The 144,179-nt window shown below is 42.3% G+C and overlaps 2 protein-coding genes across 2 annotated transcripts; one reads left to right on the top strand and one right to left on the bottom strand.

Moving 5' to 3' along the window:
- Nucleotides 1-45,686: 45,686 nt before the first annotated feature.
- On the top strand, nucleotides 45,687-88,514 carry LOC129856141 (fibronectin-like). Its single transcript, XM_055924245.1, has 9 exons — nucleotides 45,687-45,962; nucleotides 70,863-70,905; nucleotides 71,095-71,361; nucleotides 71,465-71,731; nucleotides 78,375-78,644; nucleotides 83,803-84,054; nucleotides 84,171-84,313; nucleotides 85,226-85,320; nucleotides 86,160-88,514. Exons 1-9 carry the CDS (start codon nucleotides 45,687-45,689, stop codon nucleotides 86,308-86,310), a joined length of 1,764 nt encoding a protein of 587 aa, XP_055780220.1. The 3' UTR covers nucleotides 86,311-88,514.
- Nucleotides 88,515-96,875: 8,361 nt separating this feature from the next.
- On the bottom strand, nucleotides 96,876-121,714 carry LOC129855911 (ecto-ADP-ribosyltransferase 4-like). The gene is made up of 3 exons (XM_055924022.1): nucleotides 121,589-121,714; nucleotides 107,344-107,403; nucleotides 96,876-98,200 (listed from the first exon to the last, which is right to left on the bottom strand). The coding sequence occupies exons 2-3, from the start codon at nucleotides 107,401-107,403 to the stop codon at nucleotides 97,454-97,456; spliced, it is 807 nt and encodes a 268-aa protein (XP_055779997.1). The 5' UTR covers nucleotides 121,589-121,714; the 3' UTR covers nucleotides 96,876-97,453.
- Nucleotides 121,715-144,179: the final 22,465 nt, after the last annotated feature.

Genomic DNA, 144,179 nt, shown 5'->3' with positions numbered 1-144,179 from the left:
TGTTCTGACATCTACACTACTATAACAGGTCAGTTATCTGGTGATAGTATAGTGTTCTGACATCTACACTACTATAACAGTATAGTTATCTGGTAATAGTACATAGTACAGTGTTCTGACATCTACACTACTATAACAGGTCAGTTATTTGGTGATAGTATAGTGTTCTGACATCTACACTACTATAACAGGTCAGTTATCTGGTGATAGTATAGTGTTCTGACATCTACACTACTATAACAGGTCAGTTATCTGGTGATAGTATAGTGTTCTGACATCTACACTACTATAAAAGGTCAGTTATCTGGTGATAGTATAGTGTCCTGACATCTACACTACTATAACAGGTCAGTTATCTGGTGATAGTGTCCAGACATCTACACTACTATAAAAGGTCAGTTATCTGGTGATAGTATAGTGTCCTGACATCTACACTACTATAACAGGTCAGTTATCTGGTGATAGTATAGTGTTCTGTTATCTACACTACTATAACAGGTCAGTTATCTGGTGATAGTGTCCAGACATCTACACTACTATAACAGGTCAGTTATCTGGTGATAGTATAGTGTTCAGACATCTACACTACTATAACAGGTCAGTTATCTGGTGATAGTATAGTGTTCTGTTATCTACACTACTATAACAGGTCAGTTATCTGGTGATAGTGTTCAGACATCTACACTACTATAACAGGTCAGTTATCTGGTGATAGTATAGTGTTCAGACATCTACACTACTATAACAGGTCAGTTATCTGGTGATAGTATAGTGTTCTGATATCTACACAACTATAACAGGTCAGTTATCTGGTGATAGTATAGTTCTGACATCTACACTACTATAACAGGTCAGTTATCTGGTGATAGTATAGTGTTCTGACATCTCCACTACTATAACAGGTAGGTTATCTGGTGATAGTGTTCTGACATCTACACTAGTATAACAGGTCAGTTATCTGGTGATAGTATAGTGTTCTGACATCTACACTACTGTAACAGTATAGTTATCTGGTAATAGTACATAGTACAGTGTTCTGACATCTACACTACTATAACAGGTCAGTTATCTGGTGATAGTATAGTGTTCTGACATCTACACTACTATAACAGGTCAGTTATCTGGTGATATTATAGTGTTCTGACATCTACACTACTATAACAGGTCAGTTATCTGGTGATAGTGTAGTGTTCTGACATCTACACTACTATAACAGGTCAGTTATCTGTTGGTAGTGTTCTGACATCTACACTACTATAACAGGTCAGTTATCTGGTGATAGTATAGTATTATGGCATCTACACTACTATAACAAGTCAGTTATCTGGTGATAGTATAGTTCTGACATCTACACTACTATAACAGGTCAGTTATCTGGTGATAGTATAGTGTTCTGACATCTACACTACTATAACAGGTCAGTTATCTGGTGATAGTATAGTGTTCTGACATCTACACTACTATAACAGGTCAGTTATCTGGTGATAGTATAGTGTTCTGACATCTACACTACTATAACAGGTCAGTTTTCTGGTGATAGTATAGTTCTGACATCTACACTAGTATAACAGGTCAGTTATCTGGTGATAGTATAGTGTTCTGACATCTACACTACTATAACAGTATAGTTATCTGGTAATAGTACATAGTACAGTGTTCTGACATCTACACTACTATAACAGGTCAGTTATCTGGTGATAGTATAGTGTTCTGACATCTACACTACTATAACAGGTCAGTTATCTGGTGATAGTATAGTGTTCTGGCATCTACACTACTATAACAGGTCAGTTATCTGGTGATAGTGTTCAGACATCGACACTTATTTTAACAGGTCAGTTATCTGGTGATAGTATAGTGTTCTGGCATCTACACTACTTTAACAGGTCAGTTATCTGGTGATAGTATAGTGTTCTGTTATCTACACTACTATAACAGGTCAGTTATCTGGTGATAGTATAGTGTTCTGACATCTACACTACTATAACAGGGCAGTTATCTAGTGACAGTATAGTGTTCTGTTATCTACACTACTATAACAGGTCAGTTATCTGGTGATAGTGTTCAGACATCTACACTACTGTAACAGGGCAGTTATCTGGTGATAGTATAGTGTTCTGACATCTACACTACTATAACAGGTCAGTTATCTGGTGATAGTATAGTGTTCAGACATCTACACTACTATAACAGGTCAGTTATCTGGTGATAGTATAGTGTTCTGACATCTACACTACTATAACAGGTCAGTTATCTGGTGATAGTATAGTTCTGACATCTACACTACTATAACAGGTAGGTTATCTGGTGATAGTATAGTGTTGTGATATCTACACTGCTATAACAGGTCAGTTATCTGGTGATAGTATAGTGTTCTGACATCTACACTACTATAACAGGTCAGTTATCTGGTGATAGTATAGTTCTGACATCTACACTACAATAACAGGTCAGTTATCTGGTGATAGTATAGTGTTCTGACATCTACACTACTATAACAGGTAGGTTATCTGGTGATAGTATAGTTCTGACATCTACACTACTATAACAGGTCAGTTATCTGGTGATAGTATAGTTCTGACATCTACACTACTATAACAGGTCAGTTATCTGGTGATAGTATAGTGTTCTGACATCTACACTACTATAACAGGTAGGTTATCTGGTGATAGTGTTCTGACATCTACACTACTATAACAGGTCAGTTATCTGGTAATAGTACATAGTACAGTGTTCTGACATCTACACTACTATAACAGGTCAGTTATCTGGTGATAGTATAGTGTTCTTACATCTACACTACTATAACAGGTCAGTTATCTGTTGATATTATAGTGTTCTGACATCTACACTACTATAACAAGTCAGTTATCTGGTGATAGTATAGTTCTGACATCTACACTACTATAACAGGTCAGTTATCTGGTGATAGTGTTCAGACATCTACACTACTATAACAGGTCAGTTATCTGGTGATAGTATAGTGTTCTGACATCTACACTACTATAACAGGTCAGTTATCTGGTGATAGTATAGTGTTCTGACATCTACACTACTATAACAGGTCAGTTATCTGGTGATAGTATAGTGTTCTGACATCTACACTACTATAACAGGTCAGTTATCTGGTGATAGTATAGTGTTCTGACATCTACACTACTATAACAGGTCAGTTTTCTGGTGATAGTGTAGTGTTCTGACATCTACACTACTATAACAGGTCAGTTATCTGGTGATAGTATAGTGTTCTGACATCTACACTACTATAACAGGTCAGTTATCTGGTGATAGTATAGTGTTCTGACATCTACACTACTATAACAGGTCAGTTATCTGGTGATAGTATAGTGTTCTGACATCTACACTACTATAACAGGTCAGTTATCTGGTGATAGTATCATATTCTGACATCTACACTACTATAACAGGTCAGTTATCTGGTGATAGTATAGTGTCCTGATGTCTACACTACTATAACAGGTCAGTTATCTGGTGAAAGTTTAGTTCTGACATCTACACTACTATAACAGGTAAGTTATCTGGTGATAGTATAGTGTTCTGACATCTACACTACCATAACAGGTCAGTTATCTGGTGATAGTATAGTGTTCTGACATCTACACTACTATAACAGGTCAGTTATCTGGTGATAGTATAGTGTTCTGACATCTACACTACTATAACAGTATAGTTATCTGGTAATAGTACATAGTACAGTGTTCTGACATCTACACTACTATAACAGGTCAGTTATCTGGTGATAGTATAGTGTTCTGACATCTACACTACTATAACAGGTCAGTTATCTGGTGATAGTATAGTGTTCTGACATCTACACTACTTTAACAGGGCAGTTATCTGGTGACAGTATAGTGTTCTGTTATCTACACTACTATAACAGGTCAGTTATCTGGTGATAGTATAGTGTTATGACATCTACACTACTATAACAGGTCAGTTATCTGGTGATAGTATAGTGTTCTGACATCTACACTACTTTAACAGGGCAGTTATCTGGTGACAGTATAGTGTTCTGTTATCTACACTACTATAACAGGTCAGTTATCTGGTGATAGTATAGTGTTCTGACATCTACACTACTATAACAGGTAGGTTATCTGGTGATAGTATAGTGTTCTGTTATCTACACTACTATAACAGGTCAGTTATCTGGTGATAGTGTTCAGACATCTACACTACTATAACAGGGCAGTTATCTGGTGATAGTATAGTGTTCAGACATCTACACTACTATAACAGGTCAGTTATCTGGTGATAGTATAGTGTTCTGATATCTACACAACTATAACAGGTCAGTTATCTGGTGATAGTATAGTTCTGACATCTACACTACTATAACAGGTCAGTTATCTGGTGATAGTATAGTGTTCTGTTATCTACACTACTATAACAGGTCAGTTATCTGGTGATAGTATAGTGTTCTGACATCTACACTACTATAACAGGTAGGTTATCTGGTGATAGTATAGTGTTCTGTTATCTACACTACTATAACAGGTCAGTTATCTGGTGATAGTGTTCAGACATCTACACTACTATAACAGGGCAGTTATCTGGTGATAGTATAGTGTTCAGACATCTACACTACTATAACAGGTCAGTTATCTGGTGATAGTATAGTGTTCTGATATCTACACAACTATAACAGGTCAGTTATCTGGTGATAGTATAGTTCTGACATCTACACTACTATAACAGGTCAGTTATCTGGTGATAGTATAGTGTTCTGACATCTCCACTACTATAACAGGTAGGTTATCTGGTGATAGTGTTCTGACATCTACACTACTATAACAGGTCAGTTATCTGGTGATAGTATAGTGTTCTGACATCTACACTACTGTAACAGTATAGTTATCTGGTAATAGTACATAGTACAGTGTTCTGACATCTACACTACTATAACAGGTCAGTTATCTGGTGATAGTGTAGTGTTCTGACATCTACACTACTATAACAGGTCAGTTATCTGTTGGTAGTGTTCTGACATCTACACTACTATAACAGGTCAGTTATCTGGTGATAGTATAGTATTATGGCATCTACACTACTATAACAAGTCAGTTATCTGGTGATAGTATAGTTCTGACATCTACACTACTATAACAGGTCAGTTATCTGGTGATAGTATAGTGTTCTGACATCTACACTACTATAACAGGTCAGTTATCTGGTGATAGTGTAGTGTTCTGACATCTACACTACTATAACAGGGCAGTTATCTGGTGATAGTATAGTGTTCTGACATCTACACTACTATAACAGGTCAGTTATCTGGTGATAGTATAGTGTTCTGACATCTACACTACTATAACAGGTCAGTTATCTGGTGATAGTATAGTGTTCTGACATCTACACTACTATAACAGGACAGTTATCTGGTGATAGTATAGTTCTGACATCTACACTAGTATAACAGGTCAGTTATCTGGTGATAGTATAGTGTTCTGACATCTACACTACTATAACAGTATAGTTATCTGGTAATAGTACATAGTACAGTGTTCTGACATCTACACTACTATAACAGGTCAGTTATCTGGTGATAGTATAGTGTTCTGACATCTACACTACTATAACAGGTCAGTTATCTGGTGATAGTATAGTGTTCTGGCATCTACACTACTATAACAGGTCAGTTATCTGGTGATAGTGTTCAGACATCGACACTTATTTTAACAGGTCAGTTATCTGGTGATAGTATAGTGTTCTGGCATCTACACTACTATAACAGGTCAGTAATCTGGTGATAGTATAGTGTTCTGGCATCTACACTACTATAACAGGTCAGTTATCTGGTGATAGTATAGTGTTCTGATATCTACACAACTATAACAGGTCAGTTATCTGGTGATAGTATAGTTCTGACATCTACACTACTATAACAGGTCAGTTATCTGGTGATAGTATAGTGTTCTGACATCTCCACTACTATAACAGGTAGGTTATCTGGTGATAGTGTTCTGACATCTACACTAGTATAACAGGTCAGTTATCTGGTGATAGTATAGTGTTCTGACATCTACACTACTATAACAGGTCAGTTATCTGGTGATAGTACATAGTACAATGTTCTGACATCTACACTACTATAACAGGTCAGTTATCTGGTGATAGTATAGTGTTCTGACATCTACACTACTATAACAGGTCAGTTATCTGGTGATATTATAGTGTTCTGACATCTACACTACTATAACAGGTCAGTTATCTGGTGATAGTGTAGTGTTCTGACATCTACACTACTATAACAGGTCAGTTATCTGTTGGTAGTGTTCTGACATCTACACTACTATAACAGGTCAGTTATCTGGTGATAGTATAGTATTATGGCATCTACACTACTATAACAAGTCAGTTATCTGGTGATAGTATAGTTCTGACATCTACACTACTATAACAGGTCAGTTATCTGGTGATAGTATAGTGTTCTGACATCTACACTACTATAACAGGTCAGTTATCTGGTGATAGTATAGTGTTCTGACATCTACACTACTATAACAGGTCAGTTATCTGGTGATAGTATAGTGTTCTGACATCTACACTACTATAACAGGTCAGTTATCTGGTGATAGTATAGTTCTGACATCTACACTACTATAACAGGTCAGTTATCTGGTGATAGTATAGTGTTCTGACATCTACACTACTATAACAGGTAGGTTATCTGGTGATAGTGTTCTGACATCTACACTACTATAACAGTATAGTTATCTGGTAATAGTACATAGTACAGTGTTCTGACATCTACACTACTATAACAGGTCAGTTATCTGGTGATAGTATAGTGTTCTGACATCTACACTACTATAACAGGTCAGTTATCTGTTGATAGTGTTCAGACATCTACACTACTATAACAGGGCAGTTATTTGGTGATAGTATAGTGTTCTGACCTCTACACTACTATAACAGGTCAGTTATCTGGTGATAGTATAGTGTTCTGGCATCTACACTACTATAACAGGTCAGTTATCTGGTGATAGTATAGTGTTCTGACATCTACACTACTATAACAGTATAGTTATCTGGTAATAGTACATAGTACAGTGTTCTGACATCTACACTACTATAACAGTATAGTTATCTGGTAATAGTACATAGTACAGTGTTCTGACATCTACACTACTATAACAGTATAGTTATCTGGTAATAGTACATAGTACAGTGTTCTGACAGCTACACTACTATAACAGGTCAGTTATCTGGTGATAGTATAGTGTTTTGACATCTACACTACTATAACAGGTCAGTAATCTGGTGATAGTATAGTGTTCTGATATCTACACAACTATAACAGGTCAGTTATCTGGTGATAGTATAGTGTTCTGACATCTACACTACTATAACAGGTCAGTTATCTGGTGATAGTATAGTGTTCTGACATCTACACTACTATAACAGGTCAGTTATCTGGTGATAGTATAGTATTCTGACATCTACACTACTATAACAGGTCAGTTATCTGGTGATAGTATAGTGTTCTGGCATCTACACTACTATAACAGGTCAGTTATCTGGTGATAGTGTTCTGACATCTACACTACTATAACAGGTCAGTTATCTGGTGATAGTAAAGTGTTCTGGCATCTACACTACTATAACAGGTCAGTTATCTGGTGATAGTGTTCTGACATCTACACTACTATAACAGGTCAGTTATCTGTTGATAGTGTTCAGACATCTACACTACTATAACAGGGCAGTTATTTGGTGATAGTATAGTGTTCTGACATCTACACTACTATAACAGGTCAGTTATCTGGTGATAGTATAGTGTTCTGGCATCTACACTACTATAACAGGTCAGTTATCTGGTGATAGTATAGTGTTCTGACATCTACACTACTATAACAGGTAAGTTATCTGGTGATAGTATAGTGTTCTGACATCTACACTACTTTAACAGGGCAGTTATCTGGTGACAGTATAGTGTTCTGTTATCTACACTACTATAACAGGTCAGTTATCTGGTGATAGTATAGTGTTCTGACATCTACACTACTATAACAGGTCAGTTATCTGGTGATAGTATAGTGTTCTGACATCTACACTACTTTAACAGGGCAGTTATCTGGTGACAGTATAGTGTTCTGTTATCTACACTACTATAACAGGTCAGTTATCTGGTGATAGTATAGTGTTCTGACATCTACACTACTATAACAGGTCAGTTATCTGGTGATAGTATAGTGTTCTGACATCTACACTACTATAACAGGTCAAGTTATCTGGTGATGGTATAGTGTTCTGACATCTACACTACTATAACAGGTCAGTTATCTGGTGATAGTATAGTGTTCTGACATCTACACTACTATAACAGGTCAGTTTACTGGTGATAGTGTTCAGACATCGACACTTATTTTAACAGGTCAGTTATCTGGTGATAGTATAGTGTTCTGGCATCTACACTACTATAACAGGTCAGTAATCTGGTGATAGTATAGTGTTCTGACATCTACACTACTATAACAGGTCAGTTATCTGGTGATAGTGTTCAGACATCTACACTACTATAACAGGGCAGTTATCTGGTGATAGTATAGTTCTGACATCTACACTACTATAACAGGTCAGTTATCTGGTGATAGTGTTCAGACATCTACACTACTATAACAGGGCAGTTATCTGGTGATAGTGTTCTGGCATCTACATTACTATAACAGGTCAGTTATCTGGTGATAGTGTTCTGGCATCTACACTACTATAACAGGTCAGTTATCTGGTGATAGTATAGTGTTCTGTCATCTACACTACTATAACAGGTCAGTTATCTGGTGATAGTATAGTGTTCTGACATCTACACTACTATAACAGGTCAGTTATCTGGTGATAGTATAGTGTTCTGACATCTACACTACTATAACAGGTCAGTTATCTGGTGATAGTATAGTGTTCTGACATCTACACTACTATAACAGGTCAGTTATCTGGTGATAGTGTTCAGACATCGACACTTATTTTAACAGGTCAGTTATCTGGTGATAGTATAGTGATCTGGCATCTACACTACTATAACAGGTCAGTAATCTGGTGATAGTATAGTGTTCTGACATCTACACTACTATAACAGGTCAGTTATCTGGTGATGGTAGAGTGTTCAGACATCGACACTTATTTTAACAGGTCAGTTATCTGGTGACAATATAGATTTCTGACATCTACACTACTATAACAGGTCAGATTTCTGGTGATAGTGTTCTGACATCTACACAACTATAACAGGTCAGTTATCTGGTGATAGTATAGTGTTCCTGCATCTACACTACTATAACAGGTCAGTTATCTGGTGATAGTGTTCAGACATCTACACTACTATAACAGGGCAGTTATTTGGTGATAGTATAGTGTTCTGGCATCTACACTACTATAACAGGTCAGTTATCTGGTGATAGTATAGTGTTCTGACATCTACACTACTATAACAGGTCAGTTATCTGGTGATAGTATAGTGTTCTGACATCTACACTACTATAACAGGTCAGTTATCTGGTGATAGTATAGTGTTCTGACATCTACACTACTTTAACAGGGCAGTTATCTGGTGACAGTATAGTGTTCTGTTATCTACACTACTATAACAGGTCAGTTATCTGGTGATAGTATAGTGTTCTGACATCTACACTACTATACCAGGTCAGTTATCTGGTGATAGTATAGTGTTCTGACATCTACACTACTATAACAGGTCAGTTATCTGGTGATAGTGTTCAGACATCTACACTACTATAACAGGTCAGTTATCTGGTGATAGTATAGTGTTCTGACATCTACACTACTATAACAGGTCAAGTTATCTGGTGATAGTATAGTGTTCTGACATCTACACTACTATAACAGGTCAGTTATCTGGTGATAGTGTTCAGACATCTACACTACTATAACAGGTCAGTTATCTGGTGATAGTATAGTGTTCTGACATCTACACTACTATAACAGGTCAGTTATCTGGTGATAGTATAGTGTTCTGACATCTACACTACTATACCAGGTCAGTTATCTGGTGATAGTATAGTGTTCTGACATCTACACTACTATAACAGGTCAGTTATCTGGTGATAGTATAGTTCTGACATCTACACTACTATAACAGGTCAGTTATCTGGTGATAGTGTTCAGACATCTACACTACTATAACAGGTCAGTTATCTGGTGATAGTATAGTGTTCTGACATCTACACTACTATAACAGGTCAGTTATCTGGTGATAGTATAGTGTTCTGACATCTACACTACTATAACAGGTCAGTTATCTGGTGATAGTATAGTGTTCTGACATCTACACTACTATAACAGGTCAGTTATCTGGTGATAGTGTTCAGACATCGACACTTATTTTAACAGGTCAGTTATCTGGTGATAGTATAGTGTTCTGGCATCTACACTACTATAACAGGTCAGTAATCTGGTGATAGTATAGTGTTCTGACATCTACACTACTATAACAGGTCAGTTATCTGGTGATAGTTTTCAGACATCTACACTACTATAACAGGGCAGTTATCTGGTGATAGTATAGTGTTCTGATATCTACACAACTATAACAGGTCAGTTATCTGGTGATAGTGTTCAGACATCTACACTACTATAACAGGGCAGTTATTTGGTGATAGTATAGTGTTCTGGCATCTACACTACTATCACAGGTCAGTTATCTGGTGATAGTATAGTGTTCTGACATCTACACTACTTTAACAGGGCAGTTATCTGGTGACAGTATATTGTTCTGTTATCTACACTACTATAACAGGTCAGTAATCTGGTGATAGTATAGTGTTCTGACATCTACACTACTATAACAGGTCAGTTATCTGGTGATAGTGTTCAGACATCTACACTACTATAACAGGTCAGTTATCTGGTGATAGTATAGTGTTCTGATATCTACACTGCTATAACAGGTCAGTTATCTGGTGATAGTATAGTTCTGACATCTACACTACTATAACAGGTCAGTTATCTGGTGATAGTATAGTTCTGACATCTACACTACTATAACAGGTCAGTTATCTGGTGATAGTGTTCAGACATCTACACTACTATAACAGGGCAGTTATCTGGTGATAGTATAGTGTTCTGACATCTACACTACTATAACAGGTCAGTTATCTGGTGATAGTATAGTTCTGACATCTACACTACTATAACAGGTCAGTTATCTGGTGATAGTGTTCAGACATCTACACTACTATAACAGGGCAGTTATCTGGTGATAGTGTTCTGGCATCTACATTACTATAACAGGTCAGTTATCTGGTGATAGTTATCTGGTGATAGTGTTCTGGCGTCTACACTACTATAACAGGTCAGTTATCTGGTGATAGTATAGTGTTCTGTCATCTACACTACTATAACAGGTCAGTTATCTGGTGATAGTATAGTGTTCTGACATCTACACTACTATAACAGGTCAGTTATCTGGTGATAGTATAGTGTTCTGACATCTACACTACTATAACAGGTCAGTTATCTGGTGATAGTGTTCAGACATCGACACTTATTTTAACAGGTCAGTTATCTGGTGATAGTATAGTGTTCTGGCATCTACACTACTATAACAGGTCAGTAATCTGGTGATAGTATAGTGTTCTGACATCTACACTACTATAACAGGTCAGTTATCTGGTGATAGTGTTCAGACATCTACACTACTATAACAGGTCAGTTATTTGGTGATAGTATAGTGTTCTGGCATCTACACTACTATAACAGGTCAGTAATCTGGTGATAGTATAGTGTTCTGACATCTACACTACTATAACAGGTCAGTTATCTGGTGATAGTGTTCAGACATCTACACTACTATAACAGGGCAGTTATCTGGTGATAGTATAGTGTTCTGATATCTACACAACTATAACAGGTCAGTTATCTGGTGATAGTGTTCAGACATCTACACTACTATAACAGGGCAGTTATTTGGTGATAGTATAGTGTTCTGGCATCTACACTACTATCACAGGTCAGTTATCTGGTGATAGTATAGTGTTCTGACATCTACACTACTTTAACAGGGCAGTTATCTGGTGACAGTATATTGTTCTGTTATCTACACTACTATAACAGGTCAGTAATCTGGTGATAGTATAGTGTTCTGACATCTACACTACTATAACAGGTCAGTTATCTGGTGATAGTGTTCAGACATCTACACTACTATAACAGGTCAGTTATCTGGTGATAGTATAGTGTTCTGATATCTACACTGCTATAACAGGTCAGTTATCTGGTGATAGTATAGTTCTGACATCTACACTACTATAACAGGTCAGTTATCTGGTGATAGTATAGTTCTGACATCTACACTACTATAACAGGTCAGTTATCTGGTGATAGTGTTCAGACATCTACACTACTATAACAGGGCAGTTATCTGGTGATAGTATAGTGTTCTGACATCTACACTACTATAACAGGTCAGTTATCTGGTGATAGTACAGTTCTGACATCTACACTACTATAACAGGTCAGTTATCTGGTGATAGTGTTCAGACATCTACACTACTATAACAGGGCAGTTATCTGGTGATAGTGTTCTGGCATCTACATTACTATAACAGGTCAGTTATCTGGTGATAGTGTTCTGGCGTCTACACTACTATAACAGGTCAGTTATCTGGTGATAGTATAGTGTTCTGTCATCTACACTACTATAACAGGTCAGTTATCTGGTGATAGTATAGTGTTCTGACATCTACACTACTATAACAGGTCAGTTATCTGGTGATAGTATAGTGTTCTGACATCTACACTACTATAACAGGTCAGTTATCTGGTGATAGTGTTCAGACATCGACACTTATTTTAACAGGTCAGTTATCTGGTGATAGTATAGTGTTCTGGCATCTACACTACTATAACAGGTCAGTAATCTGGTGATAGTATAGTGTTCTGACATCTACACTACTATAACAGGTCAGTTATCTGGTGATAGTGTTCAGACATCTACACTACTATAACAGGGCAGTTATCTGGTGATAGTATAGTGTTCTGATATCTACACAACTATAACAGGTCAGTTATCTGGTGATAGTGTTCAGACATCTACACTACTATAACAGGGCAGTTATTTGGTGATAGTATAGTGTTCTGACATCTACACTACTATAACAGGTCAGTTATCTGGTGATAGTATAGTGTTCTGACATCTACACTACTTTAACAGGGCAGTTATCTGGTGACAGTATAGTGTTCTGTTATCTACACTACTATAACAGGTCAGTTATCTGGTGATAGTGTTCAGACATCTACACTACTATAACAGGGCAGTTATCTGGTGATAGTGTTCTGGCATCTACATTACTATAACAGGTCAGTTATCTGGTGATAGTGTTCTGGCATCTACACTACTATAACAGGTCAGTTATCTGGTGATAGTATAGTTCTGTCATCTACACTACTATAACAGGTCAGTTATCTGGTGATAGTATAGTGTTCTGACATCTACACTACTATAACAGGTCAGTTATCTGGTGATAGTATAGTGTTCTGACATCTACACTACTATAACAGGTCAGTTATCTGGTGATAGTATAGTGTTCTGACATCTACACTACTATAACAGGTCAGTTATCTGGTGATAGTATAGTGTTCTGACATCTACACTACTATAACAGGTCAGTTTACTGGTGATAGTGTTCAGACATCGACACTTATTTTAACAGGTCAGTTATCTGGTGATAGTATAGTGTTCTGGCATCTACACTACTATAACAGGTCAGTAATCTGGTGATAGTATAGTGTTCTGACATCTACACTACTATAACAGGTCAGTTATCTGGTGATAGTGTTCAGACATCTACACTACTATAACAGGGCAGTTATCTGGTGATAGTATAGTTCTGACATCTACACTACTATAACAGGTCAGTTATCTGGTGATAGTGTTCAGACATCTACACTACTATAACAGGGCAGTTATCTGGTGATAGTGTTCTGGCATCTACATTACTATAACAGGTCAGTTATCTGGTGATAGTGTTCTGGCATCTACACTACTATAACAGGTCAGTTATCTGGTTATAGTATAGTGTTCTGTCATCTACACTACTATAACAGGTCGGTTATCTGGTGATAGTATAGTGTTCTGACATCTACACTACTATAACAGGTCAGTTATCTGGTGATAGTATAGTGTTCTGACATCTACACTACTATAACAGGTCAGTTATCTGGTGATAGTATAGTGTTCTGACATCTACACTACTATAACAGGTCAGTTATCTGGTGATAGTGTTCAGACATCGACACTTATTTTAACAGGTCAGTTATCTGGTGATAGTATAGTGTTCTGGCATCTACACTACTATAACAGGTCAGTAATCTGGTGATAGTATAGTGTTCTGACATCTACACTACTATAACAGGTCAGTTATCTGGTGATGGTAGAGTGTTCAGACATCGACACTTATTTTAACAGGTCAGTTATCTGGTGACAATATAGATTTCTGACATCTACACTACTATAACAGGTCAGATTTCTGGTGATAGTGTTCTGACATCTACACAACTATAACAGGTCAGTTATCTGGTGATAGTATAGTGTTCCTGCATCTACACTACTATAACAGGTCAGTTATCTGGTGATAGTGTTCAGACATCTACACTACTATAACAGGGCAGTTATTTGGTGATAGTATAGTGTTCTGGCATCTACACTACTATAACAGGTCAGTTATCTGGTGATAGTATAGTGTTCTGTCATCTACACTACTATAACAGGTCAGTTATCTGGTGATAGTATAGTGTTCTGACATCTACACTACTATAACAGGTCAGTTATCTGGTGATAGTATAGTGTTCTGACATCTACACTACTATAACAGGTCAGTTATCTGGTGATAGTATAGTGTTCTGACATCTACACTACTATAACAGGTCAGTTATCTGGTGATAGTATAGTGTTCTGACATCTACACTACTATAACAGGTCAGTTTACTGGTGATAGTGTTCAGACATCGACACTTATTTTAACAGGTCAGTTATCTGGTGATAGTATAGTGTTCTGGCATCTACACTACTATAACAGGTCAGTAATCTGGTGATAGTATAGTGTTCTGACATCTACACTACTATAACAGGTCAGTTATCTGGTGATAGTGTTCAGACATCTACACTACTATAACAGGGCAGTTATCTGGTGATAGTATAGTTCTGACATCTACACTACTATAACAGGTCAGTTATCTGGTGATAGTGTTCAGACATCTACACTACTATAACAGGGCAGTTATCTGGTGATAGTGTTCTGGCATCTACATTACTATAACAGGTCAGTTATCTGGTGATAGTGTTCTGGCATCTACACTACTATAACAGGTCAGTTATCTGGTGATAGTATAGTGTTCTGTCATCTACACTACTATAACAGGTCAGTTATCTGGTGATAGTATAGTGTTCTGACATCTACACTACTATAACAGGTCAGTTATCTGGTGATAGTATAGTGTTCTGACATCTACACTACTATAACAGGTCAGTTATCTGGTGATAGTATAGTGTTCTGACATCTACACTACTATAACAGGTCAGTTATCTGGTGATAGTGTTCAGACATCGACACTTATTTTAACAGGTCAGTTATCTGGTGATAGTATAGTGTTCTGGCATCTACACTACTATAACAGGTCAGTAATCTGGTGATAGTATAGTGTTCTGACATCTACACTACTATAACAGGTCAGTTATCTGGTGATAGTGTTCAGACATCTACACTACTATAACAGGGCAGTTATCTGGTGATAGTATAGTGTTCTGATATCTACACAACTATAACAGGTCAGTTATCTGGTGATAGTGTTCAGACATCTACACTACTATAACAGGGCAGTTATTTGGTGATAGTATAGTGTTCTGGCATCTACACTACTATCACAGGTCAGTTATCTGGTGATAGTATAGTGTTCTGACATCGACACTTATTTTAACAGGTCAGTTATCTGGTGATAGTATATTGTTCTGTTATCTACACTACTATAACAGGTCAGTTATCTGGTGATAGTGTTCAGACATCGACACTTATTTTAACAGGTCAGTTATCTGGTGATAGTATAGTGTTCTGGCATCTACACTACTATAACAGGTCAGTTATCTGGTGATAGTGTTCAGACATCGACACTTATTTTAACAGGTCAGTTATCTGGTGATAGTATAGTGTTCTGGCATCTACACTACTATAACAGGTCAGTAATCTGGTGATAGTATAGTGTTCTGACATCTACACTACTATAACAGGTCAGTTATCTGGTGATAGTGTTCAGACATCTACACTACTATAACAGGTCAGTTATCTGGTGATAGTATAGTGTTCTGATATCTACACTGCTATAACAGGTCAGTTATCTGGTGATAGTATAGTTCTGACATCTACACTACTATAACAGGTCAGTTATCTGGTGATAGTATAGTTCTGACATCTACACTACTATAACAGGTCAGTTATCTGGTGATAGTGTTCAGACATCTACACTACTATAACAGGGCAGTTATCTGGTGATAGTATAGTGTTCTGACATCTACACTACTATAACAGGTCAGTTATCTGGTGATAGTATAGTTCTGACATCTACACTACTATAACAGGTCAGTTATCTGGTGATAGTGTTCAGACATCTACACTACTATAACAGGGCAGTTATCTGGTGATAGTGTTCTGGCATCTACATTACTATAACAGGTCAGTTATCTGGTGATAGTGTTCTGGCGTCTACACTACTATAACAGGTCAGTTATCTGGTGATAGTATAGTGTTCTGTCATCTACACTACTATAACAGGTCAGTTATCTGGTGATAGTATAGTGTTCTGACATCTACACTACTATAACAGGTCAGTTATCTGGTGATAGTATAGTGTTCTGACATCTACACTACTATAACAGGTCAGTTATCTGGTGATAGTGTTCAGACATCGACACTTATTTTAACAGGTCAGTTATCTGGTGATAGTATAGTGTTCTGGCATCTACACTACTATAACAGGTCAGTAATCTGGTGATAGTATAGTGTTCTGACATCTACACTACTATAACAGGTCAGTTATCTGGTGATAGTGTTCAGACATCTACACTACTATAACAGGTCAGTTATCTGGTGATAGTGTTCAGACATCTACACTACTATAACAGGGCAGTTATTTGGTGATAGTATAGTGTTCTGACATCTACACTACTATAACAGGTCAGTTATCTGGTGATAGTATAGTGTTCTGACATCTACACTACTTTAACAGGGCAGTTATCTGGTGACAGTATAGTGTTCTGTTATCTACACTACTATAACAGGTCAGTTATCTGGTGATAGTGTTCAGACATCTACACTACTATAACAGGGCAGTTATCTGGTGATAGTGTTCTGGCATCTACATTACTATAACAGGTCAGTTATCTGGTGATAGTGTTCTGGCATCTACACTACTATAACAGGTCAGTTATCTGGTGATAGTATAGTGTTCTGGCATCTACACTACTATAACAGGTCAGTTATCTGGTGATAGTATAGTGTTCTGACATCTACACTACTATAACAGGTCAGTTATCTGGTGATAGTATAGTGTTCTGACATCTACACTACTATAACAGGTCAGTTATCTGGTGATAGTATAGTGTTCTGACATCTACACTACTATAACAGGTCAGTTATCTGGTGATAGTGTTCAGACATCGACACTTATTTTAACAGGTCAGTTATCTGGTGATAGTATAGTGTTCTGACATCTACACTACTATAACAGGTCAGTTATCTGGTGATAGTGTTCTGGCATCTACACTACTATAACAGGTCAGTTATCTGGTGATAGTATAGTGTTCTGTCATCTACACTACTATAACAGGTCAGTTATCTGGTGATAGTATAGTGTTCTGACATCTACACTACTATAACAGGTCAGTTATCTGGTGATAGTATAGTGTTCTGACATCTACACTACTATAACAGGTCAGTTATCTGGTGATAGTATAGTGTTCTGACATCTACACTACTATAACAGGTCAGTTATCTGGTGATAGTATAGTTCTGACATCTACACTACTATAACAGGTCAGTTATCTGGTGATAGTGTTCAGACATCTACACTACTATAACAGGGCAGTTATCTGGTGATAGTGTTCTGGCATCTACACTACTATAACAGGTCAGTTATCTGGTGATAGTGTTCTGGCATCTACACTACTATAACAGGTCAGTTATCTGGTGATAGTATAGTGTTCTGTCATCTACACTACTATAACAGGTCAGTTATCTGGTGATAGTATAGTGTTCTGACATCTACACTACTATAACAGGTCAGTTATCTGGTGATAGTATAGTGTTCTGACATCTACACTACTATAACAGGTCAGTTATCTGGTGATAGTATAGTGTTCTGACATCTACACTACTATGACAGGTCAGTTTTCTGGTGATAGTGTTCAGACATCGACACTTATTTTAACAGGTCAGTTATCTGGTGATAGTATAGTGTTCTGGCATCTACACTACTATAACAGGTCAGTAATCTGATGATAGTATAGTGTTCTGACATCTACACTACTATAACAGGTCAGTAATCTGGTGATATAGTAGTGTAGATGTCAGAACACTATACTATCACCAGATAACTGACCTGTTATAGTAGTGTAGATGTCAGAACACTATACTAACAGGTCAGTTATCTGGTGATAGTATAGTGTTCTGGCATCTACACTACTATAACAGGTCAGTAATCTGGTGATAGTATAGTGTTCTGACATCTACACTACTATAACAGGTCAGTTATCTGGTGATAGTATAGTTCTGACATCTACACTACTATAACAGGTCAGTTATCTGGTGATAGTATAGTGTTCTGACATCTACACTACTACAACAGGTCAGTTATCTGGTGATAGTATAGTGTTCTGACATCTACACTACTATAACAGGTCAGTTATCTGGTGATAGTGTTCTGACATCTACACTACTATAACAGGTCAGTTATCTGGTGATAGTATAGTGTTCTGGCATCTACACTACTATAACAGGTCAGTTATCTGTTGATAGTGTTCAGACATCTACACTACTATAACAGGGCAGTTATTTGGTGATAGTATAGTGTTCTGACATCTACACTACTATAACAGGTCAGTTATCTGGTGATAGTATAGTGTTCTGACATCTACACTACTATAACAGGTCAGTTATCTGGTGATAGTGTTCAGACATCTACACTACTATAACAGGGCAGTTATCTGGTGATAGTATAGTGTTCTGGCATCTACACTACTATAACAGGTCAGATTTCTGGTGATAGTGTTCTGACATCTACACTACTATAACAGGTCAGTTATCTGGTGATAGTATAGTGTTCTGGCATCTACACTACTATAACAGGTCAGTTATCTGGTGATAGTGTTCAGACATCTACACTACTATAACAGGGCAGTTATTTGGTGATAGTATAGTGTTCTGGCATCTACACTACTATAACAGGTCAGTTATCTGGTGATAGTATAGTGTTCTGTCATCTACACTACTATAACAGGTCAGTTATCTGGTGATAGTATAGTGTTCTGACATCTACACTACTATAACAGGTCAGTTATCTGGTGATAGTATAGTGTTCTGACATCTACACTACTATAACAGGTCAGTTATCTGGTGATAGTATAGTGTTCTGACATCTACACTACTATAACAGGTCAGTTATCTGGTGATAGTGTTCAGACATCGACACTTATTTTAACAGGTCAGTTATCTGGTGATAGTATAGTGTTCTGGCATCTACACTACTATAACAGGTCAGTAATCTGGTGATAGTATAGTGTTCTGACATCTACACTACTATAACAGGTCAGTTATCTGGTGATAGTGTTCTGACATCTACACTACTATAACAGGTCAGTTATCTGGTGATAGTGTTCAGACATCTACACTACTATAACAGGTCAGTTATCTGGTGATAGTATAGTGTTCAGACATCTACACTACTATAACAGGTCAGTTATCTGGTGATAGTATAGTGTTCTGACATCTACACTACTATAACAGGTCAGTTATCTGGTGATAGTATAGTGTTCTGACATCTACACTACTATAACAGGTCAGTTATCTGGTGATAGTATAGTGTTCTGACATCTACACTACTATAACAGGTCAGTTATCTGGTGATAGTATAGTGTTCTGGCATCTACACTACTATAACAGGTCAGTTATCTGGTGATAGTATAGTTCTGACATCTACACTACTATAACAGGTCAGTTATCTGGTGATAGTATAGTTCTGACATCTACACTACTATAACAGGTCAGTTATCTGGTGATAGTATAGTATTCTGACATCTACACTACTATAACAGGTCAGTTATCTGGTGATAGTATAGTATTCTGACATCTACACTACTATAACAGGTCAGTTATCTGGTGATAGTATAGTGTTCTGACATCTACACTACTATAACAGGTCAGTTATCTGGTGATAGTATAGTTCTGACATCTACACTACTATAACAGGTCAGTTATCTGGTGATAGTATAGTGTCCTGATATCTACACTACTATAACAGGTCAGTTATCTGGTGATAGTATAGTGTTCTGACATCTACACTACTATAACAGGTCAGTTATCTGGTGATAGTATAGTGTTCTGACATCTACACTACTATAACAGGTCAGTTATCTGGTGATAGTATAGTGTTCTGACATCTACACTACTATAACAGGTAGGTTATCTGGTGATAGTGTTCTGACATCTACACTAGTATAACAGGTCAGTTATCTGGTGATAGTATAGTGTTCTGACATCTACACTACTATAACAGTATAGTTATCTGGTAATAGTACATAGTACAGTGTTCTGACATCTACAGTACTATAACAGGTCAGATTTCTGGTGATAGTATAGTATTCAGACATCAACACTTATTTTAACAGGTCAGTTATCTGGTGATGGTATAGTGTTCTGACATCTACACTACTATAACAGGTCAGTTATCTGGTGATAGTATAGTGTTCTGACATCTACACTACTATAACAGGTCAGTTATCTGGTGATAGTATAGTGTTCTGACATCTACACTACTATAACAGGTCAGTTATCTGGTGATAGTATAGTGTTCTGACATCTACACTACTATAACAGGTCAGTTTCTGGTGATAGTATGGTGTTCTGACATCTACACTACTATAACAGGGCAGTTATCTGGTGATAGTATAGTGTTCTGACATCTACACTACTATAACAGGTCAGTTATCTGGTGATAGTATAGTGTTCTGACATCTACACTACTATAACAGGTCAGTTATCTGGTGATAGTATAGTGTTTTGACATCTACACTACTATAACAGGTCAGTTATCTGGTGATAGTGTCCTGACATCTACACTACTATAACAGGTCAGTTATCTGGTGATAGTATGGTGTTCTGACATCTACACTACTATAACAGTATAGTTATCTGGTAATAGTACATAGTACAGTGTTCTGACATCTAAACTACTATAACAGGTCAGTTATCTGGTGATAGTATAGTTCTGACATCTACACTACTATAACAGGTCAGTTATCTGGTGATAGTATAGTGTTTTGACATCTACACTACTATAACAGGTCAGTTATCTGGTGATAGTATAGTGTTCTGATATCTACACAACTATAACAGGTCAGTTATCTGGTGATAGTATAGTGTCCTGACATCTACACTACTATAACAGGTCAGTTATCTGGTGATAGTATAGTGTTCTGGCATCTACACTACTATAACAGGTCAGTTATCTGGTGATAGTATAGTGTTCTGGCATCTACACTACTATAACAGGTCAGTTATCTGGTGATAGTGTTCTGACATCTACACTACTATAACAGGTCAGTTATCTGGTGATAGTATAGTGTTCTGGCATCTACACTACTATAACAGGTCAGTTATCTGGTGATAGTGTTCTGACATCTACACTACTATAACAGGTCAGTTATCTGGTGATAGTATAGAGTTCTGGCATCTACACTACTATAACAGGTCAGTTATCTGTTGATAGTGTTCAGACATCTACACTACTATAACAGGGCAGTTATTTGGTGATAGTATAGTGTTCTGACATCTACACTACTATAACAGGTCAGTTATCTGGTGATAGTATAGTGTTCTGGCATCTACACTACTATAACAGGTCAGTTATCTGGTGATAGTATAGTGTTCTGACATCTACACTACTATAACAGGTCAGTTATCTGGTGATAGTGTTCTGACATCTACACTACTATAACAGGTCAGTTATCTGGTGATAGTATAGTGTTCTGGCATCTACACTACTATAACAGGTCAGTTATCTGGTGATAGTATAGTGTTCTGTCATCTACACTACTATAACAGGTCAGTTATCTGGTGATAGTGTTCAGACATCGACACTTATTTTAACAGGTCAGTTATCTGGTGATAGTATAGTGTTCTGGCATCTACACTACTATAACAGGTCAGTTATCTGGTGATAGTGTTCAGACATCTACACTACTATAACAGGTCAGTTATCTGGTGATAGTATAGTGTTCTGATATCTACACAACTATAACAGGTCAGTTATCTGGTGATAGTATAGTGTTCTGACATCTACACTACTATAACAGGTCAGTTATCTGGTGATAGTATAGTGTTCTGACATCTACACTACTATACCAGGTCAGTTATCTGGTGATAGTATAGTGTTCTGACATCTACACAACTATAACAGGTCAGTTATCTGGTGATAGTATAGTGTCCTGACATCTACACTACTATAACAGGTCAGTTATATGGTGATAGTATAGTGTCCTGACATCTACACTACTATAACAGGTCAGTTATCTGGTGATAGTATAGTGTCCTGACATCTACACTACTATAACAGGTCAGTTATCTGGTGAGAGTATAGTGTTCTGACATCTACACTACTATAACAGGTCAGTTATCTGGTGATAGTATAGTGTTCTGACATCTACACTACTGTAACAGGTCAGTTATCTAGTGATAGTATAGCTCTGACATCTACACTACTATAACAGGTCAGTTATCTGGTGATAGTGTTCTGACATCTACACTAGTATAACAGGTCAGTTATCTGGTGATAGTATAGTGTTCTGACATCTACACTACTATAACAGGTCAGTTATCTGGTGATAGTATAGTATTCAGACATCAACACTTATTTTAACAGGTCAGTTATCTGGTGATGGTATAGTGTTCTGACATCTACACTACTATAACAGGTCAGTTATCTGGTGATAGTGTCCTGACATCTACACTACTATAACAGGTCAGTTATCTGGTGATAGTATAGTTCTGACATCTACACTACTATAACAGGTCAGTTATCTGGTGATAGTATAGTGTTCTGACATCTACACTACTATAACAGGTCAGTTATCTGGTGATAGTGTTCTGACATCTACACTACTATAACAGGTCAGTTATCTGGTGATAGTATAGTGTTCTGACATCTACACTACTATAACAGGTCAGTTATCTGGTGATAGTATAGTGTTCTGACATCTACACTACTGTAACAGGTCAGTTATCTAGTGATAGTATAGCTCTGACATCTACACTACTATAACAGGTCAGTTATCTGGTGATAGTGTTCAGACATCTACACTACTATAACAGGGCAGTTATCTGGTGATAGTATAGTGTTCTGATATCTACACTACTATAACAGGTCAGTTATCTGGTAATAGTATAGTGTTCTGGCATCTACACTACTATGACAGGTCAGTTATCTGGTGATAGTGTTCAGACATCTACACTACTATAACAGGTCAGTTATCTGGTGATAGTATAGTGTTCTGACATCTACACTACTATAACAGGTCAGTTATCTGGTGATAGTATAGTGTTCTGACATCTACACTACTATAACAGGTCAGTTATCTGGTGATAGTGTTCAGACATCTACAGTACAATAACAGGTCAAATATCGGTTGATTGTATAGTGTTCTGACATCTACACTACTATAACAGGGCAGTTCTCAGGTGATAGTATAGTGTTGATATCTACACTACTATAACAAGTCAGTTATCTGGTGATAGTATAGTTCTGACATCTACACTACTATAACAGGTCAGTTATCTGGTGATAGTATAGTGTTCTGACATCTACACTACTATAACAGGTCAGTTATCTGGTGATAGTATAGTGTTCTGACATCTACACTACTATAACAGGTCAGTTATCTGGTGATAGTATAGTGTTCTGACATCTACACTACTATAACAGGTCAGTTATCTGGTGATAGTATAGTGTTCTGACATCTACACTACTATAACAGGTCAGTTATCTGGTGATAGTATAGTGTTCTGACATCTACACTAATATAACAGGTCAGTTATCTGGTGATAGTATAGTGTTCTGACATCTACACTACTATAACAGGTCAGTTATCTGGTGATAGTATAGTGTTCTGTCATCTACACTACTATAACAGGTCAGTTATCTGGTGATAGTATAGTGTTCTGACATCTACACTACTATAACAGGTCAGTTATCTGGTGATAGTATAGTGTTCTAGACATCTACACTACTATAACAGGTCAGTTATCTTGTGATAGTTTAGTGTCCTGATGTCTAAACTACTATAACAGGTCAGTTTATCTGGTGATAGTATAATCAACTGCCCTACAGTTGGAATAGGATGTTTGTCACTAATACTGGAACTGGAGGAAGCTATAAGATGTGCAGGCATTTGTTTCAGCCCAACCCTAACACACCTGATTCTACTAATCAACCAATCACAATCTAAATCAGTTAACTGAATGCAAGTCACTGTTTTCTACCAGAAGTGTTGTATTACCAGTGTTCTATTACCAGTATTGTACTGCCAGTGTTGTATTACCAGTGTTGTATTACTAGTGTTCTACTATCAGTGTTGTATTACCAGTGTTGTATTACCAGTGTTGTATTACCAGTGTTCTGCTACTAGTGTTGTATTACCAGTGTTGTATTACTAGTGTTGTATTACCAGTGTTGTATTACTAGTGTTGTATTACCAGTGTTGTATTACTGGTGTTGTATTACCAGTGTCCTACTATCAGTGTTCTACTACCAGTGTTGTATTACCAGTGTTGTATTAATCGTGTTGTATTACCAGTGTTGTATTACTAGTGTTGCATTACCAGTGTTGTATTACTAGTGTTGTATTACCAGTGTTGTATTACTAGTGTTGTATTACCAGTGTTCTACTATCAGTGTTCTACTACCAGTGTTGTATTACCAGTGTTGTATTACTAGTGTTGTATTACCAGTGTTGTATTACTAGTGTTATATTACCAGTGCTCTACTACCAGTGCTCTACTACCAGTGTTGTATTCCTAGTTTTCTACTACCAGTGTTGTATTACTAGTTTTCTATGACCAGTGTTGTGTTACCAGTGTTTTATTACCAGTATTGTATTACCAGTGTTGTTTAACCAGTGTTGTATTACTAGTTTTCTATGACAGTGTTGTATTACCAGTGCTCTACTACCAGTGTTGTATTACCAGTGCTCTACTACCAGTGTTGTATTACCAGTGCTCTACTACCAGTGCTCTACTACCAGTGTTGTATTCCTAGTTTTCTACTACCGGTGTTGTATTACTAGTTTTCTATGACCAGTGTTGTATTACCAGTGTTGTTTAACCAGTGTTGTATTACTAGTGTTCTACTATCAGTGTTGTATTACCAGTGTTGTATTACCAGTGTTGTATTACCAGTGTTGTATTACCAGTGTTGTATTACCAGTGTTGTATTACTAGTGTTCTACTATCAGTGTTGTATTACTAGTGTTGTATTACCAGTGTTGTATTACTAGTGTTGTATTACTAGTGTTGTATTACCAGTGTTGTATTACTGGTGTTGTATTACCAGTGTTGTATTACTAGTGTTGTATTACCAGTGTTGTATTACTGGTGTTGTATTACCAGTGTCCTACTATCAGTGTTCTACTACCAGTGTTGTATTACCAGTGTTGTATTAATCGTGTTGTATTACCAGTGTTGTATTACTAGTGTTGCATTACCAGTGTTGTATTACTAGTGTTGTATTACTAGTGTTGTATTACTAGTGTTGTATTACCAGTGTTGTATTACCAGTGTTCTACTACCAGTGTTGTATTACCAGTGTTGTATTACTAGTGTTGTATTACCAGTGTTGTATTACTAGTGTTATATTACCAGTGTTGTATTACTAGTGTTATATTACCAATGCTCTCTACTACCAGTGCTCTACTACCAGTGCTCTACTACCAGTGTTGTATTCCTAGTTTTCTACTACCAGTGTTGTATTACTAGTTTTCTATGACCAGTGTTGTGTTACCAGTGTTGTATTACCAGTGTTGTATTACCAGTGTTGTTTAACCAGTGTTGTATTACTAGTTTTCTATGACAGTGTTGTATTACCAGTGCTCTACTACCAGTGTTGTATTACCAGTGCTCTACTACCAGTGTTGTATTACCAGTGCTCTACTACCAGTGCTCTACTACCAGTGTTGTATTCCTAGTTTTCTACTACCGGTGTTGTATTACTAGTTTTCTATGACCAGTGTTGTATTACCAGTGTTGTTTAACCAGTGTTGTATTACTAGTTTTCTATGACAGTGTTGTATTACCAGTGTTGTATTACCAGTGTTGTATTACTAGTTTTCTATTACCAGTGTTGTATTATTAAAGTTCTAGTACAAGTGTTCTAGATGGAATGTGTGGATTGATGTTCAGGATACTATAGAAACCCATCCAGTTAAGATTGCTTCTGAAGGTAGTTTTATTGAGTCATGTGAATCCATGAAAACAGTTGTCAAACACTGTGTAAGCATGATGAATATGACGGTGGTGGTGATGACGACGAGGATGATGGTGATGACAGTAGTGATGATGCTGGCGGGGAGAATGAAATGTTTGTGTTGATCGTTCAGGGCAAGCTGAGATGCACTGAACACATCACCAGTGGTTTCAACAACATGCCTGCTGCCTTCATGGGCATGCTACAGGGAGACAACAACGGCAAGGCTGTGGTCAAGGTGTGATGACGTCACAATCAACATTACAATCCTCCAGAACATCTGACTAAAGCATTCCAGAACACTCAACTTCATACACTCCAGGTTCTAGAACCAGAATCTGTTTCTACTTAACATTCCAGAACACTCAACTTCATACACTCCAGGTTCTAGAACCAGAATCTGTTTGTACTTAACATTCCAGAACACTCAACTTCATACACTCCAGGTTCTAGAACCAGAATCTGTTTCTACTTAACATTCCAGAACACTCAACTTCATACACTCCAGTTTCTAGAACCAGAATCTGTTTGTACTTAACATTCCAGAACACTCAACTTCATACACTCCAGGTTCTAGAACCAGAATCTGTTTCTACTTAACATTCCAGAACACTCAACTTCATACACTCCAGGTTCTAGAAGCAGAATCTGTTTGTACTCAACATTCCAGAACACTCAACTTCATACACTCCAGGTTCTAGAACCAGAATCTATTTCTACTCAACATTCCAGAACACTCAACTTCATACACTCCAGGTTCTAGAACCAGAATCTGTTTCTACTCTTTTATTTATTTATTTATTTCACCTTTATTTAACCAGGTAGGCAAGTTGAGAACACAGAGTTACACATGGAGTAAAACAAACATACAGTCAATAATACAGTAGAAAAATAAGTCTATATACAATGTGAGCAAATGAGGTGAGATAAGGGCGGTAAAGGCAATAAATAGGCCATGGTGGCGAAGTAAATAGAATATAGCAATTAAAACACTGGAATGGTAGATTTGACAGTAGATGAGTGTGCAAAGTAGAAATACTGGGGTGCAAAGGAGAAAAATAAATAAATAAATACAGGAGGAGAAGAGGTAGTTGTTTGGGCTATTTATAGATGGGCTATGTACAGGTGCAGTGATCTGTGAGCTGCTCTGACAGCTGGTGCTTAAAGCTAGTGAGGGAGATAAGTGTTTCCAGTTTCAGAGATTTTTGTAGTTCGTTCCAGTCATTGGCAGCTGAGAACTGGAAGGAGAGGCGGCCAAAGGAGGAATTGGCTTTGGGGGTGACAAGTGAGATATACCTGCTTGAACGCGTGCTATGGGTGTGTGCAGCTATGGTGACCAGCGAGCAGAGATAAGGAGGGGGTTTCCATAGTAAAGACATATAGATGACCTTGTCACGCCCTGATCTGTTTCACCTGTTCCGGTGATTGTCTCCACCCCCTCTAGGTGTCGCTTATTTTTCCCAGTGTATTTATCCCTGTGTTTCCTGTCTCTCTGTGCCAGTTCGTCTTGTATGTTTAGTCAAGTTAACCAGCGTGTTTTTCCCATACTCCTTTTCTATTCTTTTTTTACAGTCCTCCCAGTTCTGACCCCTGCCTGACTCTGGACTACTTTCCTGCCTGTCCGGTTCCTCCTGCCTGCCCTGACCTTGATTCTGCCTGCTCTTCGGTACCTGTTGGACTCTGATCAGGTTTTGATGTTTTTGCCTGTCCACGACCACTCTCTTGCCTACCCATTTGGATTAATAAACATTGTAAGACTCCAACCATCTACCTCGTGTTTCTGCATCTGGGTTTCGCCTTGTGCCTTGATAGTACGAACTGGCCATGACAGATCCAGCAGACTTGGACCAGCTCCACCACGCTATCTCTCTGCAGGGAGCCACCATTAGGAGACACGAGGAGTTGTTACAGGGCCTTTTGGAAGGGCTCAGGTCCTTGACGGAACGCCACGACCATGGATTAATTCTGTGTGGTTACAGGGTTAATTCTGTGTGGTTACAGGGTTAATTCTGTGTGGTTACAGGGTTAATTCTGTGTGGTTACAGTGTTAATTCTGTGTGGTTACAGGGTTAATTCTGTGTGGTTACAGGGTTAATTATGTGTGGTTACAGGGTTAATTCTGTGTGGTTACTGGGTTAATTCTGTGTGGTTACTGGGTTAATTCTGTGTGGTCACAGGGTTAATTCTGTGTGGTTACTGGGTTAATTCTGTGTGGTTACTGGGTTAATTCTGTGTGATTACAGGGTTAATTCTGTGTGGTTAAAGGGTTAATTCTGTGTGGTTACAGGGTTAATTCTGTGTGGTTACAGGGTTAATTTTGTGTGGTTACAGGGTTAATTCTGTGTGGTTACAGGGTTAATTCTGTGTGGTTACAGGGTTAATTCTGTGTTGTTACTGGGTTAATTCTGTGTGGTTACAGGGTTAATTCTGTGTGGTTACAGGGTTAATTCTGTGTGGTTACAGGGTTAATTCTGTGTGGTTACTGGGTTAATTCTGTGTGGTTACAGGGTTAAAACCGAAACAATTCAAAATGGTTAGTGGTTATGGTTAGTGGTTAAGGTTAGGGGTTATGGTTAGTGTTTAAGGTTTGGGCTACGGGTGGGGGAATGATTAAAATGATTAAACACAACGCTCTGTTTCCATCAAGTACTCTCCCAGCTTGCTAGAGCGTTGTGAACTGCTGTGGTGCAGTCGTCAGAGCAAAGTGCTTGGTCTGTGTGGTCTGAGCACGCTTCCCCACCAAGCTTCATTAGTTTGCACCAGCGTTCGTTTTGTATTTTTTAGGGTGAGCGTTGAGGACGGAATATATGGAAGTACTCTGGAACTTTTCAAACATCCTAAATCACCTTGTATTTCTATTGACCAGGCTGAGTACGTTATACAGTCGTGGCCAAACGTTTTGAGAATGACACAAATATTAATTTTCACAGTCTGCTGTCTCAGTGTCTTTAGATATTTTTGTCAGATGTTACTATGGAATGCTGAAGTATAATTACAAGCATTTCATAGGTGTCAAATGCTTTTATTGACAATTACATGAAGTTGATGCAAAGAGTCAATATCTGCAGTGTTGACCCTTCTTTTTCAAGACGTCTGCAATCCGCCCTGGCGTTCTGACAATTAACTTCTGGGCCACATCCTGACTGATGGCAGCCCATTCTTGCATAATCAATGCTTGGAGTTTGTCAGAATTTGTGGGTTTTGTTTGTCCACCCGCCTCTTGAGGATTGACCACAAGTTCTCAATGGGATTAAGGTCTGGGGAGTTTCCTGACCATGGACCCAAAATATCGATGTTTTGTTCCCCGAGCCACTTAGTTATCACTTTTGCCTTATGGCAAGGTGCTCCGTCATGCTGGAAAGGCATTGTTCATCACCAAACTGTTCCTAGATGGTTGGGAGAAGTTGCTCTCGGAGGATGTGTTGGTACCATTCTTTATTCATGGCTGTGTTCTTTGGTAAAATTGTGAGTGAGCACACTCCCTTGGCTGAGAAGCAACCCCACACATGAATGGTCTCAGGATGCTTTACTGTTGGCATGACACAGGACTGATGGTAGCGCTCACCTTGTCTTCTCCGGACAAGCTTTTTTCCGGATGCCCCAAACAATCGGAAAGGGGATTCATCAGAGAAAATGACTTAACCCAGTCCTCAGCAGTCCAATCCCTGTACCTTTTGCAGAACATCAGTCTGTCCCTGATGTTTTTCCTGGAGAGAAGTGGCTTCTTTGCTGCCCTTCTTGACACCAGGCCATCCTCCAAAAGTCTCACTGTGTGTGCAGATGCACTCACACCTGCCTGCTGCCATTCCCGAGCAAGCTCTGTACTGGTGGTGCCCCGATCCCGCAGCTGAATCAACTTTAGGAGACAGTCCTGGCGCTTGCTGGACTTTCTTGGGCGCCCTGAAGCCTTCTTCACAACAATTGAACCGCTCTCCTTGAAGTTCTTGATGATCCGATAAATGGTTGATTTAGGTGCAATCTTACTGGCAGCAATATCCATGCCTGTGAAGCCCTTTTCGTGCAAAGCAATGATGACTGTACGTGTTTCCTTGCAGGTAACCATATTTGACAGAGGAAGAACAATTATTCCAAGCACCACCCTCCTTTTGAAGCTTCCAGTCTGTTATTTGAACTCAATCAGCATGACAGAGTGATCTCCAGCCTTGTCCTCATCAACACTCACACCTGTGTTAACGAGAGAATCACTGACATGATGTCAGCTGGTCCTTTTGTGGCAGGACTGAAATGCAGTAGAAATGTTTTTGGGGGATTCAGTTCATTACCATGGTAAATAGGGACTTTGCAATTAATTGCAATTCATCTGATCACTCTTCATAACATTCTGGAGTATATGCAAATTGCCATCACACAAACTGAGTCAGCAGACTTTGTGATAATTAATATTTGTGTCATTCTCAAAACATTTGGCCACACCTGTACTCCTACTACTACTACTACAACTACTACAATTAGACTGCTACTACTATTATTTATAATGTGTAAAATGATTTCTCTGCTGTTGGGATTAAATAATTGTAACGCTCGTCGTAATCCTCCTCGTCTGAAGAAGAGCAAGGATCGGACCAATAATAGGTATGTATCCATATATATTTGAATACTTCTTTTAAACATGAACCAAAAACAATAAACAAAACGAAACCAACGACGCTACAGTCCAGAACTTGAGAACATATAAAACATGAACGCACGAACAGGTACACTGACAAAATGCAAAACAATAAACGACGTGCACAAACGAACGAAAACAGTACCGTGTGGCGAACAAACACAGACACGGCAACAATCACCCACCAAGAAACAGTGAACACAGGCAACATTAATATGGTTCCCAATCAGAGACAATGACAAACACCTGCCTCTGATTGAGAACCATATTAGGCCAAACAATCAACACCAACATAGAAACACATAACATAGAATGCCCACCCAGCTCACGTCCTGACCAACTAAACAAAGACTGAACAAAGGAAATAAGGTCAGGAGCGTGACAATAATGGCCATTGCTTTTCATCCACAATTATATTATAGATATTTATCAATGGATTTAAGAAGAATGTCTGGATTGGTGCATATAAAAAAATGCAATGTGAAAGTGGGTTGGCGACACACCGTTTAAACCTACGTGAGTGAACAAGTTCTGGAGGACTTTTACATTATTTTTTCTGTTGTAATAAATTACTTTCTACAGTCCGATAATCTTGTCCTCAACCACCACTCTCTCTCCCTCTCTGTGTTGAATAGTAGCAACTGAGTCTGGGGACCAGGTTAACTGTCTGATTCTCTATGTAGAATGGTAACAACTGAGCCTGGGGACTAGGTTAACTGTCTGATTCTCTATGTAGAATGGTAACAACTGAGCCTGGGGACTAGGTTAACTGTCTGATTCTCTATGTAGAATGGTAACAACTGGGCCTGGGGACTAGGTTAACTATCTGATTCTCTATGTAGAATGGTACCAACTGAGCCTGGGGACTAGGTTAACCGTCTGATTCTCTATGTAGAATGATAACAACTGGGCCTGGGTGTAAAGGCAGTCAATGTTGTTCTCCCCCTTAGACGAGGAGGAGCATGGATAGGACCAAGATGCGGATTGAGGGAAATAAGCCATCTTTTAATGACAACAGCAAACAAGACACTACAAAACTACAAAACAACAAATTTGACTAACCTTCAACCGTCCTGTGAGGACACAGGAACAAACACCCACAAAACCCCAGTGAAACCCTGGCTGCCTTAGTATGACTCTCAATTAGAGACAAACGATACACACCTGTCTCTAATTGAGAATCATACCAGGTCGAACACAAAACCCAACCTAGAAATACAAAACATAGACTGCCCACCCAAAACACACGCCCTGACCATAAACACATACCAAAACAACATAAAACAGGTCAGGACCGTTACACTGGGGACTAGGTTAACTCTCTGATTCTCTATATAGAATGGTAACAACTGAGCCTGGGGACTAGGTTAACTGTCTGATTCTCTATGTAGAATGGTAACAACTGAGTCTGGGGACTAGGTTAACTGTCTGATTCTCTATGTAGAATGGTAACAACTGAGCCTGGGGACTAGGTTAACTGTCTTATTCTCTATGTAGAATGGTAACAACTGAGCCTGGGGACTAGGTTAACTGTCTAATTCTCTATGTAGAATGGTAACAACTGAGCCTGGGAACTAGGTTAACTGTCTGATTCTCTATGTAGAATGGTAACAACTGAGCCTGGGGACTAGGTTAACTGTCTGATTCTCTATGTAGAATGGTAACAACTGAGCCTGGGAACTAAGTTAACTGTCTGATTCTCTATGTAGAATGGTAACAACTGAGCCTGGGGACTAGGTTAACTGTCTGATTCTCTATGTAGAATGGTAACAACTGAGCCTGGGGACTGGGTTAACTGTCTGATTCTCTATGTAGAATGGTAACAACTGAGCCTGGGGACTAGGTTAACTGTCTGATTCTCTATGTAGAATGGTAACAACTGAGCCTGGGGACTAGGTTAACTGTCTGATTCTCTATGTAGAATGGTAACAACTGAGCCTGGGGACTAGGTTAACTGTCTGATTCTCTATGTAGAATGGTAACAACTGAGCCTGGGGACTAGGTTAACTGTCTGATTCTCTATGTTTTTATTTATTTATTTATTTCACCTTTATTTAACCAGGTAGGCAAATTGAGAACACGTTCTCATTTACAATTGCGACCTGGCCAAGATAAAGCAAAGCAGTTCGACACATACAACAACACATAGTTACACATGGAGTAGAACAAACATACAGTCAATAATACAGTGAAAAATCAGTCTATATACAATGTGAGCAAGTGAGGTGAGATAAGGGAGGTGAAGGCAAATAAAATATATTAATAAATAAAAATATAAAAAAGGCCATGGTGGCGAAGTAAATACAATATAGCAAGAAAAAAACACTGGAATGGTTGGTTTGCAGTGGAAGAAGGTGCAAAGTAGAGATAGAAATAATGGGGTGCAAAGGAGCAAAATAAATAAATACAGTAGGTAAAGAGGTAGTTGTTTGGGCTAAATTATAGATGGGCTATGTACAGGTGCAGTAATCTATGAGCTGCTCTGACAGCTGGTGCTTAAAGCTAGTGAGGGAGATAAGTGTTTCCAGTTTCAGAGATTTTTGTAGTTCGTTCCAGTCATTGGCAGCAGAGAACTGGAAGGAGAGGCGGCCAAAGGAAGAATTGGTTTTGGGGGTGACCAGAGAGATATACCTGCTGGAGCGCGTGCTACGGGTGGGTGTTGCTATAGTGACCAGCGAGCTGAGATAAGGGGGGACTTTACCTAGCAGGGTCTTGTAGATGACCTGGAGCCAGTGGGTTTGGCGACGAGTGTGAAGCGAGGGCCAGCCAACGAGAGCGTACAGGTCGCAGTGGTGGGTAGTATATGGGGCTTTGGTGACAAAACGGATGGCACTGTGATAGACTGCATCCAATTTATTGAGTAGGGTTTTGGAGGCTATTTTGTAAATGACATCACCGAAGTCGAGGATTGGTAGGATGGTCAGTTTTACAAGGGTATGTTTGGCAGCATGAGTGAAGGATGCTTTGTTGCGGAATAGGAAGCCGATTCTAGATTTAACTTTGGATTGGAGATGCTTGATGAGAGTCTGGAAGGAGAGTTTACAGTCTAACCAGACACCTAGGTATTTGTAGTTGTCCACATATTCTAAGTCAGAGCCGTCCAGAGTAGTGATGTTGGACAGGCGGGCAGGTGCAGGCAGCGATCGGTTGAAGAGCATGCATTTAGTTTTACTTGTATTTAAGAGCAATTGGAGGCCACGGAAGGAGAGTTGTATGGCATTGAAGCTCGCCTGGAGGGTTGTTAACACAGTGTCAAAAGAAGGGCCAGAAGTATACAGAATAGTGTCGTCTGCGTAGAGGTGGATCAGAGACTCACCAGCAGCAAGAGCGACATCATTGATGTATACAGAGAAGAGAGTCGGTCCAAGAATTGAACCCTGTGGCACCCCCATAGAGACTGCCAGAGGTCCGGACAACAGACCCTCCGATTTGACACACTGAACTCGATCAGAGAAGTAGTTGGTGAACCAGGCGAGGCAATCATTAGAGAAACCAAGGCTGTCGAGTCTGCCGATGAGGATGTGGTGATTGACAGAGTCAAAAGCCTTGGCCAGGTTAATGAATATGGCTGCACAGTACTGTTTCCTATCGATAGCGGTTAAGATATCGTTTATGACCTTGAGCGTGGCTGAGGTGCACCCATGACCAGCTCTGAAAACAGATTGCATAGCGGAGAAGGTATGGTGGGATTCGAGATGGTCGGTAATCTGTTTGTTGACTTGGCTTTCGAAGACCTTAGAAAGGCAGGGTAGGATAGATATAGGTCTGTAGCTGTTTGGGTCAAGAATGTCCCCCCCATTTGAAGAGGAGGATAACCGCAGCTGCTTTCCAATCTTTGGGAATCTCAGACGACACGAAAGAGAGGTTGAAAAGGCTGGTAATAGGGGTGGCAACAATTTCAGCAGATAGTTTTATAAAGAAAGGGTCCAGATTATCTAGCCCGGCTGATTTGTAAGGGTCCAGATTTTGCAGCTCTTTCAGAACATCAGCTGACTGTATTTGGGAGAAAGAGAAATGGGGAATGCGTGGGCGAGTAGCAGAGGGGAGGCCAGTGCTGTTGACCGGGGTAGGGGTAGCCAGGTGGAAAGCATGGCCAGCCGTAGAAAAATGCTTGTTGAAATTCTCAATTATAGTGGATTTGTCGGTGGTGACAGTGTTTCCTATCTTCAGTGCAGTTGGAAGCTGGGTGGAGGTGTTCTTATTCTCCATGGACTTTACAGTGTCCCAGAACTTTTTTGAGTTTGTGTTGCAGGAAGCAAATTTCTGCTTGAAAAAGCTAGCCTTGGCTTTTCTAACTGCCTGTGTATACTGGTTTCTAGCTTCCCTGAAAAGTTGCATATCACGGGGGCTGTTCGATGCTAATGCAGAACGCCATAGGATGTTTTTCTGTTGGTTAAGGGCAGTCAGGTCAGGAGAGAACCAAGGGCTATATCTGTTCCTGGTTCTAAATTTCTTGAATGGGGCATACTTATTCAAGATGGTGAGGAAGGCATTTAAAAAAAATATCCAGGCATCCTCTACTGACGGGATGAGATCAATATCCTTCCAGGATACCTCGGCCAGGTTGATTAGAAAGGCCTGCTCGCTGAAGTGTTTCAGGGAGCGTTTGACAGTGATGAGTGGAGGTCGTTTGATCGCTGACCCATTACGGATACAGGCAATGAGGCAGTGATCGCTGAGATCTTGGTTGAAAACAGCAGAGGTGTATTTGGAGGGCAAGTTGGTTAGGATGATGTCTATGAGGGTACCCGTGTTTACGGAATTGGGGTGATACCTGGTAGGTTAATTGATAATTTGTGTGAGATTGAGGGCATCAAGCTTAGATTGTAGGATGGCTGGGGTGTTAAGCATGTTCCAATTTAGGTCGCCTAGCAGCACAAGCTCTGAAGATAGATGGGGGGGCAATAAGTTCACATATGGTGTCCAGAGCACAGCTGGGGGCAGAGTGTGGTCTATAGCAGGCGGCAACAGTGAGAGACTTGTTTTTAGAGAGGTGGATTTTTAAAAGTAGAAGTTCAAATTGTTTGGGAACAGACCTGGATAGTAAAACAGAACTCTGCAGGCAATCCTTGCAGTAGATTGCAACACCGCCCCCTTTGGCCATTCTATCTTGTCTGAAAATCTTGTAGTTAGGGATGAAAATGTCAGAATTTTTGTTGGGCTTCCTGAGCCAGGATTCAGACACGGCTAAAACATCTGGGTTGGCAGAGTGTGCTAAAGCAGTGAACAAAACAAACTTAGGGAGGAGGCTTCTAATGTTAACATGCATGAAACCAAGGCTATTACGGTTACAGAAGTCATCAAAAGAGAGCACCTGGGGAATAGGAGTGGAGCTAGGTACTGCAGGGCCTGGATTCACCTCTACATCACCAGAGGAACGGAGGAGGAGTAGGATAAGGGTACGGCTAAAAGCTATGAGAATTGGTCGTCTAGAACGTCTAGAACAGAGAGTAAAAGGAAGTTTCTGGGGGCGATAAAATAGCTTCAAGGAATAATGTACAGACAAAGGTATGGTAGGATGTGAATACAGTGGAGGTAAACCTAGGTAATGAGTGATGATGAGAGAGATATTGTCTCTAGAAACATCATTGAAACCAGGTGATGTCATCGCATATGTGGGTGGTGGAACTGAAAGGTTGGATATATAGTGAGCAGGGCTAGAGGCTCTACAGTGAAATAAGCCAATAAACACTAACCAGAACAACAATGGACAAGGCATATTTACATTAAGGAGAGGCATGCTTAGTCGAGTGATCAATAAGGGTCCAGTGAGTAGAGGTTGGTTGGGGTCACGGCGATCCAGACAGCTGGCCGGGTAGCTGGCTATCGGTAGCAAGATAACATAGGATGGAGGTCTGTTTTTTTTTTTTTTTTTTTATGTTTTTTTTTTTTTTTTGTCACCTCGTTCGTTTCCGTCGGTAGATTAGTGGGGTTCCGTGTGGTAGAGGGGATTGATCCAATTGGCAAAATAGATATAGTGACCCAAGAAAAAAAAAGAAAAAAATTGTCCGGTATACTTATTTAGATAGCAGCCGATAAGACAGCTAATAATTAGCAGATGGGTATTCAGAAACGTCGCAATGGAAAAGCCTGTTGAAACCACCTCGGACAATTACGTCGGCAGACCAGTCGTGATGGATCGGCGGGGCTCCGTGTCGGCAATAAAGGGTCCAGTCCAATTGGCAAAAGAGGTATTGTAGCTTCAAGGCTAACTGGTGCTTGTTTCGGGACAGAGGTGTTAGCCAGTAGTAGCCAGTCGGTTGCAGCTAGCTAGCTACGATGATCCGGTGTAATTGTCCAGAGCTTGCGTCAGGAATCCGGTGATGTGGTAGAGAAAAAGCAGTCCTATATGCTCTGGGTTGATATCGCGCCTGCAGACTGGCAGGTATTGGCCCGAGCTGAAGCTGGCTGGTGTCCGAGTTAAGGGTGAAGACCGCAGCAGTGGCTAACTGACTACTAGCTAGTAGCTAGTTATCTGGCTAGCTTCTGATTGGGGTTACGGTTCTAAAGTATAAAAAATAGCAGATCCGTACCACATTGGGTGAGGCGGGTTGCGGGAATGTATATTCAGTTCCTAGATGGAAAGTGAAATTAAAATATATACGAAATGTATACAAAAAATACGAGGACTATTTACGCGGGACAAGACGGGACAAGACAAACACACGTCCGACTGCTACGCCATCTTGGAACCATGTAGAATGGTAACAACTGAGCCTGGGGACTAGGTTAACTGTCTGATTCTCTATGTAGAATGATAACAACTGAGCCTGGGGACTAGGTTAACTGTCTGATTCTCTATGTAGAATGGTAACAACTGACCCTGGGGACTAAGTTAACTCTCTGATTCTCTATATAGAATGGTAACAACTGAGCCTGGGGACTAGGTTAACTGTCTGATTCTCTATGTAGAATGGTAACAACTGAGTCTGGGGACTAGGTTAACTGTCTGATTCTCTATGTAGAATGGTAACAACTGAGCCTGGGGACTAGGTTAACTGTCTTATTCTCTATGTAGAATGGTAACAACTGAGCCTGGGGACTAGGTTAACTGTCTAATTCTCTATGTAGAATGGTAACAACTGAGCCTGGGAACTAGGTTAACTGTCTGATTCTCTATGTAGAATGGTAACAACTGAGCCTGGGGACTAGGTTAACTGTCTGATTCTCTATGTAGAATGGTAACAACTGAGCCTGGGAACTAGGTTAACTGTCTGATTCTCTATGTAGAATGGTAACAACTGAGCCTGGGGACTAGGTTAACTGTCTGATTCTCTATGTAGAATGGTAACAACTGAGCCTGGGGACTGGGTTAACTGTCTGATTCTCTATGTAGAATGGTAACAACTGAGCCTGGGGACTAGGTTAACTGTCTGATTCTCTATGTAGAATGGTAACAACTGAGCCTGGGGACTAGGTTAACTGTCTGATTCTCTATGTAGAATGGTAACAACTGAACCTGGGGACTAGGTTAACTGTCTGATTCTCTATGTAGAATGGTAACAACTGAGCCTGGGGACTAGGTTAACTGTCTGATTCTCTATGTAGAATGGTAACAACTGAGTCTGGGGGCTGGGTTAACTGTCTGATTCTCTATGTAGAATGGTAACAACTGAGCCTGGGGACTAAGTTAACTGACTGATTCTCTATGTAGAATGGTAACAACTGAGCCTGAGGACTAGGTTAACAGTCTGATTATCTATGTAGAATGGTAACAACTGAGCCTGGGGACTAAGTTAACTGTCTGATTCTCTATGTAGAATGGTAACAACTGAGCCTGGGGACTAGGTTAACTGTCTGATTCTCTATGTAGAATGGTAACAACTGAGCCTGGGGACTGGGTTAACTGTCTGATTCTCTATGTAGAATGGTAACAACTGAGCCTGGGGACTAGGTTAACTGTCTGATTCTCTATGTAGAATGGTAACAACTGAGCCTGGGGACTAGGTTAACTGTCTGATTCTCTATGTAGAATGGTAACAACTGAGCCTGGGGACTAGGTTAACTGTCTGATTCTCTATGTAGAATGGTAACAACTGAGCCTGGGGACTAGGTTAACTGTCTGATTCTCTATGTAGAATGGTAACAACTGAGCCTGGGAACTAGGTTAACTGTCTGATTCTCTATGTAGAATGGTAACAACTGAGCCTGGGGACTAGGTTAACTGTCTGATTCTCTATGTAGAATGGTAACAACTGAGCCTGGGGACTGGGTTAACTGTCTGATTCTCTATGTAGAATGGTAACAACTGAGCCTGGGGACTAGGTTAACTGTCTGATTCTCTATGTAGAATGGTAACAACTGAGCCTGGGGACTAGGTTAACTGTCTGATTCTCTATGTAGAATGGTAACAACTGAACCTGGGGACTAGGTTAACTGTCTGATTCTCTATGTAGAATGGTAACAACTGAGCCTGGGGACTAGGTTAACTGTCTGATTCTCTATGTAGAATGGTAACAACTGAGTCTGGGGGCTGGGTTAACTGTCTGATTCTCTATGTAGAATGGTAACAACTGAGCCTGGGGACTAAGTTAACTGACTGATTCTCTATGTAGAATGGTAACAACTGAGCCTGAGGACTAGGTTAACAGTCTGATTATCTATGTAGAATGGTAACAACTGAGCCTGGGGACTAAGTTAACTGTCTGATTCTCTATGTAGAATGGTAACAACTGAGCCTGGGGACTAGGTTAACTGTCTGATTCTCTATGTAGAATGGTAACAACTGAGCCTGGGGACTGGGTTAACTGTCTGATTCTCTATGTAGAATGGTAACAACTGAGCCTGGGGACTAGGTTAACTGTCTGATTCTCTATGTAGAATGGTAACAACTGAGCCTGGGGACTAGGTTAACTGTCTGATTCTCTATGTAGAATGGTAACAACTGAGCCTGGGGACTAGGTTAACTGTCTGATTCTCTATGTAGAATGGTAACAACTGAGCCTGGGGACTAGGTTAACTGTCTGATTCTCTATGTAGAATGGTAACAACTGAGTCTGGGGGCTGGGTTAACTGTCTGATTCTCTATGTAGAATGGTAACAACTGAGCCTGGGGACTAAGTTAACTGTCTGATTCTCTATGTAGAATGGTAACAACTGAGCCTGGGGACTAGGTTAACTGTCTGATTCTCTATGTAGAATGGTAACAACTGAGTCTGGGGGCTGGGTTAACTGTCTGATTCTCTATGTAGAATGGTAACAACTGAGCCTGGGGACTAAGTTAACTGACTGATTCTCTATGTAGAATGGTAACAACTGAGCCTGAGGACTAGGTTAACAGTCTGATTATCTATGTAGAATGGTAACAACTGAGCCTGGGGACTAAGTTAACTGTCTGATTCTCTATGTAGAATGGTAACAACTGAGCCTGGGGACTAGGTTAACTGTCTGATTCTCTATGTAGAATGGTAACAACTGAGCCTGGGGACTGGGTTAACTGTCTGATTCTCTATGTAGAATGGTAACAACTGAGCCTGGGGACTAGGTTAACTGTCTGATTCTCTATGTAGAATGGTAACAACTGAGCCTGGGGACTAGGTTAACTGTCTGATTCTCTATGTAGAATGGTAACAACTGAGCCTGGGGACTAGGTTAACTGTCTGATTCTCTATGTAGAATGGTAACAACTGAGCCTGGGGACTAGGTTAACTGTCTGATTCTCTATGTAGAATGGTAACAACTGAGCCTGGGAACTAGGTTAACTGTCTGATTCTCTATGTAGAATGGTAACAACTGAGCCTGGGGACTAGGTTAACTGTCTGATTCTCTATGTAGAATGGTAACAACTGAGCCTGGGGACTGGGTTAACTGTCTGATTCTCTATGTAGAATGGTAACAACTGAGCCTGGGGACTAGGTTAACTGTCTGATTCTCTATGTAGAATGGTAACAACTGAGCCTGGGGACTAGGTTAACTGTCTGATTCTCTATGTAGAATGGTAACAACTGAACCTGGGGACTAGGTTAACTGTCTGATTCTCTATGTAGAATGGTAACAACTGAGCCTGGGGACTAGGTTAACTGTCTGATTCTCTATGTAGAATGGTAACAACTGAGTCTGGGGGCTGGGTTAACTGTCTGATTCTCTATGTAGAATGGTAACAACTGAGCCTGGGGACTAAGTTAACTGACTGATTCTCTATGTAGAATGGTAACAACTGAGCCTGAGGACTAGGTTAACAGTCTGATTATCTATGTAGAATGGTAACAACTGAGCCTGGGGACTAAGTTAACTGTCTGATTCTCTATGTAGAATGGTAACAACTGAGCCTGGGGACTAGGTTAACTGTCTGATTCTCTATGTAGAATGGTAACAACTGAGCCTGGGGACTGGGTTAACTGTCTGATTCTCTATGTAGAATGGTAACAACTGAGCCTGGGGACTAGGTTAACTGTCTGATTCTCTATGTAGAATGGTAACAACTGAGCCTGGGGACTAGGTTAACTGTCTGATTCTCTATGTAGAATGGTAACAACTGAGCCTGGGGACTAGGTTAACTGTCTGATTCTCTATGTAGAATGGTAACAACTGAGCCTGGGGACTAGGTTAACTGTCTGATTCTCTATGTAGAATGGTAACAACTGAGTCTGGGGGCTGGGTTAACTGTCTGATTCTCTATGTAGAATGGTAACAACTGAGCCTGGGGACTAAGTTAACTGTCTGATTCTCTATGTAGAATGGTAACAACTGAGCCTGGGGACTAAGTTAACTGACTGATTCTCTATGTAGAATGGTAACAACTGAGCCTGAGGACTAGGTTAACTGTCTGATTCTCTATGTAGAATGGTAACAACTGAGCCTGGGGACTAAGTTAACTGTCTGATTCTCTATGTAGAATGGTAACAACTGAGCCTGGGGACCAGGTTAACTGTCTGATTCTCTATGTAGAATGGTAACAACTGAGCCTGGGGACTAAGTTAACTGTCTGATTCTCTATGTAGAATGGTAACAATTGAGCCTGGGGACTAAGTTAACTGACTGATTCTCTATGTAGAATGGGAACAACTGAGCCTGGGGACTGTCTGATTCTCTATGTAGAATGGTAACAACTGAGCCTGGGGACTAAGTTAACTGTCTGATTCTCTATGTAGAATGGTAACAACTGAGCCTGGGGACTAGGTTAACTGTCTGATTCTCTATGTAGAATGGTAACAACTGAGCCTGGGGACTAGGTTAACTGTCTGATTCTCTATGTAGAATGGTAACAACTGAGCCTGGGGACTAGGTTAACTGTCTGATTCTCTATGTAGAATGGTAACAACTGAGCCTGGGGACTAGGTTAACTGTCTGATTCTCTATGTAGAATGGTAACAACTGACCCTGGGGACTAGGTTAACTGTCTGATTCTCTATGTTGTATTGGATGATTTTTAACTCTGATTCTCTGTGTTGTTTATAGCTATTGGATGGAAGGGGAACCTAATAACTTGAATGACAAGATGAATTGTGTTGAGATCTCACAGACGGCATCAGACCCATTGAAGAGTTGGAAGGTTGCACCATGTCCTACTCCAAAACACTGGGTGTGTGAAAAACCGTTCACACCATAGTCTAATTATAGTAGCTAATGTAAGTTCTTTCACTGTGTTAGGCTGAACCTGTTTTTGTTTCTATGTGTTTGAAAGATGTATTTGAAAAATGTATTCATGTCTTTAAAGAGACCAGAGCTATGTGGAGTTTGTTCACTGTTCATCAGGCTCAGGGGAGTGGAACTGTTGTTTAGTAGACTAATTGTGTTTAATTATTTTATTTCTGTACCATATTTACAATGTTTGTGGTGTGCATAATAACAATTTAAAAATATACTGTTTTCAAGTTTTTACAGTTATCAATACATTTAAAATGTAGCAGTGTTCTATGTTTGATTCCATTCTGTTCCATATACTCCTGTTAATAATACTCCTGTTGGATAAAATATTCACATTTAAAAATCTATGCAGTATTCTGGAACATGAACTTTCAGTTGACTGTGAACTTTAGTTCCTCGTACTGCCTGTTTCCAACCACCCACACGTGTTCTGGATAAACCCAAGTTAACCACATGTTACCTTGTATCTGAACCTATTGTCCAGTAGTATATTAGTTATTATTAGTTCATAATTGTTTGTCCAAATAAGGCACCGGCTATCCTGATGTTGACACAGCATGTGGACTCGTTTGGACTTTAAAACACATGAGGACTCCAATCTTACATTTCGTGATCACTCAGTACATTTTGTTACCCTCGTCTTATTTATAAACCAATATATCATATTTGGATTCACCCAATTTCCACTCTCAAAAACTATAGTAAAATGTATTTTCTCAATTTCACCAGATATGATCATTTTATGCATTATCTGAATATTTTGGAATGTGTTTGTGGTTCTGGGGGACTGAGCAGGTGGAACCACAACTGGGTCAAAGTACAGTACATAACTATGTCAAATACTGAATATGCTTCATTGGGTAGACAGAATACATACAGGACAGGACAATGTGTTTTAGAGATAAAAAATGCTTTACTCCAATATTACACCCAGTGTAGGCTACTGGTCCACAAGGACACTTTACTCCAATATTACACCCAGTGTAGGTTACTGACCCACAAGGACACTTTACTCCAATATTACACCCAGTGTAGGTTACTGACCCACAAGGACACTTTACTCCAATATTACACCCAGTGTAGGCTAATGAACCACAAGGACACTTTACTCCAATATTACACCCAGTGTAGGCTACTGAACCACAAGGACACTTTACTCTAATATTACACCCAGTGTAGGTTACTGACCCACAAGGACACTTTACTCTAATATTACACCCAGTGTAGGCTACTGAACCACAAGGACACTTTACTCTAATATTACACCCAGTGTAGGTTACTGACCCACAAGGACACTTTACTCCAATATTACACCCAGTGTAGGTTACTGACCCACAAGGACACTTTACTCCAATATTACACCCAGTGTAGGCTAATGAACCACAAGGACACTTTACTCCAATATTACACCCAGTGTAGGCTACTGAACCACAAGGACACTTTACTCTAATATTACACCCAGTGTAGGTTACTGACCCACAAGGACACTTTACTCTAATATTACACCCAGTGTAGGCTACTGAACCACAAGGACACTTTACTCTAATATTACACCCAGTGTAGGTTACTGACCCACAAGGACACAGTACATATCTATGTCAAATACTGATTATGCTGATTGGGGGGGACAGAATACGTACAGGACAATGGGTTTTAGAGGTATAGAACTAAATGTTTTGAATATATTTGACTCAATAAGAGTACTGTGTTGATAGTCTGCACTTTTGGGACTATCCCATTGGTTTCTTAGTACCGGTTAAGCTAATTATTTACATAAGAAATACATAGTAAGCGACAATCTATGCAAATGCAGGCGGGGAGAAATTGGACAATCCAACAATGCAGACCGGATACTGATGATGACACATACATGTATACCAACAAGCCCAGGAAAAGGGAGGATGGCGTTTGTGTTAAATATTAAAGTATCAATCAATGCACACAGATGGAAACACACGCACGCACGCACGCACGCACGCACGCACGCACGCACGCACGCACGCACGCACGCACGCACACACACACACACACACACACACACACACACACACACACACACACACACACACACACACAGACAGACAGACAGACAGACAGACAGACAGACAGACAGACAGACAGACACACACACTTTAACAGGTGAGAGTACTGCAGTAAATATATGTTTCTTTATGATCAATAGAGCAACTAAACCCTTACAACCAGAGAAAAGACACATATCTGACATTATAATACTCTGTGACTTTCTGTGGTGGAAGATACCCTCTGGAGTTTCTGCACTGGGATCATCGCACGTTTGTTTGCTATAAGTTTGCTGTACATTAATAGTGAGTTGCTGTTTGTTTTGACTGAAACATTTCTCAGATTCAATGGAGTGATAGTGTTGAACTTTTCCCTTTTACAGAATGTTGGGTTAAAAGGTTAGGGCAAGGGTTAGCTAAAAGGGTTAAGGTTAGGGTTAGGGGAATGGTTAGGGTTAGTTAGGTGGTTGGTGGAGCAAACAGGAAGACAGGCAGGCAGGCAGGTAGGCAGGCAGGAGAGAGAAGCTATGAACAGCAGACCAAAACGCGACTGTGGGCTTTGTCCAAAGCAGAACATCGGGCGGATACATCGACATTTCAAAGTCGCCCATAAACCTAAGTCCGGTACTATCGAATGGAAGCATGCTATGCTAGTCAGCCGGCTTTCGACTATAGTAGCCCGAATCAAGGCAGTCATGCGGCGGAACGATGGTGGTGGAACACGGCTGGAGCCCAGGGAGAACCCTGGGACTTTGCTGGATGGCGACAATGAGTGGTCAGAGGCGCAGCAGCTGGGGTACGAGGGTGAGCAGTCGGCAGCAGTGGCACAGCCAACAAGTCAGAGCGGTGGTGGAACACGTCAGAACCGAGGGAGCAAGGCTGCATCGGGGGGACTTCAACGGGCAGCGAGAGTGATGAGGTCGACGGTGTGTCATCCACTATTGAAGCTCGAGGGTCTACCCGGAAGCGAGGTAAAACACTTGACATTTTGACTGAATATGAAGGCTTGACAATACCCGGCCCAGTCTGTCCCGAGTACGGGAATGCTGATGAAGGACTGTGTTCCACAGCTAATTACAGGAGTGTGTCTGAGTGGTATAGTCAATGTGAAGCGCGTGGTTTGGCAACAGCCACATACAAATTGCACTGGGGCCTCCTCCCCTCACGGGGTAGGACCATGCTCCGGCAGTTCTCCACTCAACGCGCCCAGGTACAACCTTTACGTTGCGGGGGTCTACTTGGTTGATCCCGGGGTTCGTTTTTAACCGTCGGCTGGGTAGTGTAGGGGGCTCACGCACCCAGCTTCTCTCTCTGTTGTCACTTGGCTTGGGCTCCAGACTGATCTACTGCCGCCCTATAAAACTAAAATACAGACCTGAAATGCATGGCTTTGGGCCTTAGCTTCGGCTAAAACCAACGTTTTTTGGGGGCTAATACATGGGCTACCAGGTACAACCTATATGGGCAGACGGCGGACTGTGAGAGTGCAAGCAGGCGAGTAAAGGTGGAGACACGGGTTGAAAGTTCCACCAGTACCTGGTAACCCGTGTGGACTATGAGCGGAAAAGCAGGCGGGTCACCTGGTCGGGGAAATGGCTCTAGGTGCCAGCCTTTGCCCAGTAGGCCAAAAAAAGGGGGACAGAGCAGCCAACCTCCACAGAGGCTGCCTGCTCTGCCCCCCTGATGGACAGTGTGACCTCTGGCTCCAGGCCTTGTTACTGCAGTCAGTAACCCGTGCAGTTACGTAGAAACGGGCTGTTTTGAGGGTTCTCCGTCCATCAGAACCATGGTTCTAATGCTCAGAAGGTGACCATCCCTTCGGCGAACGATTGGTGGTTGTTTAGCCCCGAGGAGGGCCTGGTTATGTTCCCATGTCCTGGATAAAAAAAAACTGGCTGGGACTTGGGCTTCTAAGGTTCCCTGGCCTGGATGTCTATAGGTCAAGGGAGGAATCCATTCTCTGAGTCCCAGTCAGAGTGCCTGCAGTCAGGCTTAATGTCAAATACCTATAGGCCTGGATGTTTATAAAAGGCCCAGGGCTGGGCTGGGCTTTTAGTCCCATTTGGGACTTGGGCTTCTAAGGTTACCAGGCGCTGGATAAAAATGACTGGTTCGTCCTTAGTGGGGCTCGAACCTGGGTCAGCAGATGGGGAGGCTTACGTGCTACACGTTGAGCAATCGCCCATTAATGAAAATAGCGGCACCGAGGTGAGGTACGGGTTAAATTTTCCCTCCAGCCCAATTAGTCCCATCTGGACCCACTGCTGGGGCATATCAAGCTCTAGTTAGCTAAAAGAGTTAACGTTAGGGTTAGGGGAAGGGTCAGCTAAAAAGGTTAAGGTCAGGGTAAGGGTTAGCTAAAAGGGTTAAGGTTAGGGTTAGGGTTAGCTAAAAGGGTTAAGGTTAGGGTTAGGGGAAGGGTTAGCTAAAAGGGTTAAGGTTAGGGTTAGGGTAAGGGTCAGCTAAAAAGGTTAAGGTTAGGGTCAGGGTAAGGGTTAGCTTAAAGGGTTAGGGGAAGGGTTAGCTAAAAGGGTTAAGGTTAGGGTTAGGGGAGGGTTAGCTAAAAGGGTTAAGGTTAGGGTCAGGGTAAGGGTTAGCTAAAAGGGTTAGGAGAAGGGTTAGCTAAAAGGGTTAAGGTTAGGGTCAAGGTTAAGGTTAGGGAAAGTGTTAGCTAAAATTTTTAAAGTGAAGGTTAGGTGAAGGGTTAGCTAAAAGGGTTAATGTTAGGGTCAGGGGAAGGGTTAGCTTAGAGGGTTAAGATTATTACACTGGCATTACCTCCAGAGGCAGTTTGGAACTCGATAGTGAGTGTTGCAACCGAGGACAGATAATTTTTTGCGCGCTATGCGCTTCAGCACTCGGTGGTGCCGTTCTGTGAGCTTGTGTGGCCTACCGCTTCGCAGCTGAGCTATTGTTGCTCCTTGGCGTTTCCACAATAACAGCACTTACAGTTGACCAGGGCAGCTGTAATAGTGCAGAAATTTGATGAACTGACTTGTTGGAAAGGTGACATCCTATGACAGTGCCATGTTGAAAGTCAGTGATAACAGCACTCACAATCCTTATTAGCCGTACACTGTTTGATATTTATGACAATATTTTAAATACAGTATATAAGGCCTTTATTTTAGGGCCTAGTTATATCCTGACACAATGGTGTTAGGAATATCCTGGTTTACAGGCCACATCTGTCACGTTCCTGACCTATTTCTGTTAGTTTGTTATGTATGTTAGTTGGTCAGGACGTGAGGTTGGGTGGGCATTCTATGTTTTCTGTTTCTATGTTGGTTTATGGGTTACCTGGTATGGCTCTTAATTAGAGGCAGGTGTTTGGCGTTCCTCTAATTAAGAGTCATATTTAGGTAGGCGTTTTCACAGTGTTCGTTGTGGGTGATTTTCTTCCGTGTCTGTACACCACGCGGGACTGTTTTCGGTTTGTTTGTTCCTCGTTCATTTGTGTAGCCTATGTTTCCTATTCGTGCGTTCTTCTTGTTTTATGTAAGTTCGTCGTCTAGGTCTGTCTACACCGTTTGTTGTTTTTGTTAGTTTAGTCAAGTTCGTGTTTTCTTTAATAAATTATGTGTTCAAACTCCGCTGCGCCTTGGTTCCCTCAATACTCCTCCTTTTCGGTCGAAGAGGAGGAGGACCGCCGTTACAGACACAGACACGGAAGAAAATCACCCACAACGAACACTGTGAAAACGCCTACCTAAATATGACTCTTAATTAGAGGAACGCCAAACACCTGCCTCTAAGAGCCATACCAGGCAACCCATAAACCAACATAGAAACAGAAAACATAGAATGCCCACCCAACCTCACGTCCTGACCAACTAACACACATAACAAACTAACATAAATAGGTCAGGAACGTGACAACATCAGACCTGCAAGTCACATTATGCTGGCTTTTAAAGTGATGTGTAATTCCTATTGGAATCCAACCAGAGTTAGGATATCCATCAAGGGGAGTTGTTATTCACCAGCAGCCTGCATTCAGAATCACTGCCAGGGTAGATTGAATACGAACACTACCTCAATCATCTAAACTGGAGCAACCATCTCAGTAACGAGTGCAATAAATACAATTACTAACAGATTGGATAACCTTAGAAAACTGTGTTATGTGTCTTTGTGTAGCATAAAATGAGTCAACCAATCAATGCAAACACACAGATATTACAGTTAAACAAATCAGAACATGAAATATTATATATTATTCTTTGGAACCCTTCTTGGTTCCAATTAATAGTTATTACCTTCCAAAGAATCATCAAAGAACCCTTTCTTCCAAAAACGGTTCTTAGGATGTTAAGGGCTCGATTTTTGAATGGCATTAAGACGGCGCTAGTGTCAAACCGACGTTAGTTAGCAATCTTCTAATTTAAAAACTGGCTTACTGGCAACCGAAGACCAACCAAAAACCAAACAAAAGCTGGTTTTAGCGGTAATGCAGTTGGTTATGTCATGAATTTTAACAGTAGAAACACAGCCTATCCAGGCGTGACTCAAACTGCCCATATGCACATGGAACAAGAATATCCTAATGTGCTTTTGGCGCCTGTATACTTCATATTTAGAAACATACAAAACTCATGTTTTTTCCCCATTTCATTGTATTTGATTAGAAACCAAGCATAGCCTCCCCTCCTCTCAATGAAAGCTTTATTTTATGTCTGCCTAATGCAACCGTGAAGTAGTCAAAACTGTCGATACAGGGTTTGGCTCCAGAGACTGTGTAGAAATAAATCATAATCACCAAAGCTTTATTAAAATATCAGGTTTGAGAGGTGTAAACAGTGAGCTGACATTCCCCTTTTTATCTATGCATTGTAGGCAGGCCCACATTATTTTAGCCATGCAGGTCCTGTTTTGGATGTGCATCAAACCCTCCAGAGTCTGCATTGTTTTGATATTATATACCCACAGGAGGAATTATGGTGCCTATAAGTGTGACATAGCCTATTTAAAACAAGATGTTTCGTTTTGTTTAGAATTTGATTCAAATTATTCGTTCTCTTATTAGGCCTTATCAACAATGAATTGAATCTTGCTTATTGACAATGTTTGGCATGTTCATGTTTAGCCATAATGCAATTTATAGTAGGCCTAGCCCCTATATCAGTGTGAATACTATTGAAGACATGCAATTACTTAGAACAATGTGGACTGCAAATGGGTCCAAGATAACCTATTTAGCACAGATGGGATAGGTTGTAAAGACCGACGCTGGAGATGAGAAGCAGCACAGACATTAAACAGGACAGGAACAGCGTCAGCACCAGGTAACATAACGACTCACAAACATTAATCCTGAAGCGGAGAACAGACCTTGCGAACAGACAGATATACTGTAGGAGAGGTAATGACACAGGTGATTGAGTCCAGGTGAGTCCAATAATATCTGATGCGTGTGACGAGGGAAGGCAGGTGTGCGTAATGATGGTGGCAGGAGTGCGTAATGCTGGGAAGCCTGGCGTGTCAGATGTGTTGTTACTTCCCCTTACCAACTGGGGGCGGCCCGTCAGGAAGTCCAGGATCCAGTTGCAGAGGGAGGTGTTTAGTCCTTAGCTTAGTGATGAGCTTTGTGGGCACTATGGTGTTGAACACTGAGCTGTAGTCAATGAACAGCATTCTCACATACGTGTTCCTTTTGTCCAGGTATGTCACACCCTGTCCTTAGAGCTTTTTATGTCTCTATTTTGGTTTGGTCAGGGTGTGATTTGGGTGGGCATTCTATGTTCATTTTTCTATGTTTTGGTATTTCTTTGTTTTGGCCGGGTATGGTTCTCAATCAGGGACAGCTGTCTATCGTTGTCTCTGATTGGGAACCATACTTAGGTAGCATTTTCCCACCTGTATTTTGTGGGTAGTTATTTTCTGTTTAGTGTTTTCTGCACCTGACAGGACTGTTTCGGTTTCGTTTTACACGTTGTTCTAGTGTTCAGTTGAAATAAAAGTCATGAACACTTACCACGCTGCGCCCTGGTCCGATTCTTCCTCTTCAGACGACAACACCCGTTACAAGGTGGGAAAGAGCAGTGTGGTGTGCAATTAAGATTGTGTCATCTGTGGATCTGTTGGGACGGTATGCAAATTGGATTGGGTCTGGATTGGGTCTACTACATATTTAAATAATGTAATGTTAGAATTAAACAATCAATACCTTTTGAAAACTTGTTGGACAATACATGTAGAAATTAAATTCCTTTTATGGTTTCTGACTGAGTTTACATAAATCCAGTCAGTTGCATTTTATGAGAAATAAAGAGGTTGATCCTTTATATCATGGGTGTCAAACTCATTTCATGGAGGGCCTAGTGCCTTCAAACTCAACTTTGGACCCCGAAGCCAGTTCTACTGCATTTTTTCATTATTCCGGGTGTGTGCAATTAATTATCAGGTTAAACAGAAAACCAGCTCTGAACCTCTTAGGGTAAGAGTTGAATAGCCCTGGCCTGGTGTCTGCAGGTTTTTGGTTGTTCCTTTCAAATAAGCCCTAAACAACAAGGTGTGTGGAGTTCCTTACTAATTAGTGACCTTAATTCATCAATCAAGTACAAGGGAGGAGCGAAGACCCACAGACACACGGCCCTCCGTGGAATGAGTTGGACACCTGTGCTTTACATGATCTGATCGCTTATACTCTGGTCTCAAAATGTATCTTTAAAATGTTAATACTGAGAAACATATGTGAAAAAAAGTTGTGTCCCGTCATTTCAAGAAACCCTGAGCTACCTATATATGTAGTTGTGAACCATGCCCTCTTCCCAGTAAAAATATCAACATTAACTGTCAAAAGACACAAATACATCAAGTTAAATTGTACATCAATATTTCCAGAGGGATTGTCTGCTGACTCTGGCACTGTCTTCTTTACTGTCCTTTATATCTCCAATCCAAGGTCAATGAAACATTATATATTGTCCACAAAGTAGAAAAGTGTCTGTGACAGAACGGACTGCCTGCAAGGTGTCACAGAACAGACTGCCTGAATAGTGTGACAGAACCCACTGCCTGCATAGTGTGACAGAACCCACTGCCTGCATAGTGTGACAGAACCCACTGCCTGCATAGTGTGACAGAACCCACTGCCTGCATAGTGTGACAGAACCCACTGCCTGCATAGTGTGACAGAACCCACTGCCTGCATAGTGTGACAGAACCCACTGCTTGCAAAGTGTGACAGAACCCACTGCTTGCAAAGTGTGACAGAACCCACTGCCTGCATAGTGTGACAGAACCCACTGCCTGCATAGTGTGACAGAACCCACTGCTTGCAAAGTGTGACAGAACCCACTGCTTGCAAAGTGTGACAGAACCCACTGCTTGCATAGTGTGACAGAACCCACTGCCTGCATAGTGTGACAGAACCCACTGCCTGAATAGTGTGACAGAACCCACTGCTTGCATAGTGTGACAGAACCCACTGCCTGCATAGTGTGACAGAACGGACTGCCTGCATAGTGTGACAGAACCCACTGCCTGAATAGTGTGACAGAACCCACTGCCTGCATAGTGTGACAGAACGGACTGCCTGCATAGTGTGACAGAACCCACTGCCTGCATAGTGTGACAGAACCCACTGCCTGCATAGTGTGACAGAACCCACTGCCTGAATAGTGTGACAGAACCCACTGCCTGCATAGTGTGACAGAACCCACTGCTTGAATAGTGTGACAGAACCCACTGCCTGAATAGTGGGACAGAACCCACTGCCTGAATAGTGTGACAGAACCCACTGCCTGCATAGTGTGACAGAACCCACTGCCTGCATAGTGTGACAGAACCCACTGCCTGCATAGTGTGACAGAACCCACTGCCTGCATAGTGTGACAGAACCCACTGCCTGCATAGTGTGACAGAACCCACTGCCTGCATAGTGTGACAGAACCCACTGCCTGCATAGTGTGACAGAACCCACTGCCTGCATAGTGTGACAGAACCCACTGCCTGCATAGTGTGACAGAACCCACTGCCTGCATAGTGTGACAGAACCCACTGCCTGCATAGTGTGACAGAACCCACTGCCTGCATAGTGTGACAGAACCCACTGCCTGCATAGTGTGACAGAACCCACTGCTTGCATAGTGTGACAGAACCCACTGCCTGCATAGTGTGACAGAACGGACTGCCTGCATAGTGTGACAGAACCCACTGCCTGAATAGTGTGACAGAACCCACTGCCTGCATAGTGTGACAGAACGGACTGCCTGCATAGTGTGACAGAACCCACTGCCTGCATAGTGTGACAGAACCCACTGCCTGCATAGTGTGACAGAACCCACTGCCTGAATAGTGTGACAGAACCCACTGCCTGCATAGTGTGACAGAACCCACTGCTTGAATAGTGTGACAGAACCCACTGCCTGAATAGTGGGACAGAACCCACTGCCTGAATAGTGTGACAGAACCCACTGCCTGCATAGTGTGACAGAACCCACTGCCTGCATAGTGTGACAGAACCCACTGCCTGCATAGTGTGACAGAACCCACTGCTTGCATAGTGTGACAGAACCCACTGCCTGCATAGTGTGACAGAACCCACTGCCTGCATAGTGTGACAGAACCCACTGCTTGCATAGTGTGACAGAACCCACTGCCTGCATAGTGTGACAGAACCCACTGCCTGCATAGAGTGACAGAACCCACTGCCTGCATAGTGTGACAGAACCCACTGCTTGCATAGTGTGACAGAACCCACTGCCTGCATAGTGTGACAGAACGGACTGCCTGCATAGTGTGACAGAACCCACTGCCTGCATAGTGTGACAGAACCCACTGCCTGCATAGTGTGACAGAACCCACTGCCTGCATAGTGTGACAGAACCCACTGCCTGCATAGTGTGACAGAACCCACTGCCTGAATAGTGTGACAGAACCCACTGCCTGAATAGTGTGACAGAACCCACTGCCTGTATAGTGTGACAGAACCCACTGCCTGCATAGTGTGACAGAACCCACTGCTTGCATAGTGTGACAGAACCCACTGCCTGAATAGTGTGACAGAACCCACTGCCTGCATAGTGTGACAGAACCCACTGCCTGCATAGTGTGACAGAACCCACTGCCTGCATAGTGTGACAGAACCCACTGCCTGCATAGTGTGACAGAATCCACTGCCTGAATAGTGTGACAGAACCCACTGCCTGCACAGTGTGACAGAACCCACTGCCTGCATAGTGTGACAGAACCCACTGCCTGCATAGTGTGACAGAACCCACTGCCTGCATAGTGTGACAGAACCCACTGCCTGCATAGTGAACCCACTGCCTGCATAGTGTGACAGAACCCACTGCTTGAATAGTGTGACAGAACCCACTGCCTGAATAGTGGGACAGAACCCACTGCCTGAATAGTGTGACAGAACCCACTGCCTGCATAGTGTGACAGAACCCACTGCCTGCATAGTGTGACAGAACCCACTGCCTGCATAGTGTGACAGAACCCACTGCCTGCATAGTGTGACAGAACCCACTGCCTGCATAGTGTGACAGAACCCACTGCCTGCATAGTGTGACAGAACCCACTGCCTGCATAGTGTGACAGAACCCACTGCCTGCATAGTGTGACAGAACCCACTGCCTGCATAGTGTGACAGAACCCACTGCCTGCATAGTGTGACAGAACCCACTGCCTGCATAGTGTGACAGAACCCACTGCCTGCATAGTGTGACAGAACCCACTGCCTGCATAGTGTGACAGAACCCACTGCTTGCATAGTGTGACAGAACCCACTGCCTGCATAGTGTGACAGAACGGACTGCCTGCATAGTGTGACAGAACCCACTGCCTGAATAGTGTGACAGAACCCACTGCCTGCATAGTGTGACAGAACGGACTGCCTGCATAGTGTGACAGAACCCACTGCCTGCATAGTGTGACAGAACCCACTGCCTGCATAGTGTGACAGAACCCACTGCCTGCATAGTGTGACAGAACCCACTGCCTGCATAGTGTGACAGAACGGACTGCCTGCATAGTGTGACAGAACCCACTGCCTGCATAGTGTGACAGAACCCACTGCCTGCATAGTGTGACAGAACCCACTGCCTGCATAGTGTGACAGAACCCACTGCCTGAATAGTGTGACAGAACCCACTGCCTGCATAGTGTGACAGAACCCACTGCCTGCATAGTGTGACAGAACCCACTGCCTGCATAGTGTGACAGAACCCACTGCCTGAATAGTGTGACAGAACCCACTGCCTGCATAGTGTGACAGAACCCACTGCCTGCATAGTGTGACAGAACCCACTGCCTGCATAGTGTGACAGAACCCACTGCCTGCATAGTGTGACAGAACCCACTGCCTGCATAGTGTGACAGAACCCACTGCCTGCATAGTGTGACAGAACCCACTGCTTGCATAGTGTGACAGAACCCACTGCCTGCATAGTGTGACAGAACCCACTGCCTGCATAGTGTGACAGAACCCACTGCTTGCATAGTGTGACAGAACCCACTGCCTGCATAGTGTGACAGAACCCACTGCCTGCATAGAGTGACAGAACCCACTGCCTGCATAGTGTGACAGAACCCACTGCTTGCATAGTGTGACAGAACCCACTGCCTGCATAGTGTGACAGAACGGACTGCCTGCATAGTGTGACAGAACCCACTGCCTGCATAGTGTGACAGAACCCACTGCCTGCATAGTGTGACAGAACCCACTGCCTGCATAGTGTGACAGAACCCACTGCCTGCATAGTGAACCCACTGCCTGCATAGTGTGACAGAACCCACTGCCTGCATAGTGTGACAGAACCCACTGCCTGAATAGTGTGACAGAACCCACTGCCTGAATAGTGTGACAGAACCCACTGCCTGTATAGTGTGACAGAACCCACTGCCTGCATAGTGTGACAGAACCCACTGCTTGCATAGTGTGACAGAACCCACTGCCTGAATAGTGTGACAGAACCCACTGCCTGCATAGTGTGACAGAACCCACTGCCTGCATAGTGTGACAGAACCCACTGCCTGCATAGTGTGACAGAACCCACTGCCTGCATAGTGTGACAGAATCCACTGCCTGAATAGTGTGACAGAACCCACTGCCTGCATAGTGTGACAGAACCCACTGCCTGCATAGTGTGACAGAACCCACTGCCTGCATAGTGTGACAGAACCCACTGCCTGCATAGTGTGACAGAACCCACTGCCTGCATAGTGTGACAGAACCCACTGCCTGCATAGTGTGACAGAACCCACTGCCTGAATAGTGTGACAGAACCCACTGCCTGCATAGTGTGACAGAACGGACTGCTTGCAAAGTGTGACAGAACCCACTGCTTGCAAAGTGTGACAGAACCCACTGCCTGCATAGTGTGACAGAACGGACTGCCTGCATAGTGTGACAGAACCCACTGCCTGCATAGTGTGACAGAACGGACTGCTTGCAAAGTGTGACAGAACCCACTGCTTGCAAAGTGTGACAGAACCCACTGCCTGCATAGTGTGACAGAACGGACTGCCTGCATAGTGTGACAGAACCCACTGCCTGCATAGTGTGACAGAACGGACTGCCTGCATAGTGTGACAGAACCCACTGCTTGCATAGTGTGACAGAACCCACTGCTTGCATAGTGTGACAGAACCCACTGCTTGAATAGTGTGACAGAACCCACTGCCTGCATAGTGTGACAGAACCCACTGCTTGCATAGTGTGACAGAACCCACTGCCTGCATAGTGTGACAGAACCCACTGCCTGCATAGTGTGACAGAACCCACTGCCTGAATAGTGTGACAGAACCCACTGCCTGCATAGTGTGACAGAACCCACTGCCTGCATAGTGTGACAGAACCCACTGCCTGCATAGTGTGACAGAACCCACTGCCTGCACAGTGTGACAGAACCCACTGCCTGCATAGTGTGACAGAACCCACTGCCTGCATAGTGTGACAGAACCCACTGCCTGCATAGTGTGACAGAACCCACTGCCTGCATAGTGTGACAGAACCCACTGCCTGCATAGTGTGACAGAACCCACTGCCTGCATAGTGTGACAGAACCCACTGCCTGCATAGTGTGACAGAACCCACTGCTTGCATAGTGTGACAGAACCCACTGCCTGCATAGTGTGACAGAACGGACTGCCTGCATAGTGTGACAGAACCCACTGCCTGAATAGTGTGACAGAACCCACTGCCTGCATAGTGTGACAGAACAGACTGCCTGCATAGTGTGACAGAACCCACTGCCTGCATAGTGTGACAGAACCCACTGCCTGCATAGTGTGACAGAACCCACTGCCTGAATAGTGGGACAGAACCCACTGCCTGAATAGTGTGACAGAACCCACTGCCTGCATAGTGTGACAGAACCCACTGCCTGCATAGTGTGACAGAACCCACTGCCTGCATAGTGTGACAGAACCCACTGCCTGCATAGTGTGACAGAACCCACTGCCTGCATAGTGTGACAGAACCCACTGCCTGCATAGTGTGACAGAACCCACTGCCTGCCTAGTGTGACAGAACCCACTGCCTGCATAGTGTGACAGAACCCACTGCCTGCATAGTGTGACAGAACCCACTGCCTGCATAGTGTGACAGAACCCACTGCCTGCATAGTGTGACAGAACAGACTGCCTGCATAGTGTGACAGAACCCACTGCCTGCATAGTGTGACAGAACCCACTGCTTGCATAGTGTGACAGAACGGACTGCCTGCATAGTGTGACAGAACCCACTGCTTGCATAGTGTGACAGAACCCACTGCTTGCATAGTGTGACAGAACCCACTGCCTGCATAGTGTGACAGAACGGACTGCCTGCATAGTGTGACAGAACGGACTGCCTGCATAGTGTGACAGAACCCACTGCCTGAATAGTGTGACAGAACCCACTGCCTGCATAGTGTGACAGAACCGACTGCCTGAATAGTGTGACAGAACCCACTGCCTGCATAGTGTGACAGAACCCACTGCCTGCATAGTGTGACAGAACCCACTGCCTGCATAGTGTGACAGAACCCACTGCCTGAATAGTGTGACAGAACCCACTGCCTGCATAGTGTGACAGAACCCACTGCTTGAATAGTGTGACAGAACCCACTGCCTGAATAGTGGGACAGAACCCACTGCCTGAATAGTGTGACAGAACCCACTGCCTGCATAGTGTGACAGAACCCACTGCCTGCATAGTGTGACAGAACCCACTGCCTGCATAGTGTGACAGAACCCACTGCTTGCATAGTGTGACAGAACCCACTGCCTGCATAGTGTGACAGAACCCACTGCCTGCATAGTGTGACAGAACCCACTGCTTGCATAGTGTGACAGAACCCACTGCCTGCATAGTGTGACAGAACCCACTGCCTGCATAGAGTGACAGAACCCACTGCCTGCATAGTGTGACAGAACCCACTGCTTGCATAGTGTGACAGAACCCACTGCCTGCATAGTGTGACAGAACGGACTGCCTGCATAGTGTGACAGAACCCACTGCCTGCATAGTGTGACAGAACCCACTGCCTGCATAGTGTGACAGAACCCACTGCCTGCATAGTGTGACAGAACCCACTGCCTGCATAGTGAACCCACTGCCTGCATAGTGTGACAGAACCCACTGCCTGCATAGTGTGACAGAACCCACTGCTTGCATAGTGTGACAGAACCCACTGCCTGAATAGTGTGACAGAACCCACTGCCTGCATAGTGTGACAGAACCCACTGCCTGCATAGTGTGACAGAACCCACTGCCTGCATAGTGTGACAGAACCCACTGCCTGCATAGTGTGACAGAATCCACTGCCTGAATAGTGTGACAGAACCCACTGCCTGCATAGTGTGACAGAACCCACTGCCTGCATAGTGTGACAGAACCCACTGCCTGCATAGTGTGACAGAACCCACTGCCTGCATAGTGTGACAGAACCCACTGCCTGCATAGTGTGACAGAACCCACTGCCTGCATAGTGAACCCACTGCCTGAATAGTGTGACAGAACCCACTGCTTGCATAGTGTGACAGAACCCACTGCCTGCATAGTGTGACAGAACCCACTGCCTGAATAGTGTGACAGAACCCACTGCCTGCATAGTGTGACAGAACGGACTGCTTGCAAAGTGTGACAGAACCCACTGCTTGCAAAGTGTGACAGAACCCACTGCCTGCATAGTGTGACAGAACGGACTGCCTGCATAGTGTGACAGAACCCACTGCCTGCATAGTGTGACAGAACGGACTGCTTGCAAAGTGTGACAGAACCCACTGCTTGCAAAGTGTGACAGAACCCACTGCCTGCATAGTGTGACAGAACGGACTGCCTGCATAGTGTGACAGAACCCACTGCCTGCATAGTGTGACAGAACGGACTGCCTGCATAGTGTGACAGAACCCACTGCTTGCATAGTGTGACAGAACCCACTGCTTGCATAGTGTGACAGAACCCACTGCTTGAATAGTGTGACAGAACCCACTGCCTGCATAGTGTGACAGAACCCACTGCTTGCATAGTGTGACAGAACCCACTGCCTGCATAGTGTGACAGAACCCACTGCCTGCATAGTGTGACAGAACCCACTGCCTGAATAGTGTGACAGAACCCACTGCCTGCATAGTGTGACAGAACCCACTGCCTGCATAGTGTGACAGAACCCACTGCCTGCATAGTGTGACAGAACCCACTGCCTGCATAGTGTGACAGAACCCACTGCCTGCATAGTGTGACAGAACCCACTGCCTGCATAGTGTGACAGAACCCACTGCCTGCATAGTGTGACAGAACCCACTGCCTGCATAGTGTGACAGAACCCACTGCCTGCATAGTGTGACAGAACCCACTGCCTGCATAGTGTGACAGAACCCACTGCCTGCATAGTGTGACAGAACCCACTGCTTGCATAGTGTGACAGAACCCACTGCCTGCATAGTGTGACAGAACGGACTGCCTGCATAGTGTGACAGAACCCACTGCCTGAATAGTGTGACAGAACCCACTGCCTGCATAGTGTGACAGAACAGACTGCCTGCATAGTGTGACAGAACCCACTGCCTGCATAGTGTGACAGAACCCACTGCCTGCATAGTGTGACAGAACCCACTGCCTGCATAGTGTGACAGAACCCACTGCCTGCATAGTGTGACAGAACCCACTGCCTGCATAGTGTGACAGAACCCACTGCCTGCATAGTGTGACAGAACCCACTGCCTGCATAGTGTGACAGAACCCACTGCCTGCATAGTGTGACAGAACCCACTGCCTGCATAGTGTGACAGAACCCACTGCCTGCATAGTGTGACAGAACGGACTGCCTGCATAGTGTGACAGAACCCACTGCCTGCATAGTGTGACAGAACCCACTGCCTGCATAGTGTGACAGAACCCACTGCCTGCATAGTGTGACAGAACCCACTGCTTGCATAGTGTGACAGAACCCACTGCCTGCATAGTGTGACAGAACCCACTGCCTGCATAGTGTGACAGAACCCACTGCCTGCATAGTGTGACAGAACCCACTGCTTGCATAGTGTGACAGAACCCACTGCCTGCATAGTGTGACAGAACCCACTGCCTGCATAGTGTGACAGAACCCACTGCCTGCATAGTGTGACAGAACCCACTGCCTGCATAGTGTGACAGAACCCACTGCCTGCATAGTGTGACAGAACCCACTGCCTGCATAGTGTGACAGAACCCACTGCCTGCATAGTGTGACAGAACCCACTGCCTGCATAGTGTGACAGAACCCACTGCCTGCATAGTGTGACAGAACCCACTGCCTGCATAGTGTGACAGAACCCACTGCCTGCATAGTGTGACAGAACCCACTGCCTGCATAGTGTGACAGAACCCACTGCCTGCATAGTGTGACAGAACCCACTGCCTGCATAGTGTGACAGAACCCACTGCCTGCATAGTGAACCCACTGCCTGCATAGTGTGACAGAACCCACTGCCTGCATAGTGTGACAGAACCCACTGCCTGAATAGTGTGACAGAACCCACTGCCTGCATAGTGTGACAGAACCCACTGCCTGCATAGTGTGACAGAACCCACTGCCTGCATAGTGTGACAGAACCCACTGCCTGCATAGTGTGACAGAACCCACTGCCTGCATAGTGTGACAGAACCCACTGCCTGCATAGTGTGACAGAACCCACTGCCTGCATAGTGTGACAGAACCCACTGCCTGCATAGTGTGACAGAACCCACTGCCTGAATAGTGTGACAGAACCCACTGCCTGCATAGTGTGACAGAACCCACTGCCTGCATAGTGTGACAGAACCCACTGCCTGCATAGTGTGACAGAACCCACTGCCTGCATAGTGTGACAGAACCCACTGCCTGAATAGTGTGACAGAACCCACTGCCTGCATAGTGTGACAGAACCCACTGCCTGCATAGTGTGACAGAACCCACTGCCTGCATAGTGTGACAGAACCCACTGCCTGCATAGTGTGACAGAACCCACTGCCTGCATAGTGTGACAGAACCCACTGCCTGCATAGTGTGACAGAACCCACTGCCTGAATAGTGTGACAGAACCCACTGCTTGCATAGTGTGACAGAACCCACTGCCTGCATAGTGTGACAGAACCCACTGCCTGCATAGTGTGACAGAACCCACTGCCTGCATAGTGTGACAGAACCCACTGCCTGCATAGTGTGACAGAACCCACTGCCTGCATAGTGTGACAGAACGGACTGCCTGCATAGTGTGACAGAACCCACTGCCTGCATAGTGTGACAGAACCCACTGCCTGCATAGTGTGACAGAACCCACTGCCTGCATAGTGTGACAGAACCCACTGCCTGCATAGTGTGACAGAACCCACTGCCTGCATAGTGTGACAGAACCCACTGCCTGCATAGTGTGACAGAACCCACTGCCTGCATAGTGTGACAGAACCCACTGCTTGCATAGTGTGACAGAACCCACTGCTTGCATAGTGTGACAGAACCCACTGCTTGCATAGTGTGACAGAACCCACTGCCTGCATAGTGTGACAGAACCCACTGCCTGCATAGTGTGACAGAACCCACTGCCTGCATAGTGTGACAGAACCCACTGCCTGCATAGTGTGACAGAACCCACTGCCTGCATAGTGTGACAGAACCCACTGCCTGCATAGTGTGACAGAACCCACTGCCTGAATAGTGTGACAGAACCCACTGCTTGCATAGTGTGACAGAACCCACTGCCTGCATAGTGTGACAGAACCCACTGCCTGCATAGTGTGACAGAACCCACTGCCTGCATAGTGTGACAGAACCCACTGCCTGCATAGTGTGACAGAACCCACTGCCTGCATAGTGTGACAGAACCCACTGCCTGCATAGTGTGACAGAACCCACTGCCTGAATAGTGTGACAGAACCCACTGCCTGCATAGTGTGACAGAACCCACTGCCTGAATAGTGTGACAGAACCCACTGCCTGCATAGTGTGACAGAACCCACTGCCTGCATGGTGTGACAGAACCCACTGCCTGCATAGTGTGACAGAACCCACTGCCTGAATAGTGTGACAGAACCCACTGCCTGCATAGTGTGACAGAACCCACTGCCTGAATAGTGTGACAGAACCCACTGCCTGCATAGTGTGACAGAACCCACTGCCTGCATAGTGTGACAGAACCCACTGCCTGCATAGTGTGACAGAACCCACTGCCTGCATAGTGCATACCTCTTACTAACAAATAAGCAACGGACACACACAATCTTCAAATACGCTTGCACCCTCCACTGTACATACACATTAATTTGTTCTCACATACAATTAGGTGAGACACACACATTCACATTGAGTGAGGACCTAATGTAACTTAACGGTGGTACAAAGTCTGGAAAACATGTCATACTGTAGACAGTTTTAATAGCTCTCTTTACGGCCTATAAAGTTATACAATAACAATGCATGGAAAGCCCAACTAGTCTTTGAACAGCAAGTGGTTCAGTCAGGCTGAGCACCTGGGCTTCTTCCAGGTATGTATCTGATCAATCATTTGACATTTACATTCATTAATTGTATGTTGTTTTGAGCCATCTGTCTCTTTTCCAGTGTCTAATCTGGTGGAATAAAGCATAGGCTGAAATTAAAAAAGTTAACATTTTTTATTTGATTAATAATGTGTTACTGGATGTGTTTTGTGATTAAGATATGCTCTGTTGTTGATGATCAGTAGTTACTATAACATTGATTGACTGTCATTGAAAGTGACCCTCAGTCTCCCATCAAAATGGTGTTAGAGAGAATGGTAAAGAAATGGAATATATTGATATAGGGAATATTTACTGAAGGTTGAGTTTCACATCTGGTAGTGATTTGGTTGTTGATCATTATTGAGTATTTCCCCCAAAAACGTAGTCAGTCAAAGATATTTAGTGACTTTCTGGCTTTATGTGGTGTAGCATGATTTATCATGTGCTGTGCTTTCTTTAATGTAAGTAATAGGGTTGTTTGTGCCTGAATGTGTACACATGTACCACTAAAACGTTAAAATAGTTTTCATGAAGTTATCTTGTTCATTGTTTCTACTATATGTGTTCTGTAATTAAGAAGTGTTTTACTGTTGTTCATCAAACAGGTACCGTACTAACGTGTCATTGAAAGTGACCCTCAGTCTACTGCCAAACGGTTTTAGAGAAAATGTCAAAGATTGTTAAAAGTTCAAATATACGGTGCATGTAGACAATTCAACTTGAACATACTCAAGGAAGATTAATTTATGTTAATTATTCTTTTGTTGGTCATCATTTAATTTTTACCAAATGTACTTCAGTCCATCAAAACTATGACAACGTATGACTTGAGTCTGTTTGTCACAATCATTTTAAACTGTTGATGACAGAACCTTATTTTTAGAAATAATATAATATTTGTTAATATGTTAAAATACTTTTGACATATCATTATTTTATCTAATAAGAATCATAAAGGACAAGGTATAACCTCCAAACAAGTGCACTTGAGTTTAGATGTCTTTATGATTATATGGTCAGTTTCTGTCAGGTGCTCTCTTCATACTGTCAGTAACAGAAGTGTCTGTTATATATTTACAGACTGATGCTGTGCTGACTCATTCTTAGCCCTTGTGATCTCTAGGGTGATCTAGATGACATGGTATAAACTGTGTAATAACCTACATTTGCTCCAGGCGACTCGAAATGCACCAGGACATTGTCATGGTAATTGTGCACATTCAAGTTCACGAAAAGGGTTATACAATTAACATCAGGCCGTAGATTATATTTGTACTATGCCCATCAGTGATGGTAAAGATAAGGGAGGATGATTTTGTTGTTGTTCATGAGCATGGTCTTATTTTTATTACAGCATATTGGATGACAGTGTAAGTTACAGTCAGTCAGCAGTTACACCTTGTGGGCCCTGGTGGCAATAAATATGTAATACCAAAAGCTTACCTTGACTTGGAAGAGTTTGAGTGTTGTATTGGAAAGTCATAGCAAGCTAGCTAACATAGCATCCCTCGGTTTTAGCAGGGTGTTTCAGTAGGCTAAACTAGCTAGCTGCATTTACTGGCTAAGTAAGTGAAACTGGGAAAAAAATCTAAATCTTGCTCTCTATTTCTCTCTCGCTTCTCCTTAATTTTGGAAGAAATGAATTTGTTAAACTGTTCAACTATTGTCTTTCTCTCTCTCTTTGAGTCAACTACTCACCACATTTTATACACTGTAGTGCTAGCTATATGTAGCTAATGCTTTCAGTACTATATTAATTCTCTGATCCTTTGATTGGGTGGACAACATGTCAGTTCATGCTGCAAGAGCTCTGATAGGCTGGAGGACGTCCTCCGGAAGTTGTCATAATTACTGTGTAAGTCTATGGAAGGGGGTGAGAACCATGAGCCTCCTAGGTTTTGTATTGAGGTCAATGTACCCAGAGGAGGACGGAAGCTAGCTGTCCTCTGGCTACACCATGGTACTACCCTACAGAGTGCTGCTGAGGCTACTGTAGGCCTTATTTGCAAGAGAGTGTGTTTTAATCAATTATTTGGTGACGTGATTATATTTAGTATAGTTTTATCTAAAAAGGATAACTTTTTAAATGTCTTACAATTAACATTTTTTATGAAATTCACTGGGGATGGTCCTCCCCTTCCTCCACGAATGCCCATGTATCAAATGGGAATGTGTGAAACTCACTACTCAGCCTGAATTGTCCCCACTCACACCCCTTAATAGTTACTGTAGCTTTTCCGTGGCAAGACTAGTGAGATGCTGCAGGAGGGCGGTCATGTGTGTGAGTTGGTATGAGTCGAATCAAGAGGACGTGGTACTCGCTAATCAGTTTGACGTTCCTTACACCCACATGAGATAATTGTTCATTTCAACACTCCAGCTAAACGTGGAGTGGATTACGCTAGTTCCTGAAAGAAATGCATTATTGAACATGTGATCTTTCATGTGCCATAATTATAAACTTGTATAGGATCCCTAAAAATGAATACAAATGTTACAATTATGAGCCTAGTTTAGCCAAGGAGAAATCACTGAGCTATAGAGGGAGAAAGAAAGGATTAGTCCTGGCTAGCCATGATTGGCTGAGATAATGGAGGGGTTTTCCATGCGTGTACATGATAATGGAGGGGTTGACCATGCTGACGGCTGGCAATGTGTTTATATGGTAATGGAGGGGTTGGCCATGCTGACGGTTGGCAATGTGTTTATATGGTAATGGAGGGGTTGGCTATGCTGACGGTTGGCAATGTGTTTATATGGTAATGGAGGGGTTGACCATGCTGACGGTTGACAATGTGTTTATATGGTAATGGAGGGGTTGGCCATGCTGAAGGTTGGCAATGTGTTTATATGATAATGGAGGGGTTGACCATGCTGACGGTTGGCAATGTGTTTATATGATAATAGAGGGGTTGACCATGCTGACGGTTGGCAATGTGTTTATATGGTAATGGAGGGGTTGGCCATGCTGACGGTTGGCAATGTGTTTACATGTGAATTGTTAAGGAGATGGGTGGGGGGTCTATAGGTTAAGACGATGTGAATGATGCTGAATAGGCGACAACAAAGAAGAGCTTTCTAATACTCAACCAAATAATTCTAGTCTCCTAAGTAGGATAACAAGTTTATCAACTTTGAAAGCAGCATAACTTTCCCATCACAGTGGATGACATACCGTTTTGCAGTTCTGAATCAGAATTTTTGTCATCTGTAAAAAAAATAAAAAAAACATTTAGGATTTTTCGACATCAGTCCCGGTTGGGACGGGCCTTTACACATGTTTAAATAAGTACTAAGCAGCTGTTATTTTACCCTGTTTGATACCCCAGGACAAGGAAACACCATGTCATCCAGATCGTCTGTTTTGCAGATGACCTGTGAGTCTCAGAAGATAGATATGTCACAGAACCGGGTTTCCTGAAGTGTTAAATACTTCTCCAGGCGTTGTGAGATCTGGGCCTTCATAAAGCATCTAAGAGTCGGAGCACAATCTCGGGTCAGGTCCCACCCTGTCATTTCATAGCTGATCCTAGATCAGCACTCTGAGGCGTTTTATGAATACAGTCCCTGATAACGTTCGTAGAACAACTGCAGAAAAAAACACTCTGGAACGCCATCTTTCTCTCGACCTGGGTCAGGTGTTAATGAATTACTAGTCTAAGTTAATGAATCACAGTTCTCCATCAGATAAATATGGCCTAAAATGGCAGAGTGGTGTATTCTACAGTCTATAAACATGAATGTTTTTTGTAGTTTTGTAAGAGGAGTACACCCTAGTCCACATCTCATACAATTGAGTTGTTTTGTATTGAGGACTACTGTAGTTACATGTATGCATGTTAGAGGATTAACTTCCATTATGTAACAAGGAAATGTATTCTACTGTGTATTTATTTGTCTCAGATATGTCAAATCAGTGGGGTCCGAAATGATTGACACCCTTGAAAAAGATGAGCATTAAAGACTGCATAAAATAAGTAATTCAAATACTGAGCAATATTGTATTCTCCAAAAAGTCATGAATCTATACTAATACAATTGCTCAGAGAAAAATATTTGGTAATATTTTTTTTTTTTTAAAGTAGTGATCAAAATGAATGACACCCTTAAAGACTCTTATAAATAAAATAGTCAGGGTTTAGTATTTGGTCTCATATTCCTGGCACGCAATGACTACATCAAGCTTGTAACTCTACAAACTTAACGGTAAATAACGCATTGTGTTATTTTGGAGTCACTTTTATTGTAAATAAGAATATAATATGTTTCTAAACACGTCTACATTAACGTGAATGTTACCATGGTTACTGATCATCCTGAATGAATCGTGAATAAGGATGATTGAGTAAGTTAGAGAGGGTCAAAGATCACACCCCCAAAACATGCTAACCTCCCCTGTTATTGGTAATGGAGTACTAATGGTGTCTGGTGTAATGTAGCCTACTAGGGTTGTTAGAAAACAAAATGTATTATGACATTTACATGAAAATCAATACTGAATCCTAGTCTCTAATGATGAAGCCAGAATTTTTGGTGGTAACATTAATGCTAGCTAGCTAAGTAGCTAATCCTGCTGCTTCTGAAATAAAGTGGTTTCAACAATAACAGCCAAATACAGCCTTAGCAACTGTCCAAGCAACCATCCAACAACCCTGTAGGCCTATTGGAACTCATTTTGAAAAGGGGCGCAGTGGCTACGAAAGGTGCAACTTAGTCAGTGATGGTGGGAGTGGTTTTGCCTTAATGGAGTCATGGGAGTTGGAGCCTTGAACAACATAAATATATAGGAGTAAGCTGACTATGTGTATCATTCTATAGGTTTGGAGCTTTTATTTCAAATATGAAACTATGTTATTAGATGAAGACAATCAGAGTGACATATAGCAAGGAGTTCCAATATGATCAGTACCGCAGACCGCTTATATAGATAGCTGAAATTGAATGTCCATAACTTATTTTATTAGTCATCTCAGGGATCCTACTTGAAAACGTCACAGACGTATGGTTGGGAATATGGTAGAAAATAGATGTAATTGAATGTATGGTATCTTATTTGATGGAAACATGAATTCATTGATGTATGTTTGCAATTCCCAGCCTTCATTATATTGCATTACTAATTTAAGATGAATGTACTAACTGTAAGTCTCTCTGGATAAGAGTGTCTGCTAAATGACTTGAATGTTAAACAGCCATCACTAACATTGAGTGGCTGCTGCCAACATACTGACCCAACTCTAGCCACTTTAATAATGGAAGAATTGATGTAATAAATGTATCGCTAGCCACTTTAAACAATGCCACTTTATATAATGTTTATAATGTTCATACCCTACATTACTCATCTCATATGTATATACTGTACTCTATACCATCTACTGTATCTTGCCTATGCCGTTCGACCATCACTCATTAATATATTTTTATGTATATATTCTTATTCATTCCTTTACACTTGTGTGTATAAGGTAGTTGTTGTGAAATTGTTAGGTTAGATTACTTGTTAGATATTTCTGCACAGTCGGAACTAGAAGCACAAGCATTTTGCTACACTCGCATTAACATCTGCTAACCATGTATATGTGACAAATTTGATTTGATTTGATGCTCCTTTGAGACTCATCTTTCAGAGTCACTGAGCTCTCTTCTAGCCATGGTGGCCAAAATAATGGGCAACTGGACATTTTTATACATTACCCAAAGCATGATGGGATGTTTTAGTGGCTTAATTAACTCAGGAACCACACTTGTGTGGAAGCACCTGCTTTCAATATACTTTGTATCCCTCATTTACTCCAGTGTTTCCTTTATTTTGGCAGTTACATCAACTGCTTTTGATAAACAGGTCAGTTAAAATATCTGTTCAAATCAAATTTTATTTGTCACATGTGCCAGATACAACTGGTGTAGACCTTAGAGTGAAATGCTTACTTACAAGACCTTAACCAACAATGCAGTTTAAAAAGTATGAATAAGAATAAGAGATTAAAGTAACAAGTAATTAAAGAGCAGCAGTAAAATAACAATAGCGAGGCTATATACATGGGGTACCGGTGCGGGGGCACCGGTTAGTTGAGGTAATTGAGGTACTATGTACATGTAGGTAGAGTTATTCATGTGACTATGCATTAGAGGTCGACCGATACCGATTTATTGGAGGACCAAAAAAAAGCCGATACCGATTAATCGGCCAATTTTTTATATATATTTGTGATAATGACAATTACAACAATATTGAATGAACAATGAACCCTTTTATTTTAACTTAATATAATACATAAATAAAATCTATTTAGTCTCAAAAAAATAATGAAATGTTCAATTTGGTTTAAATAATGCCAAAAACACAGTGTTGGAGAAGAAAGTAAAAGTGCAATATGTGCCATGTCAAAAAAGCTAACGTTTAAGTTCTTTGCCCAGAACATGAGAACATATGAAAGCTGGTGGTTCAATATTCCCAGCTAAGACGTTTTAGGTTATAGTTATTATGGGACTATTTCTCTCTATACCATTTGTATTTCATATACCTTTGACTATTGGATGTTCTTATAGGCACTTTAGTATTGCCAGCATAATCTCGGGAGTTGATAGGCTTGAAGTCATAAACAGCGATGTGCTTCAAGCATTGCTAAGAGCTGCTCGCAAACGCAGTAAAGTGCTGTTTGAATGAATTCTTACGAGCCTGCTGCTGCCTACCACCACTCAGTCAGACTGCTCGATCAAATATCAAATCATAGACTTAATTATAACATAATAACACACAGAAATACGAGCCTTTGGTCATTAATATGGTCAAATCCGGAAACTATCATTTGGAAACTAAACGTTTCTTTAAGTGAAATACGGAATCATTCCGTATTTTGTGAAACGGGTGTCAACCCTAAGTCTAAATATTGCTGTTACATTGCACAACCTCCCCACTGTGGGGGCGACGTCATCGATGCACTTATTGATTAAGTCAATGTGGTGTACTCCTCAATGCCATCGGAAGAATCCTGGAACATATTCCAGTCTGTGCTAGCAAAACAGTCCTGTGGCTTAGCATCTGCATCATCTGACCACTTTTTTTATTGACTGAGTCACTGGTTCTTCCTGCTTTAATTTTTGCTTGTAAGCAGGAATCAAGAGGATAGAATTATGGTCAGATTTGCCAAATGGTGGGCGAGGGAGAACTTTGTACGCATCTCTGTGTGTGGAGTAAAGGTGGTCTATAGTTTTGTCTCTCTCTGGTTGCACATTTAACATGCTGATATAAATTCAGTAAAACAGATTTAAGTTTCCCTGCATTAAAGTCCCCGGCCACTAGGTGCGCTGCCTCTGGATGAGCGTTTTCCTGTTTGCTTGTCGCTTTATACAGCTCATTGAGTGCGGTCTTAGTGCCAGCATCAGTCTGTGGTGGTATGTAGAGAGACTCTACCTCAGGCGAGCAAAACCTTGAGACTTCCTTAGATATCGTGCACCCACTTTTGTTTACAAATATACATAGACCGCCACCCCTTGTCTTACCAACACGCCGCTGTTCTATCCTGCTGATACAGTGTATAACCCACCAGCTGTATGTTAATTATGTCGTCATTCAGCCACGACTCGGTGAAGTATAAGATATTACAGTTTTTAATGTCCCGTTGGTTGTTTAATCTTGCTCGTAAGTCATTGATTTTATTTTCCAATGATTTCACGTTAGCCAATAGAACGGATCGCAGTGGGGGATTATTAGATCGCCTACGAATTCTTAGAAGGCAGCCTGACCTCCACCCCCTTTTTCTCTGTCTTCTCTTCACGCAAATGACAGGGATTTCCCGGGAAAACAGTATGTCCTTCACGTCGGGCTCGTCGGACTCTGTTTAAATGTTTAAATATATGTTTTACATTTTTCAACGTAACAATTTCTATGTTGTTAAAGAAATGACTGATTCTTATTTTGTTCCCACACTTTAAGAGTTGTTACGGCGACCAGCACACAATGCTGTCCTCAGATGATGGTAGGTATGGAACACAGAATAAACTGACACAAACAATAGTATTTCATTTAAATCTACATTTAAGAGGATACATTTGCTAAGATATCAAGTGTTGTCCCTTAACTGCTGGGATGAATGATACACATTTGTTTATGTAATTTTATTTTCAATAAAGTCTGGTTTCACTCTCTCTCATTATTCCTTCACCAGTGCTGCCCCCTCCTGGTGACTTCCAGGTCCTGTTGCTGACATTAGATTCTGTGTCTCTGAGCTGGAGTTCTGCTCAGTGGCTGACAGGACCACAGACATTCAGAGTGACCTGGGGGTGTGACGGTGAAACAAGCTCAACAAAAGTGAAAGGTGGGCATTATCTTGAAATAAGCAGTCTCAAACCTGGTGAAAAGTACCAGTTCAACATGGCTACAGAGGGAGAAGATGGAAGACAAAGCAGATGGGTCTCAGCATCCCTATCCACAGGTACAGTAGGCTAACTTGTGTTTTTATTCAGACTACATATTTAATTGATTCCATGAGACATTTTTGGACTCTCTGTCTAAACAAATCTTGGTTTTTGTTCCAGTGGTCCCACCCAGAGATTTAAAGATAGACCATTTGGAAGAGACATCCTTCACTCTCCACTGGTCCAAGGCTGAAGGGATGGAGAAAGTCCCACAGCGCTTCCTCATATCCTACTGCATCCCAGGAACAGACCCCCGTGCAGCCAATACTGACCACTGCAACAAGACTTTCTCAAACCTGCAACCTGGCACAGAGTACACTGTTAGTGTTACAACTGTGCTGAGCAATGGGGAACAGAGTGAACCTGTCTCTACAACAATCTGCACTAGTAAGAGCTCTACCTCACCTTGTTACAGCTCATCATCTCTTTACCAGTAACTACAGCGATTGTGTTACATACAAAGACAAGTTTTGTCGCTTTTGTTCTGTTTCTATCTTATTTCTTCACACATCAAAAGCCCTATCTTTAATCTACTTTTCCACCCATAAGGCTATAAACATTTGATTAAATGTTTAACTTCTCTGCGCTACGGATCCCTTTTACGGTGATCACTTTCCTAAACAACCGCCAGAATTGCAGGGCGCCAAATGCACAAATATTACAAAAAATATTTATAATCATGCAATCACAAGTGAAATATACCAAAACACAGTTTAGCTTGTTGTTAATCCACCTATCGTGTCAGATTTTGAAAATATATTTTACAGCGAAAGAAATCCAAGCTTTTTCAATGCTACAACAGCTAGCCCCAAATTAGCATGGTCACGAAAGTCAGAAAAGCAATAAATTAATCGCTTACCTTAGATAATCTTCGGGTGTTTGCACTCACGAGACTCCCAGTTACACAATAAATGTTCTTTTTGTTCGATAAATATTACTTTTATAACAAAAAAAACGCCATTTGGGTTGCGCGTTATGTTGAGAAAACTACAGCCTCGTTCTGGTCCTGAAAGGAAGATGAAAATTTCCAAACGTATTAGATTAAAAAATATTACTAAAAATATTTATAATCATGCAATCACAAGTGAAATATACCAAAACACAGCTTAGCTTGTTGTTAATCCACCTATCGTGTCAGATTTTGAAAATATACTTTACAGCGAAAGAAATCCAAGCTTTTGTGAGTGTAGCTTTCAATGCTACAACAGCTAGCCTTATATTAGCCTGGTTAGCTTGGTCACAAGTCAGAAAAGCAATACAATTAATCGCTTACCTGATAATCTTTGGATGTTTCCACTCACAAGACTCCCAGTTACACAACAAATGTTATTTTTGTTCGATAAATATTACTTTTATCACAAAAAAACTCAATTTGGGTTGCGCATTATGTTGAGAAAACCAAAGCCGTGTTCCGTTAGACAAATTCCAAAAAGTATCCGTAATGGTCGTAGAAACATGTCAAATGTTTTTTATAATCAATCCATCAGGTTGTTTTTAACAAACATAATCGATAATTTTTCAACCGGACCATAACCTATTCTTTAAGAGAGAAAAGGAAAATGGGGAGCCCCTCTCTCGCGCGCAGGAAACATTCAGAGGACACCTGACTACTTATGAAACATCTCGCTACTTTTTCAAAATAAAAGACTGAAATTATGTCTAAAGCCTGGTCACAGCCTGAGGAAGCCATTGGAAAAGGAATCTGGTTGATACTTCTTTAAATGGAGGAAAGACGGGCCAGGAAACACAGATAAAAAAAAAAATCACTTCCGGGTTACATTTTCTCAGGTTTTCACCAGCAGAATAAGTATTGTTATACTCACAGACAATATTTTGACAGTTTTGGAAACTTTGGAGTGTTTTCTATCCTAATCTGTAAATTATATGCATATTCTACTATCTAGGCCAGAGAAAATGTCCATTTACGTTGGGCACGTTATTTAAAATTAAAAAAAACCTAGCGTTAAGTTAAGGGAATCCATTTTCTTTAAAAAAAGAAATGGGATCAAATTTAAGGTAGAACTATGGCTATTGATGTGACCGTATTACCGCCACACCGGCTGTCATAGGTCATGACCTCAGTAAAATTCCACATGACTACTGAGTTAAGGTAATCTCCTTTTATTCACTCTGGACATGCTTTGGTAGTACCCAACTTGCAAACTACCATCAGGTCCTAATGGCTTGGTACTCAGGGCTCTATTGTCCCTGTAACCTCTCTGACGTCAATGCAATTGAAAATCACATCAAACACTTAAACAGTATCGTGGTTTTAAAACTCACCTCACTGTGATGATCAATTTGAAGAAAGACGTTCAATAACAGGTTGAAACTGAGTGGAAAACATGGTAGTTGTGGATGTTGTTTCAGAGTCAAACACAACGAAATGGACAGCCCTTTCTTAGGTGGTGATGAATTCAAAACACCCATGAGCATAAGAGCTTATGTATAGGCCTATATGAGCCCAAGCCCCCCCAAAATAAAACTGAATTAAAATAATGATTGTGCCGCCATATAATACATAGCCTGCACGGCAGAAAAACGTTTTTTAAAAAAATGTCAAGATCTAGATGTCTAGATCCCTTTTCACGCTCGACTCTTGGCGGCAGTAAGAAACCATCTCCATCTGCACCCATTCAGCATAGCCTAGATTTACGTTTTTATTACTTCTAAACAAAATCACTTTTTTGGGGTTCTCATACACTCACGATTATGATTACAAAGACTGCGTCGTCATCATCGTCCCCCTCTCCTTCTCAGTGGCCGACGTAAGTAAGACATTTAAACGTGTTAACCCTCGCAAGGCTGCCGGACCAGATGTCATCCCTAGCCGCGTCCTCAGAGCATGCGCAGACCAGCTGGCTGGTGTGTTTACAGACATATTCAATCGCTCCCTATCCCAGTCTGCTGTCCCCACATGCTTCATTGTTCCTGTACCCAAGAAGGCAAAGATAACTGAACTAAATGACTATAGCCCCGTAGCACTCACTTCTGTCATCATGAAGTGATTTGAGAGGCTAGTCAAGAATCATATCACCGCCACCCTGGACCCACTTCAGTTTGCATACCGCCCACAAATGACGCAATCGCCATCACACTGCACACTGCCCTATCCCATCTGGACAAAAAGAATACCTATGTAAGAATGCTGTTCATTGACTATAGCTCAGTCTTCAACACCATAGTGCCCTTCAAACTCATCATTAAGCTTGAGACCCTGGGTCTCAACCCCGCCCTGTGCAACTGGGTCCTGGACTTCCTGATGGGCCGCCCCCAGGTGGTAAAGGTAGGAAACATCTCCACTTCGCTGACCCTCAACACTGGGACCCCACAAGTGTGCGTGCTCAGCCCTCCTGTACTCCCAGTTCACCCACGACTGCGTGGCCATGCACGCCTCCAACTCAATCATCAAGTTTGCTGACGACACATCAGTAGTGTGCTTGATCACCAACAATGACGAGACAGCCTACAGGGAGGAGGCGAGGGCCCTCAGTGTGGTGTCAGGAAAATAACCTCTCACTCAAGGAAAACAGGAAAACAAAGGAGATCATCTTGGACTTCAAGAAACAACAGAGGGAGCACCCCCCTATCTACATCGTAGGGACAGTAGTGGAGAAGGTGGAAAGTTTTAAGTTCCAGGGCGTACACATCATAGACAAACTAAAATGGTCCACCCACACAGACAGTGTGGTGAAGAAGGCGCAACAGCTGAAATTCTTGAAATTCAGGAGGCTGAAGAATTTCATTCAAAACCCTGACAAACTTTTACAGGTGCACAATTGAGAGCATCCTGTCAGGCTGTATCACAGCCTGGTACAGCAACCGCACCGCCCTCAACCGCAGGGCTCTCTAGAGGGTAGCGAGATTTGCACAACGCATCACTGGGGGCAAACTACCTGCCCTCCATGACACCTACAGCACCCGATGTCACAGGAAGGCCAAAAAGATCATCAAGGACAACAACCACCCGAGCCACTGCCTGTTCACCCCGCTATCATCCAGAAGGCGAGGTCAGTACAGGTGTATCAAAGCTGGGACCGAGAGGTTGAGAATCAGCTTCTATCTCAAGGCCATCAGACTGTTAAATAGTCATCACTAACTCAGAGAGGCTGCTGCCTACATTGAGACCCAATCACTGGACACTTTTATAAATGGATCACGAGTCACTTTAAACAATGCCACTTTAATAATGTTTACATATCTTACATTACTCATATCACATGTAAATACTGTATTTTATACCATCTACTGCACCTTGCATATGCCACTCAGCCATCGCACGTTCATATACTTGTATGTAAATATTCTCATTCATCCCTTTAGATTTGTGTATATTAGGTAGTTGTTGGGACCCTCCAGTCATGAGCTGCCACTCAGTCCGGAGCTGCCTGTTTCCACGCTGCTTGGTCCGAGTTTGGTGGGTGATTCTGTCACGGTTTTCTTCCTGGGATGAAGGAGAGGACCAAAATGCAGAATAACAAATGTGAAAACCGAGACAGCCCTATCTGGTGCAGACAAAACACAGAGACAGGAAACAATCACCCACAAAATCCCAACACAAAACAAGCCTATGATTCTCAATCAGGGACAACGATTGACAGCTGCCTCTGATTGAGAACCATATTAGGCTGGACACAGAAACAGACAAACTAGACACACAACATAGAATTCCCACCCAGCTCACGTCCTGACCAACTCTAAACAAGCCAAACACATAAGAACTCTGGTCACGACGTTACAACATTCAGTCCACCATTCAGCAATGCTGCATTCAACCACACAGATCCTTGCAGTGCAAAAAAAATGAAAAACATGTTTTAAGTATACTATATTTACAACATCCTACAGCTACGTTGTTGTTATTTGGAGTTATTAAATACATTTTGATTCGGGTCGCAGCATTATGCACATCTGCAAGCATAGCAGCAAAGGCTGGACAAATATTATTAATCTCTGTGGTAATATGTTAAAATGCTATATACAGCATCCTATGTACAGAAGTGGACAATATAAAGGGACTGGTATTTTGTCCTAATAAAACAATGGACAGTTTGTGTTTGCATAGGCCTATAACTGCTACCCAAACATAATAGGTTATGTCTGGCCAGCAACTTCGTTGTGCAATATGGCCCGTGCGCTGATTGACTTTGACACCCATGACCTATGTCAACGAGCGTTAGCATTCTAACTAACTGCTGCAGCATACAAAATAGTTGTTTTGGTCACAACCAAAGATAATCTTAGCAGCTGATGAATTGTTAGATTACTAATAATCTAGAAGCACAAGCATTTCGCTACACTCGCATTAACATCTGCTAACCATGTGTATCAATAAAATTTTGCTTGAACAGTCGCTAATCACACTGCATGTATTTATTCCTCTGTTCCCCCTCATGTCTTTGTGTGATATTGTTTGTGTTACGTGTCATTTGTGACTCGCCAGACTCATGTTTGTATTATTCCGTGTTGTTTCACGAGGTATGTTTATTTGTTTGAACATACTTATTGTGACTGTTTGCGCGTTTTGCACTTTTGCCAATTGGCTGGAGGTTTTGACACAGTGGCGTCCGTCTGTTGGTTTCTCCTGCCTCAATAAAGTGTGCGCCTGTTCACAACCCTCTGCTCTCCTGCACCTGACTTCGCTACTAGTACGCACACCCTTGACACTAGGACTTTGGCATGCTTCTGTACACTTTCCCTCCGCTGCACGCTGTAAATGGGACACCCGAATGCAGCACAATTGACGTTGAATTCACAGATGGGAGCACATCAGGCTGTAATTTCATGAAGTAGATGACTCAACTGTTGACTTATTTATTCTCGCTTGTGTGACTTATTGACCTTTAGTCATAGTTTATACCCACGTGTAAATCCTTTGTCTTCTGACAACCAAGATGACATTTTCTGTAGGCTACAGCAATGACCCCTTGGAACCAGTAGCGGTGTGTGGGTAAAATCACTGGGGAAGCCAGATTAAAAAAATAAAAAAAAGAAGAAAAAAAGAAGATAAAATGATTGTAATGGCTTTGTGTTGTGATAATTGCGTTGTTTGCTCTATAACCTGTTAGTTCATATGCCTTGACACCGTGATCTAAAGGCCGAGACAATAAGAAGACACAGTGGCAGAATAAATTCAACCACACCTTTGTTTCATCACAAAACCGGAGAGCAACCTATGTCTGGTGAAGTCCACAAAGCACATTGCATGTATCAAACAGTTACATGACCTACAGCATCAAGCCAGTGATGTTTCCAACATTTTTGGACTACTAAACAACTATTGATTTATACCCACGAGTTATCACAAGTCAAAAATAAAATAGGAGTGGCCTCCAATATTCCAGCACCATTTCAACATCATCTAATGACCTCTGTTTAGTCTAATAGTCACAAAAAAAGGTACCAAAAAACAATTTAGTCCAATCAACATAAGCTGAATATGATGTGGCTGTCCATGGTTCTGATTTCTGTGTGTTTGCGTGCGCGTTCGTGCAAGTAGAAAAACATGTTGACTCACCTTACTTGTAGAGAAACACAAAGGCCATCCTCCTCTCTTTCATGTTGACGAAATGGTCACTCTGTCATACAGGAGAGGATTTATAATCACAACATCATTTTCATTTATATTTATCTTTGGTGTGGCGGCAACAATCTGTCAGCAGGACAGCACCCTTACTAAATGAATATAGCAGAAACCCTTCATTTGTGTTACTTTACAAATCCTACTAAATGAATATAGCAGAAACCCTTCATTTGTGTTACTTTACAAATCCTACTAAATGAATATAGCAGAAACCCTTCATTTGTGTTACTTTACAAATCCTACTAAATGAATATAGCAGACACCCTTCATTTGTGTTACTTTACAAATCCAACTGCTGTTGTGTGACGTCTGTTTTTAGCTTATTTCTTCCCAGATCTAAAGGAATTGCAAGCAGCCTTTTCTACTTTGTCTATTATTCTACTTTTCCTCCTGTAGTATATTTCTGGAGTTAAACTGTAGCCCTGATAATAATGTATTTCCCCTTAGTACTTCCTGTTCCAGACCAGCTGACTGTTGACTCAGTGGACACCACATCAGCTGCTGTTAGCTGGAGCCAGCCACCAGGATTGGACCAAACCCAACATCATTACCAGATCTCTTACCACTGTCCAGGGACAGAACCACACATCACTACCACATCTTCACACAGCATCACTCTCTCTGACCTGCAATGTGGTACTCAGTACTCTGTCACTGTCTGCACTGTGCTGGAAAGTGGAATGCAAAGTCAACTGGTGTCAACAACCCTCACCACAAGTAAGGAATTACCCTACTTAAGTATTATGTTTGGTGTTAACTAGTTAACATTTAATAAACTTTATCAAAATGACTGAAGTAATCATAATGGATGTGTCAGTATGGGATGTAAAGGTACATTATCTTTGACTACTATTCTACTTTTCCTCCTGTTAAAGAGGATAGAAATCCTCATTTCATGATTTAATTATTTCTATATAGTCTAAACTTTCTCACTCTGAACTTCTAACGCCAGTGGGATGGGTGTGACTTCTTGACAATGATCACAATGGATCCAAAGTACAGCGCTCCTGGAGGAATTAGGATGAAGTGCCTTGTTCAAGGGTACAACATATTGTTCACCTTGTCCGCTCCGGTATTCAAACCTGCAACCTTTCGGTTTCTGGCCCAACACTGTAACCTCAAGGCTACCTGCCTCTACCTCACCCCTACCTACAGTACCCTCTGTTAATATTGAGACTACCTGCCTCTACCTACAGTGTCCTCTGTTAATATTGAGGCTACCTGCCTCTACCTTACCTCTACCTACAGTACCCTCTGTTAATATTGAGGCTACCTGCCTCTACCTTACCCCTACCTACAGTGTCCTCTGTTAATATTGAGGCTACCTGCCTCTACCTTACCCCTACCTACAGTGTCCTCTGTTAATATTGAGGCTACCTGCCTCTACCTTACCCCTACCTACAGTGTCCTCTGTTAATATTGAGGCTACCTGCCTCTACCTTACCCCTACCTACAGTGTCCTCTGTTAATATTGAGGCTACCTGCCTCTACCTTACCCCTACCTACAGTGTCCTCTGTTAATATTGAGACTACCTGCCTCTACCTTACCCCTACCTACAGTGTCCTCTGTTAATATTGAGTCTACCTGCCTCTACCTTACCCCTACCTACAGTACCCTCTGTTAATATTGAGACTACCTGCCTCTACCGTACCCCTACCTACAGTACCCTCTGTTAATATTGAGGCTACCTGCCTCTACCTTACCCCTACCTACAGTGTCCTCTGCAAATATTGAGGCTACCTGCCTCTACCTTACCCCTACCTACAGTACCCTCTGTTAATATTGAGACTACCTGCCTCTACCTTACCTACAGTGTCTTCTGTTAATATTGAGGCTACCTGCCTCTACCTTACCCCTACCTACAGTACCCTCTGTTAATATTGAGGCTACCTGCTTCTACCTTACCCCTACCTACAGTACCCTCTGTTAATATTGAGGCTACCTGCCTCTACCTTACCCCTACCTACAGTGTCCTCTGTTAATATTGAGGCTACCTGCCGCTACCTTACCCCTACCTACAGTGTCCTCTGTTAATATTGAGGCTACCTGCCTCTACCTTACCCCTACCTACAGTACCCTCTGTTAATATTGAGGCTACCTGCCTCTACCTTACCCCTACCTACAGTACCCTCTGTTAATATTGAGGCTACCTGCTTCTACCTTACCCCTACATACAGTGCACTCTGTTAATATTGAGGCTACCTGCCTCTACCTTACCCCTACCTACAGTGTCCTCTGTTAATATTGAGGCTACCTGCCGCTACCTTACCCCTACCTACAGTGTCCTCTGTTAATATTGAGGCTACCTGCCTCTACCTTACCCCTACCTACAGTACCCTCTGTTAATATTGAGGCTACCTGCCTCTACCTTACCCCTACCTACAGTACCCTCTGTTAATATTGAGGCTACCTGCCTCTACCTTACCCCTACCTACAGTGTCCTCTGTTAATATTGAGGCTACCTGCCTCTACCTTACCCCTACCTACAGTGTTCTCTGTTAATATTGATGCTACCTGCCTCTACCTTACCCCTACCTACAGTGTTCTCTGTTAATATTGACGCTACATGCCTCTACCTTACCCCTACCTACAGTGTTCTCTGTTAATATTGAGGCTACCTGCCTCTACCTTACCCCTACCTACAGTACCTTCTGTTAATATTGAGGCTACCTGCCTCTACCTTACCCCTACCTACACTACCCTCTGTTAATATTGAGGCTACCTGCCTCTACCTTACCCATACTACCCTCTGTTAATATTGAGGCTACCTGCCTCTACCTTACCCCTACCTACAGTACTCTCTGTTAATATTGAGGCTACCTGCCTCTACCTTACCCCTACCTACAGTACTCTCTGTTAATATTGAGGCTACCTGCCTCTACCTTACCCCTACTACCCTCTGTTAATATTGAGGCTACCTGCCTCTACCTTACCCCTACCTACAGTGTCCTCTGTTAATATTGAGGCTACCTGCCTCTACCTTACCCCTACCTACAGTGTCCTCTGTTAATATTGAGGCTACCTGCCTCTATCTTACCCCTACCTACAGTACTCTCTGTTAATATTGAGGCTACCTGCCTCTACCGTACCCCTACCTACAGTACTCTCTGTTAATATTGAGGCTACCTGCCTCTACCTTACCCCTACCTACAGTGTTCTCTGGTAATATTGAGGCTACCTGCCTCTACCTTACCCCTACCTACAGTACTCTCTGTTAATATTGAGGCTACCTGCCTCTACCTTACCCCTACCTACAGTACTCTCTGTTAATATTGAGGCTACCTGCCTCTACCTTACCCCTACCTACAGTGTTCTCTGTTAATATTGAGGCTACCTGCCTCTACCTTACCCCTACCTACAGTGTCCTCTGTTAATATTGAGGCTACCTGCCTCTACCTTACCCCTACCTACAGTACCCTCTGTTAATATTGAGGCTACCTGCCTCTACCTTACCCCTACTTACAGTGTTCTCTGTTAATATTGAGGCTACCTGCCTCTACCTTACCCCTACCTACAGTGTCCTCTGTTAATATTGAGGCTACCTGCCTCTACCTTACCCCTACCTACAGTACCCTCTGTTAATATTGAGGCTACCTGCCTCTACCTTACCCCTACTACCCTCTGTTAATATTGAGGCTACCTGCCTCTACCTTACCCCTACCTACAGTACGCTCTGTTAATATTGAGGCTACCTGCCTCTACCTTACCCCTACCTACAGTACCCTCTGTTAATAGTGATACTACCTGCCTCTACCTTACCCCTACATACAGTACTCTCTGTTAATATTGAGGCTTCCTGCCTCTACCGTACCCCTACCTACAGTGTCCTCTGTTAATATTGAGGCTACCTGCCTCTACCTTACCCCTACCTACAGTACCCTCTGTTAATATTGAGGCTACCTGCCTCTACCTTACCCCTACTACCCTCTGTTAATATTGAGGCTACCTGCCTCTACCTTACCCCTACCTACAGTACGCTCTGTTAATATTGAGGCTACCTGCCTCTACCTTACCCCTACCTACAGTACCCTCTGTTAATAGTGATACTACCTGCCTCTACCTTACCCCTACATACAGTACTCTCTGTTAATATTGAGGCTTCCTGCCTCTACCGTACCCCTACCTACATTGTCCTCTGTTAATATTGAGACTACCTGCCTCTACCTTACCCCTACCTACAGTACCCTCTGTTAATATTGAGGCTACCTGCCTCTACCTTACCCCTACTACCCTCTGTTAATATTGAGGCTACCTGCCTCTACCTTACCCCTACCTACAGTACCCTCTGTTAATATTGAGGTTACCTGCCTCTACCCCTACCTACAGTACCCTCTGTTAATATTGATACTACCTGCCTCTACCTTACCCCTACCTACAGTACGCTCTGTTAATATTGAGGCTACCTGCCTCTACCTTACCCCTACCTACAGTACCCTCTGTTAATAGTGATACTACCTGCCTCTACCTTACCCCTACATACAGTACTCTCTGTTAATATTGAGGCTTCCTGCCTCTACCGTACCCCTACTACCCTCTGTTAATATTGAGGCTACCTGCCTCTACCTTACCCCTACCTACAGTGTCCTCTGTTAATATTGAGACTACCTGCCTCTACCTTACCCCTACCTACAGTGTCCTCTGTTAATATTGAGGCTACCTGCCTCTACCTTACCCCTACCTACAGTACCCTCTGTTAATATTGAGGCTACCTGCCTCTACCTTACCCCTACCTACAGTGTTCTCTGTTAATATTGAGGCTACCTGCCTCTACCTTACCCCTACCTACAGTGTCCTCTGTTAATATTGAGGCTACCTGCCTCTACCTTACCCCTACCTACAGTACCCTCTGTTAATATTGAGGCTACCTGCCTCTACCTTACCCCTACTACCCTCTGTTAATATTGAGGCTACCTGCCTCTACCTTACCCCTACCTACAGTACCCTCTGTTAATAGTGATACTACCTGCCTCTACCTTACCCCTACATACAGTACTCTCTGTTAATATTGAGGCTTCCTGCCTCTACCGTACCCCTACCTACAGTGTCCTCTGTTAATATTGAGACTACCTGCCTCTACCTTACCCCTACTACCCTCTGTTAATATTGAGGCTACCTGCCTCTACCTTACCCCTACCTACAGTACGCTCTGTTAATATTGAGGCTACCTGCCTCTACCTTACCCCTACCTACAGTACCCTCTGTTAATAGTGATACTACCTGCCTCTACCTTACCCCTACATACAGTACTCTCTGTTAATATTGAGGCTTCCTGCCTCTACCGTACCCCTACCTACAGTGTCCTCTGTTAATATTGAGACTACCTGCCTCTACCTTACCCCTACCTACAGTACCCTCTGTTAATATTGAGGCTACCTGCCTCTACCTTACCCCTACCTACAGTGTCCTCTGTTAATATTGAGGCTACCTGCCTCTACCTTACCCCTACCTACAGTACCCTCTGTTAATATTGAAGAAACTCAAATTAACTTTGAGCGCTTTAATTTGAATTTTTACATTGCAAACAGTAACAATTATTTTTCACGCCAAGAAAGGTAGCAGATCCAGACAAATAGGTTCTGAAATCCATCAGTCCAAAACTGAGAGGTGCTGTTCCTGTTCCCGCAGGATCAGGATCAAATTAAACACTGATGATACAGTAAAACACATTACCACACTACCAAAGATCTGACTTTAATAACTTGTGATTCAGTACATTTTCAGTGGTGGGAGAGACCCTCCAGAGTTGCTGCAGTGTTTGTTCTACTGGCTGTCATCATAGGCCTGTTGAATTCCTGTAAGTGAAAAAATAAATTAAAATAATTGTAGTCAATGTTTTGACTGTTACACATTTTGATTGACTTTTCCCTCTTACAGTTGCAGAGAGAGACCAGCTACAGAATAGTCTAAATAACAGGACCACTGAGAGAGACCAGTTGCAGAATATTCTAAATACCAGGACCACTGAGAGAGACCAGCTACAGAATAGTCTAAATAACAGGACCACTGAGAGAGACCAGTTGCAGAATATTCTAAATACCAGGACCACTGAGAGAGACCAGCTACAGAATATTCTAAATACCAGGACCAATGAGAGAGACCAGTTACAGACCAGGCTTAGGTTCTATGGTGAGTGCAGTCTTCAATTTTCTTAATTTAGAAGTATCATGTTATTTCATACTTAGAAGAGATGTGATATATTTGTAGTATTTTAAATGCCTGCTGTTCTGTTGTATTTTTCTCAGAGAAACCCTGTCTGGATGGATGGTGGAAGTTTGGCACCAGCTGTTACTATGTCTCCTCCACGATGGACACAGGCGGGGGCGGTCAGAAGGAGTGCAGAACAATGGGTGGAGATTATGTTATTATAAACAGCAGAGAAGAACAGGTAATAGATAATACATTAGTAATACTATAATACTACTGTTTCATTATTATTATTATCTACTTCTCTGACTAGTATTCAACACGTGTAACCAATTGTATCACCAATGTTCATGTCACTGTCAATTTATAAAATATAAAATATACTTCCTGTCAGAAAAGCAGGTGTGCTTGAGATGATATCTCTAATTATACTACAGTATAGTAGCTGAGGCTGCAACTTATCTAATAGTTTCACTTCGAAATTCAACCTAATCTGGATGAAAGTCTAGTTTTGACGCATTCATTCTGTGTATTTACAAGGTTAATTCTATGTGGCTACAGGGTTAATTCTGTTACTCGAAATGACACAACGACAAGGTTCCAGTTTAACAAAGTTTACTATACCGTATGAACACACTACAAGGTAGCCATTACACTCAAGGCTAGGTTCATCAACCACAAGACTCCCTGCGCAGGCACACTCTTGACTGAGTGATAGCCCCTTAATAACAGAAATATAGGGATACTTAAAAACATGAATTTAACATTCTTAGTGGTTACAGGGTTGAAACAGATACAACTCAAATGGTTATGTTAAGGTTAGGGCTATGGGCTCTCCCTGCTTGCTAGAGCACTGTGAACTGCTGTGGTCTCAGCACGCTTCTCCTCGAGCATCATGAATTTGCACCAGCGCTCGGCAACATTGTTTAAATAAATTGTGACCACCGAGGAAGGAATGTATGGAAGTAGTCAGGACCTTTTTCAAACATTCTAAATCCCCTTGTATTTCTAGTGACCAGGCTGAGTACATTATACTACTACTACTACTATTACAATTAGACTACTACTACTATTATTTATAACATGTACAAGTGTTTCTCTGCTGTGGACATTAAATTATGGCCATTGTTTTTCTTCTAAAATTATATTATAGATATTTATCCATGGATTTAAGAAGAATGTCTGGATTGGTAAATATAAAGAGGATGGAATCTGGGACTGGGTTGGCAAAACACCATTTAAACCTACGTGAGTGAAGTGGTTCTGGAGGACTTTTACACTTTTCTGTTGTAATAAATTACCTTTTACAGTCTGATAATCTCGTCCTCAGCCAGCTCTCTCTCTCCCTCTCTGTAGAATGGTAGCAACTGACCCTGGGGACTAGGTTAACTGTCTGATTCTCTATGTAGAATGGTAACAACTGAGCCTGGGGACTAGGTTAACTGTCTGATTCTCTATGTAGAATGGTAACAACTGAGCCTGGGGACTAGGTTAACTGTCTGATTCTCTATGTAGAATGGTAACAACTGAGCCTGGGGACTAGGTTAACTGTCTGATTCTCTATGTAGAATGGTAACAACTGAGCCTGGGGACTAGGTTAACTGTCTGATTCTCTATGTAGAATGATAACAACTGAGCCTGGGGACTAGGTTAACTGTCTGATTCTCTATGTAGAATGGTAACAACTGACCCTGGGGACTAGGTTAACTGTCTGATTCTCTATGTAGAATGGTAACAACTGACCCTGGGGACTAGGTTAACTGTCTGATTCTCTATGTAGAATGGTAACAACTGAGCCTGGGGACTAGGTTAACTGTCTGATTCTCTATGTAGAATGGTAACAACTGAGCCTGGGGACTAGGTTAACTGTCTGATTCTCTATGTAGAATGGTAACAACTGAGCCTGGGGACTAGGTTAACTGTCTGATTCTCTATGTAGAATGGTAACAACTGAGCCTGGGGACTAGGTTAACTGTCTGATTCTCTATGTAGAATGGTAACAACTGACCCTGGGGACTAGGTTAACTGTCTGATTCTCTATGTTGTATTGGATGATTTTTAACTCTGATTCTCTGTGTTGTTTATAGCTATTGGATGGAAGGGGAACCTAATAACTTGAATGACAAGATGAATTGTGTTGAGATCTCACAGACGGCATCAGACCCATTGAAGAGTTGGAAGGTTGCACCATGTCCTACTCCAAAACACTGGGTGTGTGAAAAACCTTTCACACTGTAGTTTAATTATAATAGCTAATGTAATCCCCTATCTTATGGAGTTGAACTGGTTTTCACTGTGTTAGGTTTAACCTGTTTCTGTTTCTATGTGTAACTACATTGAAGGAGCGCACAACAGAACATGGTTTCTCATGAGTTTCTCATGGTTTTTCAAGGTTTCTCATGTCTTATTCAGTTTCTGGTTTTTCTTTGTTCCTTTTGTAAATGAGCAACGAGGTGTCACCATTAGATTATTTTTCTAGTCATGTTTTTTTAACTCGTTTTTTTTTTTTTATGAAGTATTTTTAATTAAATCGATTTTATTCAAAACTAAAGTTTTTTGTTGCTAAGGATTCCACGACACGGTTAGCCTTTATGGCTGGGACTGCAAGTTTGTGTTCCATTTTTTTGCGTGGATTCCGCGAGTGCTAGCTGGCTGTACTACAGACACCTGTCGTCGTCGTGGGAAAGACTCGTTGTTATCTTTTCGTAAAACAACTGGTTGCAGTATAGCAGTATACTATGCTTTATCTTGGCCAGGTCGCAGTTGCAAATGAGAACTTGTTACCTGCCTACCTGGTTAAATAAAGGTGAAATAAATAGAGCCAATCTGGATACCAAGCAGATCCTGAGGGAAATCTACAAGTACCAACAGCGTTACGCTATGGAGGAACAACATACTCCTTCGTGGAAAGATCCGACCAACTCACAAAATAACTTTAACCCGACAAGAAAAAGAAAAACAGATTCATCTACTGACACGGACGATTTACTTACCATTGAGGTAGAGGCTAGTGCTCTGGCTGGAATCCATGCAACAATGGAAAAGTTGTGTGAGGAGGCAGCAGGGCTGAGGGGGAGTTTGGAGTTCAGCCAGAGTGAAATTCCCAAGCTTCAAATAGAAAACAAGACACTCACAGCCAAGGTAAAAATACATGATTCCAACATGGATTGTCTACTCAGGGAAAACAGGGTGGTGAAGGAGTCGCTACCAAACACAAAGTCATAGTATGTGTGAAAATATTTATTTTTCTGGGATTCCTGAGGACGCATCCAATAATTCAGAGAATTCATGCAATCCGCCTTGAAACTTCCTATAGAGACTGTAAACAAGGTGTCTTTCCACCGAGTACACAGACTTGGAGCTGATCAACACTACCAACAAAAGGAGCTGATCAAAAGCAGAGGAAGGGAGCTTAAAGGGACCAAATTCGGTCTCAATGACCAATTTGCAAAGCAGATAAAGGAACGTAGTAAGAGACTGTATCCGGTACAAAGACAACAAAGGAAGGATGGTAGGCGTGCCTTTGTCAATGTGGACAAACTCTTTATAGATGGACAGCTATTCCGAGACAGCTCCATGGCAGTACTAAATTCTACAGGGACTTCAGGTAACATAAAAGAAGGTATGGGAACTGTTTAAAATATCTTAACATTATGAAGTGGATATGAACACACACGTACTCAACTACATGCTTGCTTACACGTACGGACTTATACACACACACACACACGTGATTTCGCTCTCTTCTCTCACTCTCTCTTTCTTTTCTCCCTTTCTCTCTATTGTCAAACTTTTTTAGAATTGAATGTGTTTATTGTTTGTCTATTTGTCTACAAGTTTATATATGTTTACACCAAGCAAGGGGAAGATATCAGAATAGTGGCATTGGGGAATAATAACATATTGTACGGAATACATTTGTACTGTAGTGAAGCCGTCTCTAGAGTAATGCAAGATCTCTTTCATAATCATGTGAAATGTCAATTGCTTTGGAAATGCTGGGATGTGTTTTTCAATGATATTAAAGGTAATTATGATGCAACTATGATGGTGATACGATATGGATTACAATTATGAATATTAAGGCTATACGCACTATATGTTACACACATAGACACTCAAACATGCAAATTGGCAGAGGTATTATTTATTTGGACATCACACATTATAGTCTTACTCTTATACAGACATCATACACACTCTCATTAAATCACATCCAACATCATAAACATCAACCTACTCAGATTTGTTACACACATTATTTGTCTCAATTTTCTAACATATGTGGCATTGGCTCACAGGAAACAGGCAAGGGAATAAAACAAATATTGCTAGAACCTATTTCTTGAATTCTAAATATCAGACATTTGAAAGCTCTAGTTTTGAACTTCATAATACCTCTGATGGCAGTAACTTTACAAGCACTAATTATGGTAAATTTAGACTGAGAATAGTATCTAGTTAATCGGCCATTCCGATTAGTCGGTCGACCTCTACTCTAAAATGTGCAGTTTTGGCACACAACACAATGCCATAGATGTCTCAAGTTGAGGGAGTGCGCAATTGGCATGCTGACTGGAGGAATGTTCGCCAGAGCTGTTGCCAGAGAATTTAAATGTAATTTCTCTACCATAAGCCGCTTCCAACGTCATTTTAGAGAATTTGGCAGTACGTCAAACTGGCCTCACAACCACAGATCACGTGTAACCATGCCAGCACATGGCACATCAACACTTGAGACATGTGGAAATTCTGCTGTCCCTTTGTTTATTCTAAAAGCCAAAGTCAATAAAAGTTCCATGGTGCCAAATCGAAATATAGTTGCATTACACCTCTAACATGACAAAATACAGTATGCTTAAAAACTCCTACATTTACAATGGTAAACCATGGGTGATAATGAATGGCAGGGGAAAATGTCATGCAGTAGGTATCATGTAAGACACGGAAGGACTAGGGGGCAAGGACAGGGCAGCCACATGAGAACAATAGCTGTGCAAATAATCCTAATACCTTTTCATGGACTACATTCACATTTTAGAAAGAAGTAGAATGTGGTCAATCAACGTGAGTAGTTGGTGTGTAGCCATCATTAGACAGTAAAGGGCACAACGCTCGCTCACTATTAAAAATGTGTGGTTTTATTAGACAAGTTTAATAAAAGATTGACGTTTCGACCTTCAATGGCCTACATTCAAACCTTGTCTTCTTGAACTGGTATGGGCAGATTTAATTAAAGCACAGTTTGAATCTTGTTGACAATCATCCAAGGACTCCTTGACTTACATCACACACCCTCACTGCAGAAAGATTTCTAATGAAATCATGTGACTTACAGTTAGAGAAAAGGATTCCTGTAAACATGTCCTGCTACAAGCAGTAAACAAGTTATGGCCAAACCAGAAATCTGATTTCTGTTTGATAGCAACTCTAGATGATGAATGTGTGAACTATCTTGTCATCTTTTTGGCTAACCACATTGGAACCTTCTAATATTTAAGGACATGAACTGGCAGAACAGGTTTAAGCAAAGTATAGTCCCATTGTTTTCAGGAAGGTGTATCCATGGTGATAGGAGGGACAGGAGGCAGACTAAGGGTAAGGGCATGGCCGCCACCTGAGGACAATAAGGCTTTGGTCAAAAGAAGTGCACTACATAGGTAATATGGTGCCATTTGGGACGCAATCCATGTCTCTTCCACCGCAGAGAGTTCAAGGGTAGGTAGCAAAATTTTAATAAAGCAAGGCAGGCTAGCTAGCTAATGTTAACCTATAAGTCAGATTTGCAAAGTTAGTTCGTAGCTCATACAAGTATTTTCTGTATTGTCAAAACTAAATAATGGATACAGCTATGGTGGTAGCTAACTCATGTTTGAGTTTGACTAACACAGTGAACCATTGAGAATCAAACCGTAATGGTGTCAACGGCCTGGATCTAATCCAATCTGAAGCTACAGTCAGTCTACATCAGTATAAAGCATAGCATTAAGGTTTCCACTAGTTACCACAGCCACAAAGTCAAAATGGGCTACATCGTAAAAAATTACTGGGGGAAAAAATGTGTTATGTGAGAAGTTGTGTTAAAAAAATACCCGGTTTGATAAACTACTAGGTAAATTACCAAGCTAAGCAGATACAAATAGTAGAGCTAATTTTGGTTGTGAAGTGAATCCACGGTTAATTACCCAACCATGCAGACATTGCTCGTCCATATATTTATATATTCTTAATTCCATTTGTTTACTTAGATTTGTGTGTATTTGGTATGTTGTGAAATTGTTAGATATTACTTGTTAGATATTACAGCACTGTCGGAGCTAGAAACACAAGCATTTCGCTACACCAGCAATAACATCTTCTAAACACGTATATATGACCAACAAAATGTGATTTGATTTGACAAGTAGTAGAGTCACTTTGGTTGTGAAGTGAATCCACGCCAGCCTACTTTTCCTTTGTCGTCTACTTCCCACAGCCGACTGGCCTGTACTTTGCAGGTCTCCCTCCCCGAAGGGGTCTCCCCCTTCCCTGGGGAATGGAGTTCGTAGAATGCTCCTGGATGACTTGATCGATGTTACTGTACTCGATCCTACCAAGCAGCCATGGAGATGGCACTCGCCGTGGAAGTCGAAAACAGCTACCTCTGGCAACAGGGGCCTCCTTGGCGAAGGTAAGCTCTGACCGGACACAGACTAGAAACAGCTTTGCCACCTCTGGTCCAGAAATTTCCGGCGCCTTCTTTCCCTGGGATCCTTAATAAATACAAATTGTCAAAAAGCTTTGTCCTTTTTTTATACCAAAATGCAATTGACCACTTGGCTATCTATTGTATCACCCTGTCACAGGCCGTCCCAGTCAACACCACATCATAAGATGAGGAGGTACATTGTTTATGAATATTACCTGCTGCAGTTGTCCGAGAGATGTCCAATTTGCAGCCGAACATGCAACATCGAGAAGACCAGCAAGGGGACACACAGCCATGCCCTCGCTGTGAGCATTCCTATCAATCGAACAGCGAGGACATTTATATCAGGTCAAAGGTCAAAACAAATAACCTTCATATCCTAGCCTAGTGGAACCAACCTGATCGCTGAGTTTACCATTTTATTTCACATAACATTACATTGAAAGGTGAATGTGGCCTTTAGGTTGATTCTGCAATGCTAATCATAACCACCATTGATAATGTAATCTGTGCTCTGTGTGTGTTTTTGTGTGACTGACCAGTGTCTTTGATGAGCCGCCAGGAGCTGATCTACGCTGCCATGCCCATCGATGGGACGCTGGTAAAGAACTCACCTCCAGCCTGCTCACCAACAGTCGTCAATGGGGAGACCAGAATTAGGTAGGCTTAGTCTGACCTGTTCAAACTTCAACATAGCATATGTTTGTGTGTCAGATATCACCTATCCCAACTGCCATTGGTAATAGAACAGTGACTGTGTATGTGTTTTCCCAGATGCATCTATGGACCCAGCACTTGCCAGAGGATGTGATGGAGTCCTGACCGACAGACAGTCTTGATACTGACATCTCTGAATGGAGAGAGACCTGACATTCAACACATCTACAATGTGGGACTGAAGGTTATTACTGATAATACAGTACAGCAGAAATGTCCAGTACACCCTTTTCATTCCATGTGTCACTGATGAACTCTGCCTCAACTCCAGTGGTGTAAAGTACTTAAGTAACAGTACTTTAAAGTACTACTTAAGTAGTTTTTTTGGGGTATCTGTACTTTACTTTACTATTTATATTTTTGATAACTTTTACTTCACTACATTCCTAAAGAAAATAATTTACTTTTTACTCCATACATTTTCGTTACATTTAGAATGCTTAGCGTACAGGAAAATTGTCCAATACGCGCACGTATCAAGAGAACACGTGGTCATCCCTACTGCCTCTGATCTGGCCGACACACTAAACACAAATGCATAATTTGTAAGTGATGTCTGGGTGTTGGAGTGTGCCCCTGGCTATCCGTAAAATTAAAAAACAAGTGTATTTTTATTCATTTTTTTTTATATGTGGCCAGTGAAAATTGTTGCACTGATGTATCAAATAGTTGCACAGGACAGACCAGTGATGAGCACAGTGAAAAAGAAGCTCAAAAATAACAATCCTTAGAAAAATGGAAATCACTTACAAACTACTTGAGCAACGAGGCAGGCCACATGATGTAAAGATGCGCAGGCCAAATGGCGTTTGTTGTTGAATTTCTACATTTAATTTAAATACGAGTTGCTGTATTATATTTTTCATTCGGCTACATGTAGCCTACATTTAAGTATTGTTTACAGTTGTCACTATGACAACGAATATACCCTATAGCACTGAACCGTCTGTCTTACCACTTCGTTAATAGGTCTACAGCGGTGCAATAGGATGCGTTGATCAGTTGATTGACAGGTGTAGGCTACTGTAGAACAATAAACGTTCCTCTAGTGTGGATGCTCGCCAACGTTTTATAGTTATGTAAAATGCATCATTATAGTTGTCGTCCTTGGTGTGGACAGCCCTTAACGTTTAAATTAGTATATGCTCCCCTCTAGTGGTCAAAATGGTTAGGTATGAATACAGCAGTGGTTCTAAACCACGGGTTAATTTGACAAAAATCACGACTTTAACACTGATAGCCAACTAAGAAGAATGGATTTAATATTCCCTGCTATTTTGTTTTAATTATCATTTTGGAGGGGGAGTGTTTTTTTTTTAAACGCTCGGGGAGGGCCAGTTAAAAATATATTTTCCTCCGGGGGAGGGATATCCATTTTCATTTCAGAGGTTCAAATTTATTTTACCTAACTAGGCAAGTCAGTTAAGAACATATTCTTATTTTCAATGACATTCTAGGAACAGTGGGTTAACTGCCTGTTCAGGGGCAGAATGACAGATTTGTACCTTGTCAGCTCTGGGATTTGAACGTCCAAGACTCTAACCACTAGGCTACCCTGCTGCCCCAAATACATCCATGTATCCCTCAATATAAATAATGTTCGCTCCCTTAGAGCATCCTCAACACCACTAAGACCTTTAGCTGCATAAGTGTCATAACAGTGTCAGAAAAGCAACAACTCTGTCATAATAATGTCCACCACCTTCATAACATTGTCATGGTGATGACACGAGATATTATTAAGAGCAAATACGACCATGCACAGGCTCTCCAGGACCACTACCAGAACTGGGTTGAAATAGTATTCGTTTTCATTGATATGTGTGCTTGATTTAGCCCTTCATAATAGAACCAATGGAATAGTCCTAAGAGCACACAAAGGTCACAGTTCTACTGGTAGTTACCTGGAATCATTTCAGACCTCTCTTCTGGTTTGCCTCAAATAAGTTGAGCTGCATTTGAGTTGCACATTGTTGTTTTAGCCCAGGAAACACATCTGATATAAAGATTCACTTCATCTAACCATCAAGCTCTGGAATTTGAATGTAATAGAACATTATAGAGTAGAATTGGACAGAACTGAATAGAATATCTTAATTGTCCTTTTAAAATATTTAATAAAATAATATCCGCATTCAGCTACAGTCATCAGGGTGACTTCTCTCATGACCCTCCGTTCTCTCATGGCCCTCCCTTCAATCGTGACCCTCCCTTCTCTCGTGACCCTCCCTTCTCTCGTGACCCTCCCTTCAATCGTGACCCTCCCTTCTCTCGTGACCCTCCCTTCTCTCGTGACCCTCCCTTCTCTCGTGACCCTCCCTTCTCTCGTGACCCTCCCTTCAATCGTGACCCTCCCTTCTCTCGTGACCCTCCCTTCAATCGTGACCCTCCCTTCTCTCGTGACCCTCCCTTCTCTCGTGACCCTCCCTTCTCTCGTGATCCTCCCTTCTCTCGTGACCCTCCCTTCTCTCATGACCCTCCCTTCTCTCATGGCCCTCCCTTCTCTCGTGATCCTTCCTTCTCTCGTGACCCTCCCTACACTCGTGACCCTCCCTTCTCTCGTGACCCTCCCTTCACTCGTGACCCTCCCTTCTCTCGTGACCCTCCCTTCTCTCGTGACCCTCCCTTCTCTCGTGACCCTCCCTACACTCGTGACCCTCCCTACACTCGTGACCCTCCCTTCTCTCGTGACCCGCCCTACACTCGTGACCCTCCCTTCTCTCGTGACCCTCCCTTCAATCGTGACCCTCCCTTCTCTCGTGATCCTCCCTTCACTCGTGACCCTCTCTACACTCGTGACCCTCCCTTCTCTCGTGACCCTCCCTTCAATCGTGATCCTCCCTTCTCTCGTGATCCTCCCTTCTCTCGTGAACCTCCCTTCTCTCGTGATCCTCCCTTCTCTCGTGATCCTCCCTTCTCTCGTGACCCTCCCTACACTCGTGACCCTCCCTTCTCTCGTGACCCTCCCTTCACTCGTGACCCTCCCTTCTCTCGTGACCCTCCCTTCTCTCGTGACCCTCCCTTCTCTCGTGACCCTCCCTACACTCGTGACCCTCCCTTCTCTCGTGACCCGCCCTACACTCGTGACCCTCCCTTCTCTCGTGACCCTCCCTTCAATCGTGACCCTCCCTTCTCTCGTGATCCTCCCTTCACTCGTGACCCTCTCTACACTCGTGACCCTCCCTTCTCTCGTGACCCTCCCTTCAATCGTGACCCTCCCTTCTCTCGTGATCCTCCCTTCTCTCGTGACCCTCCCTTCACTCGTGACCCTCCCTACACTCGTGATCCAATTACATTGACTTTTGATACTTAAGTATATTTAAAACCAAATGATCAGACCTCAGGAGAAGACCCAGATGCAGACAGTTCGAAGTAACAAAAGTTTATTACAAAAACAGGGGGCAGGCAAACGACAGGTCAGTAATCCAGGGCAGTGTCACAAGGTACAGAGTGTCACAAGGTACAGAGTGTCACAAGGTACAGAGTGTCACAAGGTACAGAGTGTCACAAGGTACAGAGTGTCACAAGGTACAGAGTGTCACAAGGTACAGAGTGTCACAAGGTACAGAGTGTCACAAGGTACAGAGTGTCACAAGGTACAGAGTGTCACAAGGTACAGAATGGCAGGCAGGCAGGCTCAGGGTCAGGGCAGGCAGAATGGTCAAAACCAGGAAAACTAGAAAACAGAGACTAGAGAGAAAGCAGGAGTATGGGAAAACCACTGGTAGGCTTGACGTGACAAGATGAACTGGCAACAGACAAACAGAGAACACAGGTATAAATACACAGGGGATAATGGGGCAGATGGGCAACACCTGGAGGGGTGTGGAGACAAGCACACAAACAGGTGAAACAGATCAGGGTGTGACACAAATACTTTTGGACTTTTACTCAAGTAGTATTTTACTGGGTAACTTTCACTTTTCCTTGAGTCATTTTCTATGAAGGTATCTTTACTTTTACTCAAGTATGACAGTTGGGTACTTTTTCCACCAATGACTATTGCACTCGCCATTATTTGCCTTTTTGTGACCCGCCTTTTAGCTTGAATGATTCTTGCCTTTCGACCTCTCATCAATGAGCTCTTTTTGCCCAAAGTACTGCCGCTGACCGGATGTTTTTTGTTAGTCGCACCATTCTCTGTAAACCCGAGACACTGTCGTGTGTGAAAAGCCCAGGAGGCCGTCCGTTTCTGAGATACTGGAACAGGCCCGCCTGGCACCGGCGATCATACCGCACTCGCTTAGGTCACTCGTTTTGCCCATTCTAACATTCAATCGAACAGTAAATAAATGCCTCTTTGCTTTATATAGCAAGTCACGGCCATGTGACTGTCTGTAGGAGCAAACCATCATCGTGAACAGGGTGGTGTAACTAATAAACTGACCACTGAGTGTATAGCCATGAACTGTTCTTTTAGAAAAGCACATCCACTGGACTTTTTCCATTCACCCTCTACTATCTTTACATTTCAGTCATTTAGCAGACACCTCTTAACCAGAGTGACTTACAGGAACAATCAGTGTTAATAAGAGCCTTGCTCAAGGGCACATGGACAGATTGTTCACCTGGTCAGCTCATGGATTTGAACCAGCAACCATTCGGTTATTAGCCCAACACTCTTAACCACTAGGCTACCTAGCTCTTTCCAATTGTCCTCTGCTATCTATCATATTGTTCATCCACTCACTCATATAGCCTCTGAAATAGTATGCAGATGCAATGCTCATTTCCTGCAATGCTCATTTCCAGTCCTTTATAGTTTGTCTTGGTAACGGCACGTGATGTGAAAAAACACTTTTGAGCAAAAAAAATAACATCAGACTAAGGTCTGACATTGAGGATAGAATTTTCTATTCGTTAAGCCCCCCCCCCCCCCCCCCCCGGTTACAACCTCAGACAACATTTTCCCAGGAAACCTAATAAACCTTTCAACCACTATAGAAAACCCCTCACAATGATCTCGAACTGTGTTTCTAAAACACAATGAAGATAAAGACAGACTACCCCTTGTTAATCAGGAAGCGTTCTGGTATGTTGTGGTGAACTGCCATTACAGTTGCTTCACAGGAACCTTGACATGAAGGTTGTAGTCTGGTAAGACACTAAATGCACTGTCAGCATGCAGTCAACGCTATAACCACTTTGGAGCTAACTAGTGCTCTCAAATTCTATCCTGATGTTGGCAGCTGATGAGTTATATTAATAATATAGATAACTTAGCTACTTTCTCTTTCAGTTTGATTAATCTTCAACTCCATTAAAAGTGTATTTTTAATTTTTATTATCCATAGATCTATAACAGAGTTGGTATAAAAAAAGGACATGAGATGTGATAAGACCAATTGCCTAATATACAATAAACATATTTATCATACAAAAGAGCCCAGACTCAGAGTGACGTTTCAAATGTTTACTCAGTGAAGATGCACATCGGAATACAGTACATTCAATACAGTGCAGTGTCCACTTATACACTTAGACCTCACCCCCTCCCTTCCACAAAGATGTACTTCACTACTTTAACATCAGCCAGGATTTCTCCATGCTCCTCCGTGCACACCACAGGACTTATCAGTCAGGAGAGTTATTGGGAGTACACATTCCTACAGTCCACTGCAGTCCACTAAATCATTATACTCTTCTCATACACAAAGAGCTTAACCTAACACTACTTTCATTTAATTTCCAATCTATCACATATAATCATGTTTTATTTATTGACCAAAGCAAAAGCTGCATGCACATGCTGAACAATGTCAACAATATCATAAAAGAAGAATCCTAATATGTGCAAAACATGCCTTAATTGAGCAAGCAATGCAAATCACGCCATGTTGACAGTAGCATAACAGCTGAGATTTGGGAATGATTGATCATTCTCTATTTATGATGAAAGGAACTTGAGGAAGGGTGTACTGTAACCTGCTGATGATGTTTTACCGACTGTAGGAGAGCAGATGTGCTGGTTTTATTTCACCCTATTTGGAGTGACTTGACCATTTTGCAATTCAGGTCACTCAGTGTTTTGTTACCCTGTAGTTTGTACACAACATCACACCAAAGATCCTTCACTTCTTCTTTCTTGATTACGGCTGTAATGTTGAACACTTCATAGGGTGGAATCAACACCTCCTTTTCATAATCTCCCATCGCTGGGTAGGATTTGAGGGAAGCGCCAAAACATGTATTTATCTCAAAGCAGGACTTCTCTCCAAAATGTGTCAAGTTCTTTAAGAAAGAGCTGGAGGCAAATGAGCCAAAACGGATTTCCTTGTTCACTTCACCTGTAAAGTTCAATTTAGTTCTTCTGTATGTGGTGCAACAGCTCCGTTGGTCTGGATTTTGTTTCAGGAGGAGAATAGCTTCAGTCAGCAGGAAATGCAGGGAGTGGAACTTGAAGGCAGAGGTGTAGATGCTCTTGTTGGTAAAACATGCTTGGTTAAAATCTTTGTATATTGTTGGTTGTCCTGCAGTGTAAGCACAGATAGCCTGGACATGCTTCAGTTTAAGATTGTCTCTAATGGTCTTGTTTCTTGCACACCTTTCTGCCATTGTCCAGGAAGCATTGAAGTTTGTAGTTGTGTTTTTCTCCTCCTCAAGATATTTGTTCTCTACCAGCCCGGACATTTCCTTTCCACAGCCGTTGTACATGTCGTCAACAGAGTCAGGGGCCATGTTCAGGGGAATCGGAGGAGAGACAGAGCGACCACCACCCGTTTTCTGTAGAGAGAGAACATAACTACCTGAATCACACTGACTGTATATAGAGAGAGAACATACCTACCTGAATCACACTGACTGTAGAGAGAACATAACTACCTGAATCACACTGACTGTAGAGAGAGAACATAACTACCTGGATCACACTGACTGTATATAGAGAGAGAACATAACTACCTGAATAACACTGACTGTAGAGAGAACATAACTACCTGAATCACACTGACTGTATATAGAGAGAACATACCTACCTGAATCACACTGACTGTAGAGAGAGAACATAACTACCTGAATCACACTGACTGTAGAGAGAACATAACTACCTGAATCACACTGACTGTATATAGAGAGAACATACCTACCTGAATCACACTGACTGTATAGAGAGAACATAACTACCTGAATCACACTGACTGTATATAGAGAGAACATACCTACCTGAATCACACTGACTGTATAGAGAGAACATAACTACCTGAATCACACTGACTGTATAGAGAGAACATAACTACCTGAATCACACTGACTGTATATAGAGAGAACATACCTACCTGAATCACACTGACTGTAGAGAGAGAACATAACTACCTGAATCACACTGACTGTAGAGAGAACATAACTACCTGAATCACACTGACTGTAGAGAGAGAACATAACTACCTGGATCACACTGACTGTATATAGAGAGAGAACATAACTACCTGAATAACACTGACTGTAGAGAGAACATAACTACCTGAATCACACTGACTGTATATAGAGAGAACATACCTACCTGAATCACACTGACTGTATAGAGAGAACATAACTACCTGAATCACACTGACTGTATAGAGAGAACATAACTACCTGAATCACACTGACTGTATATAGAGAGAACATACCTACCTGAATCACACTGACTGTATAGAGAGAACATAACTACCTGAATCACACTGACTGTATAGAGAGAACATAACTACCTGAATCACACTGACTGTATATAGAAAGAGAACATAACTACCTGAATCACACTGACTGTATATAGAAAGAGAACATAACTACCTGAATCACACTGACTGTATATAGAGAGAGAACATGACTACATGAATCACACTGACTGTATATAGAGAATATAACTACCTGAATCACACTGACTGTAGAGAGAGAACATAACTACCTGAATCACACTGACTGTATAGAGAGAACATAACTACCTGAATCACACTGACTGTATATAGAAAGAGAACATAACTACCTGAATCACACTGACTGTATATAGAGAGAGAACATGACTACATGAATCACACTGACTGTATATAGAGAATATAACTACCTGAATCACACTGACTGTAGAGAGAGAACATAACTACCTGAATCACACTGACTGTATAGAGAACATAACTACCTGAATCACACTGACTGTATATAGAGAGAACATAACTACCTGAATCACACTGACTGTAGAGAGAGAACATAACTACCTGGATCACACTGACTGTATATAGAGAGAGAACATAACTACCTGAATAACACTGACTGTAGAGAGAACATAACTACCTGAATCACACTGACTGTATAGAGAGAACATAACTACCTGAATCACACTGACTGTATATAGAGAGAACATACCTACCTGAATCACACTGACTGTATAGAGAGAACATAACTACCTGAATCACACTGACTGTATAGAGAGAACATAACTACCTGAATCACACTGACTGTATATAGAGAGAACATACCTACCTGAATCACACTGACTGTATAGAGAGAACATAACTACCTGAATCACACTGACTGTATAGAGAGAACATAACTACCTGAATCACACTGACTGTATATAGAAAGAGAACATAACTACCTGAATCACACTGACTGTATATAGAAAGAGAACATAACTACCTGAATCACACTGACTGTATATAGAGAGAGAACATGACTACATGAATCACACTGACTGTATATAGAGAATATAACTACCTGAATCACACTGACTGTAGAGAGAGAACATAACTACCTGAATCACACTGACTGTATAGAGAGAACATAACTACCTGAATCACACTGACTGTATATAGAAAGAGAACATAACTACCTGAATCACACTGACTGTATATAGAGAGAGAACATGACTACATGAATCACACTGACTGTATATAGAGAATATAACTACCTGAATCACACTGACTGTAGAGAGAGAACATAACTACCTGAATCACACTGACTGTATAGAGAACATAACTACCTGAATCACACTGACTGTATATAGAGAGAACATAACTACCTGAATCACACTGACTGTATAGAGAGAACATAACTACCTGAATCTCACTGACTGTATAGAGAACATAACTACCTGATTTCTAAGCAAACAGCGGGAGGCAGGGCTTTCTCCTATAGATCTCCATTTTTATGGAACAGTCTGCCTACCCATGTGAGAGACGCAGACTCGGTCTCAACCTTTAAGTCTTTACTGAAGACTTATCTCTTTAGTAGGTCATATGATTGAGTGTAGTCTGGCCCAGGAGTGTGAAGGTGAACGGAAAGGCTCTGGAGCAACGAACCGCCCTTGCTGTCTCTGCCGGGCCGGTTCCCCTCTCTCCACTGGGATTCTCTGCCTCTAACCCTGTTACTGGGGCTGAGTCACTGGCTTGCTGGTGCTCTTTCATGCCGTCCCTAGGAGGGGTGCGTCACTTGAGTGGGTTGAGTTACTGACGTGAACTTCCTGTCTGGGTTGGCGCCCCCCCTTGGTTGTGCTGTGGTGGAGACCTTTGTGGGCTATACTCGGCCTTGTCTCAGGATTGTAAGTTGGTGGTTGAGGATATCCCTCTAGTGGTGTGGGGGCTCTGCTTTGGCAGAGTGGGTGGGGTTATATCCTTCCTGTTTGGCCCTGTCCGGGGGTTTCTTCGGATGGGGCCACAGTGTCTCCTGACCGCTCCTGTCTCAGCCTCCAGTATTTATGCTGCAGTAGTTTATGTGTCGGGGGGCTAGGGTCAGTTGGTTATACCTGGAGTACTTCTCCTGTCTTATCCAGTGTCCTGTGTGAATTTAAGTATGCTCTCTCTAATTCTCTCGTTCTCTCTTTCTCTCTGAGAACCTGAGCCCTAGGACCATACGTCAGGACTACCGGGCATGCTGACACCTTGCTGTCCCCAGTCCGCCCGGCCTTGCTGCTATTCCAGTTTCAACTGTTCTGCCTGCGGTTACGAAACCCCTACCTGTCCCAGACCTGCTGTTTTCAACTCTTAATGATCGGCTATGAAAAGCCAACTGAGATTTATTCCTGATTATTATTTGACCATGCTTGTCATTTATGAACATTTTGAAAATCTTGGCTCTCTCTAATTTTCTCCTTCTCTCTTTCTTTCTCTCGGAGGACCTGGGCCCTAGGACCATGCGTCGGGACTGCCGCCCGTGGTGACTCCTTGCTGTCCCCAGTCCGCCTGGCCTTGCTGCTATTCCAGTTTCAGCTGTTCTGCCTGCGGTTATGGAACCGCCACCTGTCCCAGACCTGTTGTTTTTCAACTCTTAATGATCAGCTATGAAAAGCCAACTGAAAATTATTCATGATTATTATTTGACCATGCTTGTCACTTATGAACATTTTTGAACATCTTGGCATAGTTCTGTTATAATCTCCACCCGGCACAGCCAGAAGAGGACTGGCCACCCCTCATAGCCTGGTTCCTCTCTAGGTTTCTTCCTAGGTTTTGGCCTTTCTAGGGAGTTTTTCCTAGCCACCGTGCTTCTACACCTGCATTACTAGCTGTTTGGGGTTTTAGGCTGGGTTTCTGTACAGCACTTCGAGATATTAGCTGATGTACGAAGGGCTATATAAAATAAAATTGATTGATTGATTGATTGATTCACACTGACTGTATATAGAGAGAACATAACTACCTGAATCACACTGACTGTATATAGAGAGAACATAACTACCTGAATCACACTGACTGTAGAGAGAACATAACTACCTGATTCACACTGACTGTAGAGAGAGAACATAACTACCTGAATCACACTGACTGTAGAGAGAACATAACTACCTGAATCACACTGACTGTAGAGAGAACATAACTACCTGATTCACACTGACTGTAGAGAGAACATAACTACCTGAGTCACACTGACTGTATAGAGAGAACATAACTACCTGATTCACACTGACTGTAGAGAGAGAACATAACTACCTGAATCACACTGACTGTAGAGAGAACATAACTACCTGAATCACACTGACTGTAGAGAGAACATAACTACCTGAATCACACTGACTGTAGAGAGAACATAACTACCTGAGTCACACTGACTGTATAGAGAGAACATAACTACCTGATTCACACTGACTGTAGAGAGAGAACATAACTACCTGAATCACACTGACTGTATAGAGAACATAACTACCTGATTCACACTGACTGTATAGAGAACATAACTACCTGAATCACACTGACTGTATAGAGAACATAACTACCTGGATCACACAGACTGTATAGAGAACATAACTACCTGAATCACACTGACTGTATAGAGAACATAACTACCTGAATCACACTGACTGTATAGAGAGAGAACATAACTACCTGAATCACACTGACTGTATAGAGAACATAACTACCTGAATCACACTGACTGTAGAGAGAGAACATAACTACCTGAATCACACTGACTGTATAGAGAACATAACTACCTGAATCACACTGACTGTAGAGAGAGAGAACATAACTACCTGAATCACACTGACTGTATAGAGAGAGAACATAACTACCTGAATCACACTGACTGTATAGAGAACATAACTACCTGAATCACACTGACTGTATAGAGAACATAACTACCTGAATCACACTGACTGTAGAGAGAACATAACTACCTGAATCACACTGACTGTAGAGAGAGAACATAACTACCTGAATCACACTGACTGTAGAGAGAGAACATAACTACCTGAATCACACTGACTGTATAGAGAGAATATAACTACCTGAATCACACTGACTGTAGAGAGAGAACATAACTACCTGAATCACACTGACTGTAGAGAGAGAACATAACTACCTGAATCACACTGACTGTAGAGAGAGAACATAACTACCTGGATCACACTGACTGTATATAGAGAGAGAACATAACTACCTGAATAACACTGACTGTAGAGAGAACATAACTACCTGAATCACACTGACTGTATATAGAGAGAACATAACTACCTGAATCACACTGACTGTAGAGAGAGAACATAACTACCTGAATCACACTGACTGCAGAGAGAGAACATAACTACCTGAATCACACTGACTGTATAGAGAACATAACTACCTGAATCACACTGACTGTATAGAGAGAACATAACTACCTCCATCACACTGACTGTATAGAGAGAGAACATAACTACCTGAATCACACTGACTGTAGAGAGAGAACATAACTACCTCCATCACACTGACTGTATAGAGAGAGAACATAACTACCTGAATCACACTGACTGTAGAGAGAGAACATAACTACCTGATTCACACTGACTGTAGAGAGAGAACATAACTACCTGAATCACACTGACTGTATAGAGAACATAACTACCTGAATCACACTGACTGTATAGAGAGAACATAACTACCTGAATCACACTGACTGTAGAGAGAGAACATAACTACCTGAATCACACTGACTGTATAGAGAACATAACTACCTGAATCACACTGACTGTAGAGAGAGAACATAACTCCCTGAATCACACTGACTGTATATAGAACATAACTACCTGATTCACACTGACTGTATAGAGAGAGAACATAACTACCTGAATCACACTGACTGTATAGAGAACATAACTACCTGAATCACACTGACTGTATAGAGAACATAACTACCTCAATCACACTGACTGTAGAGAGAGAACATAACTACCTGAATCACACTGACTGTATAGAGAACATAACTACCTGAATCACACTGACTGTAGAGAGAACATAACTACCTGATTCACACTGACTGTATAGAGAGAGAACATAACTACCTGAATCACACTGACTGTATAGAGAACATAACTACCTGAATCACACTGACTGTATAGAGAACATAACTACCTGAATCACACTGACTGTATAGAGAACATAACTACCTGAATCACACTGACTGTATAGAGAACATAACTACCTGAATCACACTGACTGTATAGAGAACATAACTACCTGAATCACACTGACTGTATAGAGAACATAACTACCTGAATCACACTGACTGTATAGAGAACATAACTACCTGAATCACACTGACTGTATAGAGAGAACATAACTACCTGAATCACACTGACTGTATAGAGAGAACATAACTACCTGAATCACACTGACTGTATAGAGAGAACATAACTACCTGAATCACACTGACTGTAGAGAGAGAACATAACTACCTGAATCACACTGACTGTATAGAGAACATAACTACCTGAATCACACTGACTTCAGAGAGAACATAACTACCTGAATCACACTGACTGTATAGAGAACATAACTACCTGAATCACACTGACTGTATAAGGCCATGGATTAGATATTAATGAAGTAAATCACACACACACACTCAAACAAGGGGTGATAAAGGCCATAAATGAACCAAAGGGGCTGACTGAACGTCTTACCAACCCTTTGTTAATTGTGTGAACACCTAATTAAGATATTTTACTGTTTTTATTTTTCATATTTATTTGAATTTTTTCTTCCTCTTCAACATTTATGTAACCATTATTTAACTAGGCAAGTCAGTTAAGAACAAATTCTTATTTACAATTGTTCAGTTGCAGAATGACAGATTTTTACCTTGTCAGCTCGGGGATTCAATCCAGCAGCCTTTCGGTTACTGGCCCAACACTCTAACCACTAGGCTACCTGCAGCCCCTTTACAGAGACCTTACCGAGTATTTTGTGTAGATCATTGACAAAAAAATGTAAATTAAATACATTTTAATCCCATCTTCTAACAACATGTGAAAAAGTGCAGGGGTTTGACAAACTGACTTGTTAGAAAGGTGGCATCCTATGACAGTGTCACCATGAAAGTTACTGAGCTCTTCAGTAAGGCTATTATTCTGCCAAGGTTTGTCTATGTAGATTGCATGGATGTGTCCTCAACTTTACACAGCTATCAGCAACGGGTGTGGCTGAAATAGCCAAAATCACTCATTTGAAGGGATGTCCACATACTTTTGTATATATAGTGTTCAGTGCATTGGGAAAGTATTCAGACCCCTTGACTTTTTCCACATTTTGTTACGTTACAGCCTTATTTTAAAATGGATTAAATAGTTTTTTTTCTTCATCAATCTGCCCACGATACCACATAACGCCAAGAAAAAAAAGGTTTTTAGAAATGTTTACAAATGTATAAAAAAATACTGAAATACTACATTTACATAAATATTCAGACCCTTTACTCACCATTGGCAGTAATTATAGCTTCGGGTCTTCTTACGTATGGCGCTACAAGCTTGGCACAACTGTATTTGGGGAGTTTCCCCCATTTTTCTGGATGGGGAGTGTCGCTGCACAGCTATTTTGAAGTCTCTCCAGAGATGTTCGATCGGGTTCAAGGCTGGGCTCTGGTGGTTAACTCAAGGACACTCAAAGACTTGTCCCGAAACCACTCCTGCATTGTCTTGGCTGTGTGCTTAGGGTCGTTGTCCTGTTGGAAGGTGCATCTTCGCCCCAGTCTGAGGTCCAGAGCGCTCTGGAGCAGGTTTTCATCAATGATCTCTCTGTACTTACATCTTTGCCTCCAATCTGACTAGTTTTCCAGTCCCTGCCACTGAAAAACAGCCCACAGCATGATGCTGCCACCACCATGCTTCACCGTAGGAATGGTGCCAGGTTTCCTCCAGACGTGATGCTTGGGCATTCAGGCTAAAGAGTTCAATCTTGGTTTCATCAGACTATAGAATCTTGTTTCTCATGGTGTGAGAGTCTTTAGGTGCCTTTTGGCAAACTCCAAGTGGGCTGTCATGTGCCTTTTACTGAGGAGTGGCTTCCGTCTGGCCACTCTACCATAAAGGCCTGATTGGTGGAGTGATGGTGAGATGGTTGTCCTTCAGGAAGGTTCTCCCATCTCCACAGAGGAACTCTAGAGCTCTGTCAGAGTGACTATCGGGTTCTTGGTCACCTCCTGACCAAGGCCCTTCTCCCCTGATTGCTCAGTTTGGCCAGGCGGGCAGCTCTAGGTAGAGTCTTGGTGGTTCCAAACTTCTTCCATTATAGAATGATGGAGGACACTGTTCTTGGGGACCTTCAATGCTGCAGAAAGTTGTTTTGTAACCTTCCCCAGATCTGTGCCTCGACACAATCCGAACAATACGGACAATTCCTTCAACCTCATGGCTTGTTTTTTGCTCTGACATGCACTGTCAATCTCAAAGATGATCAATGGAAACAAGATGCATCTGAGCTCAATTTCGTGTCTCATAGCAAAGAGTCTGAATACCTATGTAAATGAGGTATCTGTTTTTTATTTTTAATATATTTGCAAAAATGTCTAAAAACCTGTTTTCGCTTTGTAATTATGGGGTAGTGTGTATTGAATCCATGTTAGAATAAGGCTGTAACAAAATGTGGAAAAAGTTAGGGGATCTGAATACTTTCCGAAGGCACTGTACCGTATGTGTATGATCTTAATTTGAGATAGTTTGCTACAGCAGGAAAATAATCCCAGAGCAGCAGGAAATGTAGATTATTATGTGGATTATAATGAATGGAAAAAATGTTGTAAGGGTTGATACATTTTTTGTTAGGGCAATTAAGTATGACATTTTAAAGTGAAATTACTATCTTTAGAATCCTTTTTAATTATTGGAATAGACTAGACTACCTCCAATACACTACAAGTTAGGATTTCCTGCCGAACAGGAAAATTCCTACCAACAAAAGAGTGAAGATTCTACATCTATATCAGTAGCTACATTAGGCTCAATTTAGTCCCCTTTTCACCCTCACACACACACACACACACACACACACACACACACACACACACACACACACACACACACACACACACACACACACACACACACACACACACACACACACACACACACACACACACACACACACACACACACACACACACAGGCACACGCATACACAAACCCAAAAGATACATTTAACTCAGCTTACCATCTCTCCGGCCACACCAGAGGTCAACAGAAGAAATGTCCACACTGTAATGATCGCCATCTACATTCAAATCAACCACAGACATAAAGGGGGACAGAGAAAACACAGTAACATTATGGTATTATTGATGACTGTGTTAAACAGGGGTAGCAAATTGTCCTCTTGGAGAGCAACAGTACTGTGGGTGCAGGGTTTTACTGCAGCCCTGCTTCGACACATCCAATTCAATTATTTGGCAGGTAGCTTAGTGGTTAAGAGGGTTGGCCAGTAACTGAAAAGTTGCTGGTTTGAATCCCAGAGCCGACAAGATGAAAAACCTGCCTGTGCCCTTGAGCAAGGCGCCTAACCCGAATGGCTCTGGATAAGAGTTTCAGCTAAATTACTCAAATGTAATCAGGATGCTGTCACTGTATGTTGAATCAGGTGTGTTTGAGCAGGGCTGGAACACAGTAGCTTTCCAAGAGGAGGGTTGTCCTCCTCTGGAGTTAAAGGCTGCAAACAAACGTGTCTGTGGGGAGCAATGGAAACCCTGTGTCAGACACACATGGAATAGAAATGACCTTGTGTTAAGATGAAGCTTCTTTAAGATGCTGTATCTGTATTCATGGCTGTTTTATACTAGTATTGTCATGGTAGTTTCACAGCTCCTCCTCTGTTCGTCTGAGAAATAACACTTACATAGTGTACCCTCAAACTCAGAAGCAGACCACACACACACACAGACAGGAAACACTTATTTCATGCTGATCTAGTGTGAACATGACTAACAACAGCAACACCACTGCTGATACGGAGAAAAGGTTTCCCATAGTAACAGTACATCATAATGATCAACATCTTCCTCTAATCAGGGACTGATTCAGACCTGGATTACTCTTTAGCCAACATACCACCAATCAATCACCCAAAATAAAGGAAAGCAGCACTATGGTGAAGCCTGTGTCCCTCCAGGAACACGGAGTCCACTAGTCTAAGCTTTGTCTGCCAATCATTCATTTAGCTTGTTGAGGTAAATACTGTCCTCTACTGGCTGATGTGCATAGCGCACGTGTCAAGACAAGGCCTCTGGGTACATCAGTGTGTGTTTGCTTTTCAGTGCCACGGGTACGGGATCTTTTATACTGAAAACAATGTAAGAAACCTTATCACATTTGCAAGGTAGATCGATTTACAATTCACATCCCCGGAATTGTTTAACTGATCATTAAATCTATATGATATTATTCATAATCCTAAATTCACAATCAACAAGTAAATAGAATGTACTGTATACATACAGTACATATCTCAACTGAACGTCAAGTTTGATCACACACGTACACACAAACATATTTGTTTTACTATCCTTCTGGGGACCAAACAATTGATTGCAATTTAATTGTCCTAACCCTAAACCTAACCCTAACCTTTAACCTAACCCTAACTTTAACCCTTACCTTAGCCTTAACCCCAAACCACTAACCCTTAATTCTAACCCTAATAGAAAAATAATGTGAAACTAGGAGTCCAACTATGGAAGCCCTGCCCAACCTATGTAAATTAACATTTAGCAAAAAAATCCAGTCTGTTGCCAGACAAAAGCAAACACATTAAATTAGATACAAACTCATAAGCAAAGAGGTTCACATTTCCATCAAAGGGGAATGTGTGCAAACATGGCTGTTGTTGAACCACACCAATGATTAGACTATATCTTCATCATCACATCATGAAAGGTCATGTTGATGTTAATTTCTCTTCTGTCTCTCTTTTCCCCCTTCTCTCTTTCTCCTCTGTGTCTCTCGATGCTCTCTCTTTATCCTCTGTGTCTCTCGATGCTCTCTCTTTATCCTCTGTGTCTGTCGATGCTCTCTCTTTATCCTCTGTGTCTCTCGATGCTCTCTCTTTATCCTCTGTGTCTCTCGATGCTCTCTCTTTATCCTCTGTGTCTGTCGATGCTCTCTCTTTATCCTCTCTGTCTGTCGATGCTCTCTCTTTCTGCTCTCTCTTGCTCTTTCTCTCTCAATTCAGATCAAGTTAAGGGCTTTATTGGCATGGGAAACATATGTTAACATTGCCAAAGCAAGTGAAATAGATAATAAATTAACGTGAAATAAACAAGAAAACATTTACAGTAAACATTACACTCACAAAAGTTCCAAAGGAATAGAGACATTTCAAATGTCATATCATGTCTATATACAGTGTTGTAACGATGTGCAAATAGTTAAAGTACAAAAGGGAAAATAAATAAACATAAATATGGGTTTACAATGGTGTTTGTTCTTCACTGGTTGCCCTTTTCTTGCCTCTCTCTCCTGTATATCTCTCTTTCTCCTCTCTTTCTCTCTCTCTGTCTATTTCTCCTCTTCTTTCTCTCTCCTTTCGGTCTCTCTCATTCTCCTTTTTTTGTGTCTCTCTCTCTTTCTCCTCAGATCTCCAGGCTCAAAGCGTCAGTCCACCAGGTAGGTAGAGTATAAATCTACAGTGATTATAGCAGTTCAATAGTAGTCAGCTTTATTATCCCACATGTGTTTAGTAAGAAAGATAAGTGTCTCTCTTTTCTTTTCTCAGGGCCTGGTGTGAAGCTGGTGGGAGGAGACAGTTGCTGTGCTGGTGGAGGGGATTGATACCACCAGGGAGAATGTCCCCCCTCTGGAGGGCTGAAACTTAATTTTTCTATGACCTTGGAAGAAATCTAGAAGGAATGACTGCAACCACCATTATTACTTTTTGTTTGTTTTGATTCTTGCCACGGGGGAAACATGGAGTTTTGTTTATTTTAAGAGACTAGTTTAATTACGTCTGTTTTGCGTTCTGTACATTTAATTCCAGGATTTGTAGTTTTTTTTTAATTTGTAGATCTTATTTTGTTGATTCTTAAAGAGTCGATGTATGCGTCCCCTGCGGAAATCGAATTAGCATAATACAAAAATCCCATCAAAATCCATCACTTTAAACTAGAGAAATCTGGGGGTTTTGCATTGGATGCATCTCAATCCACCGCATCCGCTGATGTCACTTTCCGCATCTGCAGCAGTTTGGGTTACACATTAATATGACCCTCCCTCCATGAACATGTGACTGTGGGTTGTTCTGCTGTAGGAAGCCCACAAGCCTCACAAAACTCGTATGAGGGTCCCCAGTACCAGTTTCTAAAATAAGGGGTTGAATACAAACGTTCCTGATATTTCTTATATCTCTCTGATATAGGACACTTCACCACAAACTGCCTTTCAATCTGTTGTTTCATGTGTTATTCAATGCGTTTCTATGGGCCAACAGCATTAGAGAGATGCTGGTTGGATAGAGGGTAAATTCATGCTTTAGTCAATATACAAATGAGTTGTTATTTTCTAAGGTTATTATTCTATCAATATACAGTATTATCAGAACACATAAATAGGCATGCAATGCCTTGAGGATGTATTTAAAATGGATTCAATTACGATTTTGTGTCACTGGCCTACACAATACCACATAATGTCACAGTGGAAAAATGTTTTTAGAAATGTTTACAAATTAATAAAAAAATGTAAAGTACTCAACCCCTTTGTTATGGCAAGCCTGAATAAGTTCAAGCGTAAACATTTTCTTAACCAGTCACAGAAGTTACATGGACTGTGCAGTAATAATGTTTCAAATGATTGTTGAATGACTACCTCATCTCTGTTCCCCACACAACAATAATTATCTGTAAAGGCCCTCTGTCGAGCAGTAAATTTCAAATACAGATTCAAATGGAAAGACCATAAGTTGTTCAATGCCTCAGCAGAGAAAGGCACGTATTGGTAGATGTGTAAACATTTTCAAAAGTAGACAATGAATATCCCTTTGAGCATGGTGAAATTATTAATTACACTTTGGATGGTGTATCAATACACCCAGTCACTACAAAGACACAGGCGTACTTCCTAACTCAGTTGCCGGAGTGTAAGGAAACCACTCGGGGATTACACAATGAGGCCAATGGTGACTTAAATGTTCAGTTTAATGGCTGTGATAGGAGACAACGGAGGATGGATAAACAACATTATAGTTACACCACAACACTAACCTAAATGACAGAGTGCCTAGAAGGAAGCCTGTACAGAAGAGGAGGAGGACCGCCGTTACAGAACCACCCACCAATCCAGAATCAAGCAGCGAGGAAATCGGAGGAAGGGACAGCACAATAAGGAGGAATGGACTTGGGACGATGTATTGGACGGTAAAGGTTGCTACACATGGGAGGAGATCCTGGCTGGAAGGGATCGCCTCCCATGGGAACAGCTGGAGGCACTGAGGAGAGCAGAGGCAACCGGAGTTATGAGGGGATGCGTCTAGCACGGAAGCCCGAAAAGCCCGTGAGTACCACCCAAAAGTTTCTTGGGGGGGGCTAAGAGGTAGTGGGCCAAGGGCAGGTAGGAGACCTGCGCCCACTTACCAGGCTAACCGTGGAGAGCGGGAGTACGGGCAGACACCGTGTTACGCTGTAGAGCGCACGGTGTCCCCTGTACGTGTGCATAGCCCAGTGCGGGTTATTCCACCTCCCCGCACTGGTAGGGCTAGATTGGGCATTGAGCCAAATGTCATGAAGCCGGCTCTACATATCTGGCCACCAGTACGTCTCCTTGGGCCGGCTTACATGGCACCAGCCTTACGCATGGTGTCCCCGGTTCACCTACATAGCCCGGTGCGGGTTATTCCACCTCCCCGCACTGGTCGGGCGACGGGGAGCATTCAACCAGGTAAGGTTGGGCAGGCTCGGTGCTCAAGGGAGCCAATACGCCTGCACGGTCCGGTATTACCGGCACTACCTCCCCGCCCCAGCCCAGTACCACCAGTGCCTACACCACGCACCAGGCTTCCAGTGCGTATTCAGAGCCTTGTTTCTCCTCCACGCACTCTCTCTATGGTGCGTGTCTCCAGCCCAGTGCCTCCAGTTCCGGCACCGCGCACTAAGCCACCTGTGCGTCTCCTAAGTCCTGTGCACACTGTTGTTTCTCCCCGCACTCGTCCTGAGGTGCGTGCCCTCAGTCCGGTACCACGCACCAGGCCTATAGTGCGCTTCGAGAGGTCAGTGTGCCCTGTCCCTGCTCCCCGCACTAGGCTTGAAGTGCGTGTCCTCAGTCCGGTGCCTCCAGTTCCGGCACCACGCACCAAGCCTACAGTGCGTCTCAGCCGGCCAGAGTCTGCCGTCTGCCCAACGGCGCATGAACTGCCTGTCTGCCATGAGCCTGCAAAGCTGCCCGTCTGCCATGAGCCTACAGAGCCTTCCGCCAGACAGGAGCAGCCAGAGCCTTCCGCCAGACAGGAGCAGTCTGAGCCATCCGTCTCCCCAGCGCCGTCTGAGCCATCCGTCTCCCCAGCGCCGTCTGAGCCATCCGTCTCCCCAGCGCCGTCTGAGCCATCCGTCTCCCCAGCGCCGTCTGAGTCATCCGTCTGTCCCGAGCCATTAGAGCCGCCCGTCTGTCCCGAGCCGTCAGAGCCGATAGTCAGTCAGGAGCCGCTAGAGCCAGTCGTCAGTCAGGATCTGCCAGAGCCGCCAACCAGACAGGATCTGCCAGAGCCGCCAACCAGACAGGATCTGCCAGAGCCGCCAACCAGACAGGATCTGCCAGAGCCGCCAACCAGACAGGATCTGCCAGAGCCGTCAGTGAGCCATGAGCGTCCAGAGCCTTCAGCCAGCCATGAGCGTCCAGAGCCTTCAGCCAGCCATGAGCGTCCAGAGCCGTCAGCCAGCCATGAGCGTCCAGAGCCGTCAGCCAGCCATGAGCGTCCAGAGCCGTCAGCCAGCCATGAGCGTCCAGAGCCGTCAGCCAGCCATGAGCGTCCAGAGCCGTCAGCCAGTCATGAGCTGTCCCTCAGCCCAGAGCGGCTATTTATTCAGAACTGCCCCTCAGTCCAGAGCTGTCTCTCTGTCCGGAGCTGCCTTTCAGTCCGTAGTTGCCCCTCTATCCTGAGCTACCTCTCTATCCTGAGCTACCTCTCTGTCTTGAGCTATCCCTCTGTCCTGAGCTATCCCTCTGTCCCGGTGCTGCCCCTGTTGTCGATGTTACCAAAAGGATTCAGTGGGGGTAAGATGAGGGTGGTCATTAATAGGGGGAAATGGAAGCTGGGATTGACTATGGTGGGGTGGGGACCTCGCCCGGAGCCTGAGCCACCACCGTGGTCAGATGCCCACCCAGACCCTCCCCTAGACTTTGTGCTGGTGCGCCCGGAGTTCGCACCTTATGGGGGGGGTTATGTCACGTTCCTGACCTATTTCTGTTAGTTTGTTGTATGTGTTAGTTGGTCAGGACGTGAGTTTGGGTGGGCATTCTATGTTTTCTGTTTCTATGTTGGTTTATGGGTTGCCTGGTATGGCTCTTAATTAGAGGCAGGTGTTTGGCGTTCCTCTAATTAAGAGTCATATTTAGGTAGGTGTTTTCACAGTGTTCGTTGTGGGTGGTTGTCTCCTGTGTCTGTCGTTGCGCCACACGGGTCTGTTTTCGGTTTGTTTGTTTTTTTCGGTTTATGTAGTCTGTTCCTGTTTCATGCGTTCTTCGTTGTATGTAAGTTCTTATGTTCAGGTGCGTCTACGTCGTTTGTTGTTTTGTTAGAGTATAGCCGAGTACCTGTTTTCTTTAATAAATATGTCTTCAAACTCCGCTGCATTTTGGTTCCCTCACTACTCCTCCTTTTCGGTTGAAGAGGAGGAGGACCGCCGTTACAAAAAGTGCAAAAAATGTGGCGAAGAAATTATCTTTGTCTCCTAAATACAAAGCGAAATGTTTGGGGCAAATCCAACACATCACTGAGTACCACTCTTCATATTTTCAAGCATGGTGGTGGCTGCATCATGTTATGGGTATGCTTGTCATTGGCAAGGTCTAGGGAGATTTTTATGATAAAAATAAATGGATCAGAGCTATGCAAAGGCAAAACTCTAGAGGGAAACTTGGATCAGTCTGCTTTCCAAAACTGAAAAAACTCCACCTTTCACCAGGACAATAACCTAAAACATAATTCCAAATATACACCGGAGTTGCTTACCAAGATTACATTAATTATTCCTGAGTGGCCTCGTTACAGTGTTGACTTAAATAGGCTGGAAAATGTATGGCAAGACTTGAAAATGGCTATCTAGCAATGATCAACAATCAACGTGGCAGAGCTTGAAGAATCCAGGAGTGCAAAGCTCTTAGACTTATCCAGAAAGTCACCGCTGTAATCGCTGGCAAAGGTGATTGATTCAGGGGTGTGAAGACCTGTGTAAATGAGATATTTCTGTGTTTCATTTTCAATAAATTAACAAAAATGTCTAAAAACATGGTTTCTCTTTGTTGTTGTGGGGTATTCTGGGTATTGTTTGAATTCAGGATATACATTAATACAACAACATGTGGAATTAGTCAAGGGGTATGAATAGTTTCTGAAGGCACTGTATGGTCTAAAAATGTTAGCATGGGTTGTTTCAAATATGCTTTTTTTTAAATATTTGACAGTCTAAACCTGAATTCCCACCAAAACTGGTGAATTACGTTTACTTTCTGTCCATCATTATACAATTGTTTGTGCTATAGTTCAGTCAATATTTAATAGATTTTTTCAATTCTAAAAGCTTTGAGTATCTCATTCTTTATACAGCTGTTACATTTATCCGAACTGGATTTTTTTCTAACCTTTTATACGTTTTGATAACCGTTGCTAGCATTACTATTATTAGTATAATCATCTGTCCATTCTTATTTTTCTGTAAAAAAAGGGGATATCTATTCCACAAGTTTATGTTCAGGTTTCGTCAACGTCGTTTTCTTGTTTTGTAGTTTTGAAAGTGTTTTGTTTCGTTTCGTGTTGCCATCGTGTTTATAATAAAGATGGCTTATTTCCCGCAAGCTGCGTTTTGGTCTTCAGATCCCTCTCTCCTCACCTCGTCCGAGGATGAGGAGAGCAACAGACGTTACAGAATCACCCACCACGCTAAGACCAAGCGGCAAGGGAAAAATAAACGGAGTAAGAGACAGGAGAGAAAGGAGCAATGGACATGGGACGATGTTTTGGATGGAAAGGGTTGCTACACTTGGGAGGAGATCCTGGCTGGGAGGGATCGCCTCCCATGGGAACAGGTGGTGGCACTGAGGAGAGCAGAGGCTACCGGGGAGAGGAACCGGAGCTATGAGGGAACGCGTCTGGCACGGAAGCCCGAAAAGCCCGTAAGTAATTCCCAAAAATTTCTTGGGAGGGGGCTAAGAGGTAGTGGGCCAAGGGCAGGTAGGAGACCTGCGCCCACTTCCCAGGCTTACCGTGGAGAGCGGGAGTACGGGCAGGCGCCGTGTTACGCAGTAGAGCGCACGGTGTCTCCTGTACGAGTGCATAGCCCAGTGCGGGTTATTCCATCTCCCCGCACTGGTAGGGCTAGATTGAGTATTGAGCCAGGTGTCATGAGGCCGGCTCAACGCGTCTGGTCTCCAGTGCGTCTCCTCGGGCCGGCATACATGGCACCGGCCTTACGCATGTTTTCCCCGGTTCGCCTACATAGGCCGGTGCGGGTTATTCCACCTCCCCGCACTGGTCGGGCGACCGGGAGCATTCTACCAGGTAAGTTTGGGCGGGTTCAATGCTCAAGAGTGCCAGTACGCCTCCACGGTCCGGTATTTCCGGCACCACCTCCCCGCCCCAGCCTAGTACCTACAGTGTATACACTACGCACTAGGCTACCAGTGCGTATCCTGAGCCCTGTTCCTCCTCCACGCACTCTCCCTGTAGTGCGTGTATCTAGCCCGGTGCCTCCAGTTCCGGCCCCACGCACTAAGCTACCAGTGCGTCTCCAGAGCCCTGTACAAACTGTATCTTCTCCCCCTACTAATCCTGATGTGCTTGTCCTCAGCCCGGCGTCACCAGTGCCGGTACCACGCATCAGGGATAGAGTAGGCTTTGAGAATACAGTGTGCCCTGTCCCTGCTCCCCGCACTAGTAGGAAGGTGCTTGTCATTAGCACGGTGCCTCCAGTTCCGGCACCACGCACCAGGTCTACAGTCCACCGTATCCGGCCAGAGCCATCCGTCTCCCCAGCGCCATCTGAGCCATCCGTCTCCCCAGCGCCATCTGAGCCATCCGTCTCCCCAGCGCCATCTGAGCCATCCGTCTCCCCAGCGCCATCTGAGCCATCCGTCTCCCCAGCGCCATCTGAGCCATCCGTCTCCCCAGCGCCATCTGAGCCATCCGTCTCCCCAGCGCCGTCTGAGCCATCCGTCTGCCATGAGCCTGCAAAGCCGCCCGTCTGCCATGAGCCTGCAAAGCCGCCCGTCTGCCATGAGCCTACAGAGCCATCCGCCAGACAGGAGCCGCTAGAGCCGTCAGCCAGACAGGAGCCGCTAGAGCCGTCAGCCAGACAGGATCTGCCAGAGCCGCCAACCAGACAGGATCTGCCAGAGCCGCCAACCAGACAGGATCTGCCAGAGCCGCCAACCAGACAGGATCTGCCAGAGCCGCCAACCAGACAGGATCTGCCAGAGCCGCCAACCAGACAGGATCTGCCAGAGCCGCCAACCAGACAGGATCTGCCAGAGCCGCCAACCAGACAGGATCTGCCAGAGCCGCCAGCGAGCCATGAGCAGCCAGAGCCGTCAGAGAGCCATGAGCAGCCAGAGCCGTCAGAGAGCCATGAGCAGTCAGAGAGCCATGAGCAGCCAGAGCCGTCAGAGCGCCATGAGCGTCGAGAGCCGTCAGCCTGCCATGAGCGTCGAGAGCCGTCAGCCTGCCATGAGCGTCGAGAGCCGCCAGCCTGCCATGAGCGTCGAGAGCCGTCAGCCTGCCATGAGCGTCGAGAGCCGTCAGCCAGCCATGAGCGTCGAGATTCGTCAGTCAGCCATGAGCTGCCCTTCAGCCTGAAAAGGCTAGATACCCTGAACTGCCCATCAGTCCAGAGCTGTCTCTCTGTCCGGAGCTGCCTTTCAGTCCGGAGTTGCCCCTCTATCCTGATCTCCCTCTCTATCTTCATCTATCTCTATATTCTTATCTATCCCTCTGTCTTGTTTTATCTCTCTGTCCCGGTGTTGTCCTTATTAGGTATATTATTAAGAGGATTTTGTGGGGGAAAAAAGAGGGTGGACATTCTTGGAGGGAGGCAGCTAGGATGGACTATGGTGGGGTGGGAACCGCGCCCGGAGCCTGAGCCACCACCGTGGTTAGATGCCCACCCAGACCCTCCCCTAGACTTTGTGCTGGTGCGTCCGGAGTTCGCACCTTGTGGGGGGGGTACTGTCACGTTCCTGACCTATTTATGTTAGTTGTTAATTGTGTTAGTTGGTCAGGACGTGAGGTTGGGTGGGCATTCTATGTTTTCTGTTTCTGTGTTGGTTTTGGGTTACCTGGTATGGCTCTTAATTAGAGGCAGGTGTTTGGCGTTCCTCTAATTAAGAGTCATATTTAGGTAGGCGTTGTCACAGTGTTCGTTGTGGGTGATTGTCTCCTGTGTCCGTATGTATGTTCGTACCACATGGGACTGTAGCGTTTGTTTGTTTCGTTTCGTTTCGATGTCGTCTGTTTCCTGTACGTAAGTTTATGTTTAGTTATGTAAGTTTATGTTCAGGTTTCGTCAACGTCGTTTTCTTGTTTTGTAGTTTTGAAAGTGTTTTGTTTCGTTTCGTGTTGCCATCGTGTTTATAATAAAGATGGCTTATTTCCCGCAAGCTGCGTTTTGGTCTTCAGATCCCTCTCTCCTCACCTCGTCCGAGGATGAGGAGAGCAACAGACGTTACATGTTGAAGTTTGAAAAACAAACAAAAAATGTTTCCTTGTTGATTTTTACTTCTCATTACGTTATTGACTATGAATTCTGAATGTTATTATGTGGATTATTGTTGTTAGTACAGTATATAGAGATAGTTGGCCAATTGCAAGCAACAGGCAGAACTTAACATGCAGCTTAATGTTATGAACCGATTTCTTAAAACGCTACTAATGGGAGATTACATGTTCCTGCCTATTAAAACAAACCTGCTTGCATCCAAAAAAAAACAAGAATAAACCAGCAGATTAGTTGATCTCCTGTTGTTACTGGCCACGTTCCACTGCCCAGACGTTGCTGACACATGCCAGACCTTACAATGCCTGGATAGGTATTTTAAGTATCAGCTAACCACATTATATGTTACAGCAATCTGGCGCTTTACGGTACAGTCGATGACGTGGCATGCAACCATTGGTTGACGCATGCAACGTCTGAGCAGGGGAATGTGACCACTGTGTCAAACGAGTTTGATACCAGACAGCTGCGTTTACGCCTTGATCACCCGACAGCGTCATTGCGCAAAATGGTACGCAGCATCATCTGGATATGTGTGCAACAAAAGTTCAACATTCACCTTCTGCTACCATTTCTGTCAAGCCGTCTACACATACAGTTTGATGCATACTTTTGATGAATCCAACTTATGCAGCACCGGTGGCGACACATTTATACTTTTTTTTGTCTGTTCTGTATTTTATTATTTTGGCATTAATACGTGTATGGAAAATACAGAGCTTAGGGGTTGGTAATGTTCTCTAGTTGCGCCGTGATTTGCTCAGTGTTCTGTCACTCATGGGGACACTACGTCACCCCTAAATCGGGTAGAGCTCGAAAATTCAAGCCCCTTGGGTGCTGCCCATCCATGAAGGCTCAAGGTCATTGGCCACAGATAAAATTACCAAAATCCCTTTACATCTACGGTAGCTTTGATTGGACTAATCATGTCAACTTCATACTTTCAAAACCTTAACTAACGAGCTAGACAAGCAGTCATGATCATGCATCAAATCGGCAATCTACTGGTAATTCCTTTTCAATTCTTGTCATATGAAGAGAAATTATAGATAAAACGTATCACTGCTCATCGGCCATTGGACATAAACATTACACAACAAGTTGGAAATCGCAAATTCAACAATGAGTGCTAAGGCGCCACTGCCGCCCCGGGTTTGATCTCAGGCTGTTACAGTCGGCTGTGACCAGGAGACCCATGAGAAGGCGCACAATTGGCCCAGCGTCGTCTGGGTTAGGGGAGGGTTTGGCCGGCCGGGATGTCCTCATCATGCTCTAGCAACTCTTGTGGCGGGGCATGCTCCTGTAAGCTGGCTTCGGTCGTCAGGTCGACTGTTTCCTCCGACATATTGGTGCGGCTGGCTTCCAGATGAAGTGAGCAGTGAGTCAAGAAGCAGTGCAGCTTGGTTATCGACCTTCGCCGAGTCCGTAGGGGAGTTGCAGCGATGAGACAAGGTCGTAACTAGCAATTGGATATCAAGAAAAAGGGGCTATCATTTGGATATCACAAAAAAACGCCATGGGCCAGAAAAGTCTAATACATTGGCCATGCTAGTCTGCCTCGTTCAAAACAACTGGAAACTCAGAACTGGGAAATCTCAGACTGCAGTGAGTTCAAGACAACTGGGAACTCGGATAAAACTTGATTCGACTGGGAAAATATGGAAAATCATTTTGAATGGTCATCTAACTCGGAATTCCAAATCGGGCCTCTTTCTAAAGCCCACAAGTAGGACCGCCGCGCCACCTTCCTGTTCAAGTGAGCACAGTACATTGTGAGTCCAAAAATGTCTTGTATGCTGCTGCATAAATGATGTAATATGCCAGGGAGATATGTATACTGTAGCTAAGAAAGTGATACTAAGTGTATGTTGTGTAGTAAGCTGTTAGTAGCCCATGTGCCTCACCCTAATAATTTGGTCCCTTTCCCCCTCATAACTTAGCTTACTGTTCTGACTTGGTGGTTCACATGTAGCCTATAGCCTGTTTTAGAGAAATGTCATCATAGAATATTGTAAGAGCTTTCATCGCCTGTTTATATGAACCCCTTTATTTAAACTACGGTTCTGACTTGTACAGGGAGAAAACTGTAAGAACGGCCCATGTTCTAAATTCTGTCGCTGTACCTTTAAAAAGTGCTGGACAAATAGTTATATGTCGGTCTTAGCTCGCTCATTAATGTCTTGATAGTCAGGTGTAGCAGTGGTAAAGTGTTGGGACTGCTGTTGGGACTCTGCTGTTGGGACGGCTTTGTGTAGGCTCTAACAGTTTGTGGGCACCGTTTGTCACAGTTATAGTGCAATTAATGTATTGTTTAATGTTGTGTTTTGTTGTGTAGTGGCTTTGCTGGCATGCATCTACAAAATATTGGGGGGAGTTTGCCCCACACAGAACAAACTGCAACTGCAACGCAATGCGTACCATTAGAAATTAATGTACTTCTGGTATACTCAAATACATTTTAACATGTGGAGAGAGAATGCAGGAGACAGTCAACTAATAAAGCAGGCAGGGGACCATTTTGTGGTGCTGAAACGTAAAGCTGCAATCGCAGCGCATTCAATGGCAGGTGAACAGCGCCTGGTGCTGAAAATATAGCTAACTTGTTATATAAGTGGCGCATAGCAACAGATAGAGAAAACATACACCAGTCGAGTAATTCATGTCAACAATCATCTTCATTTTAATTTGACTTCACAAACAAAAAGAGGGCTTAATTGGAGTCCATTTTTTTCCAAGCCTAGTCCAATAAAAATAACTTCACTGGCTGAGGTAGGCTATAAGGTATACCTCACTGATTTGACAGCTTCAATGCAGTTACACACCTCTGACAGCACCAACATATCAGCTATGCAGATTATTGTTTTTGTTTCAATGAATGATTCTAGCACTGAAGGGCTAAGAGAGCTTTAATACTCCAGGCTTCAAATGATTGAATTCATTGCCAGACATCATTAGAAGTGCAGAATGTGTATTAAATATTTAAGTCCATATTTGTCCCGCTTTAGGAATGTGCATAATGCCTACATCATAATGTCTACATTATAATACCTACATCATAATGCCTAGATCGTAATGCCTAGATCGTAATGCCTACATCATCATGTCTACATCATCATGCCTACATCGTAATGCCTACATCATAATGCCTACATCATAATGCCTACATCATGTCTACATCATAATGTCTATATCATAATGCCTACATCATAATGCCTACATCATAATGCCTTCATCATAATGCCTATATCATAATGCCTATATTTACTAATGACATAGTCATTAGTTACTATTGTTACAATAAACATATTATAGAAGGTTTGTATAAAATAAATTGCATATGCAGTCTTTCCAAATTATTCACAGATATTAAACTTTGTCATACTTCCTTTTTGAATGTCAATTTGGAAATTGACACCCATTTGTAATACCAAAACATGCAACAATAATGTGGTTCAGGCTTTTTCCTTGTAAGTGTAACTTTATAGACGTCCTTACCTTTGCCTGTTGAGTTGGGTATCTAGAAGCGTATGTCTACAAGCGGAGATGCAGCTGATGCTTTATAGAGATGCAGGGTGTTGTACTACACAAAGTGATTGGTCACCCTTATCTTGAAGGCGTTCCCTTTCTAGTCAGTCATGCAATTTCTTGTAAATCCTGGGTTGAGTTGCTGCCAGACTACATTGCTGACTCACTCCAGATCTTACAATGTCAGTGTATCACTATCACTTAATCTCCAATATACGAATGCCAATAAAGCAAATTGAGAGAGAGAGAGAGAGTTCTGTAAGATGCCCCTACATGTAAAGATTATAACGACAAATAATGCATGCAGGGCAGAATTAGGCCAATATCCACTAATAATAAAAAACAAAATAATGGCAATTCAGTTTTGAGTTCACAAACCTGTTCTACTAACACACTGAAGCCTCAGTCCCCTCATCCAGCTGGTCCTGGGGCTGAGTTCACAAACCTGTTCTACTAACACACTGAAGCCTCAGTCCCCTCATCCAGCTGGTCCTGGGGCTGAGTTCACAAACCTGTTCTACTAACACACTGAAGCCTCAGTCCCCTCATCCAGCTGGTCCTGGGGCTGAGTTCACAAACCTGTTCTACTAACACACGGAAGCCTCAGTCCCCTCATCCAGCTGGTCCTGGGGCTGAGTTCACAAACCTGTTCTACTAACACACTGAAGCCTCAGTCCCCTCATCCAGCTGGTCCTGGGGCTGAGTTCACAAACCTGTTCTACTAACACACGGAAGCCTCAGTCCCCTCATCCAGCTGGTCCTGGGGCTGAGTTCACAAACCTTTTCTACTTACACACTGAAGCCTCAGTCCCCTCATCCAGCTGGTCCTGGGGCTGAGTTCACAAACCTGTTCTACTAACACACTGAAGCCTCAGGACCAGAAAATCCAAACAATCAGAATAAACCAAATTACAACACAGTCAAAACAAAACTATATTACCTATTGGGAAACACAAGCACAAAGGAAAATGCATTACTATCTGGCCCTAAATCGACAGTACGCCACGGCCACCTTAGAAAAACCTTGACAAAGTACAGACTTCAATGCTTCCCATAGTTGTGTCAAGTTGGCTGGATGTCCTCTGGGTGGTGGACCATTCTTGATACACGCGGGGAACTGTTGAGCATGAAAAACACAGCAACGTTCAGTTCTTGACACATTCAAACCGGTGCGCCTGGAACCTACTACCATACCCCATTCAAAAGCACTTCAATCTTTAGTCTTGCCCATTCACCCTCTGAATGGCACACATACACAATCCATGTCTCAATTGTCTCAACGCTTTAAAATCCTTCTTTAACCCGTCTCCTCCCCTTCAAGTGGCATCAATAAGGGACCATAGCTTTCACCTGGATTCACCCGGTCAGTCAATGTCATTGAAAGAGCAGGTGTTCTTAATGTTTTGTCCACTCAGTGTGTATAAGTAGTGTCTTGTATAGGGCATTGAGTGGACTAGGATTAGGATAAATGTCTGCCTCCCTGTCTGTCTGTAATAACATGCATAGAGAAATCAGTCTGCCGTATGATTATGGAAGATAGAGTTTGCGTTGACATGGTAACCACTGACTCAGCCTGCATTCTAAATAGCACCCTATTCTTTATATATTGAACTACTTGTGAGCACAAAACAAGGGACCTTTTCAAACCAGCCTATCTGCAGTGAATGTCCAGTTGCAAGTGGGAAACGCTGTCTTTGTGACATCATCACTACTAATGAATTTAGCTTCCTTTTACATCAGCCTCTCTTTTTATCACCTGAGAGAGAGTGACAGAGTGAGTGAGGCAGAGAGAGCGAGGGAGAAAAAGAAAGGAAGAGCGAGAATGAAAGTGAAATTAAGAAGAGAGAGTCGTTTCTCTGGAGCAATCAGCACTTAATAAGTGCTGCTTTTTATATGACCTTTTAGCCAAGTCGCATTTTGTTATTTATTTTGACTCTCTCCCACAGGCCTCCCCTACCAGAATTACACTGCATTTTTGGTGCAGTCCCATTGAAGAGTTGGAAGGATGGATCATGTGTTAAACAACACTGGATGTGTGAGAAAGCACAGTAAATATTCTCTCAATGTTAGGTCCTGCAGGCTGTCCCAACACATAATAATGACTTGACCTTAGTTTACACTAACAAGTTGTATTCTATACCCATTTGAATAGTAAACAAGTTATTAATTAATTTGTTTGATAAGATTACAGATTTTCTAATTTCAGTTTTAGGGGACCCCACATAGGGTCCCGATGCCAAGTTTGGGAACCACTGCTCTAACTTGGACTCTAATGGAGTTGCACTGGATATCCCTGTGGGAGTTAAGATGTTTTTTGTTTTTTTTGTAACCAAATGAAACTATTTATTTGATGTCTTTCAAGAGACCAATGCTATGTGAAGTTTGTCCACCATTCATCAGGCCCAGGGCAGTGGAGCTGTGGTCTTATAGGCTCTAACTGTAGTCTAACTAGACTCTAACTGTGGTCTAACTAGACTCTAACTGTGACCTGACTAACTGTAGCTTAACTAACTAGACTCTAACTGTGACCTGACTAACTGTAGCTTAACTAACTAGACTCTAACTGTGGCCTAAGTAGACTGTGGTCTAACTAGACTCTAACTGTGGTCTAACTAGATTCTGTGGACTAACTAGACTAACTGTGGTCTAACTAGACTTTAACTGTGGTCTAACTAGACTAACTGTGGTGTAACTTGGTTCTAACTGTGATCTAACTAGACTCTTACTATGGTCTAACTAGACTCTAACTGTGGTCTAACTAGACTAACTGTGGTCCATCTATACTAACTTTGGTCTAACTGGACTTTAAATGTGGTCTAACTTGGCTCTAACTGTGGTCTAACTAGACTAACTGTGGTCGAAATAGACTAACTGTGCTCTAACTGGACTCTAACCGAGGTCTAACTAGACTAACTGTGGTCTATCTATACTAACTTTGGTCTAACTGGACTCTAAATGTGGTCTAACTTGGCTCTAACTGTGGTCTAACTAGACTAACTGTGGTCGAAATAGACTAACTGTGGTCTAAATAGACTAACTGTGTTCTAACTAGGCTCTAACTGTTGTCTAGCTAGGCTCTAACTGTTGTCTAGCTAGGCTCTAGCTGTGGTCTAATTAGGCTCTAACTGTGGTCTAACTAGACTAACTGTGGTTTAACTAGACTAACCGTGGTCTAACTAGGCTAACGGTGGTGTAACTAGACTAACTGTGGTCTAACTAGACTTTGGTTTAACTAGACTAACTGTTGTCGAACTAAAGTAACTGTGTTCTCACTAGGCACTAGCTGTGCTCTAACTGGACTCTAACCGAAGTCTTACTAGACTAACTGTGGTCTATCTATACTAACTTTGGTCCAACTGGACTTTAAATGTGGTCTAACTAGACTAACTGTGGTCGAAATAGACTAACTGTGGTGTAACTAGACTCTGACTGTGGTCTAACTAGACTAACTGTGGTCTAAATAGACTAACTGTGTTCTAACTAGGCTCTAACTGTGGTCTAACTAAACTGTGGTTTAACTAGACTAACTGTGGTTTAACTAGACTATCTGTGGTCTAACTAGGCTCTAACTGTGGTCTAACTAGACGAACTGTAGTCTAGCTAGACTAACTGTGGTCTAACTAGACTAACTGTGGTCTAACTAGACTAACTGTGGTCTAACTAGGCTAACTGTTGTCTAGCTAGGCTCTAGCTGTGGTCTAACTAGACTCTGACTGTGGTCTAACTATACTAACTGTGGTCTATATTTGTTACATTATAGTGTGCATATAACTGTGTAACATCACTGTTTTCATTCAACTATTTATTTAGTTATTCATCCATTTTAAAAAACATACTTTTTCTATGTTTGCTTCCACTCTGTTCCATGTAGTATGTACCATGTGTTCATTCTACTGATGAAATACATCTGCAGTATACACTGTGATACAGGTATGTAATTTACTTGTCAGCTATACTCTAATACCAAGTCTTGTAATGTACTTCTAGTAACTCCAGTGTTTTCCTTCTAAATGGTGTTGGTTATAAGTTGACATAGCACAGTAAAAACACTTCAGTTAATAGATAGAAGTATCCTTATCAGTAAAGATATAATATAGCAGTACCAGAATTGACCAGTAGATGGGTTGTGTCATCCTTGGAAACGTGACCAAAGCCCGTATTTACAAAGCATCCTACAGTAAGAGTGCTGATCTAGGATCAGTTTTGTCTTTGACCTCACTCCTTTTTTCTTTTATTTTTACTTAGCTCACCCAGTACAGAGGAACCAATGGGATAGTCCCAAAACTTCAAACTCTGCCCATCTAGCAACGCAATGTTCCTGTTTGATAAAATACTCACAATGAAAAAGTCTGTACAGCATTTTGGAACTTGAACTTTCAGTTCGATTTGAGCTTGACTGTAAAGTTAAACATACTGTTGTTTTCCTAACACTCACATTTTCTGGATCAGCCCAAGTTAACTACATGTGGCCATCTGTCTGAACCCACCGTCCGGTGGTGCATTAGTTCCTTGTTGTTTAGCCAAATAAGGTAACAGATATCCTGATGTTGACACAGAATATGGAGGTGTTTAGACTTTAAAACACACGTTACTGCAATCATAATGTAACGTAGACTGTAATTAATGTAGGCTACTGTCCCACATGCACACGTTACTCCAATTTTACATTTCATACTCACTCAGTTCATCTTGTTGCGTTTGTCTTAACGAACTAATATAACATAACTCTCTAAGACTGTGGTAAGATTTATTTTCACCAGATATGATATTTTTATGCATGGTCTGATTATTTTGTAATGTGTTAATGGTTCTGGGGGACTGAGCAGGTGAACGATAACTGGGCCTAAGTACATTGCCTTGCAAAATATTCATACCCCGTGGATTTCTAAACATTTTATTGTCTTACAGTGGGATTCAAATTGATTTAATTGTATTTTTTGTCAACAATCTACATTAAAAAAATAATAAAAATGTAATAACAAAAATATAATTGTTGCATAAATATTCCGTTCCTTGAGTCAATACATGTTAGAAACCTTTGGCATCGATTACAGATGTGCATCTTCTTGGGTAAGTCTCTAAGACCTTTGCACACCTGGATTGTGCAATATTAGCAAATGTTATTTAAAAAAAATGTCTGTCTCTGTCAAGATGTTGGGGATCATGGTAAAAAAGCAATTTTCAAACAGATTTAATTCATAACTTTAATTTGGCCACTCAGGAACATTCACTATCTTCTTGGTAAGCATCTCCAGTGTAATTCTGGCCTTGTGTTTTAGGTTATTGAACTGCTGAAAGGTGTTCATCTCACAGTGTCTGGTGGAAAGCAGACTGAACCAAGTTTTTCTTTGGGATTTTGCCTGTGCTTAGCTACATTTAGTTTGTTTTTTATCCTGAAAAACTCCCAGGTCCTTAACAATTACAAACATAGCCATAACATGAGGCAGCCATCACTATGATTGAAAATATGGAGAGTCCTGAAAATATATCTATGTATACCACCCCTACCTTGTCACAACACAACTGATTTGCTCAAACACATTAAGAAGGAAATAAATTACACAAATTAACATTTAACAAGGTATACCTGTTAATTGAAATGCATTCCAGGTGACTACCTCATGAAGTTGGTTGAGAGAATTTATTTTTATTTTATTTTATTTTTTTATTTCACCTTTATTTAACCAGGTAGGCAAATTGAGAACACGTTCTCATTTACAATTGCGACCTGGCCAAGATAAAGCAAAGCAGTTCGACACATACAACAACACATAGTTACACATGGAGTAAAACAAACATACAGTCAATACAGTGAAAAATAAGTCTATATACAATATGAGCAAGTGAGGTGAGATAAGGGAGGTGAAGGCAAATAAAATATATATATAAATAAATAAAAATATAAAAAGGCCATGGTGGCGAAGTAAATACAATATAGCAAGTAAAAAAAAAAAAAAAAAGTAGAGATAGTAGAGATAGAAAAAAGTAGAGATAGAAATAATGGGGTGCAAAGGAGCAAAATAAATAAATAAATAAATAAAGTAGGTAAAGAGGTAGTTGTTTGGGCTAAATTATAGATGGGCTATGTACAGGTGCAGTAATCTATGAGCTGCTCTGACAGCTGGTGCTTAAAGCTAGTGAGGGAGATAAGTGTTTCCAGTTTCAGAGATTTTTGTAGTTCGTTCCAGTCATTGGCAGCAGAGAACTGGAAGGAGAGGCGGCCAAAGGAAGAATTGGTTTTGGGGGTGACCAGAGAGATATACCTGCTGGAGCGCGTGCTACAGGTAGGTGCTGCTATGGTGACCAGCGAGCTGAGATAAGGGGAGACTTTACCTAGCAGGGTCTTGTAGATGACCTGGAGCCAGTGGGTTTGGCGACGAGTATGAAGCGAGGGCCAGCCAACGAGAGTGTACAGGTCGCAGTGGTGGGTAGTATATGGGGCTTTGGTGACAAAACGGATGGCACTGTGATAGACTGCATCCAATTTATTGAGGGTTTTGAGGGTTTTGGAGGCTATTTTGTAAATGACATCACCGAAGTCGAGGATTGGTAGGATGGTCAGTTTTACAAGGGTATGTTTGGCAGCATGAGTGAAGGATGCTTTGTTGCGGAATAGGAAGCCAATTCTAGATTTAACTTTGGATTGGAGATGTTTGATGTGAGTCTGGAAGGAGAGTTTACATTTTTTACATTTTTTACATTTTTTTACATTTTAGTCATTTAGCAGATGCTCTTATCCAGAGCGACTTACAGTAGAGTGCATACATTTTTTTTAAATTACATTTTACATACTGAGACAAGGATATCCCTACCGGCCAAACCCTCCCTAACCCAAACCCTCCCTAACCCGGACGACCACGGACCTCCCGGTTGCGGCCGGCTGCGACAGAGCCTGGGCGCGAACCCAGAGACTCTGGTGGCACAGTTAGCACTGCGATGCAGTGCCCTAGACCACTGCGCCACCCGGGAGGCCGGGTGGGTATTTGTAGTTGTCCACATATTCTAAGTCAGAGCCGTCCAGAGTAGTGATGTTGGACAGGCGGGCAGGTGCAGGCAGCGATCGGTTGAAGAGCATGCATTTAGTTTTACTTGTATTTAAGAGCAAATGGAGGCCACGGAAGGAGAGTTGTATGGCATTGAAGCTCGCCTGGAGGGTTGTTAACACAGTGTCAAAAGAAGGGCCAGAAGTATACAGAATAGTGTCGTCTGCGTAGAGATGGATCAGAGAATCACCAGCAGCAAGAGCAACATCATTGATGTATACAGAGAAGAGAGTCGGTCCAAGAATTGAACCCTGTGGCACCCCCATAGAGACTGCCAGAGGCCCGGACAACAGACCCTCCGATTTGACATACTGAACTCGATCAGAGAAGTAGTTGGTGAACCAGGCGAGGCAATCATTAGAGAAACCAAGGCTGTCGAGTCTGCCGATGAGGATGTGGTGATTGACAGAGTCAAAAGCCTTGGCCAGGTCAATGAATACGGCTGCACAGTATTGTTTCCTATCGATGGCGGTTAAGATATCGTTTATGACCTTGAGTGTGGCTGAGGTGCACCCATGACCAGCTCTGAAACCAGATTGCATAGCGGAGAAGGTATGGTGGGATTCGAAATGGTCGGTAATCTGTTTGTTGACTTGGCTTTCGAAGACCTTAGAAAGGCAGGGTAGGATAGATATAGGTCTGTAGCTGTTAGGGTCAAGAGTGTTCCCCCCTTTGAAGAGGGGGATAACCGCAGCTGCTTTCCAATCTTTGGGAATCTCAGACGACATGAAAGAGAGGTTGAAAAGGCTAGTAATAGGGGTGGCAACAATTTCAGCAGATAGTTTTAGAAAGAAAGGGTCCAGATTATCTAGCCCGGCTGATTTGTAAGGGTCCAGATTTTGCAGCTCTTTCAGAACATCAGCTGACTGTATTTGGGAGAAAGAGAAATGGGGAAGGCTTGGGCGAGTAGCAGAGGGGAGGGCAGTGCTGTTGACCGGGGTAGGGGTAGCCAGGTGGAAAGCATGGCCAGCCGTCGAAAAATGCTTATTGAAATTCTCAATTATAGTGGATTTGTCGGTGGTGACAGTGTTTCCTATCTTTAGTGCAGTTGGAAGCTGGGAGGAGGTGTTCTTATTCTCCATGGACTTTACAGTGTCCCAGAACTTTTTTGAATTTGTGTTGCAGGAAGCAAATTTCTGCTTGAAAAAGCTAGCCTTGGCTTTTCTAACTGCCTGTGTATATTGGTTTCTAGCTTCCCTGAAAAGTTGCATATCACGGGGGCTGTTCGATGCTAATGCAGAACGCCATAGGATGTTTTTCTGTTGGTTAAGGGCAGTCAGGTCAGGAGAGAACCAAGGGCTATATCTTTTCCTGGTTCTAAATTTCTTGAATGGGGCATGCTTGTTCAAGATGGTGAGGAAGGCATTTTTAAAAAATATCCAGGCATCCTCTACTGACGGGATGAGATCAATATCCTTCCAGGATACCTCGGCCAGGTCGATCAGAAAGGCCTGCTCGCTGAAGTGTTTCAGGGAGCGTTTGACAGTGTCGTTTGACCGCTGACCCATTACGGATGCAGGCAATGAGGCAGTGATCGCTGAGATCTTGGTTGAAGAATGCCAAGAGTGTGCAAAGCTGTCATCAAGGCAAAGGGTGGCTACTTAGAAGAATCTCAAATATAAAATATATTTTGATTTGTTTAACGCTTTTTTGGTTACAACATGATTCCATATGTGTTATTTCATAGTTTGGATGTCTTCACCATTATTCTACAATGTAGAAAATAGCAAAATTAAAGAAAAATCCAGAAATAGTAGGTGTGTTCGAACTTTTGACTGGTACAGTATATCAGTATATATAAGTCGGAAGTTTACATACACCTTAGCCAAATACATTGAAACTCAGTTTTTCACAATTCTTGACATTTAATTCTAGTAAAAATGACCTGTCTTAGGTCAGTTAGGATCACTACTTTATTTAAGAATGTGAAATGTTCGAAAAATTATAGATAATGATTTATTTCAGCTTTTATTTCTTTGATCACATTCCCAGTGGGTCAGAAGTGTACATACAATCAATTAGCATTTGGTAGCATTGCCTTTAAATTGTTTAACTTGGGTCAAACGTTTTGGATAGCCTTCAACAAGCTTCCCACAATAAGTTGGGCGAATTTTGGCCCATTCCTCCTGACAGAGCTGGTGTAACTGAGTCAGGTTTGTAGGCCTCCTTGCTCGCACACGCTTTTTCAGTTATGCCCACAAATTTTCTATAGAATTGAGGTCAGGGCTTTGTGATGGCCACTCCAATACCTTGACTTTGTTGTCCTTAAGCCATTTTGCCACAACTTTGGAAGTATTCTTGTCCATTTGGAAGACCCATTTGGAACCAAGCTTTAACTTCCTGAATGATGTCTTGAGATGTTGCTTCATTATATCCACATAATTTTCCTCCTCATGATGCCATCTATTTTGTAAAGTGCACCAGTCCCTCCTGCAGCAAAGCACACCCACAACATGATGCTGCCACCCCTGTGCTTCACGGTTGGGATGGTGTTCTTCGGATTGCATGCGTCCCCCTTTTTCCTCCAAACATAACGACGGTCATTATGGCCGAATAGTTCTATTTTTGTTTCATCAGAACAGAGGCGGTTTTGGAGCAGTGGCTTCTTCCTTGCTGAGCGGCCTTTCAGGCTATGTCGATATAGGACGCGTTTTACTGTGGATATAGATACTTTTGTACCTGTTTCCTCCAGCAACTTCACAAGGTCCTTTGCTTTTGTTCTGGGATTGATTTGCACTTTCGTACCAAAGTACGTTCATCTCTAGGAGACAGAAGGCATCTCCTTCCTGAGCGGTGTGACGGCTGCGTGGTCCCATGGTGTTTATACTTGCGTACTATTGTTTGTACAGATGAACGTTGTTCCTTCAGGCGTTTGGAAATTGCTCCCTAGGATGAACCAGACTTGTGGAGGTCTACAATTTATTTTCTGAGGTCTTGGCTGATTTCTTTTGATTTGCCCATGATGTCAAGCAAAGAGGCACTGATTGTGAAGGTAGGCCTTGAAATACATCCACAGGTACACCTCCAATTGACTCAAAGGATGTCAATTAGCCTTTCAGAAGCTTCTAAAGCCATGACATCATTTTCTGGATTTTTCCAAGCTGTTTAAAGGCACAGTCAACTTAGTGTATGTAAACTTCTGACCCACTAGAATTGTGATACAATGAACTATAAGTGAAAAAGTCTGTCTGTAAACAATTGTTGGAAAAATTACTTGTATCATGCACAAAGTAGATGTTCTAACCGACTTGCCAAAACTATAGAAAGAATTTTGTGGAATGGTTGAATAACGAGTTTTAGTGACTCCAACCTAAGTGTATGTAAACTTCCGACTTCAACTGTATATATATATATTCAGGCCAAAGAGTTAATCTTTCCCTTGATCCAGACTAGTCTCCCAGTCCCTCCCGCTGAAAAACAGCCTCACAGCATGATTGTGCCACCACCGTGCTTCACCGTAGGGATTGTGCAAGGTTTTCTCCAGATGTGACGCTTGGCATTCAGGCCAAGGAGTTCAATCTTGGTTTCATCTGTATGGTTCTCCCCTCCCCACAGGAACTTTGGAGCTCTGTCAGAGTGACTATCGGGTTCTTGGTCACCTCCCTGACCACAACCCTTACCTACCGATTGCTCAGTTTGGCCAGGCGGCCAGCTCTAAGAAGAGTCTTTGTGGTTCCAAACTTCTTCCTTTTAAGAATGATGGAGGCCACTGTGTTCTTGGGGACCTTCTACCTTCAATAATGCAGAAACTTTTTGATACCCTTCCCCAGATCTGTGCTTCAACACAATCCTGTCTCGGAGCTCTATTGACAATTCCTTCGACCTCATGGCTTAATTTTTTATCCTTCATGCACTGTCAAATGTGGGACCTTATATAGACAGGTGTTTACCCTTCCAAATAATGTCCAATTAATTTAATTTACTACAGGTGGACTCCAATCAGGTTGTAGAAACATCCCAAAGACGACCAATGGAAACAGGATGCACCTGAGCTCCATTTCGAGTCACATAGGAAAGGGTCGGAATACTTATGTAAATAAGGTATTTCTGTTTTTGTATTTTTTATTCATTTGCTCAAATTTATAAAAACCTGTTTTTGCTTTGTCATTCTGGGGTTTTCTGTAGATTGATGAGATAAAACATGTATTTAATACATTTTAGAATAAGGCTGTAACGTAACAAAATGTGGAAAAGGTCAAGGGGTCTGAATACTTTCCAGATGCACTGTATTTAGCCATGGAGCATGTTCTGATTGGCCAGTGAGTGGCCAAGCCTTGACACACCCACAATTTGTTTATTTTTACACACACTGAAGGAAGTAAACAAAATCAGGTTAATTGTTTTCTTCATACATATTTAATTGAAAATGGTATCAAAAGATTGTGACTAAAGCAAGGACATGTAATGTGTTATAGGGTCCTGTCCTCAAGGATGGAGGAAGTGTGGATGCATTTCCTAGGGTAAATTCTGGGAGGAGAGCAGAGAGGACTGTCTGGAGAGAGGGGCACACCTGGTGATCATAAACAGTGATATGGAACAGGTGATAGAGAAGGGGAGGACTTTGTATTACCAATGTTTTCTGTGCCACAAAAACAGACATGTATCAATGGGTTAGAAGTACCAACCAGTTAAACTTAGTTATGTCTGGATTGTTCTGACAGAGAAAGAGAGGGGAGCTGAAAATGGGTAGCACCCCAATGACTGAAGGAGTAGGACTGATTCTCTGTGATGGTCTAACTCTTGTTTCTACTTCAGTTATTGGGGGAGTGGACTGCCTGTTGGTAGTACATCCCCGAACTGTGTTTTTCAGTCACCGTTCCTCAGGCCAAGCAGTGTGGGGAGACTATAATTGTTCTTCTCCACCACATTGGATCTGTGAGAAATAGGCTTCAAATAGCTGCTTTCTCTGCACTGCTGATTAATGAACTCTCTACTGTACGTTAATGATGGTCTGAAGACTGACGATATATTTTGGTAGAATGGTACTCTGATCTAGACGTTGGAGAGAAAGGCACACACGTTCATGAATGCACACATTTGACACCAGGTGTATAATATTCAATAGCTGCTGTAAAGCAATCACTGTAAATGTTTAAGGTAAATTGTATGTTTGCTTGTGCTTTCATCATACTGTACATAAACAATATGTATTTCCTGCTTATTCAATAAATCATTCAACCTAGATTAAAGATATTTGTCTAGTACACTGTTCTCCTTACTCTGTTTTTATCTAACATGGACAAGACACCTACTTTATCTAATAGTAACATTGACTCAAGAAGGACAAGACACCTCTGTAACAAAGACGCAGGAGCAGGTGCAGATGGTGAGTTTAATAATAACGGACATGGAGAGCTACAAAACAAGAGAAGCATCTGGACATGAAAACAGAATTAATACTGCCTGATGACTGAGGGCTCTATGAAGGGAGAGTAATCAGGGTGGTGATGAAGTCCAGGTGTGCTTAACGATGGGGAGCAGGTGTGCGACGTCGAGCGCCGGAGGGAGCAGGCGTGACAGTACCCCCTGCCCCCGACGCGCGGCTCCAGCCGCAGGTGGACGGCGAGGAGCGGGCCGGACGGCAGAGATGGAAATCCCGGAAGATGTTTAGGTCCAGGATGTCCGCCACTGGGACCCAAGAATGCTCCTCCGGACTGTACACCTACGACATCGGGAGTCCAGGAGGGACCTAACAGCATAGGCGGGGGTCCCTTCAATGTCCAGGGGAGGTAGAGGGGTGTGCGGGGGACCTCATTAGCCAGGGGACCAGGAACCACCAGCCTGAGGGAAACATGAAAGGAGGGTGAAATCCAGTAGTTGGTGGGGAGTTTTAAACGATAGGTTAACTCATTGACCCTCCAGAGGACCTAGAAGGGCCCCACAAACCAGCAGCTCAGCTTCCTGCAGGGCAGGCAAAGCAGGAGGTTCCTGATGGAAAGAGCCAGACGGTATCACCAGGACGTTAGCCTCAGGTGGGTGGCATTCTACACTTCCTCTGTGTGCCGGAACCCCTCGTAAACTGCAGGGGCCTTGGTCTGGCTCGGAGTCCACAGAGCCAGGGCTGACTGATATCCCAGGATGTACTGGAAGCGAGTCAGCCTGGTGGAGTAGTGACAAAGGGAGTGCTGGGCTTATTCCTCCCAGGGAAGGAACCGGGCCCACTCCCCCTGCTGGTACTGGCAGTGACTCCTTAGAAACCTCCCCAACTCATTGTTGGTTCTCTCCACCTGCCCGTTAGACTGAGGCCTGTACCTAAATGTGAGGCTGACCGTGGTCCCCTGAGTCTTCATAGAGGCTTTCCAGAGCCGCGACGTGAATTGAGGACCACAGTTGGAAACGATGTCCCCAGGAAAGGCACTGCCCGGGAGACCTGCTGGAATCTCAGCGACCTGGAGAGCGTGTGTGAGACCAGAGAGGGCTAAAATGGCAGGACTTAGAGAATCTGCGAATAACAACCATAATGGAAAAATCATCAGAAAAGTCTATGAAAAGTAATTTAAAAGTCTATGGACAGATGTGCCCAAGTCCGCTGAGGCACGGGAAGTGGAAGTAGTTTACCTGCTGAAGCGTGCCGGGAGATTTGGATTGAATTCATATGGAACATGAGTTGACATAGTGGGCGACATCCTGAGCCAAGGTGGGGCACCAGTATTTATTGGATGGTACGGATGATACCTGGGTGTCCAGTGGCGAGTGATGTGTGCCCGGGTCAACAGCCGATCCCTCACCCCTGTGGGGACGTAGATGTGCTCTGTAGGGCAGGTGGCAGGAGTGGGTTCCATCTCCAGAGCCTGACAGATGTGCACATCTATGTCCCTAAACACAGGGCCAACGATACCGGAGGACCGCTTGATGGACACTCACAGGACCCTCCACCAACATGGAACCACAGGGTGCGGGAAAGCAGGTCCTCCGGGATCCTGGTCCCCAGGCGGTGATTGTCATCTTTGACAAGGAGATGGTGGGGATATGGAGTTGTAGCCATGAGAGGCAGAGGATGACTGTGTACGGTGTGTGAGCTAAGCATTAAATATAAACAGGTGTAGTTGCCATGCTGAAGTAGCAAGCACATGCACATTAAGAGAAGATGACACCTAGGCCATACTCTATTTCTGTAAGGGTAACATGCCAAAGAGTACATTAATCAAGGCCATACGTACATTTATGACAGCTGGACATACTATGGTCAGAAGGATACAGGAAGGAGGATGGTAGCAAAATGACTGATGCCCACAGGTGAAACATAAGCATGCAATGCATTATTTTTAGGATGTGAAAAGGGTCCCGCCACCATTATAACCTAACCAAAAGCAGATATGAGCGTTAGTGGGCGTGAACAAGCAAAGAACTCAGACTAAAAGATAATGGTGGCAGAAGGACTAAGGGGAGTAACTTCATTTACATATGGGATGTACACATATGTCATGTGTATAAAAGCAGAACCAGTGCTGAGGGTCGGCTGTTCCTAGGACCAGCACAGCTTCTGCTACATTGTATTAAAGCCTATATTGAATTCACAAGTTCTTGTAAGAGTGTTATATTTTTGAGACAATTTTCCACGACAACGGGTGAGGCTTTCCTGGTGCTTTGGTCCCACGGTGAGGGTGAGTGGTGCTGTGACGTGTGTAATTGTGCCGGATCCCAGTGGTCGCATATCCAGGGCTTGGACAGGAAAAGGATAGGAGAGGGGTTATGAGGTTAAGTTCAGTGAGGAGGCGAGGGCCTGGTCGATAAAGTCTGCCTTGGTACCGTAGCTGTAGAGACAACACTTGAGGGCCAGCCAGCCAGTGAAATGGAAACCAGAAAGGGTTTGGCGGAAAACGATAATGGAATACTCCCGCCTACCCTGGGAGACGGAAGGTGACGTTGCCACCCCTCTGCTCCAGTGGACCCTAGGTTAGGACTCACCGGACACCACTGAAGCTGGTGCCCCTCCTAGCCGCAATAGGGACAGGGCCCAGGCGGTGTACGGTGACGCTGCTGCGGAGAGGTGTGTGACCCTATCTCCGTGGGTTCAGTCTCTGCCTCAGGACAGGCGAAGGATGGAAGTGAGTGGCGAGGTGGACACCGACGATCCCGAAAAAGGATATCCAGACTGATGGCCATCACAGTGAGAGCGTCCAAGGATATGTTGTCATCCCAGCCATCCCCTGGAGGCTGCCACAGTCCGAAAGGTGAGGGCGTACTCCGCAGCCATCTGGGCACCCTGCAGGAATTGGAAAAGTCACACCTCCCCCTCTGAAGGATGGTCGAAGACCGCCCTGAACCTCTCATAGGAACCCAGCTCCTCCTCTCCTCTGACCCAGACGGCCAAAGCCCACTCCAACGCCCATCTGGTCAGCAGGGAGATGACAGTGGCAACATTGGACTTCTCGGTGGTGGGGGTTCCCGTCTGATAGGCGAAATACAGGGATCACTGGAGTAGGAAGCATTTCAATGGAATGCCATCATACTTCTCCAAAAGGGAAAGTCAGGCATCTCTGACCTGGGCGGACGGCTGGGTAGGCTGGCTCACTGACGACCCGTGGTAGGAGGCCCTCCATCAGAGGTATGGAGAACCTCGTTGGTGGTGTCAAGGCAGTGGAGAACGCGGAGAACCTCCTTCATGGTCGTACCCGGCAGAACCAGTCATTCGTGGTGTTGACGGAGTAGATGACCCTGTTCCTCGACCGTCTGGAATCTGCTTCCATAATTTCTGAGGCAGAATTCTGTAAAACAAGACGCAGGGAGTCAGGAAGCAGGTGCAGATGGTGAGTTTAATAATGACGGAGAGAGTTACAAAACATGGAGCGATACAAAGCAAGAGCAGCATCTGGACATGAAAACAGAACCAATACGGGTGATGACTGAGTTTTGTGAGGGCTATTTGAAGAGAGAATAATCAGGGTGGTGAAGTTCAGGTGTGCTTAACGATTAGGAGCAGGTGTACACAATGATGGTTGCCAGGTGTATGCAATATGGGTTGCCAGGACCGGTTATTGGTAGACCGGCGACGTAGAGTGCTGGAGGGAGGGAGCAGGCGTGACAACCTCTCTGTTTTATACTTTCAGAAATTCCAATTCCACAATGTTGCTCTCAGGCTGTGTTTATCTGGTAGTTCTGCTCTTTAGCCCAATAACAAAGGCACACAAAGCACTATCCGCATGCTTTTTAAACTACAGCAAGGGACATGGTTAAATGTGCCTATAAATTAGCATCAAATTGTCACTGTCTTGGAGCTAGAAATGGGATCATGTATACTGTGCTAATGCCAATACTAAAAAAGAGTACATGGAGAGTATTGGACAATATGGCAAATGAGGCCTTTGTGGTAAGTACATGGGGGCCATCTTCATGCACCTTTGCCATTGTTGGCAAAAGAGCTTATCTGATTGGTCAAAAGACCAACTTTGTCTCATTACTTTAGCTGCATTTACACAGGCAGACACATTTTTCCACTAATTGGTGTTTTGACCAATCAGAGCTGATCTGATTGATCAAAATATACAAATTGGGCTGCCTGTGTAAACACTGCCATAGTGAAGCATTATGAGAATTGTGGATTTCAGTTTGTTCCTTGAATTGACAATGGAATTGACCCCATCCCTGGTGAGAAATCACTGCTTCTTAAAGACTCAATTCTCCAAAAACCTGGCTCTTGCTGCCCCCTAGTGGCAGGATGTTGGTAGTGGAATTAGACCATGGTTTTGTCGCCATTATCTCCCCCTCCTGAAGTGAAAACTCAGTCACTACTCCCCACAAATGTAAAAGCATTGGATTGGTGTAGGCATGGAGGGAGTTTCCATAGACCAGTCATTTCCTTTCAAATCCACGAAGGGAAGGGAAAAAGTGCACACTACAGGAGAATGGAAATAAAATTTAGATGCAACCTGTTTCCCTGGCATAATCCACGTATCTACCTCCATTCCTAACATCATATCAATGTATCTGTTATGGGATTTTTATGAATAATGACTAAATGGTGTATACATTTAACGTAGAACTATAACTAAACAGAATTCTACTCTGTCACTGTATGAATGTATGAATCTTATTATAATCATAACACTGAATATAATGTGTGTATTTTTAGTCAAGAATTAGAACAGGGACTTTCTGTTCCTTGCTAGAAACGAATGGAGCTATCGTCAGAACGGCTGGAAAACTGTGTTCCTTACAGGTCATTCTGTCTCTACCCAGGGAGGGGAGAGACCTTGGGCTTGTAGTAGATTGTTTAACAGGTGGCAGACAGTGTGAGAAGACTGGTTAACTATGTTGCCATTGTATCTGAGAGGAGGAGGGACATTTATGACGAAATGTGAGGTATATAAACCAATGTACATGGTATTATGACAGAGCTCTCGAGAATAAACGCTATTGGCTAATTTTGGTGGCTGGTCTCTGTCCATTCTATACAAATAAGAACCTTACAAATTCTTAGAAATGGACAGAGGGTTTTAATTGAATTGGTTAATGAACACATAAGAACTCAATTCATCTAACAGTATCCCATATCAAATGTTTATTTTTGTGAGTTGTGACAATTACTAAATGCATTGGATAGAATATGATTGAATGTGGCAGATGTTTTTTTTTAAGTAGTTCTGTTGTGAAGGTTGTTAATTAAATGTGTGATATTTTCCTTGTCCCAAATGACAGGTATTTATCCATGGCATGAGAAGAGAAGTCTGGATGGGACTTCATGACAGCCGTGCAGAGGGAGTTTGGCAGTGGGTTGATGGGACATCTTACTACTTCATGACAGATATACAGAGGGAGTTTGGCAGTGGGTTGATGGGACATCTTACTACTTCATGACAGATATACAGAGGGAGTTTGGCAGTGGGTTGATGGGACATCTTACTACCCAGTGAGTTGACCACCTGGATCTCTGTGTTGTTCAACCAGATGATTTGGTTACACATCATAACAACACTCATGAAGAGTAAATGTAAATTAATTATAAATGTTTAAGAAATAGTTATAGTTATAACGTTTAGAAATGCTTTATAAATGTTTACAAATAACAAAATACTAATGTATTCATATTATGTACACTATTTATGAATAGTCTACATAATATTAATCAGTAATTCAGTGTAATTTTAAACAACTTATTTGGCATAGAGGACTGTGCTATGGTCGCACAATGAACTGGGTCTTTGGGAACCAGACGCACAATCAACTGGGTCTGTGGGAACCAGATGCACAATGAACTGGGTCTGTGGGAGCCAGACGCACAATCAACTGGGTCTGTGGGAACCAGATGCACAATCAACTGGGTCTGTGGGAGCCAGACGCACAATCAACTGGGTCTGTGAGAACCAGACGCACAATCAACTGGGTCTGTGGGAGCCAGACGCACAATCAACTGGGTCTGTGGGAACCAGACACACAATCAACTGGGTCTGTGGGAACCAGACGCACAATCAACTGGGTCTGTGGGAGCCAGAAGCACAATCAACTGGGTCTCTGGGACCCAGATGCACAATCAACTGGGTCTGTGGGAACCAGACGCACAATCAACTGATAACTGATCTGTTATAGTAGTGTAGATGTCAGGACACTTTACTATCACCAGATAACTGACCTGTTATAGTAGTGTAGATGGCAGGACACTATACTATCACCAGTTAACTGACCTGTTATAGTAGTGTAGATGTCAGAACTATACTATCACCAGATAACTGACCTGTTATAGTAGTGTAGATGTCAGAACTATACTATTACCAGATAACTGACCTGTTATAGTAGTGTAGATGTCAGAACACTATACTATCACCAGATAACTGACCTGTTATAGTAGTGCAGATGTCAGAACACTATACTATCACCAGATAACTGACCTGTTATAGTAGTGTAGATTTCAGAACTATACTATCACCAGATAACTGACCTGTTATAGTAGTGTAGATGTCAGAACTATACTATCACCAGATAACTGACCTGTTATAGTAGTGTATATGTCAACACTATACTATCACCAGATAATTGACCTGTTATAGTAGTGTAGATGTCAGAACACTATACTATCAACAGATAACTGACCTGTTATAGTAGTGTAGATGTCAGAACACTATACTATCACCAGATAACTGACCTGTTATAGTAGTGTAGATGTCAGAACACTATACTATCACCAGATAACTGACCTGTTATAGTAGTGTAGATGTCAGCACTATACTATCACCAGATAACTGACCTGTTATAGTAGTGTATATGTCAGAACACTATACTATCACCAGATAACTGACCTGTTATAGTAGTGTATATGTCAACACTATACTATCACCAGATAATTGACCTGTTATAGTAGTGTAGATGTCAGAACACTATACTATCAACAGATAACTGACCTGTTATAGTAGTGTAGATGTCAGAACACTATACTATCACCAGATAACTGACCTGTTATAGTAGTGTAGATGTCAGAACACTATACTATCACCAGATAACTGACCTGTTATAGTAGTGTAGATGTCAGAACACTATACTATCACCAGATAACTGACCTGTTATAGTAGTGTAGATGTCAGAACACTATAGTATCACCAGATAACTGACCTGTTATAGTAGTGTATATGTCAGAACACTATACTCTCACCAGATAACTGACCTGTTATAGTAGTGTAGATGTCAGAACACTATACTCTCACCAGATAACTGACCTGTTATAGTAGTGTAGATGTCAGAACACTATACTATCACCAGATAACTGACCTGTTATAGTAGTGTAGATGTCAGAACACTATACTATCACCAGATAACTGACCTGTTATAGTAGTGTAGATGTCACAACACTATACTATCAACAGATAACTGACCTGTTATAGTAGTGTAGATTTCAGAACTATACTATCACCAGATAACTGACCTGTTATAGTAGTGTAGATGTCAGAACACTATACTATCAACAGATAACTGACCTGTTATAGTAGTGTAAATGTCAGAACACTATACTATCACCAGATAACTGACCTTTTATAGTAGTGTAGATGTCAGCACTATACTATCACCAGATAACTGACCTGTTATAGTAGTGTAGATGTCAGAACACTATACTATCACCAGATAACTGACCTGTTATAGTAGTGTAGATGTCAGAACACTATACTATCACCAGATAACTGACCTGTTATAGTAGTGTAGATGTCAGAACACTATACTATCACCAGATAACTGACCTGTTATAGTAGTGTAGATGTCACAACACTATACTATCACCAGATAACTTACCTGTTATTGTAGTGTAGATGTCACAACACTATACTATCACCAGATAACTGACCTGTTATAGTAGTGTAGATGTCAGAACACTATACTATCACCAGATAACTGACCTGTTATAGCAGTGTAGATGTCAGAACACTATACTATCACCAGATAACTGACCTGTTATAGTAGTGTAGATGTCAGAACACCATACTATGACCAGATAACTGACCTGTTATAGTAGTGTAGATGTCAGCACTATACTATCACCAGATAACTGACCTGTTATAGTAGTGCAGATGTCAGAACACTATACTATCACCAGATAACTGACCTGTTATAGTAGTGTAGATGTCAGAACACTATACTATCACCAGATAACTGACCTGTTATAGTAGTGTAGATGTCAGAACACTATACTATCACCAGATAACTGACCTGTTATAGTAGTGTAGATGTCACAACACTATACTATCACCAGATAACTGACCTGTTATAGTAGTGTAGATGTCACAACACTATACTATCACCAGATAACTTACCTGTTATTGTAGTGTAGATGTCACAACACTATACTATCACCAGATAACTGACCTGTTATAGTAGTGCAGATGTCAGAACACTATACTATCACCAGATAACTGACCTGTTATGGTAGTGTAGATGTCAGAACACTATACTATCACCAGATAACTGACCTGTTATAGTAGTGTAGATGTCAGAACACTATACTATCACCAGATAACTGACCTGTTATAGTAGTGTAGATGTCAGAACACTATACTATCACCAGATAACTGACCTGTTATAGTAGTGTAGATGTCAGAACACTATACTATCACCAGATAACTGACCTGTTATAATAATGTAGATGTCAGAACACTATAAAATCACCAGATAACTGACCTGTTATAGTAGTGTAGATGTCAGAACTATACAATCACCAGATAACTGACCTGTTATAGTAGTGTAGATGTCAGAACACTATACTATCACCAGATAACTGACCTGTTATAGTAGAATAGATGTCAGAACTATACAATCACCAGATAACTGACCTGTTATAGTAGTGTAGATGTCAGCACTATACTATCACCAGATAACTGACCTGTTATAGTAGTGTAGATGTCAGAACACTATACTATCACCAGATAACTGACCTGTTATAGTAGAATAGATGTCAGAACTATACAATCACCAGATAACTGAAATGTTATAGTAGTGTAGATGTCAGAACACTATACTATCACCAGATAACTGACCTGTTATAGTAGTGTAGATGTCAGGACACTATACTATCACCAGATAACTGACCTGTTATAGTAGTGTAGATGTCAGAACAATATACTCTCACCAGATAACTGACCTGTTATAGTAGTGTAGATGTCAGAACAATATACTATCACCAGATAACTGACCTGTTATAGTAGTGTAGATGTCAGAACACTATACTATCACCAGATAACTGACCTGTTATAGTAGTGTAGATGTCAGAACACTATACTATCACCAGATAACTGACCTGTTATAGTAGTGTAGATGTCAGAACACTATACTATCACCAGATAACTGACCTGTTATAGTAGTGTAGATGTCAGAACACTATACTATCACCAGATAACTGACCTGTTATAGTAGTGTAGATGTCACAACACTATACTATCACCAGATAACTGACCTGTTATAGTAGTGTAGATGTCAGGACACTTTACTATCACCAGATAACTGACCTGTTATAGTAGTGTAGATGTCAGGACACTTTACTATCACCAGATAACTGACCTGTTATAATAGTATAGATGTCAGGACACTATACTATCACCAGTTAACTGACCTGTTATAGTAGTGTAGATGTCAGAACTATACTATCACCAGATAACTCACCTGTTATAGTAGTGTAGATGTCAGAACTATACTATTACCAGATAACTGACCTGTTATAGTAGTGTACATGTCAGAACACTATACTATCACCAGATAACTGACCTGTTATAGTAGTGTAGATGTCAGAACACTATACTATCACCAGATAACTTACCTGTTATAGTAGTGTAGATGTCACAACACTATACTATCACCAAATAACTTACCTGTTATTGTAGTGTAGATGTCACAACACTATACTATCACCAGATAACTGACCTGTTATAGTAGTGTAGATGTCAGAACACTATACTATCACCAGATAACTGACCTGTTATGGTAGTGTAGATGTCAGAACACTATACTATCACCAGATAACTGACCTGTTATAGTAGTGTAGATGTCAGAACACTATACTATCACCAGATAACTGACCTGTTATAGTAGTGTAGATGTCAGAACTA

This window comes from Salvelinus fontinalis, chromosome 5 (genome assembly GCF_029448725.1).
Source record: "Salvelinus fontinalis isolate EN_2023a chromosome 5, ASM2944872v1, whole genome shotgun sequence".
Taxonomy (NCBI): domain Eukaryota; kingdom Metazoa; phylum Chordata; class Actinopteri; order Salmoniformes; family Salmonidae; genus Salvelinus; species Salvelinus fontinalis.
Note: the sequence above shows the minus strand (reverse complement) of the source record. Positions and strands in the feature narration are given on the sequence as shown.

What these genes read in the sequence shown, in the direction of transcription:
- LOC129856141 (XM_055924245.1), top strand. Translation starts at nt 45,687, where the DNA reads ATGCGGCGGAACGATGGTGGTGGAACACGGCTGGAGCCCAGGGAGAAC. An exon ending in TAAACAGCAGAGAAGAACAG is followed by an intron (nt 84,314 to 85,225) that starts GTAATAGATAAT and finishes ATTATATTATAG; the next exon opens with ATATTTATCCATGGATTTAA. An exon ending in AAAACACCATTTAAACCTAC is followed by an intron (nt 85,321 to 86,159) that starts GTGAGTGAAGTG and finishes TGTTGTTTATAG; the next exon opens with CTATTGGATGGAAGGGGAAC.
- LOC129855911 (XM_055924022.1), bottom strand. Translation starts at nt 107,403, where the DNA reads ATGGCGATCATTACAGTGTGGACATTTCTTCTGTTGACCTCTGGTGTG. An exon ending in CTGGTGTGGCCGGAGAGATG is followed by an intron (nt 98,201 to 107,343) that starts GTAAGCTGAGTT and finishes CTCTCTCTACAG; the next exon opens with AAAACGGGTGGTGGTCGCTC.